At 36.5% G+C, this 122928-nt stretch overlaps 1 protein-coding gene across 3 annotated transcripts; it reads left to right on the forward strand.

Moving 5' to 3' along the window:
• Positions 1 to 38508: 38508 nt before the first annotated feature.
• LOC138691009 (uncharacterized) lies at positions 38509 to 107266 on the forward strand. 3 transcript variants are annotated; one of them, XM_069812648.1, is made up of 7 exons: positions 38509 to 38632; positions 43869 to 43984; positions 45336 to 45438; positions 71595 to 73110; positions 73197 to 73277; positions 81488 to 82282; positions 100371 to 107266. In XM_069812648.1, the coding sequence occupies exons 4-7, from the start codon at positions 71608 to 71610 to the stop codon at positions 101565 to 101567; spliced, it is 3576 nt and encodes a 1191-aa protein (XP_069668749.1). In that variant the 5' UTR covers positions 38509 to 38632; positions 43869 to 43984; positions 45336 to 45438; positions 71595 to 71607; the 3' UTR covers positions 101568 to 107266. The 3 variants fall into 3 exon arrangements, with proteins under 3 accessions (XP_069668749.1, XP_069668748.1, XP_069668751.1); XM_069812647.1 differs by lacking the exon at positions 45336 to 45438; XM_069812650.1 differs by lacking the exons at positions 45336 to 45438; positions 73197 to 73277.
• The last annotated feature ends 15662 nt before the right edge of the window (positions 107267 to 122928 follow it).

Genomic DNA, 122928 nt, shown 5'->3' on the forward strand with positions numbered 1-122928 from the left:
TCTTCTTATCACCATGGTCTTCGTCTTATTTGCATTTATCTTCATCCCATACTGCTCACAGCTGTCATTTAGCTTCAGTAGCATATCCCTTAGTATCTCTCCTTCTACTAACAACGCCATATCAACGGCAAATCTTATGCACTTTATTCTTCTTCCTCCTATCATTCCTCCCATGTTCTGAAAACAGTTCTTCACTAATTCTTCCAAGTAGATGTTGAACAAGGTAGATGATAAAGGGCATCCTTGACGTACTCTTCTCCCAATTTCACTTCCTTCTGACATTTCTTCTCCTATCCTGACTTGGACTCGTTTCATATAGTATAAAGATTAGCCTACTGAACAGCATACTCTCTTTCTAATCCACACCTATTTTCTTTAGGAGAGAGAGAGAGAGAGAGAGAGAAAGAGAGAGAGAGTTAATGAACAACACCGAAATATTTTTACTAAGGAATTTGATACGGTGCATCGGCGTAGCTCAGTGATAATGCACTCAGTACTTAGAACTGAATGTCCTGGGTTCGATTTCCAATGGCGGAACGAATTTTTCTCAGTTAACAATAGATAATAACCATAACTCCTGGACACATATCAGTCAGGTTTTAGGACTCGACACAGTACAGTGACTGCACTGTTGGAAGTTACGGAAGACATCCGAAAAGCTATGGACGAATGTAAAATTACAACACTGACACTACTAGACTTCAGTAAAGCGTTTGACACTGTAAATATCGACTTACTGACGAGAAAATTACGATCACTCCAACTATCACAAAGCACAGTTTCTTGGTTCTCCTCTTATCTCAGCGAAAGTCAACAGTGTGTTTCCAATGGAAGTCGAACTTCCTCTTGGCGTATCGTTGATTCTGGAATCCCGCAGGGATCTGTTCTATCACCACTACTATTCACTACTGTGTTTACGTAAATTACATCCCTTCGACTCTACAGCACTGTAAGCATCACCTTTACGCAGACGATTTACAAATTTATATCCATACAACTCCTGACTCACTCAATGACGCAACACATAATCTTAACGAGGACCTTCAATCTATATCTGCATGGGCCAGAAAGTTTGGTTTGACTCTCAGTGCAAGAAAATCACAAGCAATCCTAGTGGGACATCAACGTTCATTATGCAACATTACTCCTGCTCTTCCAGTCAAGTTAAACGACACAATAATCCCTTTTGCTTCCTGTGTTAAAAACCTTGGAGTTTACTTCGATACGCATTAAAACTGGAATAACCAAGTAACACATATTATCAAAAAAGTGCTTTCCATACTACATTCCTTAAACAGCATTCGAAAATTCCTCCCGTTATCACTCAAAAAAATACTGGTGCAAATACTAGTAATGCCCCACTACGTTTATTGTGATCTTATATTAACTGACCTCAATGTCAACCAGTCGCAAAGATTACAACGTGTTCATAATTCTTGTATTCGCTTCGTCTGCGATGTTCGTCGCGCTGACCACATTACCCCATCCTTCCAAACTCTAAACTGGCTACAGCTTAACGAACGTAGAAATTTTCATTCTCTTGTTCACCTTTTCCAAGTCCTTCACACCTCTGTACCTACTTACCTTGCCTCCCGTTTCAGTTACCTGTCATCTTATCATTATCTCTTCACACGCACGCAAAATAGCCGCATACTAGCCATAACAACACATAAGACATCATCGTATTTATCATCATACACAATCTCGCTCTCGCGCCTGTGGAATATCCTACCCAGTGACATCAGAGACTGTCGGAATTTGGTAGCGTTCAAAAGCAAACTTATTAAGCATTTTCTTACTGCGTAGAGTAGGTTTAATTTTTATTTTGTTAATAAAAATTTTTCTCTCTTCTTAACTTTTACAATAAACTGTCTAGCCTTTATTAATCATTTAATTTTTAGTAGGCTACTTTGATTGTTATTGTAGTTGTAAATTTAATATTAATTGTAATTATAATTGTAATTGTATTCTTAATATTGTAGTTGTAATCTCCTGGTAGAGGGGAAGAGAAGGCCTGATGGTCTTATCTCTATCAAGTTAAATAAATAAATAAATAAATAAATAAAAGAGAATTCTCTATGCTTAAAAATTCAAATATCATATAAATACGATAAATTTTGTTTTAGGCATACCGCCACTCCGTTTGTCCATGTACAGCAATAATTTCTCACAAATTACCAAACGGATTTGTTCATGCTAAGTATCAACGACTTAATATTTCTGAAAATTATACATACGAAATAACATAAATTTTAGTAAAATATTAATAACTCATTGCTTGAAATCAAAATCCAAGATCACGATCCACTTGAACATTCAACAGATGATGTCTCTCCCCTTTATAATTATTTTGCATTACTTGGTATCGATATAGAGAAATTTCCCTAAAAGAAAGTATTTGTTTTATATATATATATATATATATATTTATTTATTTATTTATCTTATGTATATATTTCTCGCTGAAATTGTAATATAATTATTTACTTTCTTCTGTCAGAAAGAGGTAGCGAATGTCCTCTTTTTATTAAAAAATTACAGTTTGCTATTTGTAGACTTATTTTTATGCATCGGTCAACCAATGAAGTAAGATCTTAAATCAAAAGCGAGGAATATGCGTAAGGCCATATCTTAACACTATCTCTTCCAAATTATGTCTGTAAATGAAGAAATAATATCAAAAATAATTGCAATATGCAGGTATTATGTAAGTTGAATATGTGCGAAGCTAATTACACATAACTGTCACCGGTGACGACGTACGACATGTATATTATTGAAACCTGGTTGAGTGGAAGAGAAGGCCTTATAGTCTTAACTCTGCCAGGCAAAATAAAAATACTACTACTGCCCGTGCCTCACTTCCTGAGCTGTTTCTTTGCGGGGCGAGACGCAGAGGGGGTTAGTGGGCGGTCCTGGGTACCGCATGTGCCTACTACCCTAAGTTCAACACATCGGCCTTTTCAGGATTCCTTTCGTCAGCTATGGAGCAAGATCAGCCATGGACAAGCGAATGTATAGGCTGTCCCCTCACAAAATCTAAACACTAATACCAATGGTATACTACAGTCTCTACTTGAGATTATCGACCTAATCGTGATTACGGTTGTCACGTGTACACATCCGTAAACTCTTTCCTCTATGGCAGTGTTTCTCAAACGTTTTTCCACCGCGAAACCCCTTTTAATCTAAAGTGTAACTGCGGAATCCTTGTAATATTTTATTAGTATTTAATAGGCCCTAGTTAACAGACAAGTGAGAGCTAGTATCTCAATAATTCTGTTCAGTGGGACGAACGTATTTGTTTTTTACGCCTGCAATCTGGTTTTATGGGGGAAAGTTGTAGTCTCACTTATGCTATACCTCTGCATTTTGTCTTTTCGGTATTTTGTTTTAGTGGACACTTACGCAGAGAATCCAGTGATGAAAGTGATAAGTATTATGGGTATTTTCCGTTTTAGATGTTTATTAGGCCTAAACATATTGTTATTACGCATATTATTGTAATATTATTATTACTCATATTCTTGGATTATTATTATTATTATTATTATTATTATTATTATTATTATTATTATTATTATTATCATCATCATCATCGGTTGTTTCATGTTATTATTGATTCATATTTTCGTAACATTTATATATTTTTATAGTATCCACAAAGTATAAAATAGCCACCGGTGCGGCCCAGTCGGCTAAGGCGCTTGCCTATCGATCCAGAGTTGCGCTCGGACGCGGGTTCACTTGCCTCTTTGGCTGATTACCTGGTTCGATTTTTTCCCCGAGGTTTTCTCCAACCGTAAGGCGAATGTCATCTAATCTTTGGCGAATCCCCGACCTCTTCTCGCCAAATACCATTTTGCTATCATCAATCCCATCAATGCAAAATAAGCTAGTAGTTGATACAATGTCGTTAAATAACCAAGTAAAAGAGTATAAAATAAAATTTAAAATCATATAGGGCTCACGAAACCCCGGAACATACTTTGAGAAATGCTGCTCTATGGCAATTCAGCAATTGTCCAGACTGAACGAAGAGTGGCCTAGTGTGTATTTACATCGCCATCGCCGTCAGAGATAATAGCGATAGTGGTAACCACGATTACAGTATCCAGTATTATAAACAGTAAAGACCCCTGCAATGGCATAGGATGTTTTCAGCACATGTAATAAGCTGCCGTGCCACACGCTGGAACTGCCGTGCCGGTCCGAGCAGACCTAAGAGGCGTGGTTATAAGCACTAGGGAGCTCTCGGCTCAGGACGTGAGACACGGGCAGTACTACTACTTCTACTACTACTACGACAGACAGTAGATGCGTTTGCTTAATCCGGAGCTGCACTCGGGCGTGGGTTTGATTCCTCCTTTGGCTAACTATCTGGTTGGATTTTTCAGAAGGTTTTTCCCAACTTTAAGGCGAATTTTGGTAAAAAATATGGCGAAACCTGGCATCAGCTCGCTAAATACCATCTCGCTATCACCAATTCCATCGACAATAAATAACCTAATAATTGATAGAGCATCATTAAATAACAGACTAAATAGTTACGCATATCTGCTTCAACCATAAAATTCGGAAATTAATTCAAATGTCTTATATTTGTAGAAGCTTCCTCGCTACCTCGAAACTCAGCTAATCTTAACATAGTCAGTTGGTGTACAGTGGGCTAACAGAGTCTTAGTGGCAGTCTTAATGTATGTGCCCAAGGAATAGGGACGTTGCCATCTTGTTCTCCACTTCCGTTGTCGTGTTGTCCTTCACCGTCGTTGTTGCATCTTCACAATCCAGTGAAATGTTGCCGTTATTCTCACTTATAGATTGGACCTTTACATGTAGGCTACTTTAGGAATTACGAATGAACATTGTACAAAACATTTGAGTGGAAACGTTAGCATGGAATGTAATTTCGGGAGAGAGAGCATTCCAACCCAGCACTGCGACCTTCAAGATCTATCGCGTTAACCCTCAAGCTAGGCCCATTCCCAAACCAACACCGGCTTCTACACTAATCGCTGCGTAGCCAGGTTTCGAGCAGGCAACTCCACTCGTCCTCAGGCTAGCCTCCCTCCCCCGTGCTTCACCAGCCGGCAATCGGGGAATACTATGGAATTATGAAAGAATGGAGAAATGTTGACGGAATTATGTAGATGCATAATACGGGAAAAAGGAAGAACCCAAACAAAAACTTCAACTGCGACCTTGTCCGACACAAGTGTCAGTATGACCCAGTGGCGAACGGTGGGTTTGAAAGTTGTGGAGGGCAAGACGTGACTGATGAAAATATAAAAATATGAGGCCTGTGGCGTACCTCATTACCAAGCGCAGAATTTATATGTTTTAAGAAACCAAAATTAGGTTTTCCAATCTCTGTTTTAGAATTTCTTTAGGATTTTAAATCTTATGTTTAGGAATTTATATGATTTTACGGAAAAAAAAATATACATAAAAATAAACAACATACTGTTTATATATTACAACGCCTTGGTAAAAATTGCCTCTCTTTAGGACATTTTTAGTCCTAACCTACGAATTATGTCTTTTTTAGGTCATATTAAATTTAAGAATGTTACTCTTTGCTACATAAAACGAATAAGAAAAGCAATATTTCGAGAGTAACGAGATAGCAACAAAATTGATTCGAACCTAAGAATTCGGGGCTTGCTCATTACTATTACATAGCTAATTTTACAGCAAATTCACTCGACGATTCTTTTTCTTCGAAAACCGATCAATTAGATCACAACATACTGAACAACTGCTACTAGAAGAAGCTAGAGACAGATCTGCATTTGTTTCTAAACTCTCTATATATTTAACATACTGTTTAAATAAATATATATCGTAATACAAAAGAAAAATAACAGGAACGCCCGCAAACAAGAGAAAAATCTACCAACATAAAAGCAAACTTTTACGTCGGGAGAGAAAACTAACAATACGTGACTCAATTTTCTAAAACCAAGAATAGAGAAACAAAGAGAGCTTCCCATTACAACCGAAGCCAGCCATGACTATAAGCAGTGCAGCAGTTGTCAGCGGTGGGTAGGACGTCTCCAAATCGGCTCCCCACGCGCGCTCTAGTTAAGTTTAAACACTCCGCTAACCAGCTATCTTATTGGTTGAACTGCTGTTGCCGTGGTTACCGGGGAGCACAGTGATGTAGCCTACTCCTCTCTCCCGCTTTCGCATAGACACTGCAGGCTGCTAGATGTCGACTATAGGCCTACAGGTTACAGCGCTATCTGTTATTTTTCGGTATGAATTATTTGTACTATCTACAGTATAGCGAGCGGGCATCACCAACTGGATGTGGTCGACTTTACGTAACTTACATCTATAGTAAAATTAATATATAAGGAAGAATGTTCGTCATTTGCTATAACTTGTTTGTGATCTTAATTCAGCTGGAATTAATACTGCCATATTGTGTTCTGGTAAAATATTAGGGGAGGCACGGCCTCTCTTGCCTCCCCTGAAAATCCGCCGCTGGTATGACCTGAATGGGATTCGAACCCGGACGACCTGCGTGACAGGATCTGGAAACGTTACTTCTCCTTAAGATCAACATGGCGTAAGGTCAGCATTTTAAGACAACACAGGAATAGCACAAACGCTAGATCATACTTAGCCCATGTGGAAGAATATCACTACTATCACCTGAAGATAGAACTCTGGTCGTCGCACTTGTAACCATTTATAATTAAATTACGAATAAGTTAATAAATTGTAGTTGATGTCATCGTCATACCACTTAATACGAAACAGGATTTACAATAAAAAAAGTACGGTACACAAAACCTTTCTGATAAATAATGTTCATTTCCGTACTGTGAAGCAAACCGGATCAGCACATTTGTAACTAGAAATGCCAAAATCTGTAATAGAAAATAGAATATATAAGATCGTCAATTACAAGTAAAGGAATTAGCAATTTTCAACAGTCATGCTTAACTCCCTTAAAGTGATCTATCAGTGATCGCGGTTCTGAAATATATTGAAATAATACTGCAGGATGGTACGTTACGTTGGCGAATATCTGACTCGGCGAACATGAAACAAAAACAGCGCAACATGCGTATCTGACATCAGGTACCGTCTTGAGGGACATCCTGTGACCAGCAACCTCTTGTTCAACATTAAAGTTTTCATCTACATTCCATGGTCATTTTTTTAATCCCGCACCAAGAAAAGGAAGCAAGTAAGAAATTGAAGGACCTCTTTTTATTATACCTTGTACTGCCATGATGTATTCTCCGCAACAAATAAGTTCCGGTATGTACTGACGCGTAGTGGCTCGTCTGCCTCCCCTTAACCACTGCTTACATACACACTAATGATTATCCGACAAGTTTTTTTATCCTCTTTTGAATAATTTTATACTAGCTTCTTTATATTACACCATTCCACGCGTAGCAGTTATTTCCAAGTATTAACTCCTGTGTGGAACATTTATAACCTCTTTTTGATATACTTTGACCTTTAAAACTATATTTATCTGTGTACTGCTTCTGGGCATCCGTATATTAAGAAACCCAGTGCTGCACTAGCTGATCAAATGTTCTATACTGGCATAAGGAATGTCTCTTTACTACTCGTAGAAACGCAGTACTTCTCTACAGCTCAGTATCAATATTAATAAAAAATGCTCAACTATTATCTTTGTAACCTATAATAACGATAGTAATCCATAATAATCATCATGACAGCCATCGGCCATTGGAGAGGATTGTTATGATTTCATGTATTTGTCTTTTTTAAAACTGGTTACTTCAACGATTCCTTCGAGGTCACGCTTATTTTCTGCTCCTACGGTTGTAATCAAAGAGTAAGTTGAAATAAATATTTCGTCTGTTAACTTGTTTTAATCAATGCCCTCTATATTAGTATAAAGTGTGTTATATCCAAGGACCGGATTCGTATGTAATTAAATATTCTTTTTGCGTGTGATAAAACACAATTAACAAAGTTAAAAATTCCGAACATGAAGTTTCAAATTTAAAACCCGAATTTTATTTCACATAAAAATGCATATTTTCACAAAAAAAACTATGTAAATACATATTTTCAGGAAATGTATTACAAACACATAAATCTCGGAGTTTTTTTTACTTAAATAATTTTTTTACAAGAAATTTTAAATATTTTAAAACTAAACCAATTATATCACTCAGAAGTACGTTATCTTTTTTAAGAATTCTTGGTTGCTTCTTGTTTCTAAGCGCTGAGTGGTGTATCCATGATCCATTTTCGTAATAGTATCGCCTCAAGTTCTGAGAACTGCAAGGCAGCATACAGTATCAATGTTATTATTAGAGAATAAATTAACATGGACACATAATTAGGAATGTTTATTGTTGCTGAAGATGATTTCATTCCACGCTTTGTTTGTGAAACACAACAGATAAGAGCTCGGGTATGGACATTATTTAATTTAAACAAATCTCTCGCCTCTCGCAAGGCAATATATATTATATTGTTGTGATTCCCTGTTATCGGGCTTCGTCAATCGATATCCTTCAAGATATATTGAAAGATGGTTGTTTAAAAATGATTTGGCTTTCCTATTAGCAAATGTAAGCTTTTTGTGTGACACCATGAAAAAACTCGATACATCCAAAAACCTGTTGTCTGAAACAGGGAGGTGCGTGCCGTGGAAATTAAACTAGACTCGCTACCAGGTTCAGAAGTACAAGTACTAAGGGACAAATTCCAGAATGTGTTTGGGAAAAACAGTGGATATAAAAAAATGTGTAAAGTTGCTCAAGTACCTATTGGAGGGTGTGCCTGTAGGTGAAATTGACGGTGTTTGTGTTAGTGACATTTCTCTCTTTAAATATCCACGCCTGACGTCCTGTGATGTGGAAAGATCGTTTTCACAGTATAAGTCGTTGTTAAGAGATAATCGGCATGCATTTGTGATGGAGAATTTGGAGATGACCTTTGTTGTTCACTGCAATTCTCGGCCAACTACTAGCACTCAAGTGTGATTGTTGAGTACGTAGTAACATTTTTTTTTTCAAGCTAAGTAAGGTATTTTTGTCATATTAAAAAAAAATTCTTTATTTTTAGCAAATATTTTCGTACTTTTTAGAGCATAAAAAATAAATATATTTAAATTTTTAGCACATAAAAATCCGCTCCCTAGACTTAGGGGAGAGTCGGGTAGTATCGGACATCGGGTAATATCGGACAGTGAGTTTCTTTCATCTACCACACGATGATAGTACCTGATTGACATGGTTACGTTTCTGTGATGTCGCATAGAGAAACGTAACCATGTCATTCAGGTACTACCATGTGGTGGTAGATGAAAGAAACGCACTGTCCGATACTACCCAATGTCCGATACTACCCGACTCTCCCCTATATCTTAGTTATAAACTGTCACTAGTGGAACTCGTTGGTAACAATAGAAAATTCAGCGATAGAACGCTTTCATGAAATTAGCACATAAACGAATTCTCCCATTACAGCTCAAAAGGACTAAATTGTATTCTGTAATGTCTATTGCACATGTGGACAGAAGGGACAGCATTTTAACACAATATTGTCGTGATACATCATCCATGTACAGTCATTGCCAGCTTTCACCTTGCAAAAACTTTAGAATTCAGGTAAGTAGCTAAAAATCGTGCACCAACGTAGCGAGCTGCACAGAGAAGTTCATATGGTAATCATTTCAGGGAAAATAGTTCCCTTTCATTCGCTAACTTTGTTTTGGTCCAGGGAAAATTATTCTCCTTCATTTGCTGATTAAACGTATTACTCATTTTTACTTGATATTTTGTAACGATATCTATTGAACTAGCCAAAATCTTTGATCTAGGGACAATTATTCGTAATATACTGCACAGCCATCTTTACTCACCTTCACTTCTTTCTCATCTCCTTTGGTTCAAAGCTCAGCACGCCAAGAACACTTGGCTTACATGTATTCTAAAATTTAGCATTCATCTTTTTAACTTGGCGGAAATAATACTGTAGCTTATTGAATACATTACCTCATAGGACCATAATATAAAAGCGGTTTCTTACACTATCGGTATGTTATTGTCTCTGCAGCTCATCTCTGGAACTCTCTGCCACAACATGTCAGAGACTGTCGGACATTGTCTAGTTTCAAAAATAAATTAATATTGCACTTTTTAAATTATATTCCTTTCAGTTATAAGCCCTTTTCTCTGCCATAGTTTTGTAAAGATATAGGCTATATATTTCTTTTTCGTTCCTTTCCCCTTTTTGCTCTCTATCAGCCGATGAATTTATTATCATAGCCTTTTTATCGTGAATTTTATTTAATTTTCGTATTTCTTTTCTTTTTTATTATAATTTCATTGCATTCCATTTTGATATATTCTTCCTTACGTTTTTCCATATTAACCATTTGTACTAAATGAGTTGCTTGCACTATATTCCAATGTATTTTACTTTCTTTTTTTTTCTATTACGGTGTTATTTTCATGTTGCTTAGTGTCGATTTTATTATGCTATTATTATTGTTGTTATTATTATTATTATTATTATTATTATTATTATTATTATTATTATTATTATTATTGTAACATGTTAGTATTCTGTTCTTTAACTTTTTGTTAAATTTTAACTGCTTGTATACTTTGTGACCTGGTAGAGTGTAAGAGAAGATCCTATGGCCTTAACTCTGCTAGTATAAATAAATTATTATTATTATTATTATTATTATTATTATTATTATTATTATCATTATTATTATTATTATTATTATTGTTTTAAGTTTGTACATCCTGATTACACAATTTTTAACACTGCATCACTTAGGGATACATATATATATATGCTTACATGTACATATATTACTTTCACGTGTTAATTTGAACTTAGTAATAACTTCTTTTCTGTGTTAATATTATGGTATATAAATCACCTGCTTGACTAGTTTCGACGTGGTTTGCGCCATTCTCCGAAGCCTACTTCTATGTGTGCAAGTGAAAATTCGTTTGTTGTCTTTCAGCGTTGCTTTTGCACCTAGTATAAGTTTCTGCAAAGTTGGGGCTACACTTCACTAAACAGAAAGAATTCTCGAAAGGAAAAAAATATAGGCTATATGAAAATTCGAGATGATATTAGCACATAAACAAACTTCTATTTAACTACACGTAACTCGTCAAACAAGTCACTGAAACGAAGAATGTAGAAATATATACAGTAACTAATTTCCTTCCATTTGTTTAAAATTTCCTTTTAATTCCTTTTCAAATCCAAGTTTTTAAAATGTATGAGCTCTTTTTATATACTCAATACGTTCTTATTTATAATTAAATCTCAATTGAGGTAAAATAATTAATAATAAACCTAGTGTTGCTGGTAGACAAATGAAAAGCGATGCTAAGGCCAATATTTATAATGTTGCGAAATATTTGCAAGAATAAAAGGGTTTAATTTGAAATATATTATTCAATCGACAAGTAAAGCTTTGGGAGTTTGTATCAGCAGGCTGAAAAGAATATTAGAGGAACCACTGGTCAGGTCAAATTTTCAACACCGAAGGAGAGGTCTGAATAGAGACAGAAGAAAGTGGAGATTGATTACTTTGCTGAGGAGAATGTTAAAAGAAAATTCACGAGTATGATGTTATAAAAATAACTGTGCCAACTTACAGAACAGTGAATGCCGCAGGGAGTACCTGAGGAAATTCATTCTCTAACTAGGCTTCAAGTGGAAGAAATGTGTATCAAGAAAGAACTTCATATTGAAAAACACGAGATTGTTTCCTGCTGTGGTAATTATCTGCGCGCAATTCGAAAATACCGTCAAGGGAAGAGGAACATATATATACTACACAAAACAGTTTTTATTATATGTCTCTGAAGTTTTATAATAGCTTACCTAATTCAGCTAAAAATTTAAATTATGATTCATTCAAATCATCAATTAAAAGAAAATATTGTATGAACACAGTCTGAATAGCATTAACGAATATTTTAACTTGGCAAATAATTTTGTATGATTTTATTTATATTGACGTTTCTATGCATACGATACTTATGTCCAAGCAATAAAGTAGTTATCTATCTATCTATCTATCTATCTATCTATCTATCTATCTATCTATCTATCTATCTATCTATCTATCTATCTATCTATCTATCTATCTATCTATCTATCTATCTATCTATCTACCTACCTACCTACCTACCTACCTACCTACCTACCTACCTACCTACCTACCTATCTATCTATCTATCTATCTATCTATCTATCTATCTATCTATCTATCTATCTATCTATCTATCTATCTATCTATCTATCTATCTATCGCCACACGGTCAGTTCATGTTGGCATCTTATGACTACAGTAAGTAGGGGTCACAAAGTGTTGGTAGAGGACCAAGACCCATTATAGCTCTCGTAGGAGGATGAAATGACTTTGTATAAATGGTCTGCTGATGTTCTGATCAACAGAAGACGGAAGACGGGCGACTATCATGACGACATGAACGCCTCTAATTCCACCACATGACTAGGAACAAAAATTCTGCCTAATATATGCCTTATAAGTCAATCCTTGCGATTGACAATCCGAACTATCACAGAACGCATATAAATAAAAAGCCTACATCGACGACTCTAAAAGAAGATATCATTCAGTGGTCAAGACAAAATAATATATACGAGTTTGATAAAAATATGAGGGGAGGCAGATCTTTTACAATTGGTGAAAACAGGCTAACCCAGCATGTCATTGAGTATTTATTTGACAAAACTAACACCTTGTAGCGATTTACTAAAAGCTATCCCAACTATCTATTTCTAAATTCCTTATGTGGATATCTTCTGAGGCATAGGGATATAATATTGCAATTTAAGTCTATCTATACAAAATTTGAAGGTATGGTTCATGGTCTGGTGGATCATGTTTATGAATTTAGTAGGCTTAAGAAAACAAGGCTAGTTCAGTTCATAGAGCAACTGACTACGGAATGGAAGGTCTTAGCTTCAATCTCGGGTAGTGGCGAAATTTTCCTTGAACTTCTAGAGCCACCCAGAGATCCACTCAACCTCCTGTTCAATCGCGTACAAAGTATCTTCCAGGGGAGGGTGAAAAGACTGTCGGAGCGTAGTACTGGCCAAAGCCACCTCATTCTAGTGTCGGTATAATGAAAGAATATGGCCCTTCCTCCATGTCATCATATGCCTTCGTAACGTATGAAGGGGAACTTTAGGAAAACAACAGAGGATCTCTTCATTGCAGCCATCCTTGAAACTAGCTAATGTTCGATAATTTGCTTTACTTTTAGGTTATGTGTATCTTAAACAGAATTGTATATTAATAAGAATGTTCGTTGTTTTCTAATTGACACTATATTTTCTTCAACTTATAATTAACACAAATTTTCTTGAAAATTTAAAATTTCAAGACATTCTGTAACACAATACTGCGACATTAAAATAACAAAAACACAAATCGAAAACAAATTTCTTACAAAGACCCCATAGCTATAGAAAGCAAAAAAACGCTACGGACTCTTGCATCTACCTGAAATTAATTAATGCCTTTCTATTTGGAATAAAAACACACAAAGAGTGTGTAAAATATTTAAGAATTGCCATAAGGTTCCCTTCGTACCTTTTTATATTACCGAGTATAAATTTAGGAATTAAAGACGTCATTCAGTATTGACGAGAAGCGTTCGGCTAAGTAAAATAAATTGTTACATATCGATTTACTTATAATATTCGCTGAAATTTCAATCTAAGTTCTTAAGCCGAAGGCTACAGAGTAGGGCGGGTATAGCAGAGAATAATAGTATACAAGCTTATTGTCCCAAGGATTTGCCAGTCTTTGTAAAACTGTTACAAGTGGGTGGGAATAATTAGTTTTTAACTTGTTATTTAACGACACTGCATCGACTTGGAGGTTATCAAGCGTCAGTGGAATATGTGAGACCGAGAATTCGCCATGAGTTAAGGCTGGTTCACAATAAACCGGAAACGAGAATCGGAACGAAAACGAAAACGGTAAAATTGTTAAAATGTTTACATTTAAATGTGAGCATTCACAATTAACGAAAAGCTTGCCGGAGCCAGGGATCAGGAACGGAGAGTTGGCCAAGTTTCAACTTTGGCGTTCACGTTTCCGATCACAGCCCACTAGATTCATTCTATTGCCATCTAAAAGCTATTTTGTCGTCGTATATTTTGTAGCAAGAAGACCGTGACATAACCTATGCATTATTTTGTTCTGTGCTATGCAAAATGGAGCAAGTTTTATTTGATGAGATTCTAATATTAAGTGTTGAGGAAAATCCTCACGTTTATGATAAGCGGCGCGCCTCGTATAAAGATGAGAAAATGAAGGAGAATACGTGGCTCTCAATAGCTGCATCTTTGAACACCGATCGGAAGCGAATCATATTTTATTATTGTATTGGTTGTATTACACACTACATATTCATGCTTCAATTCAATAACTACTGTTGTGTTCATTTTTGTTCTATTACAAATGTTTCTTCTCTAATTATTTTACGTAATGGTAGACTTAAAATAGGTTATGATAATAAAGATGCATGGGCGTACCTAATGAAATGTTTCAGTTCAAATTTCGAAGTTGGTTAACCTGTGTTTATGTTGGCTGCCTTGTGCTCATGAGAGAACGCCATTGGTCAATTATACACAAATAACATCAGAATGCGTAATATCGACTTTACATATCGTTATTGACATACATATCGATATGCATAGTCGTCTACGTTCTCGGTTTATTGTGAATCAAAAATGTTTATATTCACGTCCTCTGCTTCTCGTTTTCATTCTGGTTCTCGTTCCCGGTTTATTGTGAACAAGCCTTTACTCTACTAGACGGGAAATTCACTGAGAGAGGAGAGAGACACAATTATTATGCATGCAACGATACCTAACCGTTAAAATGCCAAACATATATTCGTTTTAGTTTAACCGAGAAGTAAAGGCATTACTAGAGACAGCAAAATCATTTTTACTGTTTGCGGGGAAAACAGCATCAGGAAAAGTACGGCACGAACACGGTTTTATAGTTTCCAAAAGAGCCATTTTGACAAATTATTTTCCCGTTCGTGGAGAGAGTCCGACTATGATGAAGACCGTTCAAACACTTTAATTCACGATTTTTCACGTCAGTAAACTCAAGAATTTAACCATATGATGAATTGTGACCAATCAATACCTTTCATTCCAAAGTCCAACTTAAAAAATTAGATGTACCTATGAGTACTATACGTTTTGAACGAAAACAACAAAAATTAGTACGTTACCATTTGTGCTTCTTTGTTTGCTCGTCATCGTTAAGTTCGTCAACAACATCGATCGTTTCTGTTCCAGACTGTTACTGGTGATGGAAACTGGTGCCTTTACATCATCATCAAGAATAGAAAGGAATGGCTCCCCGTGCAAAAGCTTGTGTTTGCCCACTTAAGCCAGTGGTCGTCAGCACTCGCTGAAATGGGTAAAGGGTAAGCGGAGCCGTCCCGTGTGCCCCGTCGTGCAGCAGAAAGAGATAGTGAGCATACTCACTAGCAGCTACGAATGCACCATAGTGCAGTGTTCTACATTTAGTGGAACAATGAAGATGCCGTCGCAAATGAAATGCTTCCGAGAAATGTAACCATCACTAATGAGATTTATTACCAACTCAGTCGCCTTGAGGCTGCAATTCAATAAAAATAGCAGGGAAATCTGCATTAAGCGATTTGGTAGCATGATAATGCCCGTTCGCATACTGCTGACATTACAAAAGCGGTAATCCAAGAGCTCGGTAGGGAGATTATTCTATATCCATCATATTCTCCTCATCTTGCTCAGCCAGATTTTCATCTTTTCCGCTCTCTGTCCAACAATCTCCGGAGAATCTCCTCTAATAACAAAAGCTGCTCCTCAAAATTGCTTTGATGATTTGAACTCCAAGACATTGAATTTCTTCGGATGTGGAATCGAAAAACTGCCAGAAAGTTAGAAGGTAGACATAAATAATACACGAGAATATGTTACTGGTTAGTATGTGTATTTTTATGTAAAATAATTTTGGATTTATTAAAAACACGCTATGAATTTATACATTAACGTAACATTTTTCTAAAATTTATTATAGGCTACTTTGTGTGCATCATTCTCAGACAAATTCATTGGCAGATGCTGAATGTAAGTAATCAGTAATTTAAGATAAATCGCTACACTTAAACGGACAGACAGACCACACGCCAGAAACTACTTTTAAGTTTGAGAGATACTCAAAAGGTGTATCTATTTTCGCGAAGAATGTCTCAATCGAGCTTTTGCGGCATGACAGTGGAAGAACAAAAATGATGTAAATATACGTTTCTGAGAATTACAAATTGTTATACAGCATTGTACTAGTAAATTCATGGAACCATGATAAATTGTAGATATTTCTTTATTTGTTGATTCCATTATAGTCAAATTTCATTATATATGTGCATGTATATGAATACATAAATACATAGGGGGAAACTTGGCAAATTTGGCAATATGGGAAATTTGGCAATATTCTTGTATTTCTTTTATTGCCAAATTTCCTCCAGTATTTTAAGAAGTTCAATGACACCTTCATAAAGTACTTTTAGTTTTCGTTTCATCCGAATCCGCGCATTATAATGGCAGATATTGTTACTAATAGAAAGAAGTGTTGCATACTTCCTGTTGACGTGGTGGTTGTGTGGACGTGTGTATACATAGGCGGAAAGAAAGTGTTGTTCATTACCTACGTTTGTTTGTGCATTATATATCAAAAGCTGAGATTCCATATTATAAGGCAAGCCATTTATATAATTAATATTTTCTGTTAATAACTCATCAGACCTTAGCTCGTTTTATGTTCTTCTTAGCAAAAAATGTTTTCTCCAGGGTAGTGTGAATTAGCCATTTTCCTTTATAGTGATATATTGCTGCTCTCTTAGAACAAGAATGTGTACTCGATGGTAAAATTTAAGAGTAGGGAAGTGTGAGGGATTTTTACAGTCTTCAATGCAGCACTGTGTTGTGTGTTGCAGATATGACAATGGAACGAGGGCATTATTCTGAAAAATATTCCAAAGATAATTTGCGGGCTGCGGTTGGGAGTGTTTTGAAAAATAGATGGTCGACTTATACGACTTATAAGGCTTCTAAGAAGTACAATGTACCCTTTAACAACTTAAAGAGGTTTCAGTATGCATCCTCAGGACCCGATGACGTTGTCATTCCCAAGAAAGGACGACCCCTAGATCTAACCGTTGAGGAAGAACAAAAACTGGTGACATATGTAATCAAAATGCAAGAACTTGGGTTTGGGCTATCGGAAAAATAAATTAGAAGACAACCCTTCAATAGACTATAATTAATGAGTGGTTGGAAAAATCCATTCTTTTTTTTTCCCCAGTAAATTAAGTCTTATAAATCTTGTACCTACCACTGTTTTACTTTGAAAAATTTACTTTTTAATCCTAATTGCCTAATTACCTCTGTACTATTGCCAATTTATCTTGATGAAGTACCAAATCTGGAAACATGTCATTTGTTATTTATTAGTGTGTTATGTGTAAAGTAATTTAGATTTGTAGAATTTTCTTTCAGAGGTTTATTGGAATTTAATGTTTAAACACATTCCATCACAGAGGAATATTTAATTTCAGAATATGTAACTACAAACTGTGTCAAAATACAAATATTGCCAAATTAGACGAGTCTCCCCTACAGATATACACAATTAGGCTACACTCGATCTTGTATTTTGAAGTAGCATTATCTTGTAGTTATGACAGTCTTCAAAAGCTTACCTTTTTGTCAGTTTCGATTAGTAATGTGAATTACAATACCAGTGGCGTAGCGTCAATGTAAGCTAAAAAGCTTAGCTTCCCCAGTTAATAATAATTTCATAATAAACCTGCAGTTTATGAAGAAAATTATTTATCAATTTTAATAGAATTTATATTTACGCATTAAATATTGTGATGCGGCAGCTCAGGATGATTTGTGATGCAGCAGTAAACAAGAAGCCTGCACACACCAGCTTCCAAGCAGACCGGTTTCTTCTGTGTAATCCACCCCGCAGATTTTCCATCCCTTCCTAAGCTACCCTAGTCGCAAGGCTCGCAAAGAAGCTAGCTTTAACATTTAAAATAAGTAGTTTCACGTTATCCCTTTTCGTCTAGTTATGTTCAGTTGAAGTGTTAGTGTGCATTGTGGCTAATATAATAAATAATGAGTGAAATAACAGTTCCTGACACTAATTTACTTGAATTTTTTAGGGACAATTGTATTATCAAGACTGACTTACGAACAAAAGTGTGATTTAAAAAACAAATGACCGACTCCCTTGCTGTCAATGAAGGACACAACCAAAAGACAGACGCATACTTACGTAATGATACTAATACTGTGATTTCTCTAAGTATGACAGGGAGTGAGCTAATGTTATACGTACACTTGTCTATTTGTTAGAGATATGTGTAAACCGTGAAATCATATTTTATTACGTATCATTTGAGGTCATGCCTTATTGGTGTTACTTACGAGGTTCCAACCAATCTTCGACTGCTGACTTGAAATTGACTACTATTTATTTTAAGACTGTATTTTTGTAATACGTTTTCTCATATTGCATGAAAGACAACTTGAGTTAGCTTCCCCTACTCAAAATTTCATGCTACGCCACTGTACAATACACACAGTAATAATTAATTTTTCGCGTAAAAGTGTAAATCTTCAAATGGTTCGTGAACGTGGTCAAATGAGTTCAATACCAGTCAAGAACATTTAATAATCCACTAAATATATATCATTCCCCCGAATTAGTTATCCAACTTTTACATTTGAGTACAAACAGATAAATTGTTTTGAGAGCAGAGTGTTGGATTACACTCTAGAGAATTATCGAATAAATAGTGAAATCCACTGAAACACCTCTTATCATTAACCACCTCCCAGAGCGCAGTTAAAATTCAAGAGCTTTTTGGCAAAAGTAGCCTACTGATGACGCAAATGGAGTCACCTTTATCATGCTCATCAGCAGGGAACGGATTTATATGGACTAAAAATATATGAAATATGTAAATATATATGTAGTTATTTTTACCAAAATATGGAATTAAATATGGATTTTTACCAAAATATGGAATTAAATATGGACTTAAAATTATAAAAAAATGACTATGTACGTTAAATATTGGTACATTTTAATCAAACTAAACAAAAAATATAATGGACGTACCTTATCTTCCAATGTAGTTTCAACAAAACACAATTTTTATTGTCTGTTACCATAACAATAGGTTACAAACATTTCTTTCAAGTGCTGAAAAGTGAATCTTCTTCTATTGTCTCTGAGGATAGATTTATACTGACTAAAAGAGCGTTCGACGTCACAAGAAGTAACTGGTACATAATTCAATTTCACAATGTCTGCTGGGGATAAGTCCAAGTTAATCTTCACTGTTGATTCACCACTCATCACAGCAACAACCTTTTGTAGTTCTTCATATCCAGGGTTTTTTTAAAGTACAGTGTCCACCTTAGCTCTTACTGCATCTGCAACTTTACCTCTACCACGATTCAGTTGTTCCACAGTACTATTTATAATTTCAAAACTTTCAGATAGTGAAAGGTGCCTATTTTGGAGACTTTTGAGCGTTTTTATGATGCATGAAAATGTATGCTGAATGTGAGCTAAGTCATTCTTCACACTTCTGTCACAGGTAACTGTTTTCGCAGTATCAATTGAGACTGCATCTTCAGAGTCCAATGCAAGGAGAACATTGTTAATAGAGTCTATATGTTCGGCATAATATTCAACTGCTTCTAGCCATGTACCCCATCTAGTTAAAATTGGCTTTGGTGGCAATGGAATTTCAGGGTACATTTCTTTCAACACGTTAACTCTACTGGGAGCTTTGAGAAATACTTTTTTCACTGATGAAATCAACAAATCTACTTTAGGGAAATTGTCTCTGACCACTTCTGCCACACGATGAAATGCATGCGCCACACAAGTAAAATGAGTCAATTTAGGATATACAACAGATAATGCTTGTCCAGCTTTGACCATATAAGGGGCAGCATCGCTAATAAAGAATAACACATTATCGTACATAATACCCTTTGGCCACAGGATACCCATAGCTTCGTTGAACAGTTTAACTATAGTTTTGTTATTGCACTTTTCTAGAACATCACAATGTAAAAGAATTCGTTCAGAATATTGTTCACTTAACAAACCGATAACTACATTACCAACAAGTCTACCTTCTTTGTCGGGAGTCTCATCAATGGAAACCCAAATTGAACTATCTTTAATTTCATCTCTTATCTTCTGTATTGTCTCATCGTAGATGGATGGAGCATACGTCTTCCTAAGTGTTGACTCATCCGGGATTGTATGTTGAGTATATTTTTCAAGGAATTCCCTGAAGACCTTATTCTTTAGTTTGTAGAGAGGAATATCAGCAGAGATGAGAGAACGGCACAGGTCGATGTTGAACTCAGATCTTACATTCGATGTTGTTGGTTGTGTTAAAAACAATTGTCTCTGCTTGGAATTTAGTTGTTTGTTGGCCTGATGTTTACTAGTTGTAATGTGTTGTTGCACCAGGAACTTTTGTGTAGATGATACTGCACACTGACACAAATTACAAAATAATATTTTATTGTCAGTTGATAAACCATCTTCTTTAAATTCTGAAATGTAACTTGTTAGTTTTGATTTTAAATTGACTGAATGACGTACTTTTGGCATATTTACCGTCTTTATAGTATGATTTACAAAACTGAACCTATGTGTACTCTGACTGGCATTTAACTGTTGAGCTGCACAACTGAAGTCTGTTAAAAATTTTAAATTAAATTAATACAGTTTTGTAACTTACTTTCCCATTGTTGATAGGACTGCTAATTTTCAAATAACTCTGATGTTAAAGGGATTACTGAACATGTGTTTAAATCTCTATTGTTGAAATGTATTTTTAAAAGTTAATGGAATTTTGTTTTGTTTTATTGTTAAACCTAATATAATATGGACTGTTTTATATGAAATATGGAAAATATATGGAAATTAACGAAAATATGTACTAAACTCTAAAATATGGAAAAATATGGAAAATAAAAGTAGGATTTTTCAACCCTACACATTGTGAAACATAAAGATAATGCAAAATATAAATTATATTAGCTTTATAAGTAAATATGTATTTACATATAAATCCTTTCCCTGCTCATCAGTATTAGGATTAAATTTACATTATACTTTCTTTCGTCGCTTGAAAGAATTAGGGATTGCAGAGAAAGTAATTAATTTAATAGAATGTGTATAATCAATACCAAGTATGAAGTAAAAGTGCGAGTGCCTGAAATTGTTCGTGTAATGTACAGGGGTTAAACAAAAATAGACATTTTCATGTATTATTCAACTTAATAACAAAAAAATAATTCGAACAGCAAAAACTTTGAATAATGAAGTAAAATTAAGGAACAAAATTAATAGGCTACATTAGCTTCTGCTGATGATTTATTACTATTGGAATAAAGTGAAAATAACATACTTCTCACTCTGAAACTCTATAATGTTGTAACTCCAACTATAACTAGCATATATAAATTAATTCTGACAAGACAAAATACATTGTAGCTTCTCTAAATCCACTTCCATGCAATCATCTACACATTTACACAAATACATTTGAAATGATAGATGATTTTAAATACTTAGGGGCTTGTTTATGACCATGACGTGAATATGTTAGGAGAAGATCCAGAAACAATTAAAGGAAACACGGAAATTTTACTTGAAGGAAATAAGGAGGTAGGTCTGTTTGAAAGTAAATCCCAAAAAAGCAAAGTATATGATTATGTCTCGCGACCAGACATAGTACGAAATGGAAATATAAAATTTGAAAATTCATCCTTTGAAAAGGTGGAAAAATTAAAATATCTTGGAGCAACAGTAACAAATATACATAAACGACAGTCGGAAGGAAATTAAACGCAAAATAAATATGGGAAATGCCTGTTACTATTCGGTTGAGAACCTTTTGTCATCCAGTTTGCTCTCAAAAAAACCTGAAAGTCAGAATTTATAAAACAGTTATATTACCGGTTGTTTTGTATGGTTGTGAAACTTGGACTCTCACTTTGAGAGAGGAACAGAGGTTAAGAGTATTCGAGAATAAGGTGCTCAGGAAAATATCTGGGGCTAAGAGGGTGAAGTTACAGGAGAATGAAGAAAGTTACACAACGCAGAACTGCACGCATTGTATTCTTCACCTGACATAATTAGGAACATTAAATCGAGACGGTTGAGATGGGCAGGGCATGTAGCACGTATGGACGAATCCAGAAATGCATACAGAATGTTAGTTGGAAGACCTGAGGGGAAAAGTGCTTTGGGAAAGCCGATAAGTAGATGGGAGGATAATATTAAAATGGATTTGAGGGAGGTGGGTTATGATGGTAGGGACTGGATTAATCTTGCTCAGGATAAGGACTGATAGCGGGCTTATGTGCGGGCGGCAATGAACCTCCGTGTTCCTTTAAAGCCATTTGTTAGTAAGTACGTAAGGAGGGAGGGATAAATTCCATTAACAATGCAGAAGAAGAAATTGGCATTAGAATTCACAATGCAAATCTATGTTATTATGCTTTATTAAGCATTTTGAAAAGCAAATTAATTTCGAGAAAGGAAAAATTGTATATATACAAATAGTTCATTCCTCTTATACCGACATCGACATGTTTCTGAAACCTAGTAAATTAGGAAAAGAAATATGCAGAAAAAGGAGTTCTCTGACGTAAAAATTTGAGGAAAATATTTGCATAGTATTTGATCCAGTCAATTTAGACTGGAAAATATTAACAAGAGAATAATTTTACAGTCTCTACAGAAAACCCAACGCTGTTGCAACAACCAAAGCTAAAGGGCTGACGTAGATGAGCAGCAGCAGCAGAAGCAGCTGTAGTAGTAGTAGTAGTAGTAGTAGTAGTAGTAGTAGTAGTAGTAGTAGTAGGCCTAAGAGAGTTTTGTAAGAGCTATCACATGGATGCAGGCCAATGGGAAGGCCAAGGTAACTTAAAGAAAGACATAAAGGCGTTAACAACTTGTGATTGGAAGAGAATCTGTACAAAAAGACTACAGTGACACTTTATCGTCAGTTTAGCAGAGTGAAAATGTAGAAAATATTGAAGATATGAAAACAAATAAGATAGATAAAAGAAAACGGAAGACATAATTTAACTATACCGTCGTTTTACTATAAATTTAAGCTGAAATAAACATTTCAAGAAGACAAAAATAATTCTGGATATTAAATTGTATGTTTAACCAAACTACTTAATCGTTAGAATATAAATGCAGTAATTTCAGACACATTCCAAACATCAGTCTCCAAAGTAATGTAATAAAGTAACAAGACACAGTACTATAATTTATATGATTTCATTATTCTAATCTATAAGAAATCGAAAAGGAGATTTAGGCTAATAAGGAATTCGCAATGATTATGTGAATATCTTTGCTAGAATTTATGTAACAAAACACAATATGTGCTTCTCTAACACTGTAGTGTATGTTATTAAATATTCATGTATAATTGTACAGTGAGTCCGGAAACTCACTCCGCAGTGAGGAGACGGCGATGTATACGCCAGGGGCTGTAGTTACGTTGGTAGGTGGGATTCACCGCTAGCGGCTGCAGTTATGTTGAGAGGTGGGATTCACCGCTAGCGGCTGCAGTTATGTTGGGAGGTGGGATTCACCGCTAGCGGCTGCAGTTATGTTGGGAGGTGGGATTCACCGCTAGCGGCTGCAGTTATGTTGGGAGGTGGGATTCACCGCTAGCGGCTGCAGTTATGTTGAGAGGTGGGATTCACCGCTAGCGCCTGCAGTTATGTTGGGAGGTGGTATTCACCGCTAGCGGCTGCAGTTATGTTGGGAGGTGGGATTCACCGCTAGCGCCTGCAGTTATGTTGGGAGGTGGTATTCACCGCTAGCGGCTGCAGTTATGTTGGGAGGTGGGATTCACCGCTAGCGCCTGCAGTTATGTTGGGAGGTGGGATTCACCGCTAGCGCCTGCAGTTATGTTGAGAGGTGGGATTCACCGCTAGCGGCTGCAGTTATGTTGGGAGGTGGGATTCACCGCTAGCGCCTGCAGTTATGTTGGGAGGTGGGATTCACCGCTAGCGGCTGCAGTTATGTTGGGAGGTGGGATTCACCGCTAGCGGCTGCAGTTATGTTGGGAGGTGGGATTCACCGCTAGCGGCTGCAGTCATGTTGGGAGGTGGGATTCACCGCTTGCGGCTGCAGTTATGTTGGGAGGTGGAATTCACCGCTAGCGGCTGCAGTTATGTTGGGAGGTGGGATTCACCGCTAGCGGCTGCAGTTATGTTGGGAGGTGGGATTCACCGCTAGCGCCTGCAGTTATGTTGGGAGGTGGGATTCACCGCTAGCGGCTGCAGTTATGTTGGGAGGTGGTATTCACCGCTAGCGGCTGCAGTTATGTTGGGAGGTGGGATTCACCGCTAGCGCCTGCAGTTATGTTGGGAGGTGGTATTCACCGCTAGCGGCTGCAGTTATGTTGGGAGGTGGGATTCACCGCTAGCGCCTGCAGTTATGTTGGGAGGTGGTATTCACCGCTAGCGGCTGCAGTTATGTTGGGAGGTGGGATTCACCGCTAGCGGCTGCAGTTATGTTGGGAGGTGGGATTCACCGCTAGCGCCTGCAGTTATGTTGAGAGGTGGGATTCACCGCTAGCGGCTGCAGTTATGTTGGGAGGTGGGATTCACCGCTAGCGCCTGCAGTTATGTTGGGAGGTGGGATTCACCGCTAGCGGCTGCAGTTATGTTGGGAGGTGGGATTCACCGCTAGCGGCTGCAGTTATGTTGGGAGGTGGGATTCACCGCTAGCGGCTGCAGTCATGTTGGGAGGTGGGATTCACCGCTTGCGGCTGCAGTTATGTTGGGAGGTGGAATTCACCGCTAGCGGCTGCAGTTATGTTGGGAGGTGGGATTCACCGCTAGCGGCTGCAGTTATGTTGGGAGGTGGGATTCACCGCTAGCGGCTGCAGTTATGTTGGGAGGTGGGATTCACCGCTAGCGGCTGCAGTTATGTTGGGAGGTGGGATTCACCGCTAGCGGCTGCAGTTATGTTGCGAGGTGGGATTCACCGCTAGCGGCTGCAGTTATGTTGGGAGGTGGGATTCACCGCTAGCGGCTGCAGTTATGTTGGGAGGTGGGATTCACCGCTAGCGGCTGCAGTTATGTTGGGAGGTGGGATTCACCGCTAGCGGCTGCAGTTATGTTGGGAGGTGGGATTCACCGCTAGCGGCTGCAGTTATGTTGGGAGGTGGGATTCACCGCTAGCGGCTGCAGTTATGTTGGGAGGTGGGATTCACCGCTAGCGGCTGCAGTTATGTTGGGAGGTGGGATTCACCGCTAGCGGCTGCAGTTATGTTGAGAGGTGGGATTCACCGCTAGCGCCTGCAGTTATGTTGGGAGGTGGGATTCACCGCTAGCGCCTGCAGTTATGTTGAGAGGTGGGATTCACCGCTAGCGGCTGCAGTTATGTTGAGAGGTGGGATTCACCGCTAGCGGCTGCAGTTATGTTGGGAGGTGGGATTCACCGCTAGCGGCTGCAGTTATGTTGGGAGGTGGGATTCACCGCTAGCGGCTGCAGTTATGTTGGGAGGTGGGATTCACCGCTAGCGGCTGCAGTTATGTTGAGAGGTGGGATTCACCGCTAGCGCCTGCAGTTATGTTGGGAGGTGGTATTCACCGCTAGCGGCTGCAGTTATGTTGGGAGGTGGGATTCACCGCTAGCGCCTGCAGTTATGTTGGGAGGTGGTATTCACCGCTAGCGGCTGCAGTTATGTTGGGAGGTGGGATTCACCGCTAGCGCCTGCAGTTATGTTGGGAGGTGGGATTCACCGCTAGCGCCTGCAGTTATGTTGAGAGGTGGGATTCACCGCTAGCGGCTGCAGTTATGTTGGGAGGTGGGATTCACCGCTAGCGCCTGCAGTTATGTTGGGAGGTGGGATTCACCGCTAGCGGCTGCAGTTATGTTGGGAGGTGGGATTCACCGCTAGCGGCTGCAGTTATGTTGGGAGGTGGGATTCACCGCTAGCGGCTGCAGTCATGTTGGGAGGTGGGATTCACCGCTTGCGGCTGCAGTTATGTTGGGAGGTGGAATTCACCGCTAGCGGCTGCAGTTATGTTGGGAGGTGGGATTCACCGCTAGCGGCTGCAGTTATGTTGGGAGGTGGGATTCACCGCTAGCGCCTGCAGTTATGTTGGGAGGTGGGATTCACCGCTAGCGGCTGCAGTTATGTTGGGAGGTGGTATTCACCGCTAGCGGCTGCAGTTATGTTGGGAGGTGGGATTCACCGCTAGCGCCTGCAGTTATGTTGGGAGGTGGTATTCACCGCTAGCGGCTGCAGTTATGTTGGGAGGTGGGATTCACCGCTAGCGCCTGCAGTTATGTTGGGAGGTGGTATTCACCGCTAGCGGCTGCAGTTATGTTGGGAGGTGGGATTCACCGCTAGCGGCTGCAGTTATGTTGGGAGGTGGGATTCACCGCTAGCGCCTGCAGTTATGTTGAGAGGTGGGATTCACCGCTAGCGGCTGCAGTTATGTTGGGAGGTGGGATTCACCGCTAGCGCCTGCAGTTATGTTGGGAGGTGGGATTCACCGCTAGCGGCTGCAGTTATGTTGGGAGGTGGGATTCACCGCTAGCGGCTGCAGTTATGTTGGGAGGTGGGATTCACCGCTAGCGCCTGCAGTTATGTTGGGAGGTGGGATTCACCGCTAGCGGCTGCAGTTATGTTGAGATGTGGGATTCACTCCACTCGAAGGTCAACACTGAACACGTGTGAATCTATTTGCTACCAACTTAAAACTTCGCACTAGGAGATCGAGCGTCTCTCCTCGCAGCGGAGTGAGTCTGCGGACACATTGTATATATAAGATAGTCTACTCACTATTTTCATGACTATCATGTGGATATCACAAAAATGGACAAATAATTAAAGAAATGGTGAAAGGGAGGAGAAACATTTAAAGAAGTACTTGAATACGCGTCCTTTCAAGAGGAATATCGGACTAAAATACAGTGTCTATGTGAGTTCCAAGCCCGTTGGCCACTTCTCTCACTCCAAGTTTTGCCGTTTCAGTTGAAAGAATATTATAGAAAAATTGACGCATATTAAATAGAGAATAGAGCGACTCAGAACTCTTAGAAAAACCACTGCCACTTCTGTTTCCATGGCATCACGAGTGACGTCATCGTATTACAAGAAAATGAGACAATTAAGTTATATTATAAGCATATAAATGGTTCCGCTTAAACGTGTCACGAATTAAACGCTAATTAATTAATGTTATCCATTCAATCATACTTTTTTGCCCAAGGGCAGGTTTTTCACTGCAAACCCAGAATTCTTCCACTTACCCTCTTTTCCACCTCCCTTTTAGTGTCCGCATACGATCTATATATCGGCACCTTAATGTTAAGAATACAGAGAAATAATTTATTACAGTTGTATGAACACTTTTTAATTATTAAAATTAATATAATCAGTTAAAAACCAGACATGTTTCGGAGGAATGCTCCTCCATCTTCAGTGGCAATACCACGACGCTGGATCTGATGTTCAACCGCGTATCGTGGCTTAAAGGAGCATTCCTCCGAAACATGTCTGGTTTTTAACTGATTATATTAATTTTAATAATTAAAAAGTGTTCATAAAACTGTAATAAATTATTTCTCTGTATACTTAATATCTCGTTTATGAACACTGTTGAATTTGACCTTACTTGTGTAAATTCAAACCTTAATGTTATTTATCATCTAACATCATACGATCCATATATCTTAATGTTACCTGTCATCTGATATCTTCTTCAGCCTAGAACTTTTTACCGGTTCATCATTTTTTCCTTTCCATCCTTCGGCAGGCAGTTTTTTCTCAGCCAGTGACCCAGCTAATTCCTTTTTCTTTTCCTGATCATTTTCAGCATTATTCTTCCTTCACCCACTTTTTCCAAATCAGCTTCATTTCTTAATCTCTGTCTGTCATCTCGCACGCTCCATCCTTCTCCATATCCACATATCAAATGCTTCCTGTCGTTTCTCTTCACTTCGTCGTAATATCCATGTTTCGACCCCATACAATGCTACACTCCACACAAAGCACTACACTAGTGTCTTCCCTAGTTCTTTTTTCCAAAGGTCCGCAGATGATGCTCGTTTTTATATTAATAACATTAATGTTATACTGCCTGATAAAAATGATACGTTGTAAAAATCTTTAATATGGAAATATCGTTGTCATGAACAATCTGAGGAAAAAATGTCACGTAAATGTATTTTTTCGGTGCGAATACTGGCTACCTTATTCTTTGGATGAAACGCTCCTTCCTGTGTAAGTGTCCTGCTAAAATCAGAGGTTCCTCTTTGAGTGCGAATACATTAGTTCATGAAAACTTCCACTTTCGGTGTCCTGGACGGTTCGTTAGCATGTCAATTGACTTCTTCGACATGTGTTTGCATTCTCAACACATGCAGGTTCAGTCCAGTCAGATACTGAATTTAATTGCAGAGGAACACCAAATTACTGGTAGTTATAATGAATTTATAATGAATTGGATGTTTATAGCACTCTGAGAGCTTCGCGCGCCAGGTCATCTGGACAGCACAGCCACGCAATTAGCCAGCAATTTCAATATTCATCGTATGTTTAAAACATATGGGAAGGCTCCAGAAGGCCGCTGGTTGACATTCAGCCCAACGCGTTAATATAAGCGAATTGGTGATGCAGCTGTCGCTCCCAATTAAAACCTCCACACGTTACTTATTTTTAATCTGTATTATCTCGTTATTTGTCCTTAAATGTACTATCAGAGATATGAGCTTTAAAGCACTGGGAGAAGCTAATTTTCAGTCATCAACCTCGGTATCCGCACGGATATACTGTTTACCATTTGACCCTAAGTTCGCCGGTTCAAACCCGAAGAAACTAGATTTCAAAAATTTTTATTAAAGACTCTTTATTAATTTTGCCCTACAGATATTATTCTGTAGGACAAAATTAATAAAAAATCTTTAATAAAATCTCATAGCTAGCAGTGCATATTTCTGTACAGATTACTGTGCACTTTACTGGAGAATCCCGGCCAAATAGTCACTCAGGTGAGTGCGCCCCTTGTATAATGGCAGTTGACTTGGACATAAATGGCAACGTATATGCCTACTTGGAGTCAGGCCGCAAAGGGAAACATTAAGGAGGAGAGTTCGATCCGGTGCTGTGGTTTGGATTCGGCGTAGCTCAGTGGTCAGAGCGCTTGGTACGTAGAACCAAGGACCCGGGTTCGATCCCCGGCGCCGGAGCGAATTTTTCTCCTCAAATATTAATAGATTTCAAAAGCTTTCAAAATTATAGTAATGTGTTACGTCGTTCACCGCTGGGTAGTAATGGTTAGCACGTCTTGCCATGAAACGAGCGGGCCCTGGATCAAATCCTGGTTGGAGTGTTTTTCAGATCTTCCCTGAACCAATTGAAGCAGAATTGCGGACCTCGGATGCATTTCGCCATCATTAATTTACTTATCATCATCCAAACAATTGCCCCGGTTAAGTTCACGGTGCGGCGTGTTTTACTTGTACAAGAGCGCGGTCGTTCGGCTAGCCAATCAATCACAAAATAGGAGTGGTAAGCAGAATAAGCCTCAGATTGCAGAGTCTCTCCTCTGTACAAGAGAAAAATAATGTGTTACTTCAATATTGCGGTATTGCTTGCACGTGCAGAAAGTATGAAATATCCCGTACTTGAGGCTGAAAAAAATACTTGTGTTATACAGGACCAAAGTTGCATATTTTTCTTGCATTCATTTGGTACGGCTATCATGTTGTATAAGTATCACAGCAAGCAGTCACAATAATAGTTTTAGAAATGTGGCAACGAAGTAAATAAATTTAAATCTCTAACTTTTTGTTTCAGTTAAAAGCAATTATACACACAACCAAATCGTACAGTGAAATTTTATACAAGCCCCATCTGTTTAAAAAATAATGACGAAATTTATTATTCATGGGTTTTCATTTTAAGTAAATGATCTTTGTTGTAAAAAATAATGTAAAACATAGGCTAAATGAGTGAAGAGTAGGTCCTCCTCTTGAGTTGACAACTGGTTTACACCTTCTGGGCATGGAGAGAAGTATGGTATCAATTTTCGCCTGTAAAATGCGATTCCACACGCGAGAAAGGATGTTTCTCAGCTACTGAAGTATATGAAAATTGCTGAGATAACGTTCGGGCCTTCTTTCGAATAAATCCCAAACATTCTCAATGGAATTTAAGTCAGGAGACTTTGCTGGCCAAGGCAACACTCGAATCCTTTCAGCATTAACCCATTGCTCTACATGTGCACGGGTATTGTCGTGTATTAAGGTCAACTCTTCGCCAACCTCTCGTGCTTATGGAAGAACTATCGGTTGCAGAATTGTGTCCACATAATACTCTTTCAGTTAAAGAGCCTCCGACACAAACAAGACCGGTTTTTCCACCAAGAATAACTCCAGTCCATAGGCTACCATTACAATACTTTCACTAAACCTGTGGATCTCCTGCACATAGTGAAGCTGCTTACAGTTACCAGGTCGTCTTCATATCGTCTAACGACGCGAATATGGCCCCAGTATCTTGACTCGTCTGTGAAGAATTGAAGAGTACAATAGCTCATTGTTCCTTTGTCCACTGAACACATTGCTGTGCCCATTTCGATTTCCTCTCCACATTGCTGGAAATCTGAGAAGTAGTCGAGAATGAAGGCTTGCTTCATGCAAACGATTCCTGATGCTTTGAGCATGGACAGCAACATCATCTGTTTGTGGCAAGCGAGATGCAAGGGTTGATGCAGTAACAATCGGTTCTCGTCTGGTTTGTAGAACCAAATAGCGGTCTTGCACTGCATTTGTTAACCGCCTGAGACCTGTTGTTCTTTAACGTTCTTGTCATGCGATGCATTTTGAATAAGTGACTTATAGGGTCGATTTCTAAAACGAGGTCTAGACCACGGTCATGGCTTTAAACCGCGTTTGGATTTATAAAACGAGATCTTTTACATTTTTCTCAGCCAGGGCTCGAAACCATGGTCTGAAGCAGAGTCCACGGCTGGGGTAGGTTTAAAACCACGGCTTCATGTATACAAGATGGAGATAAATAATTTCGAGGGAAAAATTGTTCCGGGGCCGGGCATCGAACCCGGGATCTTTGGTTTAAAGTACCAACGTTCTACCAACTGAGCTACCCGGAAACTCTATCCGACACCGATCCAATTTTTCCCTCTATATCCACAGACCTCAAAGTGAGGCTGACAACCGTCAAGCAACCAACTTCGAGTGCACACTAACTCCGTGTGACTTAAATTGTGGTTTTCTGTTAACGAACAGTGACGTGTATTATGCAAATCAAGAATTCAGGTATAACTCCCTGTAAAGTTGATTTGAATAATTTCGAGGGAAAAATTGTTTCGGGGCCGGGCAGAGTGTCGGGTAGAGTTCCCGGGTAGCTCAGTTGGTAGAGCGTTAGTACGTTAAACCAAAGGTCCCGGGTTCGATGCCCGGCCCCGGAACAGGAGGACAGGGTACCATATAAGTTTTGGAAATATAAACCTCGGGGAAGAAGAAATATTGAAAGACCAGCAAGTATTATAAAAACAATATTTGCGTAATAAGTTAGTTTTTTCTAGTTTTCTTGAAATGCGAAAAATGTCACATATTATGTTCTTTCTGAAATAACCGATTCAGTTAATGTACGGGATAATGCTTATGTTTCATGACCTTACTCTCTTTACTTGGCCTTGGAATAGATGTCGGTGCAGGGGAGATAGGCCTGAACTCATCTGCAATCGCTGTTGCTATCGCTTGCACGGAGTTTGTTCCTAAGCATGATCTAGTCTTGAGCTTTCAATAGGAGTTAGTAACAACCATTTATTCATTGCACAATAAAATCACTACTTAAGCAGTCGTTGCATTACAGAACAAGAGGAAACTGACTGTCTGAATGACTGGCAGTTTACTAATACCTTACGAGGAAGCATCAAAGAACGAGTCAAGTTTTCATTATATCAAACAATAATTAGCCTAAACTGATCAACAGTGATTTTGTTAAATGTAAAATTTTTACTGTCTCTTATGTAATTTCATCTGCTGATTCCAAAAATGAAGTCAGAATTTTTCTACCATCCACCATTTTTTTATAATTTTAGGAAAATTGATTTATTTTTATTGCTTTAATAGCATGAAGATAGCTTTGAGCTTTCTCATGGCGTCCATTAACTTTATGGAAACTGTTTATGTCACAGAATCCTGAGCCATTCCAAACTCCTTTTTCGGTAACAAACATAAAACATGGCCAGCAATACAATTTACCGCTTGACGAGCACCCAGTTAACCAATTCATAGAATTATAGTAACTACTTTGAAAATGTCTTGTATCAGATTTTGTTTTAGTTTTAAGTTATGTATGGAGAGCAGTAGGTTTGCCATTCAAAATAACCGCGCTTTTCTCAGCAACATTGATCGAACTAAACGCTCTCGACTTCAGCTGATCGATAATACAACACTCGCTGTCTTGGTTCGCATCAGGGAGCCCACGCTCGGTCTCGTTGAAGTTGGAACAGGCAGCAGTCACCTGCTCCATTGCCATTATTTCATCAGATTTAACTCAGGCCGTGAATGCGTAAATCATTCGGATTTTTTAAGAACTATTGTATAATTTCACACACAATATTATGTCACACGAAAAACTTTTCGAAGTTAATTGTTTTTCGAATTATCACTATATAAATAAACTAGCTTGATGTAATAATATACAGGGTGATTCATACCACCTGTAACAGTAATTCATTTCGGAAATTAGTGCATTAAAGTTTTCGAGACAAAAATATTTATAACTAAACCATATGTGAACTTTCACTTGAGCTTGATTTCATCAATCAGTCCTAACAGGAAATAGGGTCAGTGGCGTATCACTTTAAAGTTTGAAATGGGACTCAAGGTCAAATAGGGCACCATTTTGATAGAGCTCTTCAAAACAAACAACTTTCATAGGAAACGTTTTTATTAACTCCTACTCTTTCAATGATAAAACGTACAAAAAGACAGTGCCATCAATATTGAGAAATGTTACAAGACGAAAATGTAAACAAGAAAATTAATGTTGATATGTTATTGAAAGACTGGATGAAATCAAGTTCAAATGAAAGTTCACATGTGCCTTAGTTATAAATATTTTTGTCTCGAAAATTTTAATGCACTAGTTTCTGAAATAAATGACTTACGGGTGATCCGAATCACCCTTGTGTTTTCGTATGTTTTTTCATTGAAAAAGTAGGAATAATTATCAAAACTTTTCCTATGAAAATTGTTTGTTTTGAACAGCTCTATCAAATGGTAGCCTATCCTATTTGACCCCAACTCCCATTTGAAATTTTAAAATGATACGCCACTGACCCTACTTCCTATTAGGGGTGATTGATTAAATAAAGCTCAAGTGAAAGTCCACATGTGGTTTAGTCATAAATATTTTTGTCTCGAAAGAAATGAGTTACAGGTTGTTCGAATCACCAATTGCCTTTTTGTACATTTTCTCATTGAAAGAGAAGGAAATAATAAAAACGTTTCCCATGAAAGTTATTTGTTTTGAAGAGCTCTATCAAATGGTACCGGTACCTTATTTGACCCCGACTCCCATTTGAAATTTTAAAGTGATATGCCACTGACCCTACTTCTTATTAGGGCTGATTGATGAAATCAAGCTCAAGTGAAAGTTCACATGTGGTTTAGTTATAAATATTTTTGTGCCGAAAATTTTAATGCACTAGTTTCCGAAAGGAATGAGTTACAGGTGGTTCGAATCACCAATTGCCTTTTCGTACGTTTTCTCATTGAAAGAGTAGGAATTAATAAAAACGTTTCCTATGAAAATTATTTGTTTTGAAGAGCCCTATCAAATGGTACCTTATTTGACCCCGACTCCCATTTGAAATTTTAAAGTGATACGCCACTGACCCTACTTCCTGTTAGGGCTGAGTGAGGAAATCAAGCTCAAGTGAAAGTTCACATGTGGTTTAGTTATAAATATTTTTGTCTCGAAAATTTTAATGCACTAGATTTCGAAATAAATTACTGTTACGGGTGGTCTGAATCACCCTGTATTCCACACTACTCACTACTCCGCGAGGGAAGAGGTAACTTCTTCAGCTTCCAGCGATACTCGGGTAAGTTCATGTCCGCTCGAGCCTGCTTCGGAGAAAACATGTTTTCTTGTTGGTGCGGTTCAGGACACCAAACCTCAACTGTTCAGAAATTTCCACCTGAATCTATCGAGCCTTTTTAAATTACGTGTCTCATTAGGTACTTCATTAGACGTACATTATGGTGTAGATAGATTCATTCATTACTACGTACAACAGATAAAATATAGTTCTCGGTTATTCTACTGAAAGAATTGGGTGCCGGAAAACAAAGCCACGTGCTTAAAAGGTACTTTATACTGTTCATAGTACGGGTACACATTTGTTAAATAAAAAAAAATGTGGATCCTTTGGTCTAGTTCTTCTGCAGAATTAACGGAAAAATTGTTTTGGAGATCGATCTTGTAACTACGCACGATTCCTCATTATGTCATAAATCTAAATCAGTCAATATATTTTTGGAAAATAAAAAGATGACATTTTAGACTGATCAGAAATTTTCAAGGCATGAACCACAGCGAAAAAGTTTGAGAGAGTTTAAATAAAAATATAATCAAAGGAGATTCGCTATCAACACAATTTTGTTGTTTCAGAAAGTGAAAGAGATCTAATGGAGTTCAATATTTTCTTCTTCTTAATCAAGGAGGTAGACGTTTACTAAGACACTTTGGCACGAATGACCATTGTGCGCTCCATTACTAGAAATCATTCCAAAAGACCACAACAGTGGTTGACCAGCTTCACGTTGCTTCTGGGTTTGACTTCATTGATCTCCTCGGGAAACAACATGTGTTTCTCGAGCTTATAATTATTGTCTGATATGGCCGAGTCCAGGCTTACAAGAATTGGCATACCTATGCCAAGGTTTTAAAGCTTTAATTGCTGCAAAGAGTGAATTTACCAATATTCCTATGATATTTGATAGCCGTCCCAACAAGTAAGCTGTCACTAAGCCACTAAGGTGATCCTCAAGTATTTTGTTGCTAAGTATAATAATGGTAATAATTCTGGACCCCTCCGTATGACGATGATGGCAACATTGATGTAGATTTTTGTTATTTTTCTTGTCGTGTGTTATTATTGTCGTAACCTTCAATATTGTTCTCACGCGTTAGTCCACACTTCTCTTAGCATAAGAAAAAAATATAAATTTTATTTCTTTTAAAGACAACATACAACATTCTACTTTTGTTTTACGAACAATTTTATTGATGAATACATTATACATTTCAAGTGTAATTGGTGAATAATGCCCATGGCTTGTCAGAATATCTTTTCATTAATAGTCTTCCTTGTATGTAATCATGAAAACTTTGTAACTAATTCAACAGTTCATAGCATAAATACACGTCAAAAAAATGACTTTCATACTCCATCGGCAAGTCTATCGTGCTATCAAAAAGGAGTGCGTTATATGGCAGTAAAAATTTTTTAATAGCCTCCCTATCGATATAAAAAATGAAACTCAAAATATAAAATTATTTAGGGCAAAATTAAAGAAGTACCTAATTTCTCACGCCTTCTATTCTGTAGGTGAATTCATGACATTCAATAACACTTCATGAAATTGATACTAAAACTTTGTGTTGTACTAGTAGACTATATTGTAAATCTCGTCCGTATATCCGCCAACTAGACTGTGACTATAAATTAAGATTTTATACTAGTATTAAGTTTTTTTGACTTGTTCCATATTCTAGCTGTAAGCATGTATGAATACCATGGAATGTTAAATACAATACAATACAATACTAGTCAGCGATGTATGCAATGAAGGGGAGGGGGAGGAACTGACCACCCTACCCCAGTATCTCCTCGCTTAGTTGCCTCCACTGTTTCAGTCTTGGGGCTGTTATAGTCGGAGGCACCGATTTTGGCAGATGACCTCGATGACATTTCCAGTAGGCGAGCCAATATTGTTTCTGTAAGCTGCGAGAATGAGATGCGATAACATTCTGAGTCGTTCATATTTTCATAACAGCAGCTCATATCAATTATCCTTATTATGAAACACACCACGGTACAGTCCTACTCAAAGAATACCGTTAATAAATGTAAATGACTTCCGTTCGCAATGATTTTACAATACGTCTCCTACATTTTCTAAATTAAATTAATTCTTAATTAAAAGGAAAATTCTACCCTTACCAGATCAATATACAAGATTTGTCCAGTAATAATCTAGGGATCGTCTACTGGTGGTGCGACAATTGAAGTTAATAAAATTACGATTCTTCTTAATAATCAAAATATAATTTGGTTAATTGGGTAAAATTGCATGCTGCGGAAGTTAGATTTATATAAGAGTATAATAAATAGGATTGTAATGGATATTACAAGGGCAATAATTTCTTCACACGCACATTGTGAATAGAACAGAGAACAAAGCATTTCAAAATATTCGAAATCGTACAAAATATCGGAGAAACCAATTTTCCCTGCACAAATTGCACCAATTGAAAAATATAATTACCATTCACAATAAATACTGTATTTTATGGATTCTAAAAAGTTGTTTATTATTCTAGAGGTATTGGCTGATGACTATACTAAATTCCAGCACAACATTCATTCAGAATATGTAGAAATTACACTTTGGATTTTACTAAATGTATAGGCCTACTATCAAAAGGTGTTACATACCCCCTTAAATACTGTACATGTGTTACCTGTGCGATATCCGATGTTTAATTTTTTAAAATACAATTCATAGTACTGGAACTGCCATATTGAATTCGCACAAATTGTATTATTCGTAATTTTCGTCTCGAAAACCCCTAAGATATCTAATTTAATTTCTCACCCATTTTTGTCCCACTCCACCACTTTAGGGACAAAGTCGGACTAAATAATACCTTATTCGTATTCTGTGATCGCAAAGATCCCCAGATATCGACTTTCATCGAGATCGGATGACATGAGATTTCTCACTCCCTTCATCGAGATCGGATGACATGAGATTTCTCACTCCCTTCTGCCTTTTCATCAGTACCGCACCTTAGGATATGGTATTTAAAAATCTAAGAATATTTAACCAATATTGTAGAGAGTAACCTTCATTTTAAATTTTACGTCTCTAGTTAAATATAGTTCAGTGAATTTTTGAAATCGTCGACTTCTTTCTCTCTCCTCTCTGCTCGGAAGTTAAAAAAAAAAAAAAAAAAACTGAAGTTATTTCAAGGTAGCTAAGATGAAATTGAATTTTTTTACTTTCCTTATACATTTTAGAAACAATTCTGAGAGATGAGATGAATAGTCTAACCCAATTTGGTGAGTGAATCTTTGTTTTAAATTTAAAGGCTTCACGTCTGCTGGTTAAAAAAAATAAATCGGTATAATTATTTTGATCATTACTGCCTCCCATTTTCCATCCCTTAATGTTCGTATTTCGTAAAACTCAGTCTTATCTATTGACTAAGGATTAACATATTTCCATATACATATATATTTCCATATATAAAACAGATTGTATTTCCATTTCGTACAATATTCTGGTCACGAGACATAATCATATACTTTGTTTTTTCGGGATTTACTACCAAACCTATCGCTTTATTTGCTTCAAGTAAAATTTCCGTGTTTTCCCTAATCTTTTGTGGAGTTTTTCCTAACATATTCACGTCATCCGCATAGACAAAAAGCTGATGTAACCCGTTCAATTCCAAACCCTCTCTGTTATTCTGAACTTTCCTAATGGCATATTCTAGAGCGAAGTTAAAAAGTAAAGGTGATAGTGCATCTCCTTGCTTTAGCCCGCAGTGAATTGGAAAAGCATCAGATAGAAACTGGCCTATACGGACTCTGCTGTAAGTTTCATTGAGACACATTTTAATTGATCGAACAAGTATCTTGAGAATACCAAAGACACGTATAGACTACTGTAATATTTGTTTCGTTTTTGGAGGTGACTGTCCAGAGTGCACAAATACTCGGGCGTGCATGTTTACTCTTATGTCCTACCCATTCCACTGCGACAGAGATAACAGCCGATATTGCAAGCGGTGAGAACTCGCTCTCCAGATTGCATTAAGAAAATCCATCTGCCAAAATCCCTGGCGCGACCTATAACTACATATTAATTACATACAGCATAATTTCGTGCTGGTTTATCAGCCCACGACATCTACATTATCATTTCAGAAACGAATCATAATTTTTTGGAGTGGGATTAATTTTACTGCCACCTAACGTACAAATGTGTAAAACCGTAGAGATATTTCAAGACTGAGAGAGAAGTTAATTTTTCACTATTGGCGACCCTGATACAGACGAATTATGGGAACAGAAGACACGAATATGGCGAATGTAGTTTTGTGAACTTTCTAATCTTATAACAATTGTTAAATCTTATGTGTATTTTACATAGAATACATATAAATATTTTCAGGTAAATTAAAATATAGTTATGTTTATAATATTCAGTGCGTTCTCTAGCATTCTACCTATTTGCATTACAAACACGTCGGTTGTGTAGTGTGTTTAAAACATTTTAAAATTCATATAAGCCTACCTGCAATAAATGGAAGGTTTTTAACGCAAAATGTAGATGCATGGATTTCAATTTAATCTTAATCTTTTGGTAACCTTACGCAAACCGGTTACTAATTATGGCTGCTGCAAAATCGGAAGAGATGGTTACTAGCTCTATGTGATTGAAAGACTATTAGAACGACAATGTAAATATTGAGAACAACTACACCACTGATTTTTTAGAAACAGATTCTCAAGAATGACGAAAATTAAGCACTTTCTAACCTGTAAAGCAATAGAAAACTTAAAAAAACATTCTGAGAAACAATAACTAATCTTAACCTAACCCAACCCAACACCCACCGCAACATTACATACAGAATACAACAATTCAGCTGTTTGTTTTTTAAAAAGCACGTATTTGTTTTTTTTTAAGTTAATTACGATGGAAAGATATGATGTCATAGATGACTTCACAAGGTAGTTGGTATAATGGATATATACCGCCATGTTTTATATATATATATATATATATATATATATATCTGTTTTATTCATCATTTACTTCGATTATTTCTTGACTAGTACCTATAAGCTTTTGGACTTAATTTCTGTTTTCCGTATCCTGAGTACACTTTGGTGGTGTCCTCAAACCAAGTTTTCTTTGTAGTAGCAGTCTTTTTCTTACACTTACTGCATTGTAATTCGAAGGGAAAATTCACTTTTAATGATCGTTTGTGACAACTTTCAATTGTTTTTCACAGTGTACATAATGCTTTGGTTGTTCTGATGAAAGTAAGTTACATTCTCTACAAAGCTGAATACTTTTTTCTATAGTTTCTAGTGATGATATAATAATATGTATCCACATTAACGTGTGTTCTATATGTTCTCACGTTGCACAGTTTTACTACTACCAGCTTCCATACTGCACGTAGCCTATTCATGAAAGTAATGTCTGCTACTGACAGTAAGTAGGAATTTATAAGCTCTCGACCTATTTGATACAGACTCTGATTTGATAGTACGTATACTGCCATCTATTGTTTTGTTTATAGACTTTTATTATAGAAATAATTGTTATAATTCTACAGATGATTTTGACTGTTGATTTGTAATTTGTCTCCTTGGCTTAATGGCTAAGTGTTGGATAAATAGTGAGATGTAAAGGCTCCTGGATGGAATCTCTATGTCGGCAGTGCTGAATAAATAAAATGTAATGTAGCTTTTATATATATATAAAACTAGAGTAGGCTATAATTGTAGATATGTGAAAACAGAGAAGAGAAAAAAGAGAAAACGAGAAAAGAGAAAGATAGGAGGAAAGAAAAGAAAATAAGTAGAGAAGGAAGAGAGAGGAAATAAGAGAATAATTTTAGTTCAATATTCATATTTCTATAGTAGTTGTGACGTCATCTGTGGCATGTCTTTCCATCGTGTCTTTAAAATTACCGTTTTTTCTTTTAATAGTAAACTGTCCGAAAACAGGTTTGAACCTCATACCTTATAGGTGAAGGAACTAAGCTAGGAGATAATGGGGTAGGGTCGCCAGTTCCTTTCCCCTTACACGTATGCTACTTCAAAGAGTAGGCTATTTGCTTTTAAAATGGCGTTGAGCAACATAGATCTAACCAACAAAATTCACTTTCTTCCAGACTTCGAAATCTTCATACTCACCTCACTGCCACTTACAATCCATAATTTGAGTTGAAGCACCACTAACAGGACCCACAAAATTCTGCTCACCTGTAGAAAATGCTTAGGCTACAATGCGAAAAAAAAATCATAACATATTATCGTAAAATGGGTGCTGCAGAACCTGACTGCTCATAGGCCTATGTAGAATATGATATAAAAACATGAAAATTGTCAAAAATTTTAATAACTGTTTGAAATACACCATAATTTGTCATTAATATTATCTCTGCAAAAAATCGTATCTTCTCTTGTCACTAATAGTGAAATCCTACATTGTCACTAACCAATCTCCTCATCAAACCCTGCCTAATCTCGTTACTAACAGTGGATAAATATTTATACTTTTTTACAAAAATACTAGTAAAACATGAACATTTAATAAATCCTTATCAATAATCATACTCCCCTTCGAGCTCTACCTCACCTTGATACTGACAGTAAAATCTGGTAATTGAAACCTTACCTCAAATAGGGATCTAAGTGCCACAATCGTCGAAAACGAGTTATTAGTGGAATAGGAATCTACGATAGTTTCTCTATCATATGGGGACATCTGTCGATAGCTATGGCAACTACATCAGGTTGAAATTCCAAAGCCGAAGTTTGTTCGTTGTGAAAGACGGATCTAGTTGTAGTTAGTTTTTCTTAAATTTCTCAAAAGAATAGAATTGGAGCTTAGATCCCTATTCAGGGCAAGGCTTCAATTATTTACTTCTCTGCTAAATTGATAGAATTGATTTTGTTCTTCAAATTCGTCAATTTTAGGGGTTTTACAACACGTTGAAAAAGAAAAGCAGAAAACACGAAACATGAAGGTAATTATTTTTATATTTGCCACATTTATATAGTAACGATCAAGCGGCTGAGGTATGTGACAAGCTTAGTGGGTTAGTTGAGAGAATATGTATATAAGTGATCTTGTCACATTAGTAGGCTAGGTATATATCCCCTCAACTAACCCACTAACCTTGTCACATACCTCGGCTGCTTGGCTGTTCCAACATAAATTTAGCAGGGATAAGAATAATTAACTTTATGTTTCGTGTTTTCCACTTTTATTTTCTTTTTCGACATGTTGTAAAATCCCTAAAATTGGTGATTTTGAAGAACATAATTAATTCTATAAATTTTGTACAAAAGTAATAATTACCTAAAATCCTATCTATCTCCTCATCAAATCGTACCTAACCTTGTCACTGGCAGTGAAATTTTATCTTGTCATTAATCAATCTCATAAATTTATGTAGTAACTGAAGCACATTACAAAACAAACCAAAGTAGGTATTGATTCATGACGTTATAGCCAACATAATAAACTTTATACAAAAGAATATCAACACAAAAAAGTAGTTTTGTATCGTATTCTCCAGTAGACCCAAAGGGGTGGCAACACACAACCAAATGAAAACTTCCAATAAAGTCAGTTTAGGTTTACTTCTCTTAGGCCCAATTGTATAAAACTCCCTGACTAAAGATCAACTTTGATCGAAGATCGAAAAGTAAACCGAGTTCAGACACTTCTTCTATTGTATAAAACTTTTCTGCGATCAAATTACCTTGGTTCAAATGCAATCTAAGTTCACGTGAAAAGGATTTGGCAACATCGCATAAACAGGTGAAATACGTGATGCGCGGACCATGTTATACAGGTTTGTTCAGTGTTGCCAATCTAGCGATTTTAACTCTTTTTCAACAACAATTTCTTTTAACTTTTATATTGCTTAAATAGGGATTTAGTGACCTTTTTAGCACCCCATAGTGACAAAATTTAATCTTTCTTTGTTGATAATGAGAAATCTAGCGACTTTACAACTACTTTTTCGCAACTTTCCGTATTACACTCTGTTGGAGACACTGTTTTTTTTTTTTGCAATGTAAATAATGGCGGACAATAAGAAGAAGGTTGACTGTTCTCCAAGTTGTTATCATGTTATGGTGTTTGATACTGCTAAACATAATAAAGCTTTATAAAACGACAATTTTCGTTTAGTAATACAGTTAATTGAACATTTATGAATGTACCTATCATATCCATTAATAATTAATGGTTGTTATAAACATAATATAATTATAGGTTATGTTATTTGATACTGCTGAACACGATAGAGCCTTATAAAATATAAGAATGTTTGTGTATTAAGGCAAGAAATTGAAAGAAATATATATAAATGTACCTAACATATCTATTGATATTAATAATAATGGATATTTTATTTGCACAATCTGTCACTCGTATATTTCAAACAGAAAAGAAATAACTGAACTTGGATCATCTAACTTAATCGGAGAAATTTCTTCAGTCAAAGTTGACTTTAGTTTGAGACAAATTAATCTCAGATTAGACTTTATACAACACAAAATTCCAAGTTCAGCTGAAACAAGGATCAATTTAACCTCTGATCTAAGATTAAATGGTTTATACAATCGAGCCTTAAAGAAACTTCCAGAATATGCTAATTTATAATAGGTACAGTACACTCTTCTTTTAGCATATTTCTCGTAACGGGTGTTGTAATGAACTGCTAAAGTTAAATATTACTCTAACGAAAGTGTATGATCACAGACATTAAATTTCATGAAATCTCTCGAAACATCATGCTTGATACAAAAATTCAGTTCTCTTCCCTGTTCATGTCCGTACACTGAAAAACCTTCAACTCGCAACTTCCATCAACCATGATCGCTTGCTGACTAATAATTTAAAATAAATCATAAACGTTCAATTACTCATTTACTATAAGTGTCATTTAACCTCGAATACATTACAACTAACATGTAAACACCAATTAAATTACTTCAGTCACTGCTACATATATAGCAGACCTAAGTTACTTACTGTAAGAAACAACATGCAAAGAACTGTTTTAGCAAAATTCATGGTGTAGTCTTTCTCAATAGGCCTAAATACTTTTTGGGCAATAAAACAGTTTTCAATTTCATTTTTTTTTTTTTGTACTTCCAGGAAGTGGGGCAGCCAAGTGAGTGTGTTCATGACTACGAGATTTGTTAGTTACTGTGATAAAACGTTACTTGATTGAAAACAAACTTTTCCTTTCTGATATAATTAAAGCTTACGAAATATGGGGGACTGGAAGCTTGAAGTTCTGAAGATGGGTCTATATATTACTTTTCCAGTAATGCTATTTCATTACTTTAATCAGCCAGAATATTTTGAACAATGGGTAACAAAGACTAGAAGAGCTGTATTTCCACCAGATAATAAAACTCATCGGGAAGAGATCGAAGATTGCATAAGAAAAGTGCAGGAGAAAAGAGAAATGGAAATGTTGAGGATTTTAGAGTCTCAAGATCATGGAAAAGTGTGATAACATTTTGTCTCATGTTTATTTGAAGATGTTTAACCTGGGAATATAGTTGTGTTTAGAGAAATATAAAATGTACTTTGATAATAAAAATATAATTACGTGACCATCCTTTATTTCATTTGTTTTCAGAATAACCACCACACCCGATTGGCAAAGGATTCGATTCTGATTATGTGAATGAATAAATGCAGTAAGCTTGAAAGTGTTACTTCCTACTCATTGGTCCTGCACAAACTACCCTAATGGTGAATAACTGCAGTATTCAATATGCATGCATTATAAGTTACACAGTGGTTCTTAACCTGGAGTACACTGAGAGGTGTGAGATGTTTCAGAACTAGATATCTGAAAAACAATCATGTTGTTCATTAATTTGTACTCCTTAAAAGTCACTATTAGTTTTATAAAGTAAATGATTACGATAATTATAGGGGTATTTTTTGTTACTTTCGTTAACAGACGTAAAGAATATAACTTTTTAAAAAGGTCGTAGGCCTCTGTTGAAAAGGATTGAAAACAAGCATGAGTATCTAACGAGTAGATGAGTTGAGGTTCTTTAATGAGAATGGAGTCCCGTGTTTTGATTCTGTAATATAAAATTTAATGTTATTAAACTTACTTTTATATGTATTGCATTATTATTATTATTATTTATATTGTTTTTCTTGTAACACCTAAGGTACTAACATGTTTCTGCAGCATAGGATGGGTGCAGGTGAACTCTCAATCGTTAAAACACATATTTAAAATAAAAATAGAGTGACCCTTTTTCAGGGAGTATAATAGCAAATTTTGTAAATTCAGATCGCTGACAATGGGAAAGGTTAAGAACCACTGCCATAAGTGAGAGAATAAAATTCCAAATTATATCCAATAACTTATACTGGAATTGTATTTGGACATAATTCCTATATTTGAGTGGAGTAGAGCCTAAAATCTGCATAACGACTTGAGCCGTTATTGCACTCATTTATCTGCAGTTACACACACAGCAGTTATCCCTAGTACAAATTATTAGCGTGGCTTGCCTTAGTCCCTAGTTCAGTGACAAGGTTAAGTTTGTTGAGGTGGTAGTTTTCCCTTGTACAAACAATTAGGTTGGCTTGGCTTAGTCCCTAGTTCAGCGACAAAGTTGGACGGTTTTTTGAGAGGATAGTTATCCCTTGTACAAGTGATCAAATTAATTTGGCTTGGCTTAGTCCCTAGTTCTGTGATGCATACTACCCATCTGTTTTCTTTAGATCCATGAAACTTTGCTGTAATGGGATTTGAGTTGTCTCATATTCTAATTACACTAAAAGCACTCACTGTTCAATATTAACTATAGTTTAATGAACAATGAAATAAACAACACTTGAACATAATAATACAAAATTATTCAACCCTAGAAACTACATCCATTCAACCCTAGGTAGTTTCACAACCTTCTCGTAGAATCTCATCCTGATCCACCTCAGGTACTACTAGATCTAGTCTATCTACTCTCCTTACAACCCATACTTTGCAAGTATTCGACATTTTCAGTTAGAAATGTCTGTTTGTATACCCTATAACTGCTGTTGCCATTACAACCCCACTTAATTACTGCTTTTATAGTTTCATCACCACCAACACATTGTCTAAATACATCTTCTTGTGCAGCCACAAGACGTTTGATAGTATGATCAACTATCGATTGCAGATCTATTTCAGCAGAAATGTAAGTCACTTTTATACTCTCTCTTGGCAGGTAGCACTGCAGTTTCGCTTGTCTTATGATATTACATGCAGGATAAATGTCACATCCTCTTGCTTTATCTCTTTTTCTTATATTAATATATTGTTTTTTTGTTAAATTATTATCTACAATAAATGCTAAAGGCTCTTCTTTGGAGTATGGTATGGGTTTAAATGCAGGCGATTTAAAGACCCTTTTATATTTTTTGGCCCTACTGGGAGTAGTCTGCGTAATTTCCTTAATGATTACTGCCACATCCCTTTTTCCAGAAGTCCTCAAAGAAACCTCTGCAGTTAATGTAAGTTCCTCATTCATTCAGTCATTCATTTATTTTATTCCATAAATCTTACATGAGCAATGAAGCTTTAAGATGTGGAACAAGTCAAAATTTTACAATATTACAATTACAATTTTTACAATTTTTTATAGTTTTACAATTTAGTACAGTTGGGACGTTCGTTCTGTGCCGGTGAGAATCATGTGGTAGCTAGCCAGTGAGCCTACACTCTCGCGCATGCGCAGAATATGGCAAGTGGCCAGTCTCGCAGAAAGCCTTGGCTGTGTAACGTCGTCCTGCCACGTGCGTGATAATTGCTGTTTGTTAGTTTAGTTAGTTCATATTCATATTGTTTATTTATTATCGTGGCAAATTGCAGTTGTGTGTGTTTGTGTAGACTAAAATGCCTCCTATTCAGTCTAAACTTGGCACAAAAACACTGCATAGCCAAACTCAGGAAGTTGTGAACAATATACATTCTTTCATGAAGAGTGAAGCAGCTTCTGGAGACTTTTTAATACCGCTGAAAAAGGTGCAAGAACAAGTGAGTGCAGCAACTAAAGTGCCCGAAAGAACAATAAGAAAGATAATTAAAGAAAGAAAACAGTGTGAGGAAGAAGGGACCTCTTTTGGAACGCCCGGTAAAGTTCGTGTACCGAAGCGCATCACAGATGTTGATGATTTTGATAAAAGAGTTATACGACAGACAATTTATAATTTTTATATAAATGACAAAACAGTGCCCACTGTCAGTAAACTGCTACCTAAACTAAAAGATGCCATAAACTTTAACTGCGGTAGTACAAGTTTAAAGATCATTTTACGTGATATGGGGTTTAAATGGAAGAAGACAAGAAATAATAAAACGGTATTACAGGAAAGGCATGATATTCGAGAACACCGCGTATCATATTTACGCGCAATAAAGAAATACAGAGAAGAAGGTAGGCCTCTAATATACGAGGATGAAACGTATATTCATAGCACGCATACAAGACCAAAAAATTGGAGTGATGACAAAACCTCAGGTTTACTGGCGCCTATTTCGAAAGGACCTAGGCTTATTATTGTTCATGCAGGGGGTCGAGCAGGTTTTGTACCTGGCGCATTTCTGATGTTTAAATCGAACAGGAAAACTGGAGACTACCATCATGAAATGAATGCCAACAATTACCAGAAGTGGATAACGGAAAAGTTGATTCCGAATTTGCCCCCTAGATCTGTTTTTATAATAGATAACGCACCTTACCATAACGTGCAGTTGCATAAAGCTCCCTCAAGTAATTCAAAGAAAAGTGATATGCAGGACTGGCTTAGAAGAAACAATGTGCAGTTTCAGGAAAATATGCTGAAAGTGGAGCTTTATGGGCTCATTAAAACACATAAGCCACTTCATAAAACTTACGTGATTGACAATCTCTTAGCTATGAATGGACATTGTGTACTCAGATTGCCGCCGTATTCACCTGAGCTAAATCCATTGGAATTGATTTGGGCAGATATCAAGCAGTGGGTAGCCGGTCAAAACACAACTTTTAAATTAGAGCAAGTGATGAAATTGTGCCAACAACGGGTTGATGACATTAGTGTAGAAAAATGGGAAAAAGTATGTGAACATGTTGAAAAAATCGAAGATGAATATATTGAACAGGAAGGAATTATGGAAAATGTAATTGAAAGCTTCATAATTACGGGCGGAGACAGCAGTAGTGAAAGCGACGACGATGAAGATGATGATCATAACGAAAATCACGACGACAATGGTGGTGATATATCTGGTATCGAAAGTTTGTCTGATGATTAGATATATTGATTGCGTCTGTTTCTCTTCATTGCTATATAATTGAACCATGGATATCATGTTATGTTTATAATCAGTTTGTATTTATTATGATAACACGTGTGATGTGATAAGTGATACTGGACAACTGTGAGTGGAATGCGCCATTCATCGCACATCCTGGAACCAACTGCGCATGATGATGTCACTACACTCTGCAGATCCCAGCCGAGGCGGTAAGTCACGTGTTTCTATAAACTCACTCTGTTGCTCAAGTAACCAAGCACACCGGCACAGAACGACCGTCCCAACTGTAATTTTCTACAATTTTTTTAATTTTGTGCAATTTTTTACAATATTTTGGCGAGACGTGAGATGAGGTGAGGTCCGAGGATTCGCCAAAATATTACCCGGCATTTGCCTTTTGGTTTGGGGAAAACCTCGGAAAAACCCAACCAGGTAATCAAATCAAAGGGGGGTAATCTAATCAAAGGAGTTGATGCCAAGGACTCGCCATAGACCATCCGGCTTCAGTCTCACATTCCTCTGTTAATGGCTGTATTAATTTCCATTTGGTTTTCATTCAACTTTCTTTGAAAGTTTTCCGAGGTCTTCCTACCCTATGAGTAGAAATTTGAGACTGTTGAACTACAAGAGATATGTTATAGGCATCGTAAACCTTCTCGGGAAATCTAATTTCTTTTTCCAACCAAGAACTGCAATTTAAAAAAAAAAATCTGTCTTTCTTTCGACTGCACTGCTTCCAGCGCTTATCAAATTCGCACTTAAATGCACTTAAAGTCAATTGAATGCTGTGCAATACATTACTAGCACAATGTTCTAAGTCATATCTCCTGAGGACATACTCATACAAGGCTTTATTTGAAGATTTAGCACACAGTACTTCATGAAGCTCTTGGCGAGTCACGACGAAATGTCCCAGCCTCTGACTCCGATCTACAAAAAAAATGCAGTTTTACTCAAAAGGCGCAAACATGCCACAGATGTTAAATCGGGATATTAAAATATACACATGCAGCTATGTTATCATAACAAAATTAAAACTTAGACAGACTTATAATTTTTTTAAAGCCTAAATGAAAATTGAAACAAATTTTCAGCATAGTGCATACACACTTTGAAATATGGTGTTTTATTATAATAATTATGTGTAACTACATTTTTAAATTTATTAAACAATAATTTCATACCCATGAGCTTAGGTTCCAGTTGTATCCTGAAGGATATTTTACTTATTCACTATGTTTGCGACTGATTCTTATAACAGCAACATGACTATTCAACACAGCGTGCGAGCAGAGACTGTTGATTCGGGTGTTTGTGGCTGTCCCTCGTTATCGTTTAGGGAGGAAGTTCATTTTTAGACATCAATAAATTATCCTTGGTTATACTAGAACATAAGTGAGATATTACAAATGAATTTAACAACTTTAAAAAATAACATATTTTCCCTGTCAGATTTAACAACTGTTATACTCACAACATTAAAGAAAATGTATTTAAAACTGCACGCTACTGACAAACTGCTGCAAATTTTGCAGCATCTGGAAACTCTGGATTCACGGCAAGGGGCAGCAGGGGGAGGGGTAAAACTAACGCGCAAAGCATCCGAGACGAGACTGGCAGCTCCAGGGGAGGAAGTGGCTTCATCCTATAGTCCTTGTCTCTGGTTTCGCTCTGGCAGCACCAGGGGTGGATTGCGTGCATGTTAATGAGAGCGAAATTTTATAAAAATTCGAGCCGCTAAATAGAGACTGTATAATAAATGTATTTCACAACACAACGAGACAAGAGCCACAAATGTCTGGGGGTGCTGCAGCTCCACAGCCCCCCTTCGAAAGCCGCCCCTGTTAAGGGACACAGAAAAAGTATATATTGCATTCTTTTAGTAGCTTTGAATTTTTCTGACATACTGTAATTTTGGATTTAAAGGTTGCAAGGAAGTAAGAACATTTTTTACCTCATAAAAATAAGGAGACGTTTCTGAAGTGGCAAAATCTACTTCCCAGAAGACTGCAGACCATGCTCAACAATCTTATATTTGTGATTTTCACTTTGGATCCTTAGAGTGACTTGGAGATTGAAGCCAGTAGCAATATCCAACATTTTTCTAAATACTTCACTACATTATTGAAACAAAAATAAAAATTCCTTATAGCAAGGAAGCCATTCACTGATCAAAGTTACTGCTGTATGTGTGCATTTATCTAACATTGGACGTACTTACGTCAGTTCGACTCTCATATTTTATTGTTTGTAACAAAAACCACTTTGCATCCTTACATAATGCTGATGGTTTGACTTCTACCATAAAATTGAAGAAAATATAAAAAGTATGAAACCAGTTTGGTCAAAGAAGAAATAAACTTGTCACTTCAAGAACAGTAGTCAATTTATTTGAAAAAATAACTTGTTAATAATATGAAGTAGTAGAATATATAAAATTAAACAACGGAAAGTAATTGTCAATACAATGCCTAAAAACATATCAGGAAAACTACAAAGTCATAGAGTAAAAACATTGCTTCTTGTTGAAATTAATAGCAAAATTTATTACCCAAGTTATGATTAGAGGTCCGCCAAGTTAACTCTGTGGTTAGCGCGTCTACCTCCAGACTACCTGACCTGGGTTCGATTCCCAGCAGAATTAAAGATTTTCGTGTAAAATTTCTACCTCTGAATAGGAGAGGTGGTGGTGCACAACTTCTAATCACTAGATTGTGCACCAATTTACCTGTATTAAGCAGCACATTGAAGTGAAGGCATATGTCACTGTTGATAGTGATTCCTCTGTCGGATGGGATGTTAAAGTCTGGCATCCCCTTGGTGCTATTCGACAGTAGTAGGCTACATACCAGCACAGAGTTTCCCCTTCTCCCTTCCTCATCTTTATCATCATCCTCACCTATTCCCTACACTACACTTACATTCTGCCTAGTACATGACATAACTCTCGACAGATACACATCACGCACAGTGTGGCCCACCAAAGTGGTGTGCAACTTGAAAATAAGTCACAGTCCTGCCATCTATCCACAATATGCGGAACTCGAATGACATAAGTGAAGTGGGTAGGCATTGAATACACACAGTTATGATTAGAGCCCGGAAAACATTGTGTACTTCTTTGTTTACTACCTAAGACCACTCTACTCCCAACAGAAGAGTGCAGTTAGTTTAAAAGAGCTTCAGCATGTATACAGATAAGTTGAGATGCTGGTGGTAACTTTCATGTTTAAGAAAGTGTTGTTTGCATGTTTCTTACAAAGACCTTTTCTGTGAATTGTCTGCCAATGTCATAGTGGTGTAATGAATACAGAAACCCATGTTTTCTTTCGTGAGCTCTAGATTCTTTGAATTATACTTCAGTAAGTGAGCTCTTTAAAAGAGCTTTAAAACAATGAAGAGTTTGCAACGGTAAATGGGTCATTCCATAGTGACACACGTAACATTTTCGAAGTAACTATGATCTTCACAGGATATTTAATTAAATACTTAGTAGTTCATGAGAAATACATTGCTGTCTTTCAACATAAGCATTCCTAAATATAAACACAAATTCTTAGTGAAAAGGAATAATTAATAATTTAAAAAATATCAAATATTGTATGGTGTGACACACGAACATTTTCTTGCCACTTAATTTATTACTAAAATGAAAATGTTCATATTATTGTGCCAAATGATATGAAAGCATTCAGTTGTTTTCCAAACTATTAAGACACTTGTGTAGTACATGTAACGGCTAAATCACAAGCTTTAAAAAAAATAACAGTGCCATTAACAAATAATATATTGCAAATATGTTGTGACACACGAACATTTCTGTCATGTTGATTGTTTTAAATGCACTATAATGCATCATTTCTTGTGAAAGACACTGTGCCTACAGTTCTTATGCAAAACAACACTTGATCATATTAAAATATCCTTTCAGATTTTGGCTGCAAAAGGGTATTTATCGAATACAGGGGGAGAGCCATTAATCCTTTCCATTGAAGGCTTTAAGAAACCAATCTGGACAAATACCCAATGTCCCATCCCTACCTTCCTGTGGTGCAGCTGTTAGTAAGCATAATTTTACAAGCTGAACTAAAAGGAAGGGCTACTCATCAATTAGCACTGGTCAGCTTGATGAGTTAATCACCGAATTTGGTATGATTTTTCTCTATTCAATACCTAATTCCCTCTTTACCCTATCCTATCCAGTCCTCTGACAACTCTTACTTTCTTTGATCCCGAGGGTATTAGAGCATTCGAGGCCTAGGGGTTCATTTCACTTTCCTTCCTACCCTTTCTACTTTTCTGTTTCTAGTGCTGACCTGCTATAGCACTAAAATCGTCCTCCAGTGGCTTAAGAAGGGAAAGCTGGTGATCTCCCAACTATGTCTAGTAGACCCGTCGACCAACAGCAGGTGTGGTCCTCTAGACATTCTGGGGGTTGTGTGTAAATGAAGTAGTCATTAAAACGTTAAAATATCGTGTTCACTTAAATTGGCTACAACTTGCCATTTAACCACTCCAATATGAAATGAGTACCATTAAGGAAAAATTATCTGGAGGTAAAATAGTCCCGCAATCGGATATCCGGGCGGGGACTACTTTAATGGTACAGAATCAACTAAACATCTTATAATGGTGTATAACATCAGCTAAGAAGACTGAACTAGCCAATATACTTTCAGATAATAATGTAGACATCTTCATTATTCAAAAAAGCACATTCCACGAGGCAAACCAAAAAAATACACCCCATTCTGGACAGAAAGCCTGACTTTATTGAAACAAGATAGAGATAAAGCAAGAACCAAAGCAGAACATAGCAAAACACCAGAAGATACTCAAGATTGGAGGAAGAAGACTGCCATTCTTAAAAAAGCAATCATAACAGCAAAAAAGAACAGTTTTAATAAATTTATTGAAAATATTAATTACAGAACCGATAGCGCTTAAACATATAAATTTCTGAAGAATATTTCCAATATACAGGAAAATACTAGCCAACCTATTATTCATAATAACAAAACGCTAACAGATAGTAGAGATATAGCAAAAGCATTTAATAAGCACTACTCAAACTCTCATAGATTGCATCTCAATACCAAAAAAACTTACAAATTTATGAAAAGAATATTTCATAAAAATAATAAAAACAATATTACAGAGCGTTCGCCTATGGGTGAGGCCAGGAAAACGGCATATACTGATACGCCGCTTTGTGCGCGCAGTTGTTGAGACACGCTCGACAATCAAGGACATCAAGGTCGACAAGTTATCAGTTGTGAGCCAGATGTTGCAATATTTAACACGTACAGTGCAGTTTCTTGACACAGTTGCTTAAATATTCAGTGTGTGTGTAAAATTTGTTAACAATGCAAGATGCAAAATTCACGCTTGAACAGAGAGTTTTTATGTATGATGCATATGTGAAAACAGAGTCATGTAGAGAGGTGCGTAGGCAATTTGAAGTGAAATATCCGGGTGCTCCAATTCAGGGTAGAGAAGCTGTTAGACGTCTTGTTAACAAATTAAGGACAACAGGGTCGATAAATGCTACAATTCCTAAGCGAAAATAAAGAGTATTGACGGAAGAAAGAATTGATGAAATCAGTGCATCATTTACACACTCTCCTAATAAATCTCTAAGACATGTTTCACAGGAAGTTAGTGTTTCAAAAACATCAGTCTTTACTGCTGCTAAACTTTTAAAATTAAAACACTACAGAGTATAGTATAAAAAGCAGAAGCTTACGGATAGACGATTCCCACAAGCGACACCGCAGGCAGGCCGCTTTCCTGGCCCCACCCGTAGGCGAACGCTCTGTACTAGTACTATCAAAAAACCTGAAATATTTCATCAAAACTTTACTTCCAAAGAATTAACTCTAACTATACAAAATTTAAAAACCAAGAAATCTCCTGGTCCCAACAACATTCATTCAGAATTTTTTAAACATCTGAGGGAAAAAGTCAAGTATGTACTTTTATCCATTTCAATTTATCATGGAATACCTCAATTCCTGCAGCTTGGAAAAAAGCAGTCATTATACCAATTCACAAAAAAGGGAAACCTGCTTATGATGTTAATAGTTATCGACCAATATCACTATTAAGCATGATAGCAAAAACTATGGAGTCAATGATCTCCAACAAATTAACTTGGTATTTAGGCTCCCAAAATCATTTATCACCAAGGCAAGCCGGCTTTCGACAACTGCACTCTACTAATGAATAAGTCATACACCTTGGCCAAGAATTAAAAGACAGTTTTAACAAGAAAGAAGATACCTTGGCAATATTTATTGACTTTCAATAAGCATATGACTCTGCAGAAAGAAATTATTACTCAAACTCCAGAAATTAGGTATCTCCCCAATATGTTGAGATGGTTATCAGAATTCCTTAGTCAAAGATTCATTGCTACTAAATTCAATAACCCACTTTCTAGTTACAAACAAACATATCGAGGTCTACCCCAGGGCGCTGTCCTCATCACAACTTTTTTCAATATTTATATAAATGACTTACCCTCCCTATTAGAAGAATCAAACATGAAAACAGCACTATTTGCAGATGATATAGTTTTGTGGACTTCCAGATCTCACAGACATAGAGACAAATTTCAAAATTCTGCTCTTAAAGCTCTAAATCAACTACATGAATGGAATACATCAAATTTGATGACACTCAATTTAAAGCAAAAGTAACTGCCAAATATTTTCACTTGGTAAAAAAGAAAGAGAATTCAATATCCAATACAATGGCCAACACCTTCCTAGGACTTATGAATCCAAATATTTTGGAGTTATTTTCGACAGTAAGTTAACATGGAGCAACCATTTGAAATATATTTCTGAAAAAAGCTCGTAAAAGATTCTCCCTTCTGAAAAGACTAGCAGGAAAGAAATGGGGATGCTCTAGAAATACTTTGAACACCACATACAAAATGTTTATACAGCCAGTGCTGATGTACTGCGGAGAAATTTTAATTCCTTCATCTTTCATAAACAAAATATAACATGTTCAAAATCATGCTCTCAGGCTCATTACTGGTGGAATCAAAAGAACACCAGTAGATTCTATGAGATTTCTCACTAATATTAACAGCATCAAAATGACAATAGAAGAAAAAGCACTGATCCAATATGAAAAACTTATCAGATTACCAGGAGGACTGTATGAATGCCAATGCATTCATACAGTCCTCTCTGTAGATTAAAAACTCAAAAAAGTTTTATATCTATGGTTCAAGAATTAAAACAGAAAATCAACATTCCGAATTTAAAAGAAACTTACAAATTAAACCAAACCCTTTAACTCTATTAAATATAGAATATAATCTAAATTTAACAGAAGAAATACTGAAATCAGAACTAAACACTGAAATGGTGAAACAATTGTCTTTAGAGACAATTAATATTAGGTACTCTCCACAAAACTGGCTTCATTTATACACCGACGGATCCTTGATCTCCAGGGAACAAGGTGCAGTTGCAGGTGTTATGTGCTGTCTCTTCTAACTTTATAGATCTCTTGGATATGGAATAACAGGTTTTGATGGAGAAATCATTGCAAGAAGTGAAAGTCTCAGGAATCTTCTATGCCACATCAAAAAATTTAAGAATACAGTTATATTGTCAGACTCCAAAGCAGCTATTCTATCAATAGTCTCTAGACATACACCTTCATCTCAAACAGTAGAAATAACTAAAATGGTCTCTCAATAAAAGAATTGTATTCGAATGGATACCATCTCATTGTGGAATACTGGGAAATGAGAATGTGGATGCTTTAGCAAAGAAGGGCAGCACTGCTACTTACAGACCTGTTACTAAATCTACGTGTTACTATGTGAAAAGATTTATTAAATCTACATACTTAGACTTCAACAAACAAAATTTGATAACACAATCTCAAGGGAAGAAATGGAACTCTCTGCATCATAATTCACAGTTAATTCCCGATTTACCACGAAAATCGTCTGTAGCTGCATTTAGATTGGCAACAGGCCATGACTGTTTGGCCAAATACTTGCATAGAATTGGAATATATCAGTCCCCTAACTGCCCATTATGCAATTCAAATCAAGAAATGGATTCGGAACACCTCAAAATCTGTGCTTCATTGGCTGACCATGACAATATCTTTGAAAAATATTGGAGTGAAGAGGCCAAATGACTTTATTGTCAAACGCCTGGCATTAGAGAACAACAACAACACTTTCAGATTTCAAATATCCACGGTTGTTTACAACCATATGTGGGGTGATATCTCCTGTGTAATGTCATGTGACGAGTACACCAATATGTTCACTTTTTCTGCTATTTGTAGTACTTCCCTTCCTTGAACATCACAGGCACTTTAAACCCTTCGCCACCCCAAGCTTTTGTAACTTCCCCACGATATTTGATGTCTTTTTTTTTTTCCTACTTTTTTTTTTACTTGGTTATTTAACGCTGTATCAACTACTAAGTTATTTAGCGTTGATGAAATTGGTGATAGCGAAATGGTATTTGGCGAGATGAGGCCAAGGATTCGCCATAGATTACCTGAGATTCGCCTTATGGTTGGAAAAAAACCCAACCATGTAATCAGCCCCAGCAGAAATCGAACGCAACTCTGAATCAACAGGCAACCGCCTTAGCCTACTGAGCTGCACTGGTAACATATTTGATGTCATCATATGTTACAACATATTAATCTTCTCCTAAGTTATTTTCTTTATTCTGTTACTCCAAAAATCATCAAGTGTTGCTTTGTTCAAAATTTTTGCCTACGGTGTTGTAAGTTTTGCAACATTAGATGTAACTACATAACACTGAGTGCATAGTTGATCACGTTGCCCGTTGTTTTTGTAGTAGAGTAGGCCTACTGTAGCATTTATGGTAACTGGAGAAGTTGGATCAGTGATCCAGTGGGCTGATCATTTTTTGTGCTAACTCAAACTAAATTTATCTAACTTAAATTCTTGAAAATACTATCACAAAAATGTTCAAAATGTATAAATTTTTATGATATCAATAGAACAACTAACATAGATTTAAAAAAGGCCCATCTTTTAGAATTGCTAAATAATACTTTGGATAAGGTAATTAATGTTATTAATTAGAACAATTTTAAATTCATATCAGAAATTTAGTTACCATTTATATACACCACCAATTTATTTATACGTATACCTAGTGTGATAGCTACCTACTTACCATAAATATGTATAAACTTGTTTTGTTCTATGAAATAAATTAACATAACCAATTTTTGTAAGTTTTTAGTTCAAGGAACTAAAAAAAAAAATAAATATTTTATACCAACTTTAGACATAAAGTAAATGTTTTATACGAATTTTAGGCCTACACATTTTATTTTTATAACAATAAAATTGTTGTTGTGTAGTCAACTGTCCAAAGACAGGTCTGGACCTCACAAGTGATACCAAGAAAGGACTATTTATGAGGCAACTAGGCCAGGAGATAATGGGGTAGGGTGACCAGTTCCTTTTTCCCTTACAACAATATAGGACCATATTTTGAAGAATGTTCACACACACACACACACACACAAAAATGATCTAATCCAACAATAAATCTTTGAAATCCCACTGCTAATTATGTTTAGGTGTAAAGACTTCCAATAACAACAAAAATTGCAACTGGATTTGAGGCTAAACTTCAGTGACATATGAACATAACATTTTTGTTCGTGTGTCACAGTCATTGTGTTATTTGTGTCGCGTGTTTTTCTTATAGAATTTGTACATAAATCAAAATGTTGTCTGTATTAAAAGTTGATTGTTATGTGACGTGTCTAACTTTTACATTTATGAAATATTAAAAAATGAAATGGTTTTGAAGAAATATAAACAATTATCCATTTGAGCATGACACACGAACTCTCAACCTTTCTTTGTAATAATTGTAATCAAGCACGAAATAATCATTGTATTACGGTTTCTATGCATTATAATTATTAACAAAGGTCAGCACTTCATTATTAATTCCATTTAACATACAAAAGTAATGATTTATTTGCTTTAAATGTGCTTTCAAATATATGATTTCTAATAGATAATTTCGCTTTCTTAAACCACGGACTTCTTTATGTTTTTTTCTCCCACGTAACTGTTTTTACACAATCAGTGTTGTCAGGTTAAAAAAATTCGGATCATAACGAAAAAAATTACATATAACAAGCAGAGATTCGTGAGATTTTTCTTTTTCGTGAAAGTGTCTCATTTTCATGGAATGACCCAAATCAATAGAAATTGTATAGAAAATGATGCATGAAATTGATAGGGCTAGAGGGAAGTAGGAAAAAGATAGGAGTAAAATGATATTATTGTGGTAGAGTTAGTGGAGTTTAAAAGGTCGCGTTAGCTACTATGGCTTTATAGTGCTAGATAATAAATACAAAACATAGAAGGTGATAAGTAAATAAATGAAATGAATGGACGTGAAAGGACATAGATGATGAATAAGTGAGGAAAAGAGCAGGCATCACATAATGTGTAAATGATGTGAGTAGTGTAAGAATGGAATGCTGGCCAAAATACAGGAATGTTAAAGGCCAGCAGGACCGAATATTTATTTTATTTATTTATTTAACCTGGTAGAGGTAAGGCCATCAGGCCTTCTCTTCCCCTCTACCAGGGGATTACAACTACAATATTAAGAATACAATTACAATTATAATTACAATTAATGTTAAATTTACAAATACAATAAAAATCAAAGTACTAAAAGATTAACTGATTAATAAAAGCCAGACAGTTTATTGTAAAAGTTAAGAAGAGAGAAGCATTTCTTTTATTGATTAAGTAAAAATTAAACCTACTCTACGCAGTAAGAAAATGCTTAATACGCTTGCTTTTGAAAACTACTAAATTCCGACAGTCTCTGATGTCACTGGGTAGGGTATTCCACAAGCGCGAGAGCAAGATTGTGTATGATGATGAATATGATGATGTCTTATGTGTTGGTATGGCTAGTATGTGGCTATTTTGCGTGCATGTGAAGAGATTATGATATGATGACAGGCAACTGAAATGGGAGGCAAGGTAGGTAGGTGTAGAAGTGTGAAGGACTTGGAAAAGGAGAACAAGAGAATGAAAATTTCTACGTTCGTTAAGCTGTAGCCAGTTTAGAGTTTGGAAGGATGGGGTAATGTGGTCAGTACGACGGACATCGCAGACCAAGCGAACACAAGAATTATGAACGTGTTGTAATTTTTGCGACTGGTTGACATTGAGGTCAGTCAGTAGATTTTTTTTATTTCTTTTTATTTTATTTTATTGGGTTATTTTACGACGCTGTATCAACATCTAGGTTATTTAGCGTCTGAATGAAATGAAGGTGATAATGCCGGTGAAATGAATCCGGGGTCCAGCACCGAAAGTTACCCAGCGTTTGCTCATATTGGGTTGAGGGAAAACCCCGGAAAAAACCTCAACCAGGTAACTTGCCCCGACCGGGATTCGAACCCGGGCCACCTGGTTTCGCGGCCAGACGCGCTGACTGTTACTCCACAGGTGTGGACCAGTCAGTAGAAAATCACAATAATTGAAGTGGGGCATTACTAGTATTTCCACTAGTATTTTCTTGAGTGATAGTGGAAGGAATTTTCGAATGCTGTTTAAGGAATGTAGTATGGAAAGCACTTTTTTGGTAATATGGGTTACATGGTTATTCCAGCTTAAATGCGTATCAAAGTAAACTCCAAGGTTTTCAACACAGGAAGCAAAAGGGATTATTGTGTGGTTTAACTTGTCTGGAAGAGGAGGAGTAATGTTGCATAATAGACGTTGATGTCCCACTAGGATTGCTTGTGATTTTCTTGCATTGAGAGTCAAACCAAACTTTCTGGCCCATGCAGATATAGATTCAAGGTCATCGTTAAGATTTTGTATTGCGTCATTGAGTGAGTCAGGGGTTGTATGGATATAGATTTGTAAATCGTCTCCATAGAGGTGATGCTTACAGTGCTGTAGAGTCGAGTCATTTACGTAAATAATATGTTGTGAGACAGTACAGCATATCCATAGCCTAAAACAAAAGGTCATCAGATGTGCAGCATGGAAACATACTGCTGTAGAATATTTTGAAAACAGTGTTCTCAAAAATGGTATAACACATCTCACACATGGATGTCTTAAGTTCACTCAAGAAGTAAGGGCACAATTTCCAGACATTGATAGACTCTCATCAAATGTGAAAAAATGTATTTTCAAAGCTCCAGCTCGTGTGACTGAATTTCGAAATGGATGTCCACTTTGTCCACTAATTAGAAGCTAGAGACGTGATTAAAAACTTGTAATTATTATTGTGAGCATTTTGTGTCTGTAAAGAAAGTAATCCAGTCATTTGATTGTAATGATGCAGCTGCAGTACAAGTCAACCAAATCTACTGATTCTAATATAAAAAATAAATTAATGTATATGAAGTCAAGTTTCGGGTTTTAGTTTCCTTCCATCGAAGATCTAGAAACATGTGATCCTCCACATACAGTGTGTGTGCGTGCGTGTGTGTGTTTTTTTTTTTTTTTTTTTTTTTTTTTTTGGAAGTATACCATGTTGAATCATAATGTAACGCAGAATAAATATGTGAAATGAAAAAAATATATATATATATATATATTGTGACAGCGACGTGAGATTCGAACTCACGACCAGCGTCCCGCAAGAGAGAAGATCGCGCGGAGCACTTTGGGATGGCGCGCGGCGGAGAGGAGAAAGAGCCAACACGGCGAGAGAGTGGAGAGAGAGTGCGCGCGCATCTGGTGCTGGTAGAGAGGAGAGGGCTCTGGATTTTTCTGGAGTGCCATCTCTAGAGACGCGTGGAACTTTCGAGGCTACGTCGCTGTGGTTATAAATTACGGTCGCGAAGGAACGACAGCAGTTTTCAGTTATTCAGTCAGTGAGTAAGCCAGAGCAAGCAAGCCAGACTTGTGTGCCGGAGTTCGACTCGAGTGTGCGTCCGCATCTGCGTCAGCATCCGAAGGCCTGAGTTCGAGTGCAGTGGACCGCAGTTGGAGGGGCCTGAGTTCGAGTGCAGTGGACTGCAGTTGGAGGGACCTGAATTCGAGTGCAGTGGACCGCAGTTGGAGGGACCCGAGTTCGAGTACAGTGAACTGTCTCTGAAGGTCTGTGGTTCGAGATACTGTGAACTCGAGTGACTGAGATAGAAGAACTGTGAACTGAGAACTGATAGTTCTGATTTGTAAATAGTGCTTTGTAAATATTAGTTAAGATTAACAGTTCATTGTTGTTCGTACTAGTCCAAGTAAATTGTCATTGTCGTCGGTGGAGTGCTATAACGAATACTGTGTTGAGTAAAAATCCAATTGTTGACGAGAGCGTTTAAGGCGAATTGTAGAAAGGAATCATTGTTGTGACGAATAAATTACATTGTTGTTACTAATAAAATTCACGATATATATATATATATATATATATAGAGAGAGAGAGAGAGAGCAGTCAACTAAATAGCATGGATAATAAATGTGAATACATATGCCTGACAAATTGTTGCAAAATGTTTTGGAAAAGAATGGTGGGTACATTACCCTCAGAAAGATTGCTATGTTATAACTAGGGAATGGATTTCTAGATGCTAAAACAGAGAGCTTTAGGACTTTTAGTTTATATACCGTAAAGCAGTTTGGCTTCAGAAAGAGAGATGCAATTGCACTGGTACACAACAATAAGTGAAAGATACCTAGAGAAGAATAAAGAAGTGTATATAGTATTTGTGGACTTAGAAAAGGCGTTTGACAGAGTGGATTGGAATAAACTGATGGGGCTCCTAAAGAAAATTGGCGTGGATTGGAAAGAGAGCAAGCTGTTCAGTAACCTTTATATGAAACAACGAGTCAAATTCAGGATAGGAGAAGAAATGTCAGAAGAAAGTGAAATAGGGAGAGGAGTACGACAAGGATATTCTTTATCACCTACCCTGTTCAACATCTATTTGGAGTATTTAGTGAAGAACTGTTTTCAGAACATGGAAGGAGTGACAGTAGGAGGAATAAGAATAAAGTGCATAAGATTTGCTGATGATATGGCGGTGTTAACAGAAGAGGACATGATATTAAGGGTATGCTACTGGAGCTAAATGACAGCTGTGAGCAGTATGGAATGAAGATAAATGCCAACAAGACGAAGACCATGGTCGTAGGAAGAAAAGTAGAGAAGGTAAACTTGCAAATTCTAAATGAGGCAGTAGAGCAAGTGAACGGATTTAAATACTTAGGGTGTATTATAAACAGTAACAAGAAGTCAAAAGGAGAAGAGCAATGATCAAGGAAGCTTTTAATAGAAAAAGGAGCATCTTCTGCAGACCCCTGGAAAAAGAACTAAGGAAGAGACTAGTGAAGTGTTTTGTGTAGGGTGTAGCATTGTATGAGACAGAAACATGGACATTACAACGAAGTGAAGAAAAGTAAAAAGGAGCATTTGAAATGTGGATATGGAGAAAGATGGAGCATGTGAAATGGACAGACAGAGTAAGAAATGAAGCTGTGTTGAAAAGAGTGGATGAAGAAAGAATGATGCTGAAACTGATCAGAAAGAGGAAAAGGAATTGGCTGGGCACTGGTTGAGAAGAAACTGCCAACTGAAGGATGTACTGGAACGAATGGTGAATGGGAGAAGAGTTCGTGGCAGAAGAAGATATCAGATGATAGACGACATTAAGATATATGGATCATACACGAAGAAGGCAGAAAATAGGAAAGACTGGAGAAAGATGGATTTGCAGTGAAAGACCTGCCCTTGGGCAAAATACTATGAATGAATGAATGAATGAATATACCGTAAAAATAAAAAAATTAATACAGTAATAGTGCGGTTGTTGGGAGACATACTTAACCCCCCATGTTATAGCTGAACTGCGATATATTGGAGGTGATTATAGCTCATGTGTTAAGGAAATGACAAGCCACATGGAGATGGGTAAAGCCAGTAATTTAATGCACTGTAACTCTACATGAATTTAAATGTAATACGTACTGTAATATAAACTGCACTTAATGTTTAATTAAATGAAGACTCAGAACATGTGACACAGACCAAAACACGGTACAGTATAACTTCCACTTTAGAAGATTTGAAAAAAACTGAAATAAAAATGCATTCATGACTTGTTAAGGCACAAATTGTTTCCTGTTATGCCTGCAAAATCCTTTGGAATGCAGTTTTACAACCCTGAAGACAAGGTCGTTGACCACGAAAGGAAGGGCTTTGTGTATACCTGCTGATGCAGCACTTTATACTGCAGAAACTATGTATGCAGTATTATGTTTTACGTTGATTTCTTTTTAAACATTAATTTCCACTAAATGTATTGTATATTTTATTTATTTATTTATTTATTTTTTACAGGGGACATACTTTCCCTGTGTTAAATACGAATTCGCTGTAAATTGAGCCATGCTGTATTGGGCTTTTACTGTAATTTCAATTTTAGTAAATATTGAATTTTAGGTGGTATTTATGTAAGTAGAACTGGTGCTGACAATGAGTGCTGCTGAACTGAAGACTCAGATTCTATCAGTGAAAGAGACTGATTGCTGAATGGTCATTTTCGTTTCACACAGTGGGGGTGCATTGATGTGAAAAGTAATTTATAAGCTCTTGCCTAACCTGAACAATTTACAGCCCCTTTTATGCTAGGATGGACATTTCCAAACGAACTTCGGTTCCAGGAAATTAGGTAAAGGTTCCAGAAAATTAGGTAAAATCTTCTTCACTCTCCTTCTGAGACCAATATGGAACGAACTTGCCAAACCATGTTTGTAAGACAATTTTTTTAATAGCATGTTCGTTGGGTTTTTTTTTTTTTTTGAGGGGGACATTTTTTAGGACAGGTATTTTCATTTTTTAAGGCAATCGGCTATCTCAGTTGGTAGAGCAACTGGTTACAGATTGGGAGGTCCGAGGTTCGATTCCAGGTGGTGATGGGGTTTGCTTTTCCAAACTTCCAGAATGGCCCCGAGGTTCACTCAGCCTCCTATCAAGTTGAATACTGAGTTTTTCTCCGGGGTAAAAGGTGGTCTGAGCATGGTGCCAACCACGCTACTTCATTCTACTGCCGTGGTGAAAAAACGTGAGGCTCTACCTCCATGCCCCCCAAGTGCCTTCATAACATGTGTAGGAGCTACCTTTACCATTATTTTCAATTTAAATATACGGAAAAAATACTAAAAAGGCGCTTTTAGGCAAAACATAGTTTTTAGACATTTATAGGACTTAATGGTTCATTTAGGTATTGTAGGTCCTATAGCGAAGTATATGATTATGACTCATGATGGGAATATTGTACGAAATGGAAATATAAAAATTGGAAATTTATCTTTTGAAGAGGTGGAGAAGTTCAAATATCTTGGAGCAACAGTAACAAATATAAATGATACTCGGGAGGAAATTAAACACAGAATTAGTATGTGAAATGCCTGTTATTATTCGGTTGAGAAGCTTTTATCATCCAGTCTGGTGTCAAAAAATCTGAAAGTTAGAATTTATAAAACAGTTATATTAAATAAGTAAGTAAGGTCCTATAGCATTTTAATAGGGGATCCTCTGTACATGAAATGTAGAGATATCTGAATAACATACGTCTAGGACGTAGCAAACAAAATATGTACGGAACTAGAAATCCGTTCACTAGTTATAACAAATTTTATGTAATCCTGACATTGAGGAAAATATTAATTCTGGTAATATATTTTATTTCAAATATTCAGCTGTTGTTTCAGCAGATGTGAATGAAACTCTTCTATATGTAAGACTCTGTTTACTGTTAAATTGATACTTTCTTTCAGTTAGTTGCAAGTGATGATTTTAATTTATTGTAATATGTCACTACAACAGTAAACGTTACAAAATGAACATTTCTATGCATTTCACCACTTACTTTAGTTCAAACATATCACGCCTGCTTCATGCATTTCGTACATACTGTCCCACTGTTTATGGAGAGGGGTACATGAGTACTTACCTCCCTACTCTCAAAATAGGCTACACTACGTAACATGAATACTTTTTATGCCTACATATTCCAGGCCCTGGTTATCAGTGGCGGTCGGTTCATTGAAGCGAGGGAAGCTCAGCTTCCCTCCTCACCATGCACGATTATGTACACAATAGTATAATAATTGTAATCTATTAAAAACTGCAAACGATTCTGTTGTTGAACGATTATGCTTTTGCGCTCGCTCAGTCGAGCCCGATCCGCCATACATGAAGTGTGCTGCTTGTGCCTTTATCCCAGCGTAGCTGGCGCATACCATACCCTGCCCGCCCGCCTGCCGCGCTTGCGCATTTGAGTGACAGTTGTAGCGCTACTATGCAGTGAAGCTACGTCAGGTTGAGATTCCGTATGATTTTAAGAGAAAGTTAAATATTGTGTATTTTTATGTGTTTCTTCCGAATTGGTGTGGGTTATAGAGTTGTGCAGTATGTTATTATGAATTGTAGATTGAATTACAAAGTATATATTCCACCGATATTAATGTTATTTTGTTTTAAGTCCAAATAGCCTTCCATAATGAATTATTCGCCTAGCCCCTCAACTGCAAGCGATATGCGTGAAGCTATTCCTGACACGGGTTCCGTTCTCCACGAACATCCTTCGGAAACCTCCTGTAGTCGCGATGTGACAGATGACGTGAGTGTCTCTGCTGTTTCTTCAGTGAGTTCAAGTGCATGTTGCATTATTGATAGCTTGAGAAAAGTGTCGTTCGGATCACATAATTTTGAAGATAAGAAACTAATAATTATAAATGGTAGGCCTATGCCGAAAATTGATTATTTGAAGACAAAGACGAAATCATGTTTGAAACATTTTAGAGCAGATGTTTATTATGATAAATTTAAATGGCTCACTGCATGTGCAGATACAAAGAAATTGTATTGCTGGCCATGTTTAATATTTAATGCAGACAAAAACGTTTGGAACTCCCAGGGATTTTCGGACATAAGCAATTTCCATAGATCTGCACATCGCCATGAGATAACCCAAAGTCATTTTATTTCTGTGACGAAACTTAAAACATTTGGGTTAACAAGAATTGATTTACAGATAGACGATCAATTGAGAGCTGACGTTTTAAAACACAATGCCTTAGTGAAGCATAACAGAGAAATTCTTGCATGCCTAATTACTGTAACATGCTTCTTAGGAAAGAACGAATTGTCATTCAGGGCTCACGATGAATCAAAAGAATCGTGTAATAGAGGGAATTATGTTGATTGTTTGAATCTATTAAGTGAATATGATGAAAAATTGGCGCAACATATGAAAACCTCTACTTTTACAGGGCTGTCCAAACACACGCAAAATGATTTGATAAATGCTATTGGGGAAGTTTTAATTGAACACATTAAATCAGAAATTAAAAATTCTCCTTTCATAGCAATTATGCTGGACGAATCTACAGATATTGCATGCAAGTCACAACTAAGTACAGTTGTGCGCTATGTGACAGAAAGTGGTAAAATCCAAGAAAGATTTTTAGGATTTACAGACGTCAGTGCAGACAGAACAGCAGAAGGGCTTGCTAAGATAATTTTCAAATGTATTGATGAATATGATATCGGCAGTAAACTAATAGGGCAAACATACGATGGAGCGGCAGTTTTTGCAGGACATGTTAGGGGGCTACAAGCAAAAGTAAAAGAAAAATATCCAGAAGCAAAGTTCGTGCACTGTTACGCCCATAGATTAAATCTTGTATTGTCGCAGGCATTGTGTGCAATCAAGGTTTGCAAAATATTTTTTCAAACGATCTCAGGATTTTCATCCTTCTTTTCTAAGTCAAGTAGAAGGACCAATGCCTTGGATGAAGAAGTAAAGAAAAGATTCCCAAAGGTAGCCCCAACCAGATGGAATTACAATTCTTGACTAGTTCATACCATATATGACAACAAGGAAGCCCTTAAAGATTTCTTCACTCACATTCGAGAAAATCCTGATAATTGGGATCAAGAAACATTCAATGCCGCCCACGGATTTCTGTCAGAACTAAATGATTTCAACTTTAATTTCATGCCATTAGTATTTGCACAATTATTTCCATTGACAGACACATTATTCAACATTCTGCAGAAGAAATCCTTAGATATTGCTTACTGCTCATCAAAGGTGCAGCAAATAAAGGAATTAGTGAGAAATCAGAGAGATAAATTCAACGCACTTTGGGAACAAATTGAATCAAATGAAGAGCCACTCAAAAAAGAGCCCGCTCGTCTGCAACTGAAAATGACAGCGACGTTTATAGGCACCTCTACTATGAAATTATTGATAACATTTCTGAACAAATGGAAAGTCGTTTTCTGGACCTAGAAGCATTATATTTTTTCGAGCTCTTGGATGTAAGCAAACGGATCACTCATCGCGAAATGTTTCCTGAAAGAGCTTTCACTAGTTTGAAACATGCCTATCCCAGGCATTTTGAGTTTTCTCGCTTAAGAAGTGAACTGACTGCAATATTTAATATAGACGATTATGCAACCAAATCTGTCAGTGATCTCTTGAAATTTTTGAAGCAATTCCAATTAGACAGTGATACATTCCCGGAAGTTTATAAACTGTGCACACTTATTTCAACGCTTCCTGCAACTAGTGCTTCTGTAGAGAGATCATTTTCGGCAATGAAAAGGATCAAAACATAATGCAGGAATACTCAGGGGCAGGAACGACTGTCGGCACTTGGACTGATGTCGATTGAAAAGGAGCTTCTGGTGTCCTTGAAACAGACTTCAAACTTCATTGACAATGTAATAGACATTTTTGCCAGGAAAGGAAGGAGAATGGACCTTATATACAAATAAGCAATAGAGGTGAGATTTTTGTTTTGCTAGCATGAAAATGATGTTGTAAATTGTTCTATTAATGAATTTCTGCTCATAACGCATTTTGTTATTTACTCGCATTTTGACAGTATTCGAAAGATGTAAAGCAATTTACTCATCGTTTGTCCGATAAAATTGTCTCATTTTGATACCTGTGATGTTGTTCTTCTCAATACTGTAAACTATTGAATTAAGGCGCTACCCCAACATTTGTTTAAAGTAGTGGTTTCCAAACTTTTTGAAGCCGCGATCCACTTTTGGGCGAGATTTCAATTTGCGATCCTCGTACCCTCACTACAGTACCAGTTCTTGACTCCATTTCAAAAATAGAAATCCCTGTAAAATTTGAACAACTGTAAGCAATATTTTCTTGCGTATTTTCCGAAAAAAAAAACTCAAAACAATCACGATAGCCACGGATGGATACTAAATCCGTTGCGTTCAACTGGCTGAAATTCTAAAAAAAATATGTAGGATAAATATGATGGGATGTTGAAACTATAGCCTTTTTCGCAGAGCTTGACTAGTTTTTCATGAAAATAATATCTCGAGCTTTCAAAAGAAGCTCTTATATTTTTTATAACATTTGCAACACCTCATAATTCATGGCAATTAAGTTTCTCGTCTATGATTGCCATCAAAACAAAAGCGAGAAACCTCAAATTTGAAAATGATGTCACTGTGTGTGTATCCAATACATAGTCCAGATTTGAGAGGCTACGTTCTGAAAAACAGGCACAGTTAAATTAATTATGTTTACTTTATTATTGCTGAGGCTTTTTTAATTTTTATATTCAAAGTTGTTTAGGTTTATAAATGCAAAATAATTGTATGTTAATAAGGCGTTCTTTTTATTTTGTAAATCATCTCGCGAGCCTCATCACTCTTTACACGACCCCCACTTTGGGAACCACTGGCTTAAAGTAAGTGTGGAGGTCACCTTCTGTTTCTTAAAACAATGCTTTTTTAGTAGCTTCCCTAGGTTCCACAGTCACCGACCGCCACTGCTGGTTATGACAAATCTGTAACAAGTTGGATGTAAAATTATTATTGGTTTCACATGTTCATTTTTGCAATATGACAATAGCAACGAGAATATTAAGTATAATTTTGTAAAAATAAATACCTGCAGACTGAATAAGTAATGTACCGTACCTTAATGTGCTAGTAAAGTGAAATCCTCCTGAAAATCACTTAATATTTAGTAAAGCAATAGCATAATGTTGTTTAAACTATGGCAATGAACTAAATTTACAAATTATATTTACTGAAAGCACAGTATTATGAAATAATAAAAGCTATTTTATGTTATACCAGAATGTTTAAAAAAAAAAAAAAAAAAAAAGAAAAAGAAAAGCATTCATTATTTTGAGAGGTGGTAGTATTCATCAAAACAAGGGAAAGTATAATAAAGATGGCTCTAAAATTAAATTTTGTACGAAACAAGGGCTTTGAAATTGATATTGTAAGAACAGCATATCTTCTAATGTGAGCTATTTGCTTATTGGGTGTACAGTATCATATCAGAAATGCAGTAAACTAAAGAGTAACAAGGTGTGATTCCCTAATATGTAGGGCAGAAGGATACGTTACAATGAATGTAAATCACATTGAGTTGAGCATCTCCTATGATGTGCAAGTTCAAATTTAAATTTATTTAACGTTTTCGTAAAAATTGTATAATACAGACTGAAGTTACCTGAAATGACCATGAGCTCATGGTCGTGTGCTCCAGTAGAGCAAAAGATTTTTATTTTTGGGGTCACATGAAGGCTCTTGTGTATCAGAAACCCATAAATATTCTAGAACAACTAGTAGTACTAATTGCTGCTGCAGGTGATGTCCGAAATGAAGTGTTCTTCAGTGTCCAATGGTCCATGGTCTTACGATTGAGTTTTGTAATCAAGATAATTGCGGACACTTTGAACACTTATTGTGAGATACTCTCCAGTAAATTTGAATAAAAACTGATTGCTCTCTTGTCTTGTTTAAACTTCTTATATGCCTAAGACCACATACCACTACAGCATTTTTAAAATTCCTCTTTTATTGTTCCCTCTTTCATCCCACTGTCACATACCATAGTATCACTGTTATCCTTCAGGCTATGCAAAGACGACTTTGGCGTCATTTACTACCAAAATTGCTCATCGGGGACACCATATTTCTGTCCTTAAAATGATCGCTTAGACCCAGTCTATCATTCTTACAAAATTCTGTATATATTATTTTAATGTACCGAAGTACATGTGATGTTTCCATGCAGATATTCTGCATCATTGTACGATGAATTCTGTAGCCTACTTACTTCTGAAATGTCCTGTAAGAATTTTTCTGAGTAAAATTGGGATATCAAAAGTTAACTTAAGAAATTATCAAAATTTTATCATATGATTTCTTGTCGTTTTCTGAAAATTATTTTCACCTCCGTGAGAAACATTAAAATGCGGAGGGCACATACAGTGAGCACTATAATGGTTTTTTTTCCTTTTATTAACCACGAATATGTTTTAACCATACATTGTAAAAAAAATTTAGTGTGCTTAGCAACTTTTATTTCTTTTTCAGAACCAGTACTGCAGTAATTTCACTACCTCACGGTGAATCCATGTTTAAAAATTGTTCATTAAACTATGAAACACAAGTAATATGTTATATTGTCTGTCATTAATGTAAAATATGATATCAAAATGCTGTCTTTTTTTGCCACCGACTAACAAGCAAACATATTGATGGGGGCAGATAAAAAAGTTATTTTTTTTTTATTCACCATGTTAATACTGTCAAAAGAAATGCTTATACAAATTTTGGCCACTCGACTGCAATTACAAAAACCGTAAAAAAATGAGTTCGCCAGGGGCTGTTAAGAGAAAGAAAACAAAATTTCATTGGAAAAAACGTTATTGGAGCAGACACAGCAATTGTTGAGCTATTTTTCAACATATCCCCACCGGAATTGAGACATTTGTCATATGTGATTGAGAGAGAGGTGCAGATGGCTGTCAAACGCTGGTTCTGATCTCAGGTGGCTGACTACTATGACACAAGGAAAAAAAAATGATCCCACAATATGAAAAATGTCTCATTTCCAATGGGGAATATGTTAACAAATAGCGCAACAATTGCTGTATCTGTTCCAATAAATCTTTCTATGCAATTGTGCTTTTTTTTTCTGTGAACTGCTCCAGAGAAAATTACTTTCTGGATGGCCTTGTAATTGTGGTCGAGTGGCCAAAATTTGTATAAGCACTTCTTTTGTCATTATTAACATGGTGGAAGAAAAGAATTTAGCTTTTTTATCTGCCCCCATCAGAATGTTTGCTTGTAAAACTTGGGGAGGTATTGTCTTGTGAGAAGTGTTGCCTTTTGGCCATCAGCTGGGTTATCTCTCTTACAATATTGCCATTGGAGTTAAAATATAAATCAAAATATTGTAGAATTGGAATTACAGGCTAATTTGTTTAAATATGCTGTTGATTTTATAAAACATCCTATGTGACAATACAGAAAATAATTATTTAGGAAGAAGAAAAATTAATTAAAGCTCCAATAGGTCTACACTGATCCTCGTTGATGTCATTTATGTTCACCATATTCACCAGCGTTTTCTACAGAATTATTTCATATTCTTATTTAAGCCCATTGATTTTTTATTAATTTTTTCTTCCTCTTGAAATATTATGTTATGTACTGCCACACAGGAGGTTTCATAAAATCAACAATATGTGGATTTTTACCAACCCGAGGCGTAGATGGGAAGATAATATTAAAATGGATTTGAGGGAGGTGGGATATGATGATAGAGACTGGATTAATCTTGCTCAGGATAGGGACCAATGGCGGGCTTATGTGAGGGCGGCAATGAACCTCTAGGTTCCTTAAAAGCCAGTAAGTAAGTAAGTACCAACCCCTATTGGCTTTAATTGGGATTTGAGATTCCACCAAGGAAATTGAGAGAACAGTGCCTAAATCAAGATACCTGATATAATATAAAATATAATTCTGACTCATATATTAAATAGCATTACACCATCTGCAACATGAAGCAAGATGTTGAGCTAGTGCTGCTGTGTGGCAGATTCCATGTACTAATTGAATGATCACACTGTTAATTTGTTCTCATTATGCTACAATTATAAAATATTATTTTGAACGTAAAATTTTTCATAAAAGACATTTGTATCATAATTTAAGATTGTATATTGTTTCTTTGCAGGTGAAAATGAAAAATGGATGCAGTAGCAATGCACTACACCACAGGAGCCCTCAGTAGTCACAGTGTGACAGTACAATTTCAAACCGTCCAATGGGAAGATCATTTTAATCATCTAGTGACAACACTAAAAGATTTCACTTTGTTAAATATATTAACAGACACAACTTTTGTAACAGGAAATGTCAAAGTGTCAGTTCATCGAGTGATAATATCATGCTACAGTTCCTATTTCAAAGACTTACTTACGAATGGAATTCTGAATTATTGTGTTTTGATTAGTGACACTGAAGAGTCACTTTTACAAATTCTTATTAATTACATTTATACGGGCGTCACATCTGTTCCTATTTCCTGTTTGAATGAATTATACAGAACAGCAAAATTATTAAGATTAGATGGCCTGATAGAAGCTGGAAGAAATCATTGTTTCGAAGAAATGTCTTATTTTACATGGCCACGACACCAAGAGATGATTCTGCAATACTTGTGGCAGTCTCGATCCGATCCATCAGAATGTGATGTAATTTTAGTGACAAATAATTTTTCACAGACTTTCGCACATTCTTGTGTGTTGGGTGCTTGTAGCAGACACTTGTTAAACATTTTTCTAAGACACCACGAAAGGAATAAGAAAAAACCGTATGTTTTAGTCCTTCAAAATGTTAAAAGTGATGATCTGGAAGCTGTCCTAGAATTCTGTTATAGAGGCAGTGTTGCCATATTTGAAGATAATGTCAGTTCGGTATATGATGTTGCTGAACTTTTAGGCGTCCAGAATCTCTGTAGTAAATTGGTTTCCATAAATCCTGTGATAGAAAAGATGTCTGAAGTACATGCTGCCAAGTACGCTTCTGATGTAGTCAGTAGGATAAAAACTACTCACTGTTTCTCACAGACATCCGATCATTCTTTTCAACTTCAAAATATCTTCCAACAGTTTCTTAATTATGAAGATTTTGTGGACATAACATTAATGAAAGACAAGCAAAGTTTTACAGCTCACATTGTTGTATTAAGTGCCTTTAGTGCGTATTTCAAGAATCTTGCCAAATGTCTCCAACACAATTTGAAAGATGCATTTGTTCTTGTCAAAGACTTGAGGTCACAGCATGTCCGTGCGTTTTTAGACTATGTCTACAAAGGAGAAGCAGAGTTCGCTGGAACAACGGAAGTTTTCTGTGGTGTCATGTCAGATTGGATTGATTTTAGTCTACTGTCTATTTCGGAATCAGAAACATGTCAAATTTTAACTAATGCAACATCTTTATTGAAACAAAATGCAGACTTAGAGAAGCCAATTGAAGAGCAAAACGTTTATCATCCAAATTACATGTGTCAAAACATCCAGGAACAGCAACATGAGCAAAAAGATGAACAACTGTATCAAGAAGTAATTGCAAGTGAAAACACACAACAGAAAGAGAATATTACAGTTGTGCAAAAATCCACAAACATAGAGAATGTAACAGAGTTGGAAATTTCTCCTACACAAACTTCGGAAATTTTATCAAAAATGGTAAGTTACATTTACTGTGTTGTTAAGTTAATGCATAGCTCTAAAGTGTATGTATTAATAGTTTTGTTATATCTTATGAATCATAGATAGTAGCTGATACAGAGAAGGTAACTGAGACGGGACAAGACTTGAATAGTGTAAAGAACGAGAATGAAAATTATTTGGAGGTAAGTTTTTATTATTATTATTATTATTATTATTATTATTATTATTATTATTATTATTATTATTATTTCTTCTTCTTCATCTTTAAATTTCGAAGATGGAAAATATTCTGCTACTATTGAATTCTTGAAAGTAAAATTAAGCTTGCATACTACATGTCAACTTGTTTTTTTTGAAGAGTTAGTTCGTAGTAATAAGTGATGATTTCAGATTACTGTTCTCAATGGGAGACAGTCGATTGGAATAATAAGCTTTTGGCACTACTTTCAATACTACTACTATTCCTGCTGCTGCTATCATATGAATATGCCATGTTTTGTCAAGAGTGTACTCTGTCATTACAAGTATAGTAGTTTATAAAGTTAAAAACGCAAGTAAAAAAGAATTAAGTTAGCATGTAGAGCATAGTATGAGGAGCATCATTGCAAACTGTATTATGTCGAAAAATTAAATTTTAGGGGAAAGATAAAAACCGAAATGTTCCTAACATATAAATGCAACATAAAAAAATAGGCCTGAAACTTAAAGGCCCTGTCAACTTAAAAAATGCACTTTCAGGTAGAAAAATGATTCTAACAGAGTACATGTAGAGATTAGTTTCTTTGAAACCCAAGCATCGTATGATTAATAGAACGGTGACAATCCACAGTTTAAAATTCCCGGAGTTACAGAAGTGACGTCACAACTCCACTGTGGCGAGTATGCCATGGCCGTGAGTGGCAGCAACTGGCCTTTATACAGTAATTGTAAGCTTCTTCCCGCGTCAGTCTCTTCCTATTATTAGTGTAAGTTTCTGGTGTCTGGTGTCATGTATTATATGAAATAGTTATTTCCACGAATCATGGCTGGAATCAGACCATCATATCAATTTGAGCCTAGGAAAGGTGAAATTGTAAGAATATGCGAAGAAAGCAGTGATAATACAGACCGGCCAGAAACCATAGACTGGTGTGTCTGTGGTGAATATGTTTCTTCAGCAACTCATCAAGAGTGTTTCTGTTGCTGTGAAAGTGCAATGATAAGAGATGTAAAGGGAAGTGCTGAGCGTATTACATTTCATAATGCATTTCACGCTGTTGTACTAAAGTTTAGTAACTAAACAAAGACACGTTGAATACTGCTAGGCATGTTATGATAGTGAGAGCAGAGTCTGATTTTAAAAGGGAAGAGTTATGGGAGGTAAATAACAGGAACATATATTATGCAGCTTACAGACTGTTTACTGGTTTAATTCTTGGAATCCTCTCGGAAGAGGAAACAGAAAAGTCATACCTTCATGCATAATAAAAGAAATTCGTCGCGAATGCCCCAACCTTGACAATGAGTACAGAAACTTTCAAACTGCTGATAGAAGGGAAATTTCGTATTTTGATTAATTAGAAATTGTTTTTAATTTAAAAAAAAATCACAATTTATTATATTTTGCAACCAACACTCAGAAAATTAAAAAAAAAAAAATTATCTTAATTTTTACATTTTTTTTAAATCAAGTTTTCCTTCCTTTTATAAGGTTTTAATAACTTTACCTCCAATAAACATATTGTTGGCCATTTATAATTGTTTCAATGTTACTGATAACTCGATCAGAAAAAAGTAATCAATTTCAAAAACCTATTACAACCTGCATTTTTTTAAAACGAATTCAAAGTTTTAACTGATAAATTTGTGATGAAGGATCGGTGAAGTGGAGAAAAATTCTCTGCAGTACCGGGATTCGAACTCGGGTTTTCAGCTCTATGTGCTGATGCTCTATCCACTAAGCCACAATGGATTCCAATTCCAATGCCGGATTGAATCCTCACAGTTTAAGCTCCACCTCTTAGTTTCTCTTTAGTGGCCAACCCTCATGCACTGTGTCACAGATGGGTGAAAGTGGTACAATGTCCAACACACTAATGTGCAGAGGTGCACTCATTACGTGTGACTAAGTGGCTGGGATCCAACAGAATGAGTGCCGTCTTAAATCACTGATTATATACGCATATCATATTATTGCAATGTACCAAAGTACATTTGATATTTCCATGCAGGAATTCTGCATTATCATATGATGAAGGATTGCTGGAGCAGAGAAAAATTCTCTCCAGCACCAGGATTCGAACCCGGGTTTTCAGCTCTACATGCATATTTGAGAGAACAGAGCATCGTAGAAACTTTGCAGTTTTCACTGTTATATTTCTCCAAACTAAACCTTTATTTTGAGTACCGCTTTCTTTATTTTTAAGTTGACAGGGCCTTCAAGATAACATTAACCTGAATTAGATAATATAAAGAATGAGATCACTTCAAAATTAAATTCATATAAAGTATATCAAATCAAACTTATGAACACCTGTTACAGAAACATATAACTTGTGTTTCACCATTTACTCATTCCATACTCTTCCTATACAGAGTGAACCATAAGTAATGTCATTAATTTCAAGGGGTTATTCTCTGAGATATTGCAAACAAAAAAGGTCAATACAATTTTGCTCGTTTTTGTTTCATTTTCGAGATAAAAATTGATTTAATTCCCAATATGCTCAATCACTTTAAGAGAGCAGTGTATTTTGATAACAAATGATTGAAAGAAATTTAGTTTTGTCTCTTAAATGTGCAGAAATTTGATCCAAACAAATGTAGCGTTTCGTTCAGCAAAGGAATTCTACAATGTTACATTTGTCCAGATCAAATTTATGCACATTTAAAGGACAAAACTAAAATGCCCTCAATTATTTATTATCTTAATACACTGCTCTCTTAAATTGAGTGACCATATTGGAAATTAAATCAATGGCTTTCCCTAAACATGCTATATATAAAAACAGTTTTCTTTCGAAAAGGAAGCAAAACGAGCAAAATTGTATTGAACTTTTTTGTTTGAAATATCTCAAAGAATATCCTCTTGAAATTAGTGATATTACTTACGGTTCACCCTATATACAGTTGCATAATCACACAATTTCATCATGTTCAGTTTCAAGAATTGCTGATATTTGTAAGGTATTCAGAATATACTTTGAATTAATTTAATTCCCCCAATTGTGACTAAACCTCTTTCTCAGTCAATTTAACACATTGTTTCGTTGGTTTCGAAATCACATGCAATATTTTCCCTCTTTCCATAATAGGCATGAATGATTGGTAGAGTCATCAGCACAATAAGTGTGTTCCATCTTAAACTTTACAATGTTCTTCCCGTCTTTCAATGATTTGGTTAATATTATCCATTTCAGTTTCACTGATGCCTTCACATTTTTTTTAATCTTTACTTAAGTGACTTAAGTCTTGCACTTTTCAATCACTACTGAGAACATGATTCATACATTTTCTTGTGCTCATTTGGTGTCAAGATCTTTGAGTGTTTCGAAGCTGTTTTTCAACAACTCTGAATACCCTGTCTGCAGGCAAGAGAGAGTGACTCCACATAGGGAAGAAAACTGTTACTGGTATATTTTTCAAAACATGTGAGATTTTATTATTATGAAGATACAATGCCAACATGCATAACTTTATTCTGCCATCTTCAAAAAACCTTAAGTAGTAGTTTGGGGGAATTGGCTTACAGCAGTAATAGCACCTATGTTTAAAAAGGATATTGAAGTAAATGTGATAATTTTATAGGAGTACATTCATTAAATGCAGGTTATAAGATGTATGCAGAAATAATAAATAGGAGATTATCCACAATAGCAGAAGCAGGACTATTAGAAGAACAATGTTGCCTTAGGAAAGGAAGATCATGTCGAGATGGAACCTACACAACAAAATTAATAATTGAGAAAAGGCGTGAATTTAACCTCCCAACCTACCTTCTTTTCACAGATTACGGAAAGCATTCAATAGAGTAGATATGAACAAGCTCTGAGACATATTACATAATAAAGGATACCCCCAACTTTGATAAATTTTATAAAATCATTATACCAAAATACAAACTTCTGCTTACAACTACAAGGGAAAATAACAGATGCGGAGCATCGTTTCAAAACGTATTATGTGCCCCTTACAATTTTTTTACACGAACGACGAAAAACTGGATTACTCGTAAACCGGAGAAGTTTTCAAAACACTACACAAAACCATTTTTAAGTACTGGTTTAACAGTTTACAAATATGACGACTTGGAACCATCAGACTTCACAGCATGAAAGATAAATAAATAGAAAGTAACAAATTTAATTTCGTCTACTGGGGGACTTAATACATTTTGAAACGATGCTCCTCAGATAGAAAAGAAATCACTGCACAGGGATTGAAACAACGTCGTAATCTTTCGTCCATACAATTGATGCTAGAAATAAACAATAAAGGAATACCAATAAATAATCAATACACATTACAAACTATCCTCTTTGCTGATCAACTTATACTGTCAAATTCTGAAGACAACTTACAAATTATAGCACATAAATAAAATGAAATAGCATCGGAATTCAAAATCGAAAGTCAAGGCTTTAGGGGCAGAGATTACGTTTGGGCTCGCATTACCATTGATAAGAAACTCATAAAACAAGTTTCAAAATTTAAATAGGTAGGCTATACGTTTCTCAGGTTGCGGATAGAGGAGACAGCCTCCAGATGTGGAGAGCTAACAACCCATCACCGTAAAAAACAGCTTGTTATGAAACCACACAATAAGCCTCGGAATGGGACTGATTCTCTTAATTATAAAACAGTTATATTACCACTTGTTCTGAATGGCTGTGAACTTGGACTCTCACTTTGAGGGAGGAACAGAGATTAAGGGTGTTTGAGAACAAGGTTCTTAGAAAAATATTTGGGGCTAAGAGGGATGAAGTTACACAATGCAAAACTGCATGCATTGTATTCTTCACGTGACATAATTAGGAATATTAAATCCAGACGTTTGAGATGATTAGGACATGTAGCACATATGGGCGAATTCAGAAATGCATATAGAGTGTTAGTTGGGAGGCTGGAGGGAAAAAGACCTTTGGGGAGGCAGAGACGCAGATGGGAAGATAATATTAAAATGGATTTGAGGGAGGTGGGATATGATGATAGAGAATGGATTAATCTTGCTCAGGATAGGGACCAATGGCGGGCTTATGTGAGGGTGGCAATGAACCTCCTTGAAAGCCATTTGTAAGTAAGTAAGTAAGTAACTATATGTTAAGGCCCTTAAGCTATATGTCACACTGGGATATTCAAGAAAAATAGCTACATTTCAATTCATCTGCAGGACCATAAGAAGAACTTTATGTAATGAAACAAGGAAAAAAGGTACCCAGATCTAATTGTATAAAATTATGGCAGTCCCAATGTTATTATACGAGGGTGGACCCAAAAGTAACCGGAACCGAGCTGTTGCGCATGCATGCTTTGTAGTTACGAGTTGTGCTGGTAGGTGGTGTTAGTTTGGGGTCTTCTGCGACCATTAGTGAACTGGCATCAGTCTGAGTTAAGTGGTTTGTTTGTGGTGCTGTGTTGTTTGCATTCCTGTTTCAACCGTTTGGCGATTAGTGAGATGGCCGACCAGAAGGAATAAAGAGAGTGAGTGAAATTTTGTTTTCTGTTAGGGAAAACTGCAGCCGAGACCATTGGGATGCTTCGGTAATCCTTTAATGATCATGCTTTGGAGAAATAACAGGTCTACGAGTGGTTTTCCCATTTCAAATCTTGCAACATATCAACTGAAGACATGCCACGCCCCAGGCATCCTTCGACAGGAAGAAATGACGAAAACATTGCCAAAATCAAATGTGCAATTGATGAAGATCGTCGAAAGACCATTGACGAATTTTCTGAGGAAACGAACCTGTCATGGAGCATGGTCCAGCAAATTTTAACCGAAGATTTGCACATGAGACGGGTGTCTGCAAAATTTATTCCTCACTTGCTCACAGATGACCAAAGAGAAAACTGCGTGAGAGTTTACCGCGACTTGAAGAGTGACGTGCAGAACGATCCAAATTTTCTTAAAAGAATTGTGACTGGGGGTGAGTCTTGGTGTTATGGACACAATCCAGAATCAAAGCAAGCATCGAGCCAGTGGAAAACTCCAAATTCACCACGACCCAAGAAAGCACGTCAACCAACATTTCTATTTGGATGAGTTATGAAGATTACGAGAGTGTGTGCAACGAAAACGGCCCAAAATGTGGAGAAATGGGAACTGGTTGCTTCACCACGACAATACTCCAGCCCACACAGCTCTGACGGTCCGACAGTTTTTGACAAACAACAACATGGTGCTTGTGCCTCATCCACCCTACTCACCCGATCTGGCTCCATCAGAATTTTTTTTGTTTCCACGGATGAAGAAATGTCTGAAAGGAAAGCGATTCAGTGATGTGAATGACGTCAAAGAAAACACGCTAACGGCTTTGAACAGTATCCTGTCTCAAGAGTTCCAGCACTGTTTTCAGCAGTGGCAAAAGCGTTGGGACAAGTGCATTAATGCACATGGACAATACTTTGAAGGGGACTAAAGTACTGTGAATGTAAGGTTCAATAATAATACCAAAAAAAAAAAAACAAAAAAACATTCCAGTTATTTTTGGGTCCCCCTTGTATGACTAAGAGGCCTGGACTATGAAGAGATTTCATATACGTACAGAAAATATACTGGTAGTCTTCAGGAATGAAATTTCTAAGAGCATTGGAGGAGGGCTATAGATTGCTAGATAAAAAAAGAAATGGAGGCATAAGAAAGGAATTATTCATAGACGAACTAAAGACAAAAAATCGAACAATATACAGGGTGATTCACGAAGATTGTGCAATACTATAGGTTGTGATTTCTGGCATCATTCTGATGAAAAAGTTCATATAAACATGTCATATTTTTTTAATTGAGTTACGCCCTCCTGAATGTTAAAGATAAACATAAATATTATGAAGGTTTAAGCATTTAAATTATTTACAACACTGGTACTGGGTGTATTATAAATTCATTTAAGAACATTCATGTTATTATTAACCTGAAAAATCTGTATTAAAGCTGGTTTTCAAAGACCCCACCTTCTGCAGCAATACACATAGTTACCCGAGTGTGATCTGTGTGTGCCGCATTCCCTAACTTCGGTTGTTCGGATGCTAGGTATAATCTTTTCGCTGTAAGAAAAATCCTAATGTAAACACTAGCACGTGATTGAAGTGAGGCTTCATTGGCCGCTGTTTGGCACCATAGATTCTCATTATGTGTTCCCGCCTACTGTTGTGCATTCTGTTTCATGTTAAACATTTCCCATTACTCATCAAGTAGGTCTAACCTCACTACTATGCATTTGTTTGCTTAGGAAACATTTATTTTATAATTACTACAATTAACTTATTTTTAAGTCTTATGTCTTCACAATGGACAGTTGAGGGTACAGAAGCCATACTTCAGTACCACGTGCTTGCGTGAACAACTGCGAGCTCAAGTGACACCACCTTGTTACAAGAACAGACTACCTCAGTATTACTGTTGGTATTCATCCGCGTTCATAATACATAAGAAAATATAAAAATAACTTTTCTTTTACATAGTGTTTTACATATGAGTAAAGTTAAATGTTTCATCATATTTAACAACTAGAATTCAATGTTTTATTTTCAAATAATACAAGATTATGGTTTCCAAATACGAACTATATTTTCCTGTGTCATGTGAGTGTTTCGACTGGGAACCAATCACGGGTATGACAGCAACGTGCTTATGTTTACATTAGGATTTTTCTTACAGTGAAAACAGTATAGATACATTGTACCGGTGTTGCGTTATCTCTAACCTTGAGCCTGATGTCACAAGACTTTGTGTTACTGCTATCAGCTGTATTGTAACGCACAGCTCAGACGTCCAGAGAGAGAGACAAATTTACGAGCATGCATGTTACAGAAGAAAAAACGTGACTTTATCCAAAACTATTCAAAATCGGACACATGTATATATGAACTTTTTTCATCAGAATGATGTTAGAAATCACATCCTAGAGTATTGCACAATCTTCGTAATCACCCTGTATGATTGTAGTGGTATACTTATTCATTTATTTACTTATTTTCTGATAACCGTAATTTATTTGTTTATTTATTTATTAGCATATGGGAAAACACTGAGAAATTTCACTCATATACATGCAGATATATGTTAGTTTATTGTAGAGTGCTGTAGCACTTGAATTTAATGCCATTTGCCTATAAACTTCGCGCACACGAGATTTTATTAGTGTTTATTTTTTTTGTGCATTTTCTCGTTTCATTTTATTGTTTCTCCTTTCAGGATGATGTAGAAGATAGAACTACTTCACCTGAGGATAACTACGTTGAAGATGAGAACAGAGAGGAACTAGAAACGGAAGAAGAAGAAATATCAGAAAATAAAACTCGAAAGAGATTGAAAGACAAAGAAGCAGTCTTAATGTGTTACACATGCAATGGGACTTTCGAATCTCGAAAACAACTGAGAGAGCATCTCGTTTTTCACCCTGCTGGGAGAATTATGAAGTGCAGTTATTGTGGGAAAGGTTTTGATAGACCAAGCCAAATGAAGCTGCACATCCGCATTCATACAGGTTCGAAACCATTTGTTTGCAAACTGTGTGGGCGTGCATTCGCAGCAAAAAGTGCCCTTCGAAAACATATTGACATCCACACAGAAGACAAAGGCAAGATGTTTCAGTGTGCTGTGTGTAGCAAATCATTCTCAAGAAAAGAGTATCTGGAGGAGCACATAAGGACACACACAGGTAACAAGCCTTTTGAATGTCCTGTTTGTCACAAGACTTTTGTTGGTAGGACTGGTTTGAATCACCATAAGAAGACACATGCAGATGATGATGAGAAAAAAGATTCAATGTGTGAAATCTGTGGAAAGAGTTTCACACGCCATGCTCTTTGGACTCACGTCAAATCTCATGAGAAGACCCATTGTTGCCATCATTGCAACAAGTGCTTCTCTACTGCTTCTGCACTACGAGTCCACATTACAGGCACACATCTTGGTTGTAGAAGCTATCAGTGTGAAATATGTGGCAAAGGATTCATTCAGAAAAACCATCTTATCCGTCACATGAAGGTGAGTGCATTGTTTATGCTCACAATCAGCTAACACATTTTAGTATTTCAGTCATTTTCAGAAGTTTAAAAATATTTGCTCTGAAGATCTGGATGTCCAAAGTAAGAATCCCAGAGCACAGTCTGGATTACAAATTAACAGGGAGATCACTAGTATGTTCCATGAAAAGACAGGAAGAAAGAAAAATGTTGTAGATGGAAGACATACGGGAAGCCTCCGATAAACAAAAATTTACCATTTTGACACTTCTTGACTTCAGCAAAGCCTTTGACTCAGTTGACATAGATCTGTTACTCTGCAAGCTCCGAGCCCTTAACCTATCAGAAAGTTCAGTGTCGTGGTTTACCTCCTACCTTCAAGTATGCCAACAATGTGTGCGGGTCTGTGATCGTTTTTCTTCCTGGCGCACTGTGGGTGCAGGTGTACCACAGGGCTCAGTTCTTGGACCTCTACTTTTTATGATCTACATAAATGACATATCACAATCTATTAAACACTGTAGACATATCCTATTTGCTGACGACTTACAAATATATACCTCTGCACCTATATCGGCACTAAATTACGCAATAAATGAAGTAAACAATGACCTAAAATCAATTATTTCATGGACGAAAAAGTTTGGACTGAAATTGAACTCAGAGAAATCACAGGCAATTATAATGGGACATCAACGACTTTTAAGTAAATTAAACACAGGTGACTTATCTCCTGTTAAAATGAGTGAAACTTTTATCCCTTACAGTGATAGAGTAAAAAATCTAGGAATTTATATGGACAAAAATTTAAGTTGGAATACTCAAATCACACACACGTGTAAAATAATTTTTATGAAAATTCATGCACTAAAAAGAATTCGAAATTTCCTTCCGTTGCTTCTCAAGAAGAATTTAGTGCAGTTGCCCTTGATGCCTCATATTGATTACTGTGACACTCTCTACACTGACCTTAACATAAGACTGACAGACAGACTACAGCGTGTTCATAATGCATTCGTTCGATTTATTTGCAACATCCATAGATCTGACCGTATCACACCTTCACTAAATATGCTGTCCTGGGTCTGTCTCAAAGAGCAAAGAACTATTCACTCTAGATCTAGATTCATTTTCCGGGCTGAGAGGCCGTGGTCTATTGGTTGGTTTTATACCAGACACTTCGTCTGCAACTGCGGCAGACATCTTCAGTGGAGTGGTATCGCAAGACTCTTCTCTGAGGCAACTGATCCTGTGGCTGGTTGTGCGGGCGTATTTATAGTGCGACTAGCGGGGCAGCTGTCCGCCGGAGTTTACAGGATTCCGTGTTCGTGTGGGAAGGTCTACATCGGTACTACACAGCGGAGCGTCAGGACGAGACTGGCAGAACATAATAGGAATTGCTGCCTAGGACAGATCGACAAATTGGCAGTGGCAGCACATGCCTATCAAGAGGGCGATCACAACATACGTTTCAAGGACACGGACATCTTGAGCACGACGACGCACTTCTTCCCCCGTCTACATAGAGAAGCGATCGAAATATATTAAACATAACAACAACTTTAATCGCAAGGAAGAAGGCGTAAAGCTAAACAAGTGTTGGTACCTGGTCCTAAACAGAACAGATAAGAAGCCACTACAACAAAAGGATGGAACCCAGAACAGGAGCAGTGAACAAAGCGGCGCGGACCGCAGCGACAACAGGCCTCGGCCCGCTAGTCGCACTATAAATACGCCCACACAACCAGCCACAGGATCAGTTGCCTCAGGTACGCCGAGAAGAGTCTTGCGACCTCGGATACCACTCCACTGAAGATGTCTGCCGCAGTTGCAGACGAAATGTCTGGTATAAAACCAACCAATAGACCACGGCCTCTCAGCCCAGAAAATGAATCTAGATCTATAGACTCCGGCCGTGAAAGCCTACGCGGTAAAACTATTCACTCTCTCACTTTACTCTTCAATATTCTTCAAACCTCTAACCCTAGCTACCTAGCTTCTCGTTTTCAACATTTGTCCTCATATCACGAAACAGATACTCGCTCACAACACCATATCACACTCTCCATTCCTAAACACAGAACATCCTTCTACTCTTCATCTTTCACTGTCTCTGCAGCTCATCTCTGGAACTCTCTACCACAACATGTCAGAGACTGTCGGACATTGTCTCGTTTCAAAAATAAATTAAAATTGCACTTTTTTAATTAGATTTCTTTCAGTTATATTAAGCCCTTTTCTCTGCCATAGTTTTGTAAAAATATGGGCTATATATTTCTTTTTCCTTCCTTTCCCCTTTTTGTTCTCTTTATCAGCTGATGAATTTATTATCATAGCCTTTTTATCATGAATTTTATTTAATTTTCTTATTTCTTTTCTTTTTTATTATTATTTTATTACATTCCATTTTGATATATTCTTCCTTACGTTTTTCCATATTAACCATTTGTACTAAATGAGTTGTTTTCATTATATTCCAATGTATTTTACTTTTCTTTTTTTTTCTATTATGGTATTATTTTCATGTTGTTTAGTGCCGATTTTATTGTGCTATTATTATTATTATTTTTTTGTAATATGTTAGTATTCTGTTCTTTAACTTTTTGTTAAATTTTAACTGCTTGTATACTTTGTGACCTGGTAGAGTGTAAGAGAAGGCCCTATGGCCTTAACTCTGCCAGTATAAATAAAGAATTATTATTATTATTATTATTATTATTATTATTATTATTATTATTACTATTATTATTGTTATTATTATTATTATTATTATTATTATTATTATTATTATTATTATTATTATTATTATAGTTCTTTAAGGAATATAATGTATCAGGAGATACTGATGTTGGTGATGAATAAAAGTTTTTTTTAATCTAATGGCATGCATATTGATGTGTAGCCATTTGCGTCTCTGCCTACTCCTTGGCATTATGATGGAGAAGATTTTCCATGAAGTTGGAACACCCGTTAGGTCAGATTCTGTTCACCCCATATGATAGGATGACATATGAGTATGGAAGTAGGCAGGATGAATGAAGAGGAAGGTGCTAATGATGGCGAAGTGAACCCTGGGCCTGGTGCCGAAAGTTTCCCAGCATTTGCTCTTAATGAGCTGAAGGAAAACCAGGCAGCCTGTCCCAACCAGGATTCGATTGTGGACCCTCTGGTTTTGCAGTCAGACGCATTGACCACTACTTCAAAGCAGTGGATTGATGTATAAAAGTAATAAATTATATTTAGTAACCTAAAACATGGTTGATGTTGATTTCCTGCTGCACTTTTGATTATCCATCAAGTCTGCTAACATGTTAAGACTTCTTTAGTAGACCTGGCGATTTTTCATAGAGATTTCCTTATGAAAGTGTTTTCCAAGCTCATCACTTATAGATCCAAGTTGTCAGAAAAAATCCGAGTGATAGTGATGAAGTAGCTATATTTGAGATACACTGCATTCGATTTCTTTATATTGTTTTGGAAAAGTTCATGGACAGGTTGCATGAAGTAGTTTCTTATATAGTTTCACCTAAGTTTTTATCTTTCATCAATTTCATAATTTGAGAACCAACAGATATTTAACTTTCCTCACTAAATTTTATAATTTTATACTTGAAGTTTAGGAACCAACTCCCATTATGATTTTATGATTATTTTTTCACAAACTTTTTCATTGGCTGTGTATGCAGAGGCAGTAAATAGTATTTTTCATAAATAATTTCTAGCTGGTTAACCATATATTTTATTTCTGCTGTTAATGTTTCATGTATTGACTATTTTCACTTTTACCTACAGTGAAAACTCACACAAGAATGTACACCTATAACTCACTTAAAAGAGCAAACATATTTAGATTTCCATTGACGTGCCAGAAATAATTTCTATGCTGAATGTTGGTTATACTTACTTACTTACAAATGCCTTTCAGAGAACCCTGAGGTTCTTTGCCACCCTCACATAAGCCTGTCATTGGTCCCTATCATCAGCAAGCTTAATCCAGTCCCTAGCATTATATCCCACCTCCCTCAAATCCATTTTAATATTATCCTGGTGTAGCTCAGTCGGCTAAGGCGCTTGCCTGTCGATCGGCAGTTGTGCTCGGGTGGGTTCAATCCCCACTTGGGCTGATTACCTGGTAGGGTTTTTTTCTGAGGTTTTCCCCAACTGTAAGGCGAATGTCAGGTAATCTATGGTGAATCCTCGGTCTCATCTCGCCAAATACCATCTCGCTATCCCTATGCCCAATGACGCTAATTAACCAATTAGTTGATACACCATCGTTAAATAACCAAGTAAAATATATATAATCCTCCTATCTACTTTGGCTTTCCCAAATATCTTTTTTCCTCAAGTAGCCAAACTAATACTCTATATACATTTCTCGATTCGTTGATATGTTTTACAGGCCCTGCCCATCTCAAATGTCTGGATTCAATGTTCTGAATTATGTTAGGTGAATAATACAATGCGTGCATAATAGATGTGTTTACTTGTTCTCTTTTCAAAGTATCTTTCTTTGACAGTACATTCAATTTCGATCTAAGGTATCCTTCAATAATAAAATGTATTCAAAAGTGTTTCAGTAAACCCTTCACAGTGACTTTGTTTGGTTAAAAAAAACACAATTCTCTTACAAAACAGATCTTTCAAATCAGTATTGATGAATCCACCATCGTCTTTGCCTATGCTGAACGAACAACAAATATAAAGCAACTTTGGCTTGATAATTTATCAGATCCATCACAAAACAAAATCACAGAAGAATTAGACCGCAAATGTTGCTAGTGTGGCAAGTCTTGTGGCCACACATAGCTACATTTGACGCAGAAACTGAGCAGTATTTGTAGTGTCGTCTGGCCACCCATTTTGCGACAATTACAGCAGCTTCATTTGTTGCTGAAAGTCAGCTACATTTACTGCTCGTCTGGCCATACCCTCAATGGAACACCCAACTTATAGAAAATGTGGAATGGATGTTGAGTCAGTGCCTCACATTCTGCTGTATTATCCAGGTTTAAGCCACATCAGGCATCATTACCTCGGAAACATACACTGTCTCCTGAGAAAATACAGGAAATTAGGTAAATCCAGCAGCAATTGAAGCTGGACACTGCAGTCTGCTCAGTTGATTTCCAGTCTAGGGAGCGCAAAATGGGCTATTTGTGTGTAAGTGCTTTAGTAGTTGTCTATGCCTGTACTGAAGAAAAAGAAAAACAAGAAAACTTTCTACACATTCAGTAGGCTAAATAAAACATCACATTAGTTTCAAGAACTTTATTGACTTTCATATTTACAATAAATGTTCAAAGTGATGTTCCCTTGCAATTGCTATTGTTATGTTTTATTTAACGACGCTCGCAACTGCAGAGGTTATATCAGCATCGCCGGATGTGCCGGAATTTTGTCCCGCAGGAGTTCTTTTACATGCCAGTAAATCTACTGACATGAGCCTGTCACATTTAAGCACACTTAAATGCCATCGACCTGGCCCGGGATCGAACCCGCAACCTTGGGCATAGAAGGCCAGCGCTATACCAACTTGCCAACCAGGGCGACCCCTTGCAATTGCGCAATAGTATGTGGTATCAGCACGATGGTGCTCCATCTCACATTGATCTCCTGGCCTGCACATATCTCACAAATATCTTCAGGAAGAGAGTGATATTGGAAGGGGATGCCCAGTCCCTTGGCCTGCGTGCTCCCCTGACTTCACCGATCCTGAATTTTTCCTATGGGGATACGTGAAGGCTATTGTGTATGCAACACTGGTAAATGAGCTTACTGAGTGCATCTTTACAGTGTTCGATACTATAAGAGGGAGTATGGAATCTTCCAGAGAGTAAGAGAAAACATGGTTCGTCATCGCATACTATGTAACAAAGTAGACAGTCGTCACTTTGAACATTTATTATAAATGTGAAAGTCAGTAAAGTTCTTCATATTACTCTGCTATTTTATTTAGCTTATTGAATGCATAGAAAGTTCGTCATCACAAGAACAGGAAAAGCAACATCTCACAGTACTGTAGATCATTTCCAGTCATGGGTTCCCCGGTAAAAAAATCTTCACCATATTGTCCTCTACATCTCCCCAAATTTTGAAAAAGTCATTCATTTACACACCCTGTATAAAATGATATAGAAATTGTTAGTTCATAAAGTGCCTGTCCTGTATTTTAAAAAGTTCAGGCCTAAAAAATTTTGAGTACAGTTTTCTTTTAATTTATTTCATTCACTGTTAGGCCTACATGCTGAATGATACTGAATTGTTATGGATATTTTTTGAGTTTAGTTAGATATTTTATGCATGTAGTTGACAGGCATGCATATGCACACACTTATGCACACGTGTTTAGGAGGACAAAAATTATATTTCTTTTATCTTTTCATGAAGTTAGTGATTGTTATCATGAATTGGTTTCATGTGTGAATGAACACAATTCGTAAGAATTGGATGAAATAATGACTGTAGATTTCAGGTTGTAACATTAGTCATTTTTTTAAGCTTATGTCTATCATATCAACCATTATAAAGGCTTATATCTGTATTGTATAGTGAAGACACTGATTACAGTTATGTAATGTTAATCTCATGCCAGAGGAAGATGCAAAGAAAAATACTGGGCATCACGCTACGAGACAGAATGACAAACGAAACACTGCAAAGACTGATGAACACTACTGACGCAGCAGAACGAGCTACGGCAACGAAGTGGACCTGGATGGGACATGTGGCGAGACTACACCAGGCAAGATGGACCCATGCAGTCACGATGTGGGACCCCTACGTCGGAAAGAGAGGACAGGGAAGACCATGGCTCAGATGGTCTGACATGTTTACCAAAGAGGCAGGGAAACAATAGTCGAGGACAGCAAAGAACAGAGTTTTGTGGAAAGAACTAGGGAAGGTCATTGTAAATAGATAACGTAATCAGTGTTAAGATATTGTAAATAGTAAAGTCAGTATTAGTGAAAGTGTAAGGTAAGTTTTTTGTAAATAGTAAAGTCAGTGTCGAGAAAGTGTCAGGTAAATAGTATAAATAGCAATCAGTGTTCGTCAAAGTGCCATTGTCAGTATAATGTGTGTAGTGCAAGAAAAAAATGAACAAAGAACAGTGCTGAGACTAGTTAAAGTTGAACAGAGTTATTAACAATGTCACAAAAGTAGTATACACGACAAGCTCGCCTGGATTAGCTCACCAAGCGAGTACATTTGAGCCATCCCTGTCGAGGGGGTTCTAACCCCATCACAGGAGGCCTGTGCCAAACATGGGACATCATGGCTAACATTCATTCATTCATTCAATGTTAATCTGAAATAGTTTAATTACCAGTACTTCTAAAGAAAGAAGTGGACTTAAAAATTAATATGCTGTATGTATTAGTTTAACTTTTACAAGAATTCACTCATTCATTTAGTGTTCTGCCCAAAGGCAGGTCTTTCACTGCAAAACCAGCTTTCTCCAATCTTTCCTATTTTCTGCCTTCCTCTTTGTTTCCTCATATAATCCATATATCTTAATGTCGTCTATCATCTGATATCTTCTTCTACCCCGAACTCTTCTCCTGTTCATCATTCCTTCTAGTGCATCCTTCAGTAGGTAGTTTCTTCTCAGCCAGTGACCCAACCAATTCCTTTTTCCCTTCCTGATCAGTTTCAGCATCATTCTTTCTTCTTCCACTCTTTCCAACACAGCTTCATTTCTTATTCTGTCTGTCCACTTCACACATTCCATTCTTCTCCATATCCACATTTCAAATAGTTCTATTCGCTTCTCTTCACTTCGTCATAATGTCCATGTTTCTGCCCCATACAATGTCACACTCCATACAAAGCACTTCACTAATCTCGTCCTTAGTTCTTTTTCCAGAAGTCCGCAGAAGATGCTCCTTTTTCTATTAAAAGCTTCCTTGCCATTGCTATTCTCCTTCTGACTTCCTGGCAGCAGTTCATGTTATTGCTTATAGTACACCCCAAGTATTTGAAGCTGTCCACTTGCTCTACTGTCCCATTTAGAATTCGCAAGTATATCTTCTGTATTTTTCTCCCTATGACCACGCCCTTCGTCTTATTTGCATTAATCTTCATCCCATACTGCTCAGAGCTGTCATTTATTTCCAGTAGCATATCCTTTAGTATCATTTCCTCTTTTATTAACAATGCCATATCATCAACAAATCTTATGCACTTTATTCTTCTCCCTCCTACTATCACTCCTCCCATCTTCTGAAAACAGTTCTTTACTAAATCTTCCAAGTAGATGTTGAACAAGGTAGGTGATAAAGGGTATCCTTGACGTACTCTTCTCCCAATTTCACTTCCTTCTGATATTTCTTCTCCTATCCTGACTTTGACTCGCTGTTTCATACGAGGCCTGTCTAAAATGTATCCGACCTTAAATTTTCCCGCGCAAAGTAGTGATTCTAAGGTGGCGCCACTGTGCACGGTGGAAGGAGGAACCGTAATGCGCATGCTTGAATTTTTTCACTGCATTCACTTGTGCCAGTCACTGGCTGGTGGTCGCCAAGTAAGGTGCTGTTCTAAGTGTTTGTCGGATTTAGTTTTCTCGCAAGATGACTGAACGAATTGAGCTAAGATACTGCATCAAATTTTGTCAAAAGCTTGGTGATTCTCAAAGTCAAACAATTCGTAAGATTCAGCAGGTGTTTGGGGAAGATGCGATGGGTGTAACACAAATTAAGGAGTGGTTCAACCGATTCAAAGATGGCCGCACATCAGCGGAGAGTGAGCAGCATTGTGGCAGGCCCCAAACTGCTTGGAGTGCAGCTGTTGTTCAGAGGGTGCGAAATTTGGTGATGGCAGATCGTCGTTTGACCGTGCGGGAGATTGCCGAAGAGGTTGGAGTGAGTAAAGATTCTGCACATGCAATTTTGCGTGATGATTTGAACATGAACCGAGTGGCTGCGAAATTCGTGCCCAAGTTGTTGTCCCCGGAACAAAAAGACCTCCGTCGTGACGTTGCACAGGACCTTCTGGACACCGCCAACACTGATCCTGGGTTTCTGAACACCGTGATAACTGGAGATGAGTCATGGGTGTACGGGTACGACCCAGAAACAAAAAGACAGTCGTCGCAATGGAAGCATCCCGAGTCTCCAAGGCCGAAGAAAGCGCGGCAGGTGCGATGCAAAATCAAGATGATGCTGACTGTTTTCTTTGATATCCGTGGAATTGTGCAACAAGAATATGCACCGGAAGGACAAACGGTGACAAAGGAGTACTATCACGATGTTCTCCAGCGACTCCGTGATGCAGTTCGGCGCAAAAGACCAGACATGTGGACAGCGAACAACTGGCACTTGCATCACGACAACGCCCCCGCACATTCATCCCAATTGATCCACACTTTCTTGGCCAAACATGGAATTACAACCGTTCGCCAACCTCCCTACCCTCCAGACCTGGCTCCTTGCGACTTCTGGTTGTTTCCAAAATTGAAGACACCACTGAAAGGATCCCGTTTTGAGATTAGAGAAGAGATAATGCAGAACGCGACGACGGAGCTGAACACCATTCCAAAAGAAGACTTCCAGAGGTGTTTCCGGCAGTGGAAGGATCGGTGGGCTAAATGTGTGCAAACACAAGGGGCCTACTTTGAAGGGGATTAGGGTCCCAACCCCGTCAGGTATTTGAAATATTTTTTCTGGCTAAAGGTCGGATACTTTTTAGACAGGCCTCGTATAAAGATTACTGAACAGTCTTTTCTCTTTCCAATCCACACCAAGTTTCTTTAGGATCTTCATCTGTTTATTCCAATCCACTCTGTCAAAAGCTTTTTCTAGGTCCACAAATACTACATACACTTTTTTACTCTTCTCTAGGTATCTTTCACCAATTATCCGTAGCAGTCCTAGCAATCCAATTGCATCTCTCGTACCTTTTTCCTTTCTGAAGCCAAACTGCTCTTCTTCCAACTGTTCTTCCATCTTACAATATAAATGTCGATTCAGTATTCGCAAGAGAATCTTTGCCGAGTACGATATTAGGCTGATAGTCCTGAACTCCTTCATTTCTTGGCATTATTTTTCTTCATAATTGGAATCAACACTGTCTCCGTAAAATCTTAAGGCCATTCGCCTTTCTCATATATTTCGTTGCATAATGATAGATTTTGCTTCTTGTCTTCACCCAAGCATTTCACTAATTCAATGGGGATTCCATCAACTTCTGTTGCTTTCCCATTCTTCATTTCCTTAAGTGCTAGTTCAGCTTCACTTAAAATAGAAAATCCTTTTCCATCTCTTCATACAGCTTCTTCATCTTCTATAAAAAAAGGTAAAGGTAAAGGTATCCCCGTAACATGCCATGAAGGCACTTGGGGAGCATGGAGGTAGAGCCCCATGCTTTCCATGACCTTGGCACTAGAATGAGGTGATGTGGTCAGCACCACGCTCTGACCGCCTTTTACCCCCGGTAAAGACCCGGTACTCAATTTTATAGGAGGCTGAGTGAACCTCGGGGCCATTCTGAAAGTTTGGCAACGAGAAAAAATCCTGTTACCACCTGGGATCGAACCCCGGACCTTCCAGTCCGTAGCCAGCTGCTCTACCAACTGAGCTACCCAGCCGCTCTTCATCTTCTATAGCTAATTCATCTGGACGATTCCTTGTCTTATATAACTCTTCTACATATTTCGTCCATCTGTTTAGTATTCCTTGTTTGTCTGTTATTTTATAAGAATATCAGTATCTAATAATCAAACTTATATGACGTCATCTAATTCCATAGCAGGACATGTATAATCTCCATGTTTCTTACTGTATAAATTATTGAAAGAAAAGTTACATATAGAAAAAGCTATTTCTTTCTAATTAAAGTAGTCACAAAATAAAAAATATGTGTGTGTATGTGCGTGCGTGCGTGGGTGGGTGTGTGTGTGTGTTTGTGTGTGAGAGAGAGAGAGAGAGAGAGAGTGAGTGAGTGAGTGAGTGAGTGAGTGTGTGTGTTTTTTTTTTTTTTTTTTTTCTTCTTCCAGTTTAAGTATTCACCCTACTCATCATATTATGTATTGGTCTCAACGTGCAGCAAACATCTACCCAATGTTTCTCAAAATTTCTAGCTGCACCCCCCAAAAAAAGTACTTCGCAACCCCCCTCCAAGAACTTCATAAAATAATAATAATAATAATAATAATAATTTGTATGAGCGACTAGTTCAAGCTATTTGGTACCTTGATAATGACATGTTTGAATCAATATGTTTGCACATGATGATGTGTACGAGTGTTGACTTTCTGCATACATCAAATGTGAACAAGCCTTGCTTACCAGTGCCTATTATGAAAGAAGCAGAACAGAAGACAAGGAATCATGTTCGAGGTTGAGGATGGTGCTTTCATTCAATTTTTCAGAAGTGTAATTTCACTAGTTTTCAGGGAGTATGTTTTAATAGTTGTGTGCCTAATAATTTTTTTAATGTATTTAATGTAATGTGTTTTATTCCTTTTGTACAGTACATATTAAGTTACTTTTATTTCAAAACTCCAGTTTGAGAAATGTTGACCTCTACTGTGGACAGAAATTTATAATATATTTGGTGAAGTATCTTAAATTATTTTTGAATTAATAACATAGAATGTTATTTTAAAAATAAATTACATACTGAACAACAAAATAAGCGTATACAAGATGAAATAATTACAATGTTCAGATTTACAGAAGTATGTAATAGTATCAGAGGTCAGAGCGTGTTTTGTTTTCAATATACTCTCCCAACTAATCACAATTGTTGATATGAGAAAGGCACCGTCGGTATCTGGTATATCAGCTCAATTTGCAGAAGAGTGATAAACATAAACATCTGTAGGCTTATGATCAGAAACATTGGTATTTTCCATGGTTTGTTCAAAGATAAGTAGATGACAGTGATATTGAGTTCTAGACGACTTGGAAATCTACAGACAAGAAACGGAGCCCCACAATCGCCAAGAATCATCTGAACACAAAAATCACTATTATCTCTAACAGTGATTTTTCCAAAGCTGTCACAGTTCACAGCTGTGATGGCAAAACACTGTCACACCCCACCTCTACATTCAAGTTGCACAAACTTGCAAAAAGTATTCTTACTAATCCACTCATTTAGGCGATTAAAGAATTATCTACTCTTTTAGTACAAACACTCGTGATGCCCCACTTCGATTACTGTGATATTCTGTTTACTGATCTAAGCTTTACTTTGACTCAGAGACTGCTACTTGTTCATAATATGTGCATCAGTTTCGTCTGCCTGATCATGTAACATCATCCTTCGAAATGATGTCTGGATACATCCACTGTCTTTCCCTTCTCTTTCATATATTCCATTTCTCCACTCCTGTTGTATCTCATGTCCCATTTTAAAAATGTATCCACTCACCATAATCTAGACACATGATCCATATCCTCCCACCAAACATCCTCATATTCATCTTCTTTCACTGTGGCTGTTCCTTGACTTTGGAATTCCCTACCGAGTAATGTCAGAGACTGTGAGACATCAAACGAATTTAAGAATAGACTAAGGAAGCATTTATCAATTCTCGTAGGAATAGTAGTTGTTTCAATTTTCCAGTTGTTTAAATGCTTATGCATATAACATGATAAATATTTAAATTATTTAATGATACTCTTATTATTATTATTATTATCATCATCATCATCATCAATGTTTGTTAGTGTTTCAGTAACACTACTTATCTAACTTATTATTTCTTTTTACTTTTATTATCTATTATTACTACTCACTGCCATAGTGTTGTACATTCTAGATCATATTGTAATTATTACCTACTGTACAGTGGTGAAACGTACTCCCCCCCCCCCCAGGAGGCCCTCAGGACAGGGGAGGGGGGGGCCGAAAACGTTCAGTAATTACTGACGCATATTTGGAAATGAGTACGAATTACAGCTCAAGTATTTTCCATAACGCATAACCACTCTTTTCACTCTCTGATATACGGAAATCTGTGGTAATGACCGCCATGACTGGACCCGAAGATGCACATACGATGATCCAACTGGCAGTACTTTGCATCATACATCCCCATCGACTGCCTCAGTAGACTAACCCACACTGCCTGCTGGATCACATCCTTTGGCTGCGTAACTGCCTGCTCATTCCTCTTCCTTAGCATTGAGTTTCGCGTGGACATTATTGTCCAGTTTTGACACTAGAGCGCAGCAAGTAACTGCCGTTGAATTGGCTGTACTAAATGTGTAGAATTAATTATACTGTCTTATTTGACATCTTAGAAGTAATTACAGTGTTTGTCAGTTATTGTTTATTAATGATATGATTTTCTTCTTTAAAATACATTGGAAGAAAGGAACATTCGGTTTGAAATACATTTAATTTTGTGAGATATAAAACTTGGTTTCCTGAAATAACAATATTAATTATAATATAATTGCAATGGTGTCTTGTTGTGTCCCTTTCTGCAAAGTGCACAGAGGAAAATTGAAATTCAGAAGATTATCATTTCATGAATTTCCATCTAATAGTGAGCTGCGGGAAAAGTGGTTAAAGGTTAAATATTATATCAAGAGAAGGTGACAAAAGAGGAAGTAAGTGGATTCCTTCTGATCGTTCATGTGAGTGTAGTTTACACTTCAAACAAGAAGATTTTAAAGAAGATACAAAATATAGGAAACTGAAAAATTTGTCGATACCAAGTATATTTCCTGGATATCCTTCATACAAGAAACCTTCTAACAAGAGGAAGAGAAAAGTCAGAAACTGAAGTTCATCATTCTCCGAGAAGAACAACGTCTCAAGATTGGCTGCACAATGTCAGGAGGACATTGAAGCTGAATATCGTGAGAAAGACCTGAAGCCGAAATTATAAAAGACAAGGCAGATGTAAACGTATATTCCAGTCATATTGCTGTTCAAGTAAATACTGTAAGATTAAGTGAACTGGAATATCATAAAAAATTAAATAAAAATCTTCGAGCGAAAGTGTACAGACTCGAAAACAAAATTGTGGAAATAGAGAAGGAACTTCAAGAGGCGAAGGAAGAAATTAATAGCTATACTGAGAGAAAGTCAGTAAAAGGTAAAAGGTAAAGGTATCCCTGTAATATGCCATGAAGGCACTTAGGGGACATGGAGGTATAGCCCCATGGTTTCCATGACCTCGGCACTAGAATGAGGTGGTGTGGTCGGCACCACGCTCTTATCGCATTTTACCCCCAGGAAAGACCTGTTAATCAATTTTATAGGAGGATGAGTGAACCTCAGGTCCGTTCTGAAAGTTTGGCAACAAGAAAAAATTCTGTCACCACCTGAGATCGAACCCCGGACCTTCTAGTCCGTAGTCAGTTGCTCTACCATCTGAGCTACCTGAGAGAAAGTCAGTAGATAACATAAAGAAATCAGCACATGATGGCTACAAAATGGCTGCATATATATACTGGATCAAATTAGAAATTAAAAAAAGAAATCGTCCAAAATGGTCCGAGCCAATTATTCGGTACTGCTTATGTTGGCAAATATCGTCTCCTAAAGGCTACGACTTTGGAAGAAATTTGAAATTAATACAAGCACCGTCGCGCAGCATATTAGATAGGTATATGGGCTCAACGGAATATGGCGTTGGTGTTTCCCCTTTAATTAAAGACACTTAAGTTAGAAGCCACAAAATTGAATGAAATTGAGAAAGTAGTTTCTCTTATATGCGATGAAATGGCAATAAAAGAAAGCTTGCTTTCTAATTAAGAAAAGGGTAAAATTTTTGGTTTAGTCGAAGCTGAAGGAGTTTATAATAAAGAAATAGGAATAAATCCCGTCTTAGCCAACAAACTTCTGTGTTTAGTTATTCATGGATTATCTACCAAGTACACAATACCGGCAGCATATTTCATGGTACGAAATTTGCAAGGAAATGATCTGCTCTTATTAGTTCAGCAAGTGTTGAAAGCTGTAAAGACTGTGGATTTCATGTGCTTCGGCTTGTAACTGATAACCATAGAACTAATACTGCTATGTTTAAGGGTTTAGGCGGCGGAGATCTACAGCCTTGCGTAGTACACCCATGTAACTTGCAACATAATTTATATTAAAGTTTTGATTACTGTCACATCATCAAAAACATCCGTTCACAGTTTCTAGACCAGGATATAGCAGACATAGAAGGAATGATCAGTTCAAAATTCATCAAGGAAATATACAGGATACAAAAGGACTTAGCTGTGAAACCCATTCGATTTCTAATGAGGAAGCATGTCGAACCCAGTTCCTTTGAGAAAATGAACGTTCTTTATGCTGTACAGACATTTTCACTGGAAGTTACAAGCACGTTGGACTATATGAAGGACAATCATATAGGCCTACGTCTGACATCTTGGGTAAATTTTTCAGAAGCAGGACCAACAATACGTTTAATGAAAAATGTGTACAAATTTTTTACTGTACACGACATAAGCGATAAATTATCTGTTTACAGTATTTTACTCGGCATTTCTTTTCGGGGACGGGGGAGAATTTTCTAATGAGCGCAAAATTTATCACACTTCAAATGGGCCTTTTATATATGGGGAAGTTACTTTCTGGCAATACTGAACTTAATAAAACAGTAGACCAAGTGTCCGTATAACAATTTCATGGATTGGAAGATACTGCAGGAAGATACCACATACTGTCGTTAATTCAAACCATGATTTCCTATAATCTCGTAGCTCGGTTAAAGGAAGCATATATTTTTTCGTAAATATGTTTAAACTTGTTGAAATATTTTATATAAGTTTCAAATATTATTTTTATTACGTTAATTGATTTTAATAATAATTTTAGTAAATGCCTAAAGCAAGTATAGGCCTACTTGTTTGGATGTAGTATCGCTTAGAAAAAAAATTAAGTTTTAATTTCAATATTAATAGTATTACATATTAAGCATTGCGGAAGGATTCGGACACCCTGGGCCATCGTTTCCATAAGCCCTTGTCTCTTCTGGTACCTAAGACTTCGTAATAATAGTTATTTTAGGGTACTTTGCATATACTGATAATGTTAATAGTGGTGGGCACTACCTGCCACCTAGCGGCAAAATAACTTTTTTCAAGACTCGCACATAAGCGTTGATTGAGCAGGCAGTGTAAACAGCCATAGGATGTGATCCAGCAGGCAGTGCTCACCCACAACCATACTGCAGTGACGCCATCGTTGAAAATGTGACATAGTGATTTTTACGGATAGAGACATTGTTTCTCGTGGTGTATTTTCATATCATCAGGTTGCCAGCCATAGTCACAGCATATAAACAGTAAATGCACATTGAAATAAAGATGTTTTGTATAGCAACACATCTGCTTGTTACCAGAATTCATTTTTCTCGTGTTTTGTGACAATGGAACCTTTTAAAAATAATTATAAACGTTTAAGTGGTGCAGAAAAACACAAAAGGAAAAGAGAACTTGAAAAATCTGTTTCGAAATTGACTAAAATAAACTCAGTATTTTGACCAAGCAGTCAAAAACAAGCTACCTGTGGTGAAACTAATCCCAGTGTTCCAGTACCATGACTCAAGAAAGACTTAGTGCTCTCAGTGTATTAAGTATTTGCATGTGAAAAGACCTAAAGACTTGATCTATACGATTTGATTGAATTATTTGCTTCTCAAAAGGGCAGAAGGGAAAAACGCTTGTTAACTAAGCTTCACATTAAATTTATCTTAGGTATTATTGTGTAGTTATAGCCTTAGTAAAATAATAGTTATAGCATTTAATTTTTTTTCATTTCTGTTCACTTAATTTTGTTAAAAAATTAAGTATTTTGCTATGCCAAATTGTTTTATTCAAATTAGATGTAAAAAATAAAATTATGAAAATATAAAAAAATGGCACTAAGGAAAGGGGGCCAGATTCTCATTTTTTGCTGGGGGACCTAGATATAAAAAGTTACGCCACTGCTACTGTAATAGATAAGATTGTTGTACTGGTATTCAAATAGAGTCTGGCTGAGAGGAAGAGAAGACCTGCTGGCCTTAGCTTTGCCAGATTAAATAAATTATTATTGTAATATAGGCTATGTATTAAATATGTAGACATAAGAATTAACCAAAATGTCAAGTTATGTTGAACAAAATTAAACTACAGTAAAATCCCTAATAACCGGTAATATCAAAACAATGGCACTTTTGGCAGGGACAAAAAAAGTTTAAATCTGCCAGATTGCCACAGTCTTGGCCGTCAGTTTTGCCACATTAGGAAGTTTGCACGAACTTTCGTTTTCAGTGAATATTGTAACCTAAAATTAGTGTATTATTTCTGTTGTGTGATGTGTTTTAATAAGGAAAATCCACACAGTTGGTCCACACCTGTGGAGTAACGGTTAGCGCGTCTGGCCGCAAAACCAGGTCGCCCGGGTTCGATTCCCGGTCGGGGCAAGTTACCTGGTTGAGGTCTTTTCCGGGGTTTTCCCTCAACTCAATATGAGCAAATGCTGGGTAACTTTTGGTGCTGGACCCCGGACTTATTTCACCGGCATTATCACCTTCATCTCATTCAGATACTAAATAACCTAAGATGTTGATAAAGCATCGTAAAATAACGTAATAAAATAAATAAAATCCACACATTTTTTATGTTTATTCAGTTATGAGCAAGTGATAGAGAAATATGCTTCATATGGTTGTAGTTTCAACATTTGGCACCATGAAATACAAACTTTTTTTTTATATATATATACTGGTATTTATTCAATTATCTGGCAAAATCTCGTATCTGGAACTAGTCTGGTCCTTTTGATGCCGGTTAAGAGGGATTCTAATGTATTAAGTACTGAATCGTGATAACACATTGTTAAAATTTCTACCTTATAAGCTACTGTTACTATGACTCACTGTTAAGAGATGGAAAGCAAGAGGATGAAAATGTTGTTCAAATTATTGGAAACAGATTTAGGCAAGTGGGCATTTTGATGAGATAAGTTCATGATCTTGTTCAGTCATGACTAAATTGTATGTTGGTAATTTGTGGTTCACACCTTGAAGGAATACAGATTGCAGTTCTGCTCAGAGTTCAGCTTGCTTTTTTTTATAAGATCTGTTTCCTGTTATTATGACTGTATCCACATTATATTATTAACTTTCTTTTTCATGTATTTATATTTTTCAGGTACATGACAACTCAAAAGATATGAAAAATACAAAACCGTTTCTCTGTGGAAAATGCCCACGTACATTTAAGACTGAAAACAAACTTGAATCTCACACGAAGATTGAACATCAGGAACCAGGTGAACGCCCATATTCTTGCGAAATATGTAACAAACGATTCGCAGGCCGAAGTACAGTCATCTACCATCGCCGCGCACACACTGGAGAACGTCCACATAGATGTTCAACTTGTGGAAAATCATTCATGCGGCCTGATGCTCTTCGCCAGCATCTTACATCTCATACTGGTGAACGTCCACATCAGTGTTCAGTCTGCAGTAGAAAGTTCACAACAAGGAGCACACTCAACAAGCACGTTCTCTCCCACAAAGGAAGTGCTGAAGTATTATTGGAAAAACAAGGAAATTTGAGTTGCGATGTGTGTCATAAAGTTTTCCAGTCTGAATCTCAACTTTCTGTACATGCTCGAGTTCACAATGGCTCTAGACCATTGAGATGCCATGTATGCCATAAGACATTTCGTTACCAAGACAGCCTGACAAAACATCTCCATATTCACAATACACATGTGAATCGAGAAGAGAATCCCGATAATGATCTGTCTTGTATATATGCACTTCAAGTTTGTGGGCAGACATTCGAATCTGTTGGTGATCTAGAGGGTCACACAAAAGTAATCAATCAGCACAATTTTACAAGTGAGAATATCATCCATAATTCAGATAAGAACATTATAGTGGATTCCCTCCAGCAGTACAACCTTCCCACCAGTTCAGTGAACAGCAGCATCTGTGCAAGAGATGTAACCAAAGTACCCATCCGTCGTCCTTACAGTATAACAATTGATGGTAATCTGTGTTGCAATACTGATGATCAGCCTCCAGGTATTGTAGCTGATGACGGAAACTTAAATTCATCCACAAATCTGCCTCCACCTCCTCCTCCTCCTCCTCCGCCACCCTTACCAGTGACTCTCCACACCCTGTCCCATCCACATCAAGGATTAGATATTCATTCAGTGATAAGTCTCGCATCTTCTCGTACAAATGAATCAGAAGCTCACACTCATATTGAAATTGTTGGTAATCCGACCACATCTGCTTCATATATTGAACCACTATCTAAATCGTTCTTATTTATTGATGATAGTAATCACCTTGCTCAAGAAAATAATAAGCAGAAATTAAACAGATGAAATGTCTGAGAAAAAATCAAAGGAAATTTATTCATGTTCTCTTCCACAATGTTAACTGTACTCTTATTGAACATTATGTCACAGCCTTTAAAATGTTCAAGTGTGTCCAGTTTTTCAAAGCCATCAACAAAGTGATCTTTTGGCTGTTTGCGTTTTCTCATATTGTTCATAACCTCGTGGTCTGTAGCATCCTGCACCCTTTTAAGACTTCCTGGGAAGATTCAAACATATAAAGGGTACAATGCAAGAAGGCCAGGAAGGGAAACTTCTGACTGCAATTTCTGCAGGATCCCCTGAATGTATTTTGAAATATGCTGACGCACATTATTGTGTAACAAAATAATGCCTCTCTTTGGCTTCACTATCACTTGTTCTTGATTGTTAACTGAAGTTAGTTTTGGTAGTCAATTACAACAGGTTGACATTTACCAGCATTAAGAAATTGAACTCCCAGTTGGTCAATTTATATGGATTTTTCATCATAAAACACCATATTCGAATGAGTTTTCACGATCAGCCATTACGATACACAGTAAAACCCCAATAAGACGCTGTTCAAGGGACCGGGTGTAAACCGCGTATTAACCAGGACCGCGTATTAACTGGGACCGTGTATTAGGCGGGTATACTAATTTTGACTTATAATACAGTGTCTGTTAGCATTTTTCTTTATTGAAATACGTGATTCATGAAAGGTAATATATAGTGTTACTCCATTATGTAATTACTGTACTGTACGTCAAAGACATTTACAATATGTACTGTACTTAATTCTTTCGGAAAAAAGTCATTTATAGTTGTTTGCTGTGTGCATGTTCTCCAAGTCCTCATGTTTACCACACTTCAGTTTTACTGCGATTATATTCTCCCGATGATGTCGCAACTATAGTGATTGAGTCGCGATTTTTTAATATCGTTCTTAATATCGATGATGGGATTCCTAATGAATCAGAGAGTTGTTTCTGAGTAAGAGTACTGTTTTCATTGTACTTTCGTAAGATTTCCAATTTTTCCGACACAGAAAGTGCTTTTTGTTTAACACTCATTGTAATAATATTCACAGACAGCTCAATACACTTAAGGACAACAAACTGACCAGCAAAAATTTCCAGAATTTTATTACGGCCGTGAGGAATGTTGTTTGAGAGAGGGTTAGCAAGAGGGTGAAGTATTGTAACTGTATGTAGGCTTTAAGCGCGCAGGTAAAGAGTCGAATAAGAGAGCATAACAAGAGGGTGGGATATACTAAGGTATTAAGTATGAAGGTTTAAATGCGCAGGTAAAGGGTCGAATACCAATACTTTTCAGGTTAATGGCACCAGTGAGTTCAGTGACCAAGATGTTTCATTGCTGTTACAGTACATTGCTGAAAATTACATCGAAAATATTCCACAAAAACAGCGTATTATGTGGGACTTGAGCGCAACAAACGGGGTATTTTATAAAGGCGTTATATATGACATGTGCAGGGACTGGACAAAAAAAAATCATATTACACTGGATAGCGTATGGGGGTTTTACTGTATTCTGAAGGAGATGGAAGTGCTATAGGCTACACATACCAGTTCAATCCAGTCACTATTTAAACAAATGCAAAGAGATACAAGTAAAAATAGAAAGGAAAAACAGTGAAAGGCACATTCTTTGAGTAATTTACACCTCATAAAGGCAGTAGTGCAAACCATGCACTCTGCAATGGGTTTTAAATTAACTTTACAGGTAGGAAGTCAACATTAGAATGAACTCATGGAAACTGATACTCTGCTGAAGGACAAGTGTGAGGACATCAACTCATTATTAGTGCAAATGAAAACAAGACATGACCCCCTTCTAGCACATGCGCATTGGAACCATCAAGTTTAACTTGTCAACCAATAGCTCATTTCTGGTCCTTCTATAGCAGAAGTACAGGAAGTACTGTCTACAATGATTTAGGATTTCCATGCTCCATTGTAAGAATTCTTGATAATGCAGTGCATATGCTCTTTCCCAATGTAAAGTTCACTTATTGGGCATTTTACAAATTACCTTTATTCATGTCTTATTCAGCTTCTTCTGCAGTGATGAGACAATGCTAAGTCATGTTCATTTCCATCACTGAAATTCTATTTCAATATTCTGTTTGATGAGATTAATTTCTGTGTTATGTTCCATGCAAGAAGAACTCGAGGAAAGATACTTTTTAATTAATATTTTAGTATTATGTTCAAATATTGTACAACAGTGGAATAATTAGCAGTAGCTATTAATTAACGTTTTAAATAAAAACACGTGCAAAATCTTAGAAGCAAGTAATGATTGCTTTTTTGTCTATGACTGATCCTTCACTGAAACATGAACTTTGTATTTTTTTATTATTCCAGAAGGTGATATATTTCAATGCGAAGTTTAAATTAATTACGAATGTGTTTTTCTAAAGCATAATTATCTACTTGAAGTTCTGATACTTCTTGAACACATCACACCAAAAACTCTCTTGTAAGTGGAAAAGAGGTTATTGAGAAGTGTAAGATAAAAATAGTTCATGAACGAAATGCACATAATTTCGGTTTTCAGTAGGAAAAATGTTTAAATTTCCATCCATTGTGTGAGGTATTACAGAAAAATGTAGATATTAATGTATCTGTGTTTAATTCGAAGTTGGTCACATCTCCTTTTGTTGGTGTTAGTTCATTCATTATAAAACAAAACCAGTTTGTGTCTGAATACAGATTGTGCCTGTGTCAGTGAGACTAAAACTGAGATGTGCCTGCCTGTCTCATTATAACTTAGTGCCTAGTCACAAATAAAACAGAAGAAATTGTGTAATCGCCCTCAATCAGATGTAAGATTAAAGTATAAATGTTACAAGAAATGTAATAAGTCTGTGCAAAGTTGATTCTTATTTATATTGTAGTCTTATTATGCAATGGAAAAATTTTTTAATTGATTTCTAACCACTTGTTAGACTGAATAAATGTTTACATTGCTGTTTGGGTAATGTCTAATGTCATTACTTAATGTCTAATGTCATTACTTAATTAACATATTACAAACTACTGCTGCTGCTGCTTCTGCCTAGCAACTTGAAGAAAAATTCTGTAAAATATGCCAAATTCTGGTCTCGTCTCTTTCTCTCTTCCCATATCTTTCAACAGACATCAGTCCCCATGAATATTTGAAAGGGTGCATAGATATCATAGCCAATAAAAAAGACCATATTACAATACTGTCACAATTACTGCTTCGTCATTTCTGTCTTTACTGTTGGCTAAGAAGATTCCGTAACATTAGCATTATATGCAATTAGTCAGTCTCAAATAATTTTTCCTACTCATACTTGATTTACACACTTTCAACACTTGTATATCACTTGTGGTAAGTTACCGGTATTATTAAACTTTTAAAATCAACAACTCCATTATCTTCGCTCTGTTCAATGTCGAAACTATGTGGTAAATTATCTAAGTCAGCATTTCTCAAACTATTTTGAAGTGGGGACCACTTTTTAAAGTCAGAACAGTTCCATGGACCACCTTACTCATGTTCCATTTGAAAGCAAATTTATCGTTTTCGTAGCATATTTTAATACCAGTATACTTATATTTTAAAATTGAATTAAGGTTCGGTACTTTGGTCCTCTGTTATGAATTTGGGTGGTCCCTGGTTGGGTTACAGGCGCGGCACCAGATGTGCAGGGAAAAGATGGCGAGAAACAGCACGTGTATAGTGCTTTAAATCCCTCTTTTGTTGCTGATAGTAGAGTGGGGGAATCAATAGAAAATGTCAGTACTGGGAGAAAAAGTGAAATTCGATTGCCTTGTTCATTTCCAAACTCTGAGATTTTAAGCTATGATGTGATATGCAATTCGTTTGAATTTTATGTTTTCTTCTGTCTTTTTTGAACGACCACAAGGGCAGACCTCGAGGACCACAGGTGGTCCGCAGACCATAGTTTGAGAAACGCTGATCTAAGTAACTAGTTTTGGCGGGACTTTATGCCATCTTCAAACTTCCAGTGAGGTCTTGCGCTTTGTTCCAGTTTCTTCTTGTTTTGTGTCATAGTTGTGAATTTTATGGGTAGAGGTGGAGGTGTGTTTGCATGTGGCAGTGTTGTGTTGAAAAGAGTGTGCCTTCTGAAATTCGGTTGAGTGTTGAAGATGTGTTTATGTACTATAACAGTGCGAAATGTAGCTATTTAAGCCATTTAAGTTGTTAATTTAACAAGTTTAATCATTTTTCTTAGAAGATTTGACACACTGTAAGTGGTCTGCTAGTACAGTAGGCCTACACTACAATCTTAACATTGTAAATGTCAATTTCATTGTAGCTGAGTTGCTTTGTATGTTCGTGCCTTACAACTAAGAAGAAGTTTCGAAAATTATATATTTCACATCGAATGTCTATAATATATTATTTAGAAACCATGTTAGCTTATTTACTGTGTCCCACACCATAGCTTCGTGGTCTAAGGCGTCATATCTGGACTCAAATTACAGAATGAGAACTGGTTTGAGTTCTTGTAGGGAAGGAATTTTCTCATGAAATTTCAGCCAGTGTATGGGACTGGTGTCCACCCAGTACGTGATGAATTTGAGTAGCTACACTAGGTAGGAAAATTCGGTTTCAAAAATCAGCTATAGCAGCCCCCACTCCCAGCTGCTAACCACATAATACCTCCATACTGGTTGGATGATCGTTCACCTCTGCTGAGGCATGTAGACGTGAAGCCAGCAGTCATCTGTTCGGCTTTGGCCCTTCATGGGCTGTGGTGTCACGAAAAAGAAAAATTAATAAATGTGCGAAAGCATTCTTTACTTTTATCTCTATCTCTTCTCTCTCCCTCCTCCCCCTCCCCCTCCCCCTCTCCCCCCTCTCTCCCTTCAGCATAATGAGAAATTTTACCATGGGAATAATAATTTCTTCAGTTTACACAATGGAAGGTGATTTCAAAAGAGAATTAGAATTTATTTCTGGGGAAGCCTAACAGGGCATTTCATCGAAATAACAATGATTCTTTAGCCAGGAGAAGAAAGGGAAAATTCCACTACTAGTAACATGATTTGCTCGATCTAGGATTTCTGTATAATTCCCTGTTGTTTAATTATCAAGTTTGACAAAAGTGTGAATTTTCATAATGGCATGATGAATAATTTCGAGGGAAAAATTGTTCCGGGGCCGGGTATCAAACCCGACATATGTCGGGTAGAGTTCCCGGGTAGCTCAGTTGGGAGAGCATTGGTACATTTAACCAAAGGTCCCGGGTTCGATACCCGGTCCCGGAACAATTTTTCCCTCGAAATTATTCAAATTAACTTTACAGGAAGTTATTCCTGAAAGCTTGATTTGCATAATGGCATGATGTTAAAAATGTTCTCTAAAATGGAAATGAATGACATTTTCTTTAGAACACAGCCTTATGTTATAGATTCTTGTTTCAGAATGTTGTTTCTGTATCATGTCATGGACATTTTAAGTGGTTTGAAGAAACTTTGTCTTTATTTTGAGTTCTCTTTTGAAACCATGTCGATCTTGCACAGACCCGAACTGTATAGTTAATGTGATAATTGTATCTGTTATAAATTGTTGTGTGAAAAAAAAATGACAGAAGAGCATATTCTTGATATATGAAAATAACATTCCATGCTTTTATACATAGGTATTCTTTCTTTGTGTATATTTATTGTCCAACTCAGAAAATAAATAAAATTACAAAACATATATGTAGAATTTTTTATTTTACTGAAGGAAACACAAATGTTGTAATGATTATTCCCTGTAGTGTTATTTTTATGCATGATAGTTCCCTTAACTGTTGCCTTTAGTGACAGAATGGAATGTAGTACATATTTTTTGCTAAATCACCAGAGAAAACAAAGATGTCGCGAAAGAACCCTTTTATTTGGTGTTGGCAATTTTCTGTTTTACGCAACAATTTTCTGTTATGCTGGAAAGACAGATCAGTTAGATTGGGTCTCCACATTGCGTGTTTGTGTCCAGTTTCGCAGCAGCATTTCTGCAGGAAGATGACAACTCAGTTATTCAGGTGTGGAACCTGGATTCCGTTTTGTGTAGAAGGGGCACCAAATTTCAAAAGTGTCCATATAATTGCTAATAAAATTTAGCTACCTCAATTATAAAATATATAACTTTATCATCTACAATAACGAATTCTGGAATTCATTTCTGTAGGTACTTAATACTTCAATCTGTTTATGTAATCTGTTATAAAATTCAGAAATAATATAGAAAAGATAGGAACATTGTAGATCTGAAATAATCGATGATATATTTTTCAGGAAATATTTCTCTTATTTCCTTATTTGTCCTTAAAAGAACTAAAAGCCATAGGATTTCCCGGAATTAAAATTACAATTACAGTAAAACCTGTCTAGTTGGACACCTCTATATCCTGGACACCTCACTACGTTGGACGGTTTTGATTGGAACAGGCGATAATCCTATAATATTACATGTCCACAATACTCTGTATCTTGGATCTTGGACAGTGGAGCACATTGTCTTCTGATTACCTGCTGAAGTATTGAATACTGGGCAGTATTTTGAAAGGGGTGAGAGGGTCAGTTTCTCCAATGTCATGAAAGAGGAGTGAGGCTAGATGACGGGTTTTTCCTATAACTGTACACCCTCCAGTGTTATGAAAGTGGAGTGAGAGGGTGGGTTTCTCCAATAACTGTAAGATTCTTAGCTTATTGTTCACTTTAAAATTAAGAGCTAAATGATGGGGTGTGGAGTGCCATTGTAGTCTTATTGCAAGTGCGAACATTAAGTTTTAAGGGGACACTCAACTTAAAAATTGGAGAAAAGGTGTCATAGAAATGAAAAATTAAATTTTCTACACTAATTTACGTGACAGAACTAAATCAATACGCAGATTTCTTCCCTATTCATTGAGAAGCCACAGTCAAATGCACAAAGCCAAAAAATAAAAAATGATAATTAAAAGTGATATTTCAATTAATGATTGATTAAAAATTGAAATATTTTTTATTTTGAAAAGTGTTGGATCTAATGAGCTGAGATTTGCATGTTACTTTCCATGTGTACATATATTAAACTTTTTCTCCAAATTTGAAAAAGATTGGTCAAATAGGAAAAAAGTTCCAAAATATAGTTGAGTGTCCCCTTAAGGTCTGCTCACACCAACGCAGGATGTGGGAGCAGCAGTGAAAGCAAAACCGACGCGAATTATTGTGAGTACAACGAGATATGAATCCACTCACACCACAGCAACACAATCCCACCTGGGTGGCAGGACTACAGTGTACTACTTGCAATTTGCTGCAAGCAGCGTTTTCCCGCGTCCCGCATTCATTTTGACAATGGCAACTGAACAGTTAAAAGAATGTGTTAGGAGACTTTCCATGCTATACGACATGAGCAATGAGATTGTAGGAATGTAAGAAAGAAAGATCAGTTGTAGGATGAAATAGGGAAAGAACTACATGCACCTGGTATTTATCACTGTTTTATAACTCTTTATTTTTTTACTTGTGTATACAGAAGGTAAATCTCAAAACTGCGTTCATATTTTGTTGGGTCCAACAGTATGTCAGAGACTGTCGAACATTGTCTAGTTTCAAAAATAAATTAAAATTGCACTTTTTAATTCAGATTCCTTTCAGTTATAAGCCTATTTCTCTGCGATAGTTTTGTAAAAATATAGGCTATATATTTCTTTCCTTCCTTTCCCCTTTTTGTTCTCTTTATCAGCCAATGAATTTATTATCATAGCCTTTTTATTGTGAATTTTATTTAATATTCGTATTTATTTTTTATTATTATTTTATTACATTCCATTTTGTTATATTCTACCATTATGTTTTCCATATTAACCATTTGTACTAAATGAGTTGTTTTTACTATATTCCAATGTATTTTACTTTCTTTTTTCTATTATTATATTATTTTCATGTTGCTTAGTGTCGATTTTATTATGCTATTATTATTATTATTATTATTATTACTATTATTATTATTATTATTATTATTATTATTATTATTATTATTATATTTTATTTTTGTAATATGTTAGTATTCTGTTCTTTAACCATTTGTTAAATTTTAACTGCTTGTATACTTTGTGACCTGGTAGAGTGTAAGAGAAGGCCCTATGGCATTAACTCTGCCAGTATAAGTAAAGAATTATTATTATTATTATTATGTCAAATAGCAATAAGATACATGTAACATGGTATATTGTTCTGAATGAAGGGAAGAGCTCAACGGTGAACTGTTCAATAGTTGAGCAGTTTGGACTTTTTCCATTGCTAATTGGCAAAAATTATAACAAAAGTTTTGAAGAGTGGATCTCTCTTCGTCTTCAGGTAGAAACCTACTGTGGGGATCGTTACAAACAGGTAGCCTGTCTGGCTGATCGACGACCATCAGGTCAATGCGAGATATAAAGACGGAAAACCCAATATCATAAGCTGCCATTATATTAATTATTTATATTCAAGTGTTAAAAGTAGTGTACGAAAGATTCAACATGGATGCTAAATGAAGTTAAATCAGTTTCAAAATGTGAAATTGTCGTTAAAAATTAATACTAAACACAAAAATATGAGTGTGTGTAGCCTACAATGGTTGTATGTGTAATCCTGTAATATGTAATTTTTAAATAGAAATTTAAAAAGCATGAGTCACTAAAAATGTCGATAAAATATTTATTTTTTTTTTTATTTTGAAAAGTTGGGAACCTTATCTCTGCTACGTAGGTAGACTATTTAACACATAATCTGAGAATATCATGTTATTTGTAAGGGCGATTGATAACTTATCACTATCAGTTCAACAAATGCAATTGATGTCTCCTGATATGGAAAGAAAGCTAACCCATACAGTAGAACCATTTCAGTCACTAGTCAATCTGCCAATATCTGTATTTTTGTTGCAGTATTCCGTAAAATGGGACCCACGGCTTTGAATTTTACGATAAAAACTTTGAGCTAATTGAAAAGTACAGCATGGTACCTTAATATTTTAAAATTATAATTTTTGTAGTCTTCTTTGTGCCCAGTGTGATAAAAACTTATTTTTGTAAAGGGTGCTGCTTCTCCTTCAAATTAAACCATTAGATGGTCTAAGGGGCATCGTACATCACTTCCACCTTCATCTAAAATACCGGTACTGGTACTGCTGAGGTTGGGTAAGCCATTGTTCACTATCTGGCCATCACATTAGGGCATATCGAAAAAGACTGAAATTTTATGTATTTATTTATTTTTTGCGAAATAAAACATTTACGTGTTCGCAAAAGTTGCATTATCATACCAACGTTTCGCACAAAAAAAAAGTTTTCACCTCCTAGAAGCACTTTTCACCGAGCTGCAGAGGGGTTCATTTTGATTATCTTACTTTCTTTTCTAACATAAGCATGTTTGTAAGTCTCCACTTGATGCATACTGCTATGATTTGTTATTTTTTAAAGATGAAAGAAAATGGATATTATTTCTAAGCCCAAAGAGATGGCAGGAATGCAAAGTGAAAGGTAGAGATACATTACAGCTGCATCAATCCAGAATTCACCACGGGGAGATGGCTGTTAATGAATGCCATCTACCCACCTACCTGCTACTATTTATATTTGAAGAGTCCACTGCAAGAATGATGGATGTCACTTTCTTATCGAAAATGAACCAAGACTGTCAATGCATAGCTTAAGACATATAGAATGTACATACAGAGTTATTATTAACACTGATAGTCATTGTCCAGTAATGATCGGAAAATCACAGTTAAGCTTTGAGCCCTAAGCATTTCAAACTTTCATTTGCTTCTCCTGCAAAATGTATTCCAAATGACATCCATCATTCTTACAGTGGACTCTTCATTTATTGTTTGTTTATTCTATTTTTGTTCTCATTTTCCTATCCGTAAAAAATATTCTGTCTTCTTCTCAAAGGACTGAAATTACTGTCTTGTATCCAGTGTGGACCTGATAAAAGTACCCAAAGGTCTTTTTCCCTCCTGCCTTCCAACTAACACTCTGTATGCATTTCTGGATTCGCCCATGTGTGCTACATGTCCTGCCCATCTCAAACGCCTGGATTCAATGTTCCTAATTATGTCAGACCCATTCCGATGCTTATTTTGGGGTTTCGTAACAAGCTGCTTTTACAGTGATGGGTTGTTAGCTCTTCGCCCAATCCCCAAACTGGAGGACCACCACTTATCGACTATCTGTGACTACTTATTCAATATATTCGCAGCTATCCTCCATGTCTGGAGGCCGTCTCCTCTATCCGCAACCTGAGGATGCGCCATGCTGTGGTGACAGGGACCCACAATACATGGCGATGGCATCTCTTCAGTAAATAAACTGCATAACTGCACTTCATTTAATTCTTCCTCACTCTCCTTATGTTTCAAGATATGTTTTCCACGTCCGTCACTAGGGTGTGTTTCAGTAGTGCTTGGCCTTTAATAAATGACATATCTAACAAATTTCTCATGTTTACCCAATATGCTGAGAAAACAGTTGTTTGCATACAGGAATCCTGTGACCATTGATCTCAAAACTGTAATCGTATATAGCATTTCCCTTGCTAGTTCTGATGCTTCCTAGTTTTTTACTGATTACATGTTTGCAATAAATGCAACTTTTCATCATGATTACCAAAGTATCCTGAAAAAGTATTTTTTTTCTGATATCATTTTCCAGAACCAGAATGCATTGTTTAAGTGGTTTCATTTTCCTAACGTGTACTCCCTTTCCACTAACATTAAAGTTATTTGAAAGAAATGTTTATTCTATGTGCATGCTCTTGTCCAAGAACGTTGTGAAGAACTGGCTTCAGCATTGACATTGCTCGTAGAAGAAAGCCCAACTCCATCTTTCGAAGAAGATATGTCCACTACATTTTGGGAGAACAGTTTTCAAAATGTGCTCTTGTTGCAGATCTGAACCATCATGAGAGACTTTAGTAATAGCTATTTTCTTTCTTGTCTTATATATTAATTTCTTCACACTGCTTTCACTTTCTGATCCTGAGGTATATGTTTTGTCTCGATTGCTGTAGTGATTGTAATCCATAAGATGTGGCAGTAAAAATCTTGGATGTTTTGTGAATTTTTATCAGATATTTCCTTCAGTGATATATTATCTGGCAATTTTCCATAGTTCATCTGGTGGCGACGACAGTACTTAATTATCATCAGAGCATCCATCTATAACAAATTTAAGTTTCGCAGGAATTCAGTGCACTCAATATCCTTTATGTATATTTGTTTTATTATTGTTGTGAGAAATGAAATTCGAAGAAAATTTTATTGTAGTATACAAAAAATAATCCATACAAAACCAGTTTATGTAGTAAATATGTGTCAATCACTGAAATAATGATTTTAATTTGATTCTGATCTATAGAGCGAGCCAATATGCCTATTTTATATTAAAAATATAAATATTTTAAGAAAATAGTCCTATTAAAAAATACTCTACTTTTGTCAATGTGAGCTTGCTTCTGTACTAGAAGAAGCATTTTCTTTCTACGAGAAAACATCTTACACTTTCAATAACTCGTTAATGCTATTTTTTCATATTCTGTAATTTAATAAGGGTGGAAATATAAATCTTATAAGCTTCCTTTTTTTTTTAGTAGGTTATTTTACGATGCTTTGTCAACATCTTAGGTTATTTAGCGTCTGAATGAGATTAAGGTGATAATGCTGGTGAAATGAGTCCTGGGTCCAGCACCGAAAATTACCCAGCATTTGCTCATATTTGGTTGAGGGAAAACCCCGAAAAAACCTCAACCAAGTAACTTACCCCGACCGGAAATCGAACCCGGGCCAGATGCGCTAGCCATTACTCCACAGGTGTGGACTTCGGCTTTGGATGGCAGTGCAGTCCAATGTCTGTAAGAGTCTTCATGTAGCAATTTTCTGGTGGATTTGAGATGTAAATTTGTTTAATGTTGAATTTGCTCTCCAGTAAGTGGTAAATGATGAAGGCAGAATGTAATTTCACTATAATATGAAGCTCTCTATTCGCTTCAGTGTATGAGTTTCCCATAAAATTTAACCATTTGCATATATTAATATGCAGAATAAAAGCCTCCCATTGAGCTTTAAAAATTCCAAATCCTCGCAAATGAAGTGGTGCATAAATCACCACATCAGGGCCATCAATTGGTAGGCCGATAATGTCTTTAACAGAACTACTAATCACTTTATCAATGTCAGTAAGAAATTTGATCGCTCAATCTTTGAGAGGTGCACATTGAAGTGTGTATACCAGTCGTGGCCAGGTGTATTGATTCAGGATATTTAATTTCTGACCAGAAAGAAGGTTCAGATTCTTTGTAAGCTGATAAATTGCTGTACAAGGATGAAATTTAATTTCATAGTGAAACATTACCCCAAGATATTTAATTGCCTCATCTGGTGAAACACAATCGATTTTGCTTCCATCTAGAATAGTGCGAGCAGAAGAATTCAGCTGACCTTCACAAATTAAAATGGCTTTACTTTTCTGGCTATTTATTTTGAGACCAATTTTAGGTAGAGAAATTATTACAAGATCTATAAGATGTTTATGAGTTGGCAACACTGTAATAGTGGTCCAAATATATCACGTTGTTTAATACGAAGAATTGGTATGTCGTGCCTCAAGATCTAGCACCCTGGTTTTACATCCAGGCGGCCTGAATTCAGTCGTAATGGAATTTCATCATCATCATCATCATCCTTCACGAATTAGGCCTCTGTAGACCTGTTTCAGCCCCATCTAGCAGTCTTCTTAAAGGTCTTCCTGGTCGACGATGTCCTCTAAGTTTATACTGCATCATAATTTTTGGGATTCTTGAATTTTCCATTCTTCTTACATGATCTAGCCAATTGAATGTATCTGCTGATTTTTTCTTCTACTGACTCTACTTCTAATTGTTCTAAAATTTCTTCATTCCTTTGTGGTGGACAAAGCAGATTTTGCATAGGATTTTCTCGTGATATTTCTGTCTTCCTGTATCTTTCCACCTATACTTCCTTTCATTTCATGTATCACCTGCAATAGCTAAAAAAAAAAAGGCTCTGGTGATGCCTTGAGGTTACTATGGGTTTCCGACGCTTATATAGGATTGACTATGGACTCCGGGCCCTGGGCTTTTCAGGTGCTCGTTTGAAGACGGGACCTAGTTCTGTCAGGGCTAAGGCAGGACAGTCCACCTGTCAGCATCGAATTCACGGATGCCATCCAGCCACCTGTCGGACTTGAACAATAATTTCATATATAGGGTGCACAATGGACCACAGCAAGCCTTAGTGCAAGGATCAATCTGGGTCCAGTCAAACCTCTCCTAGCCAATATGAAGAATGTTCTCACAGGACCAAACTTCCTGCACCGGATCCTTTAAGGTGCTCTGTAAGTTCCATGGTTGGATTAATTGAAAAGTGAAACAATTAGAAGAGATATGACGACTAATAGAAGTGATTTACGGAAAATATGTGAATAACAATCAGGATGGTGTAACTGTGGACATGATAAAAACTTAAAAGAAGTTTGCCAAATAATAAAAGTAGATTGTGTATGATTTGGAATACGTGCCTGTTTTACAAATCATCTGTCATTTCGATGGTGAAAACTTCACTCATGTGTCAGATCACTATCTCTAAATAAATAAGTAAGATTTCCGTACTTACCTACATTAATTCGTGATCCATTATCAAGAGATAACTGAGCATTGTGCTTAGATATTCGGTGTTATCAGATGATAGAGTTGCGGCATTCTCTTAAACAAACTTTGCACTTGTTGTCCAAACTCAGAAATTCTTTGTCTCCAGTTGATTAAATGACTAACACAGTAACTTCTGCAAGGCCTTTTAAATGTGCTTCTAATTCGCAATCTTAAAAATTTAGCACATTCTGTAGCCTAAAGAAAAACTAGTATGAACCTACTGTCTACTTAATGTTCTCTAGCTCCAATAGATACGCTGTTTCTGTTCGGAGTGACATGTGAGGACGATCAGCTGAAGGGTGGACGGTCTAGGAAACGAATTTCTGAATAAACTATTGACCTATTTCTTACAAGAAAACATATTACTAATTTTATTTGTGCAGGAACACAAAAATGCTGTGAAACAAATATTGGGAAAAACAAAGTTGTTCAGTAGCAATATGGGCTCTGACACTGATCTCGGAGACAGCTTAGAGTCTTAGAATTGAAAGTAATACTCATTAGCATTGTATATAATAATAATAATAATAATAATAATATTATTATTATTATTATTATTATTATTATTATTATTATTATTATTATTATTATTACTGTTTATTTTTATCCTTACGTCTGGCACTAGGCATTAAATGTTTATGAGCCACCACCAGGGGCGAATCCATAAGAGCTGCGGAGCTGCAGCACTCCCTGCTTTGACAGGAAAATAAAAATAATATTTATTTTAATTTTTAGAAGAATTGTTACAGCTTTTATTGGTAAATTGCTTTATATTTCATCTGGCCGGGAATATGTACTATTATCTTATGCATAATCTTTTTGCACGTCGACTGTATTGGAATTGACACTGCATTCAAAGTCGTCCTGGGATCTGCAGGGTGGTCAGCTCATAGAGAGTGTGTCTTGCATGGTCAGGGGGTAGAGAGGTGAGGGGAAGCAGAGGGAAACTGCCGCTGTTTAAAACCCATATCTCGCTGCAGTGGCTTGCAGAGCCAGGCCACAAGGGATCTTTCCTCTCCTCCCACACCGCTATTGTAATGCTGCGTCAAATGGATTCTCTATTCTCTTGAAACTTAATGACAACATTTTTATTTTCTTTTCACATACTTATTGTTGTAGAATCTTATCGAGTTAATATAACGAAATTAATATTCTCTTTTGCCCTATTATTACGTATATATCCAGCTTCCAGCAGAATCTAATATTTTCCGTAACTCAAAATGATTGCACGAGTAGAATCCTTTTGATATAGCACGTAAAATAAGAAAGAGACTTCTTTTCCAGTTTTAGAAAATTGTTGACCATCAGTATAGCTGAGTGTTGCTTTGGTGTGACGTCTTAATACCATAACTTAACCAGTGCAAATTTGCAAAGCATGAGTGTGTGTGAATTACAGAATATCAATTTTATTCTTCTCAACTTTCCCTTGCGGAGAATATTGATGCAATGAAGTGAAATTAAAGAGTCATCCGTTACCCGACTTAAATCTTACTTAAGCTTCATCCAGCCGAAATAGTGCATATATGTAAGGAAGTATAACAATGAAATTTACGCTAAGCATTTGTGGTTACGTGGATGTGAACAAAAAAAAAATCTGTATTTTGTTTTCCTTGCCTCCTCTTCGGTGGTGATGCTGCATGGACTAGGAGTGGTGTGACAGATTTAGGACATTTGCCCCTAAAAAGCAAAATGCACGAATCTTCGCAGTCTCACCTGAAAAATTTTGTTTCATTGCCCATGTTACGCAGCTCATACTGCTGTGCAATTAAGTGAAACGAACAGAACAAACATTCTCAAACATAATCAAGAAGTGAGAAAAAATCGTGAAATTATTTTTAAAAAAATATTGATTGTATCAAATTTTGTGGCCAATATGATCTTCCCCTTAGGGAACATGATGAAAAAACGATTCGAAGAACCCTGGTGTATTTCATGGGTTGCTACAGTTCGTGAGTAATCTAAACGAGCTTCTCAAAAATCATTTGGAACATGCCACTGTTTAAGGTTATTCTAAGACAATTCAGAATGAACTGGTAGATTGTTAGTTGAGTGTCTGCCGATCTGAAATTCAGACTGAAATCGATGATATTAGTTTTTCTTAGGGATTAGCAAATGGTCCCACAGACATCTCCCAACTAAGTCAGGAAGTTTTGGTTTTTCGATATGTAGTGCATTTATTTTTGTCCTATATTTATTAGTAATGGTATCAAGAAGTGAAATTTGTATGTACCGAAATCTGCTGCAGCTCTCCCAACCCACAAGTTCACGAGCCGCCACTGGCCGCTACTGATATATAATTATATTAATTTTACCATGTAGAAATTTTGAATCATCTCTGGGATCACTCTGTCCACTTTAGTAAGTGCGCTACAATAATAAAAACTTTGTATGATGGTTCTCTGAGCCACTGAAGTGAAACGTGAATTTCTAGTGACTTCTTCATGTCCACCAGGAAGAGCGCTTTCAGGTTTTAAATTACTATGCTAGGAACACGCAGAGTAGAACTGTCCACACCTGTGGAGTAACGGTCAGCGCGTCTGGCTACGGGTTCGATTCCCGGTCGGGGCAAGTTGAGGTTTTTTTCCGGGGTTTTCCCTCAACCCAATATGAGCAAATGCTGGGTAACTTTCGGTGCTGGACTCCGGACTCATTTCATCAGGCTTGTGATGTATATAGACCGGTTTTGCAGTAAAATTTGTTCCTGAGGCCAGAACCGCTCGTGCCAGGTCTGGCTTCTGAATTTCCTGTATTTTCGCGGGCTTTGAGCTTGCGCTTAAAACGTTGTAGCTGAGGCACAATTCGTCTAGCCTCGTGACCTGGTCAGGTTTCACTTCTCCCATCCATGGGCCGGCCTCAAGGGTAGTGTGGGGTGGGAAAGCAATGGTGACTTGTCTTCCTAACTAGACCATAAATAACAAAAATTCCAGCTCTTTGGCAGGCAGAGACCCACACTATTCTCTTCCCTTATGTCAGTTTATGACTTAAGCGAGGGTGTTGCACTATTGTACTTCGTAGTACAATAGTGAATCTGGACCAATGTTGTTATGTATTTCGGGAAAATATAAACAGAAACAAATGCGAGAAATAATGCTGGTGTAGTTAATTCATTGTTAGAGTGTCCTTTTTCGAGAAGAAATAATATTGAAAGAAAGGAAGTTTTAAATAAAGAGAGAGTCTACCGAGATTCCTACGACATCGCTGACAATTTTCTGACAGGTAATCTTAAAACGCGAGTTTTATTGCATCCTGGTATGGGCAACATAAATGGTTAAGTGGTAATGTAGTATAAAATAACTTCTCTGTTGGCCTTGTTCGTTGCTGTCAAGGGAAAAAATAAAAGAAAGCAAGGGGATTTTCAACATATAAGTAGTGGGTTGCTTCATCACACTGAAACAATCACTGAAACTCACAGCATAACAGCTTATTTGGTGAGTGAAATGATTATTTTTCGTTAATAGTAGGCTAATAATAATAATAATAATAATAATAATAATAATAATAATAATAATAATAATAGTAATAATAATAATAATGGTAATAATATAATAACATAATATCATAAATAAACTTTCCTATCGGAGGCACTTAAACTAGTTGCATCTGGCCTCATCGAGGATTTCGATCACCGGCCACTACTGCGTCTTAGTAATTTCAAACCATCATTAGGGTAACTGTGCGTGGTGAAACAGCTATTGTATTCTGTTATGATGTCATTATTTTGATGATCTGATAATAAGTACATTTTTTTTGGTAAGACGCTCCTGGAACTACGAGAATGCTATCATGCAGCGCTATCATTATCGATATTTCAACACTAAATGTAAGATAAAATGGAAACAGATAAAAGAGGGAATTTGAAAGAAGTATTCAAAGTTAGATTTAAGTTGTGCAATATCTCTTCTTATCTAAATATGCTCGCCTCCCATCCTCAACCAAGATAATCTAACCTTATCGCCATTGATATCTGTCATTTCAAGCAATAATACCTCAACGGACAGTATTAGTCGCTTCATTGTAGCCACAACGTCAGTCCTAATTTTGGAAGTTTTAGAACAAGCAAGTCTTCCATTTCCTCTCGCATTAGGAATTGGTGCTAAATGAATTTGTGATTTTTCTTCCGGTAAGTACAAGTGTGATATACTTTGTTTTTTACCCGTCTTTGGTGAAATGGTGATTTAAATGTAACTTAAAATTTAAAATGTCAAATTATTATTCTTCTCCCAACTTATATACTGAATGGCTTACTGCCGTTTTCAGCAACACTCGTGTTTTGTGTTATGAGCAAACAACTATCAAATTATTTGTCTTGTCACGAATAAAAATTGTTTCACCACATCCAATCAGCAAATACTTGACTTCGCGTATGTTTAACGATTATTTCGTAGAAGTATACACCTAAGTATAAATGTGTCCTGATTGGTTAGTCAACTACGAATGGTCATCATCATCATTATCCTTCACGAATTAGGCCTCTGTAGACCTGTTTCGGCCCCATCTAGCAGTCTTCTTAACGGTCTTCCTGGTCGACGATGTCCTCTAGGTTTATATTGCATCATAATTTTTGGGATTCTTGAATTTTCCATTCTTCTTACATGATCTAGCCAATTGAATTTGTATCTGCTGATTTTTTCTTCTACTGACTCTACTTCTAATTGTTCTAAAATTTCTTCATTCCTTTTTCGGTCTAAAAGAGTATATCCTGCTGTTCTCCTGAAAAATTTCATTTCCGTTGATTTGATTCTGTTCATGTCTTTTTTCTTTAATGTCCAAATCTCGCTTCCGTATAGAAGGGTGGGTAATGCTAGTGTATTATATATTTTTATTCTTGTAGATTTTTGTACTAATTTAGCTTTTAATGTATTGTTTATTATTCCTAGAATTTGTGTAAATTTGGTAATTTTCTTGTACTACGAATGGTATGTGTATTAAATACAAATTTATTGGAAATTGTTAGGTTGTTTTTGACAGAAGAACTATGAAAATGAGTAATTTCAAGTCTGACGAGGAGATTTAATGCCTGTAGGCCTAATTGAACTCTATAGACAACAATTTAGAATTAAAAGTCTGTTGAAAAAATTAAATCGAACGTGAAGAAATTTTACGGAAAAAAGTATTGTGGTAAAAATAGTGTGAAATTAAACTGTTAAATAAATTTTAAAAGAACACCATTACGAATTTTATTATTTTCTGCCGTGAAGTTAGTCGCGCGGTATTTGTTAATTAGGACAGAATTTTTAATAAAACAGGAGTTGACAAGCAAATAATGGTCACTATTACTTTCTGATGAGTATTAAGGATTTGTTTTCAAGACAACTGAGATACATCTTAGCTAATCATATTTAAACAATTTGCTTAATGAGCTAAAATAATACTTTTTATTTCATCCACAATATTTTAAAACTTGAAGTAAATAGAGGTCTAAGTTTCATTTTCATGAAAATTGTGTTTTATTGGAAATGCTGAAATGCAATAATTTATATAAAGGTATCCCCGTAACATGCCATGAAGGCTCTTGGGGGCCATGGAGGTAGAGCCCCATGCTTTCCATGACCTCGGCACTAGAATGAGGTGGTGTGGTCGGCACCACGCTCTGACCGCCTTTTACCCCCGGGAAAGACCCAATTTTACAGGGGGCTGAGTGAACCTCGGGGCCGTTTTGAAAGTTTGGCAACGAGAAAAAATCCTGTCACCACCTGGGATCGAACCCCGGACCTTGCAGTCCGTAGTCAGCTGCTCTACCAACTGAGCTACCCGGCCGCCAATAATTTATATTTATATATATATATATATATATATATATATATATATATATATATATATATATATATATATATATATATATATATATATATAAAACATAAATAAGAATCAAAGTCAAGACTCATTCATTTATCTCTTTATTGTGTTCTTAGATCGTGGAACATATGGTTATGTGCTTATCATGGACCTTGGTGCTTATATATTAAACTTACATATTTAGAGTATAACTCATTCTTCTCGAATGTACTTCAAATCTTCATTTAGGTTCAGCCGCATTATACTGATTTCACTGCTCTTTACCTTACCTTACGAGAATGCAAAATCCGACAGTTATGCGCCATATGTTGCAACTCTTCTCCACTACGAACACTCATCGAAGTCATAAATCCCAAGAATACAATCACTAATGTTTATATTTAGAATAATATAAATTTTATCACGTACATAGTTAAATATTTTATTCAATGTAAAGTCAATTGACTTGAAATATATAATCATATCCTTTTTTCTCATTACGCAAAATTGTGGTGTCTTAATTTAGAATTTAATTAATTTTAAGTTTAAAATATAAAATAATTTCGATAAAAGCCACAATTCATAAGGCTGTGGCCTACAAAATATCTAACTATAGAAAACATTAAAACATATCTAATTCAATAACCTACATTATATAAATTTCGTAGAATGAAAGATGTGATTTGTAGAAAAATCATCTACGTTCAGGATTATAGGAATTGTACATGATACTGCATTTTCGAGTAGTTTTTTTTTTCACTGAGTTAGAGTGTATTCTTGGGACAACAAGTGCGACTTGTACCTGTTATAGTACTACAAGCAAGGCATTTCAGTTATACCTAACCGTCAGCGAGAGAAGGGCCTATCAACATTGCAATGAGGAGCATCGTTTCAAAACGACGTATCATTATTTTACAAGAGAGCCAAAAAAACTCATATCTGCTGAAGTACAAGCACTTTTTAAAGTAAAGTTGCGGCGTTATGTTTAGAAATTTGAATTTGAGACATTGTGATGAGTGTCGAAAATCATTGCCTTAAAGTAAAGCCGTTATCATTGGTTAAAATTTTTAAATCGCTGGACTTATTTCGTTTTGCACCATTTATATGGACCTAAAGCTTTTTAAACATGTGTTCCACATAAGAAATACTAATTTCAGTCGAGTTGCTTTAATAATTATGTGTTTTATTTTTTACAATGTAGGGTAACTTTAATATTTTCTAAAATTTAAATTCTTTTTCAACAATTTGGACACACTGTAATTAAGATAGGATCTAATAATGATATGTAATACACAATAAAATTATTGTACTTCAGGTCTGAACAAGCGATCTATCAACATAGGTTTTATATCTCCACTCAAATTGAATTTAAGTCATGTTCCTCTTCCAAATAGCCACACTCTTCATTCTCACTCAATTTCTCCATGGGTCGTGCGTCATCTTCATGTTTTTATGTTTTCAAAGAAATTTAACTTATTATTTTAATTCCATTTGTCACCAAAACATTCCTTCAAAAGCTTCAACAAATCATTATTATTATTTTTTTAAATTTTATAGTGTGCCCCAACGGAAAAACGAGTAGATGCGTTATTTGTTCCTTTGCTACCCTTCTTTTAAGCATAGAAACGAAACACATCTAGTCTGTATGACATTTCCATTTTGAAAGAAACGTAAGGCTTTTTCGCCTTCAGTTTCCTTTTAAGTATTATCCTTTTCATTTCCCTTAAAAACTAGAAAATATTCTTGAAATCATGTACATGCTAATTCTTGCCAAATTCTTGAACAATTCCAACCTTACGATATAAGACGTCAATATAATCCTTTTCATTCTTCTTCTTATTATAGACTAGCCATACCCGTGCGCTTCGCTGCACGTCTTGTTATAAATAAATATCATTGACTTAAAT

This window comes from Periplaneta americana, chromosome 16 (genome assembly GCF_040183065.1).
Source record: "Periplaneta americana isolate PAMFEO1 chromosome 16, P.americana_PAMFEO1_priV1, whole genome shotgun sequence".
Lineage (NCBI taxonomy): Eukaryota > Metazoa > Arthropoda > Insecta > Blattodea > Blattidae > Periplaneta > Periplaneta americana.

Excerpts from the sequence above, each read along its gene's own strand:
- LOC138691009 (XM_069812648.1), top strand. The coding sequence starts at position 71,608 with ATGGATGCAGTAGCAATGCACTACACCACAGGAGCCCTCAGTAGTCAC. Across the intron at positions 73,111-73,196 it reads CGGAAATTTTATCAAAAATG|ATAGTAGCTGATACAGAGAA; the intron begins GTAAGTTACATT and ends TATGAATCATAG. Across the intron at positions 82,283-100,370 it reads ATCTTATCCGTCACATGAAG|GTACATGACAACTCAAAAGA; the intron begins GTGAGTGCATTG and ends TATATTTTTCAG.